Raw genomic sequence first — 144,179 nt, 5'->3', positions numbered from 1 at the left:
ATTTGTTGAAGAATAGCTAACTTTTAATTCTATAAAAATTATACATACCCTATATAAATTATGGTAAATTCCACATGTGTGGGAACAGATTAATAGCTACAAGTGCATACATATTTTAATCCACTTTCACATACTCTGATAATCACAAAAACCAAACCTGAATTATGATACCCAAATTAAGTCATTATTATTAATGGGATATTCTGATCTCTATGTGTGCATAAGTATCTTCATTCATAACCCACCCTCACAGATACATAAGCAGGGCCCACTTTTCATTGCAATGCATTTCTGGATGTTGTAAATGGAATCATCATAATGTGGATTATGATTTTCCAAGGTTATAATTTTGGGGTTTTCTCCTGACAAAGACTCATCTTCAAATAAATCATTGCAACAACAAATGTCATAAAAGAAGAAATACCTAAAAATAAACCTCTTCAGAAGTTAAAATTATGAACCTTATTTATTCATGTGATAAATAGATATTAAAGATCTTTACATTTTGGGCACAAATGCTCTCTGTCTTATAATCTGTACATAAATGTTCTGTGCAATTTATTTTACATGAAACACATAACACAAATAACCCAAGTGTATCATACATTTAACTAAAATAAGTGTGGTGGATTGAGTTATATACCCCAATTTAGACATGCTGGTCTTAATCAGCATTCCTGTGAGTGTGAACCCATTATAAATAGATCTCTTAAAGATGTTATTTTAAGTTAAAGTGTGACCCAAATGAATGAGGTTGGGTCTTAATCTGGATTACTGGAGTCATTTATAAGCAGAAGAAATTCAGACATAGTGAGAGAATGCTACAGGGAGGAGCCAGAAACCATAAGTCAGCAGGAATCTGGAAGGGAAGGGAGAGGACATTGCCCTGTGTTGGGGAAAGCCAAGGAACCCAAGAATCACTGGCTGCTAGCCCCAGAACAGCACAGTTTGGGGGAAAAAACATCACAATCTTGTACTTCTCCTAATTTCAAAACCATGAACCAATAAAGTCCCATTGTTTAAGTCAATCCTGTGTTTGGTATTAATCATAGCAACCTGGAAACTAAAACAGTAATTAACCTAGCAATTAAGCATTAAATGTTTAATTTAACAATTGTGCTTGACTTCTTAGAAATTTGAAAGAATTTTATGGGGTCATTTTGATGCAAAGCTCTAAAATGTCCAAAGAAGAGTTCCAGGCAGTTTGGCCTCCTTTTCTTCTTCACAAACTTCCTTGAACAATAAGCGTGGCACCAAAGCCCTTCAGAGCACCAAGCAAAGGAAAGGTTTGTTTAGGAGCTAGGCCATAGTTTTAAATATTGGAGGACCTGCTTTCACTGCAAAAAAGAATTAGGCCACTGCCAGACCCCTGCTGGGCCTCACATCTTTCAGAATCTACAGCCTGTGAAGGCTTCCATTAGGGTCACATTTCCCACAAACTGCCTTGCAGCCTTAGAGTCTACTATAGCCTGCCTTTATATCCCCCACAAGGGCAAGACATACCTAAGAATCACACCTTCACCACCAATCACTCTGCAGAGCATAGGTGAGAGAATGCATTGGCCCTGCCACTACTTGAATCCTACCATACCAAGTAGTATAAGAAACACCAACAAACAGCAGCTCCTGTCTCCAGTCCCAAATACAACCAAACTTGGAGAGACCTAAGAGCAACCTGAGTATAAGAAGGCTGTTAGGACTAAACATCTTGCCAAACTTGCGATGAGCCAAACCCACTATACCTCACTCACATCCCTCACATCCCTGTTTTCTTCTGTCATTGCCCAAAATGTAAGCACCCAGATTATCTAACTTATTTGCTGTGTGACCTTGGACAAGTCACTTAAACTGTCTATGCCCATCTCCTCATCTGTAAAATGAAGGTTCTATTTCCTAAGGTTGTTTTGAGGATTAAATAAAGTAATCCATGCAAAGCACTTAATACTGTTAACTTGTCGTTGTTCTTCCTCTCCTCTAACTTTGTCCCCATGTTGCTCTGTGTTTTTCCTCCCTCACCTGAACTCCCACTTCTACCTTCCCTCTCACGTGTTTCTAATGTCTCCTGGAACAAACTCATCTACCATCCTCAAACTTATACCTGAATACCCACTGGTGTTCCGGCTTTCCCATGAGGATGGAACTTCCCTTACAACCCTTTCTAGTGAAGTTTATACCAACACAGTGCATGTACTGACTGCAGAGTCAGGAGCTGAAGTGGGCATCGTCTTCCAGCTTCACTGCAGTTCCTGGACCATTCCTTCACCACCAAGCAAAAAACGCAGATTCTAAAATTCTTCATGTCTTCCAAGGACTGTTTTGTCCTCTTCAGCTCAAATTCATCTTTATTTCTTCTAAACTCTTATAGTTACTATCTGGTCCAACATTTCTCATGTAGTATTTCTGGCTCTTTCTGGGTGACTGATTACAGAAAAAACAAGGCTGCTGGTGTACAGGGGTTACTATCTGACAGAGGCAGCTGGCAAAAAACTGCCAACACCTCTAATTAGTTCCATTTATTCAGAGAACTATACTAGGTTTTGTTGTGGTGGTGTTTTGCAAGATTGTTAGCAAAAAAAAAAAGTGGTTGCATGCACTTTTTTCAACTGGGGTTTGGAAGCAGAATGCAGGATGTGGTAGTTTGAAGATGAATGGACCTCAGAAAAGATCATGTTCTTAATACTAATCCATTCCTGTGGGTATAAACCTATTGTGGGTGGGTCCTTTTGATTTCAGTTGAGGTGTGCCCCAGGTGGGTCTTAATCCTCTCATTGGAGTCCTGTATAAGAGGATGAAGTTCAGAGACAGAAGACAGAGAGAAAGCCACACAGAGAGGAAGCCACTGAAGCCAGAAGCTGGAAGCAGGGAAACCCGGAAGAGAAGAGAGAGACGAGCAAACACCGCTATGTGCCTTGCCATGTGACAGAGGAGCTGAAGATCACCAGCAGCCTGTCTTCAGGAAGAAGATATTGTCTTGATGATGCCTAGATTTGGACATTTTAATGGCCTCAGAACCGTAAGTTTGTAAGTTAATAAATCCCCATTGTAAGAGAAAAACAACAACAACAACAACAACAAAAAAAAAAATCCCAGATTCTTCTTCCTCTGAGTTTTATGCCATTTGGTTACACCTCAACCTTACACCTTTGCTGTCCTCCACTCACTCGTTAAGATCCTGGCACTGGGTTCATAACCTTTCCTTGGCACCCTAGTGTTATGAAACATTGCAAGAAAAAATCACACAGTTGGGCACATTGGTACCACTATGAATTTGTGGTTGCCAACTTCAAGTGCACCTTCAGTATTGATAGGAGATCCTCTCATGTTTTCAGCTCACTCTCATTCTCCACAATGATTCTTTCAAAGCTTCTCCATTCTCCACAAATCTCTGATTCCTCAACAGCCCCTTCAATCTCACCAAATAACTCACCTCCTAAAGATTCGATAGATGTCTCCAGATGGGAAACTTTCAACTTCCTACCACCAAACTGGGAATGTATTCACAGCCATCCTTTCTTGCTGTTAAAATGAAAGATATCCCTCTTCCAATCTATGTCTAATTCTTCCATCTGCCTTCTGGAACCCATTCAAGTATGGGTTCTTAATAACATTGCTTAGTATTTATTACCTGTCTCCTGTATTTTCAATCTATTCCTCTCTGCTGGCTCCTTCCCTTCCCCATAGTTCATAATTGGCAACAATTTGATGTGTATCCTTTCAGAACTTTTTTCTATGCATTTACATATATACTGTACATATGTGCTTTTAAAAAACATAAATGGGATCATACTATGTATGCTATTTTGCTTTAGGGTAAAATATACCTAAAATATATCTTGGGAGATTTTTCCATGTCAGATGATAGATTAAGGAGGGGGGGGGAGAGAGAGAGAGAGAGAGACCGACTGACCTCATGGCTTTTGATGGCTAAAGGGTATTCCATAAGATGTATGTACCATAATCGATTTAACCCATCCCCTTCTGATAGTCATTTAGGCACCTACAAAAGGATTGAAGGGTGGGATGGTAACACAGAACTCCAGTGATCCTCCCATCATCAGGAATCAGGGCCCTGTGCTCTAACATCTATCTTCCTTCAGAAGTCCTCAATCACATTAACATAGGGTCAACGGAGACACCATATACAGCCCCACCTCTGGCAGAAGTTAAGAGTAAACTCATACGCTGGTACTAAAACCATACCTCTCTCAAGTTTTCACCATCCATCAACAGCAGCCAAGAGGCAGCCCAGGCACTCCCAAGTAATGGACAAATTTCCAGCTTCCTCAAACCTCCTTGCCTCTATCAACAGTAATCAAGGGGGAACCCAGACACCCACTGGTCTCTATGGCCTTTCCATCACTATCGACCTTGAATCCACTAGGAGTTGTTCTCATTAGAACATCTATCTCCATTTATGACAGTCACCATAAGAAGCCCCAGAAACACAGGTCACCCATCATTTTGCTTAGGTCACCCCTACTCTCTTCAGCTCTCACCATTTGGCTCTGTACATCCTCCATCCTGTCCCCATCTCCCATGTTTCCCCAACTACTGAAATCTTTACACTGTACCTTGTGGATCTCACATCCATCATCAGCAAAACCCCCTATATTCTCAACCTCTTCTCTGAGTGCTCACTTTCCCTTCTTATTTTAATGGAAAGCTAGACCTTCACTGCAATTACTGCTTCCACTGCAGCCCTCTCAGATGAAGGCTGTTTTCTCTCCCACAAGTGGGGTAAGAGTCCTCCTTTTTCCTTATTGACACTTCCAGTCCATTCCCACTTCCTCTTCCCTGAAACTTCCCAGTTTTGAATATCATGTCATCTGATTATATTACCAATCTTTATATTATATTACACTCACTGTTGCTGTCCTCTGCCAACCTCTGTTTTATTCCCCACCTCCATTTCACAATGACTTTAACTCCTGGGATACTGTCACTCCAACACTATTCCTATTGTAATTACTGAGTCTTTCAATGTACATGTAATTGTTCCTTCCAACATCATCCTTTCTTCTCAATCCCTTGATTTCCTCTCTTCCAATGATCTTGCTTGCCCTCCACCCATGTTAGTCACTCTCTCCCATGGTCATACCCTAGACTTTGTTTTCACCAGTAACTGGAACCCTATCTAATTTCAGTTTCTGACCACCTCCTCCTCTCTTTATAGCTTATTCCCTCCAGTACTCTGGCTCCAACAATCTTTGACCACTACTGAAACCTCCAATCCATTGATCCTACCACCTTCTCCCTGTCCCTCACCCTTCTTGCATCCTGAGTTCCCTCCTTACACAGCCTATATTCCCTGGTCAACCATTATAATCACTCCATTTCATATACACTCAATTCCCTTTCCTCTTCTCACTTTTATATATTTGCTTTGCAAAACCATGACCTAGGTTAGATCCAACCCACCCCACTCTTTGCCTAGGTCCAGACAGCTAGATCTCCAGCTGAATGGGGCTGGAGAAAAACACATAACCAGGTTGACTAGCTTCATTTTAAATTCATCATCACTACTCTTAAATATATCCTTAATGCTGTCTGGCAATCATATTATGTATCCCTAGAGTAGTGATATTCAATAGAACTTTTTGGAATGATGGATTCTATAATCTGTGCCATCCAAAATGGTAGCCACTAATATATGTGGTTAATTTATTTACATTTAAATTGATTAAAATTAAATAAAATTTGAAAATCAGTTCCTTAATCATATTAACCACATTTAAATTATTCAGTAATCACATGTGGCTTGTGGCTACATATTGGTAGGTGCAGCATAGATCCATCCACTCTGCCACTCCAGTAGATTACTATTTCTCTCCTCCAATATCCAACACCTCCCACGGATACTCACCACCACATCTATCTACTTATTCCAGCATCTGTACCTGTATATTCTGCTTTCCCTCCTGTTACTACAGACCAGTAATCCTCCAAGTGTAGTTTGAGGACCCCTCAGAGTCCATGAGGTCCTCTTGTTTCCAACAACGTATCTGCATGAAGTTGGATTTTCCTCATTGTGCCGGTTTGGATATATTATGTCCCCTACAAAAAGCCATGATCTTTAATCCAGTCTTCTGGGATATTGGGATTAGGTTGTTTCCATGGAGATGTGACTCACCAAACTGTAGGTGAAACTTTTTGATTAGCTTATTTCCATGGAGGCGTGGCCCCGCCATTCAGCATGGGTCTTAATTAGTTTACTGAAGTCCTTTAAAAATGCTGGCCAAGCCCTTGATCTGGGGATTTCCCTTGTGGGGCTAGTTGCTGCAAGGGAGAGGCTAAGCCCACTTATAATTGTGCCTGGGAGTTGCTCCCAGAAAGCCTCTTTGTTGCTCAGATGTGGCCCCCTCTCTAAGCCCACTCGGCAGGTGAACTCACTGCCATCCCCACTACGTGGGAAGTGGCTCCCAGGGGTGTAAATCCCCCTGACAATGCGGGAAAAGACTCCTGGAGATGAGCCGGGACCCAGCACTGTGGGATTGAGAGGATCTTCTTGACCAAAAGGGGGAAGAGAGATGAAACAAAATAAGGCTCCAGTGGCTGAGAGCTTTCTAATGGAGTCAAGAGATCACTCTGGAGGGTATTCTTATGTGCTATATAGATATCACCTTTTACTCTTTAGTGTGTTGGAATGGCTAGACGGAAATACCTGAAAATGTCAAACTGCAACCCAGTGACCTTGATTCTTGAAGATGATTGTATAACTATGTAGTTTGCATAGTGTGGCTGTGTGACTGTGAAAACCCTGTGGCTCACACACTCTTTATCCAGTGTATGGACAAATGAGTGGAAAAATGGGGACAAAAATTAGATGAAGAATAGGGTGGGATAGAGGGGATGGAAAGATTTAGGTGTTCTTTTTTGCTTTCATTTTTATTTTGGAGTAAGGAAAAGGTTCAAAAATTGATTCTGATGATGAACGCACAGCTGTATGATGGTGTTCTGAATAACTGTACACTGTGGAAAACTGTAGGTTATGTGACTATATCTCAATTAAACTGTATTTTAAAAAGTAAATGAACAATGAGGGGAGGAGGGGAATGGGATGTTTTGGATGTTCTTTTTTATTTTTATTTTTATTTTTATTTTATTTTTTGGAGTAATGAAAATGTTCCAAATTTGATTAGGGTGATGAAAGCACAACTATATGATGATGCTGTGAACAACTGATTGTACACTTTGAATGATTGTGTGTTATATGATTATATCTCAATAAAATTGCATTAAAAAGTGCTGGCACAGGCCCAGGCACTTGCTGGCTTAGCTCAGAGATGCTTGGAATTGCGGACCCCTGATGTTGGCTGACGCTTAGACATTCTGGAGAATGCCATTTTGAAATGCAACCTGGGAGCAAGCAGATGCCAGCCACGTGCCTTCTGAGCTAACAGAGGTTTTCTGGTTGCTAATGCCCTTTCTCCAGTGAAGATACCCTATTATTGATGCCTTTGTTTGGACACTTTTATGGCCTCAGAACTGTAAATTTGTAACCAAATAAACCCCCTTTTATAAAAGTCAATCCTATTCTGGTATTTCACATAATACCAACATTAGCAAACCGGAACACTCATCTAGGTCTACCAAAACAATATATCACAAAAGATTAAATGCAGAAGAAGAAATGTAAAATTCAGCTGTCTTCTAATAAGCTAGGTATTAAAAAGATTTGCAAAAAAATATAATATGCCTCTTTTATACCTATATTTTTTGTTTGGGTTTGTTTTGGAAAAGATTATTTTTCATAAAAATATATTTATGCTGACATGTAATAGTTTTTATTATTATTTTGTAATGACTAAGTTAATTAAATAATTACTATTTTAAATTTTTAAGTTTCATTTATAATACAGTAAATGTTAACAGATAAATCCAAAGTAAACAAAAGATTTTTGTGGTTCTTAACATTTTTTATTAGAAACATTGTAGGTTTACAGAAAAATCATGCAGAAAATACAGAGTTCCTATATATCCCCCCTCATGCAAAGCTTTCTCTATTATTAACACTTTGCATTAGTGTGGTAACTTTGATACAACTGATGAAACAATATTATAATTATACTCTTCCAGTTTGCTAGTGCTGCCGTTATGCAAAATACCAGAAATGGATTGGCTTTTATAAAGGGGGTTTATTTGGTTGCAAAGTTACAGTCTTAAGGCCAGTAAATGTCCAAGTTAAGGCATCAACAATAAGGTACCTTCACCGGAGAAAGGCCATTGGCATCCAGAAAACCTCTGTTAGCTGGGAAGACACGTGGCTGGTGTCTGCTTGCTCCCAGGCTGCGTTTCAAAATGGCATTCTCCCAAATGTCATTGTCTCCTTTCAACAGCCATCTTCAAAATGTCTCTCAGCTGCAGCAAGCATCTGGGCTTGTGTGGCTCGTTTTGAAGTACTCCAGTAAACGATCAAGTTCCATGCTGAATGGGTGGGACCACACCTCCATGGAAATAATCCAATCAAAGGTATTACCCACAGATGGGTGGGTCACATCTCCATGGAAACAACCTAATCCAAAAGTTCCAACCTAATCGACACTAATATGTCTGCCCCCACAAGATTGCATTAAAGAATAAGGCTTTTTCTGGGGGACATAATATATACAAACTTGCACATACACTATTAACTATAGTCCATAGTTTACATTAGAGTTTGCTGTTTGTGTTGTAAAGTCCTATGGTTTAGTTTTAAAAATTTTATTCAAAAAACATTTATAAAACTTGAAATGTCCCCTTTTACCACACCCAAATAAATAAATCAGTGGTGTTGAATTGCATTCACAGTATGTGCCATTATCACTACCATCCTTTACCAAAACTTTTTCATCAACCCAAATGGAAACTATGTACCAACCAAGCATTAACTCCCCATTTGATACCCCCACATCCACCCCCTGTGATGGTTTGAAGCTTTTATCTACCCCAGAATAGAGCATGTTCTTTTAATCCATTCCTGTCGGTATAGACCTATTGTGAGTGGGATTTTTTTTTAAATTCAATTTTATTGAGATATATTCACAGACCATACAATCATCCATGGTGTACAATCAACTGTTCACAGTACCATCATATAATTGTGCATTCATCACCCCAACCTATTTTTTAGCATTTTCCTTACACCAGAAAGAATCAGAATCAGAATAAAGACTAAAAATAAAAATAGAACACCCAAATCACCCCCCCATCCCACCCTATTTTTCATTTAGGTTTTGTCCCCATTTTTCTACTCATCCATCCATACACTGGATAAAGGCAGTGAAATCCACAGGGTTTTCACAATCACACTGTCACCCCATGTAAGCTACATTGTTATACAATCGTCTTCAAGAGTCAAGGCTACTGGGTTGGAGTTTGGTAGTTTCAGGTATTTACTTCTAGCTATTCCAATATATTAAAACCTAAAAAGTGTTATCTACATAGTGTGTAAGAATGTCCACCAGAATGACCTCTCGACTCCATTTGAAATCTCTCAGCCACTGAAGCTTTATTTCTTTTCATTTTGCATCCCCTTTTTGGTCAAGATGGTCTCAATCCCACGATGCCAGGTCCAGATTCATCCCCGGGAGTCATATCCTGCATTGCCAGGGAGATTTACACCCCTGGGAGTCAGGTCCCACATAGGGGGGAGGGCAGCGAGATCACCTGCCAAGGTGGCTTAGTTAGAGAGAGAGGACCACATCTGAGCAACAAAGAGGCACTCAAGCGGAGACTCTTAGGCACAATTATAAGCAGGTTTAGCCTCTCCTTGCAGCAACAAGCTTCGTAGGGACCAGCCCCAAGACAGGGGGATCAGCACATCAAGGTGAGTGGGATCTTTTGATTAGGTTATTTCAACTGAGATGTGACCCACCTCATTCAAGGTGGGTATTAATTCTCTTACTGGAGTCCTTTATAAGAGGATAAAACACACAAAAAAGCCTCAGAGAAAAAGCCCCCAGAGGAGCTGAGAGAAGACACACTGAAAACAGAAGAAACCACTGAAACCAGAGGCTGAAAGCAACAAAACCTGGAGAAGGAACAGCAGACATTGCCATGTGCCTGGCCATGTGCCAGAGGAGTGCCAGATCACAGCAACCTTTCTTTAGAGAAGGTATCATCCTGTGATGCCTTAATTTGGACATTTCCACAGCCTTAGAATTGTAAAATTGTGAGTTAATAAATCCCCATTGTGAAAGCTAATCCAATTCTGGTATATTGCTTTCTGGCAACTTTACCAAACCTAAACACAACCGATAACCTGCATTCAAGTTTCTGACTCTATGAATTTGCTTATTCAAATTATTTCATATCAGTGAGATAATACAATATTTGTCCATTTGTATCTGGCTTATTTCAATCAACATAATGTCTTCAAGATTCATCCATGTTGTAGCTTGTATCAGAACTTCATTTCCTTTTACAGCTGAATGATATTCCATTGTATGTATATACCACAATTTGTTAATCCATTCATCTGTTAATGGACACTTGGTTGCTTCCATCTTTTGGCAATTTGAATACTGGTATGCAAATATCTGTTCAAGTCCCCACTATCAATTCTGTTGGGTATATACCTAGTAGTGGGATTGCCAGGTCATATGGTAATTCTAAACTTGACTTTCTGAAGAACCACCAAACTGCCTTCCACAGTGGCTGCAACATTTTACATTCCCAGCAGCAATGAATGAACATTCCTATTTATCCACATTCTCTCCAGCATTTGTAGTTTCCTGTTTGTTTAATGGCAGCCATTCTTACTGGTGTGAAAAGATATCTCATTGTGGTTTTGATTTCCATTTCCCTAATAGTTAGTGAAGATGAACATATTTTCATGTGCTTTTTAGCCATTTGTATATCTTCTTTTGAGAAAAGTTTATTCAAGATTTTTGCCCATTTTTAAATTGGGTTTTTTGTCTTTCGTTACTGAGCTGTGGGATTTCCTTATGCATTCTGGATATTAAACTCTTATTGTGATGTTTGATACTTGAAGCAGTTAAATTTATCAATCTCTTTTGATTTGCCTTCCCCTACTACCAAAGTTATAAATGTATTCCTACATTTTCTATCAATGCTTTTATTAAAATGTACATGCCCTTTCAGCAGAGTATTGGCAGATGAATAATAAAATAATAACAAAAATATATAAATAATAGGGGGGATAATGGGTGTGCTGGTTTGGATGTATTATGGCCGCCAAAATATCATATTCTTTAATCCAGTCTTGTGGGATATTGGGATTAGGTTGTTTCCATGGAGATGTGACCCACCCAACAGTGAGTTACACCTTTGGTTAGGGTGTGACTTCTGATTGAATGTTTCCATGGAAGTGTGGCCCCTCCCATTCATTGTGGGCCTTGATTAGTTCACTGAAGCTCTATAAAAGCTCAGACAGAAGGAGCTCATAGCTAGCTGCAGCTGAGAGACACATTTTGAAGACAGCCATTGGAAGCTGACACTGACATTTTGGAGAATGCCATTTTGAAACCCAACCTGGGAGCAAGCAGACATCAGCCACATGCCTTCCCAAAGCTACCAGAGGTTTTCCAGACACCAATGGTCTTTCTCAAGTGAGGGTACCCTATTGCTTATGCCTTACCTTGGACACTTTATGGCCTTAAGATTGTAACTGTGTAACCAAATAAACGCCCTTTATAAAAGCCAATCCATTTCTGGTATTTGGCATTCCAGCAGCATGAGCAAACTGGAACAAGGCATTAGTAAGTTTGGGTGTTCTTTTTTATTCCTTTTTCATTTGTACATATTTTTTCTTTATTTTGGAGTAATGAAAATGTTTGAAAATTGAATGCACAACTATATGATGATACTGTGAGCCACTGATTGTATACTTTGGATGGATTATATGGTGTATGAGTATATCTCAATAAAATTGCATTAAAAATGTATGTGCAGTTGTTTGCTAGAGCTGGCTTATACAAGCTTTTGAGCGCCATTTTGTGTATATCTTCCCAACTCCACATTCAGTGGCCTTAATTTGATAGCTTGAAATTGGCCATGGTAGGAGTAGATACACCACAGAAATTGACCAACACTAGAAATCAGGATTCATCTCCCCTCCCCAAAGATCTGGTTATTAAACATTTACTAGCATACCACTGTAATATGTTTCCCCATTTATTCAAGTCTTCTATGAACTCCCTTAAATGTTTGTTATTTTCTTCATTTATGCATTGTGTGTTTTTATTTTGTTTAATCCTAAGTACAATATTGTTCTTATTGCTACTGTGCATGAAATCGTTATGTATCACCTTTTAAATTTTGCTATTGCTGGCATATAAGAAATCAATTGATTTGTGTGTTTTTACCTGTGTCCAGCAATTTTATTGCAACTTTTAATTAGATTTAATATTGTTTCAGTTTATTTTCTTGGTTTTCCCAGGTAATTTAATTATACCTACTGCAAATATCATCTTTGTTCCTTCCTCTCCAATCATTTTACTTTATATTTCTTATGTTATTGCATTGACTAGGACATGCAACAATTTAAGTAGTAATGATGTTAACAGGCATTACAAGGTAAATGAAGCCAGAACAAAAAAGGTCACATGTTGTATGGTTCCATTTCTATGAAATATCCAGAAAAGACAAGTACATAGATACTAAAAGAGGATTAGTAACTGCCAGGGGATGGAAGGAGGAAGGAATGGGGAGTGACTGCTAATAGGAACAAGGTTTCTTTCTAATGAAAACATTCTAAAGTTAGATTGTGGTGATGGTTGCACAATTCTGTGAATATACTAAAATTATTGAATTGTACACATTAAAAGATCGAATTTTATGCTATGTAAATTATATGTCAAGAAAGTCACTATTAAAAAAATCCTATCAGTGGGACTTTAACCAGAAAAAAATTCTAAGTGCATTGATTTTGGCAGCTCTTCTATTATTAATTTCTACTTTAATTGCATTGTGCTTAGAGAATATTGCTTGTATGTTTTCTGCATTTTTTCAGACTAATAAATAATTCATTTAAAAATATTCCATGGGTGTTTGCAAAGAAAATACATTCTCTGTTTATAAGATAAAAGGTGATATCTCAATTACATATAATATTAGATCATAGGTTGTTAAGTAGTGTTATCAACTTCTCTATATCCTTATTTACATGATCTATTGATTTCTGAGAGAAATATCTAACATCAAATGGGCCTGAAAGTCTGCCCAGCAATCCTAATACATATCTCTTGTCAAGTCCTTCTGAATTGTTTCAAACCTTCTCCACTTTTCTCAAACTTTCAACACCGCTTCCCAAAATTGCATTCCCAAAATAGTAAATCAAAAGGAATACCAGATTACTAGAATGATTGCAGAGAATAGTGCCATCATCAGTGGCTTGAAAGATGCAGGGATGGTGATTCCCACCACATCTGCATTCATCTTTCCTGTTTGGCCTGTGCAGAAAACAGATGGATGGTGGGGAATGACAGTGGGTTATTTTAAATTTAACCAGGTGGTGACTGCAATTGTAGCTGCTGTCCCTGATGCGGTATCATTGCTTGAGCAAATCAACACATCCCCTGGTACCTGGCATGCAACTATTGATCTGGCAAACAGGTTTTTTTTTTCCCAATTGCTGTTAGTAAACACCAGAAAGTTTGTTTGCTTAACCATGGGCCACAAGTTACCATGAGACCTGAGTTGCCTATCATGAGCTGGATGTTGCCTGACCCACCACCTTCACTGATTTACCTCAGGGGTATATCAACTCTCCAGCCCTAAGTCATAATCTAGTCCAGAGGGTCCTTGATTGTTTCTCCCTCCCACAACACAACACACTGGTCCATTATACTGATGATATCATGTTGACTGGACCTAGTGAGCAAGAAGTAGCAAGTACTCTACATGTTTTTCTGCTCCAGAGGATGGGAGATAAATTCAACAAAAATACAGGGGCCTTCCACCTCAGTGAAATTTCTAGGTGTTCATTGGTGTGGGGCATGTCGAGATATGCCTTCTAAGGTGAAGGAAAAGCTGTTGCATCTGGTCCCTCCTATGACCAAAAAAGAGGCACAATGCTGACTTGGCATCTTAGGAATTTGGAGACAACACATTCCTCATTTGGTTGTGCCCCTCTAGCCCATTTACTAAGTAACCCAAAAAGCTGCTAGTTTTGAGTGTGAACTGGAACAAAAGGAGGCTCTGGGACAGATCCAGGCTGCTGTGCAAGCTGCTCTGACACTTGGACCATATGATCCAGCTGATCCAATGGTGCTAGAAGTGTCAGTGGCAAATAGAGATGCCATTTGGAGCCTTTGGCAGGCTCCTATAGGAGAATCACAGGGCAGGCCCTTAGGATTTTGCAGTAAATCCTTACTGTTCTCTGCAGATAAGTACTCTCCATTTGAGAAACAGCTTTTGGCCTGTTAGTAGAAACAGAGTGCTTAACCATGGGCCACAAGTTACCATGAGACCTGAGTTGCCTATCATGAGCTGGATGTTGTCTGACCCACCAAGCCATAAAGTTGGGTGTGTACAGCAGTACTCCATCATAAAATGAAGTGTATACGAGATAGGGCTCAGGCAGCTCCTGAAGGCACAAGTAAGTTACATGAAGAAGTGGCCCAAATGCCCATGGCCCCCACTCCTGCCACATTACCTTCTCTTTCCCAGCCCACAGCTATGGCATCTTGGGGAGTTCCTTACAATCAGCTGACTGAAGAAGAGAAAACTCGGGCCTGGTTTACAGATGGTTCTGCACGGTATGCAGGCACCACCCAAAAGTGTCCAGCTGCAGCACTGCAACCCCTTTTTGGGATGTCCCTGAAGGACAGTGGTGAGGGGAAATCCTCCCAGTGGGCAGAACTTTGAGCAGTACACCTGGTTGTTGATTTTGCTTGGAAGGAGAAATGACTGGAGGTGAATTTTTATACTGATTCATGGGCTATCGCCAATGGTTTGGCTGGATGGTCAAGAACTTGGAAGGGACATGATTGGAAAATCGATGACAAAGAGGTCTGGGGAAGAGGTATGTGGATCGACCTTTCTGAGTGGGAAAATACATGAAGATATTTGTGTCCCACTTGAAAGCTCAGCAGAGCGTGACTTCAGCAAAGGAAGATTTCAATAATCAAGTGGGTAAGATGACCCATTCCATGGATACCAATTGGCCTCTTTCCCCAGTCACTCCTGTCATTGCCCAGTGGGTTCATTTAACAAAATGGCCATGGTGGGAGTGATGGAGATTATGCATGGACTTCCACTCACCAAGGCTGACCTGGCCACAGTCGTTACTGAGTGCCCAGTCTACCAGCAACAGAGACTAGCACTCAGTCCCTGATATGGCACATTTCCTGAGATGATCAACCTGCTACCTGGTGGCAGTTGATTACATTGGACCACTTCCATCATGGAAGGTGCAGCATATGTGTTCTAGGTTGCTAATGCTGCCAGAATGCAAAACACCAGAAATGGATCAGCTTTTATAAAGGGGGTTTATTTGGTTACACAGTTATAGTCTTAAGGCCATAAAGTGTCCATCAACAAAGGGTACCTTCACTGGAGGATGGCCAATGGTGTCCGGAAAACCTCTGTCAGCTGGGAAGGCATGTGTCTGGTGTCTGCTCTAAAGTTCTGGTTTCAAAATGGCTTTCTCCCAGGACATTCCTCTCTAGGCTTCAGTTCCTCAAAAATGTCACTGCTAGTTGCTCTTGGGGCATTTGTCCTCTCTTAGCTTCTCCAGAGCAAGAGTCTGTTTTCAATAGCCATCTTCAAACTGTCTCTCATCTTCAGCTACTCTCTCAGCTTCTGTGCATTCTTCAAAGTGTCCCTCTTGGCTGTAGCTCCTCTTCAAAATGTCACTCTCAGTGGCTCTTCAAAATATCACTCACAGCTGCACTGAGTTCCTTCTGTTTGTCAGCTCATTTATATGGCTCCAGTAATTTAATTCAGACCCACCCTGAATGGGCGGGCCAACACTTCCATGGAAATTATCCAATCAGAGTCATCACCCACAGTTGGGTGGGGCACATCTCCATGGAAACACTCAAAGAATTACAATCTAATTAACACTGATAGGTCTGCCCACACAAGATTACATTAAAGATAATGGTGTTTGGGGGACATAATACATTCAAACTGGCACAGTGTGCTAACTGGAATAGATACATACTCTGAATATGAGTTTGCCTTCCCTATATACAATGCTTCTGCCAAAACTACCATCCATAAACTTATAGAATGCCTTATCCACCATCATGGTATTCCATTCAGCATTGCTTCTGATCAGGGAACCCACTTCACAGCAAATGAAATGTGGGAATGAGCACATGTTCATGGAATTCACTGGTCTTACTGTGTTCCCCAACATCCTGAAGCAGCTGGATTGATAGAACAGTGGAATGGCTTTTTGAAGACTTATTACGGCATCAGCTAGGACTACCAATGGTCCAAAAACTTCAGGAATGTAGGTTTGGGTCACCCCACCAGGCAAAGAACCACGACCAGCTGAAGTGCTTGCTGAGGGTAAAGGGAACATGGAATGGGTAGTTGAAGAAGATGGTGATAAATACAAACTATGACCATGTGACCAGTTACAGAAATGAGGACTGTAATGGTTATGAATATTTCTTCTTTGTTTTGTTATGAGTATATTTGTATACATACATAAAGCAAATATCTTTGTTTTCTTCCCTGTCTTATCCCATTATCATATGACAAAAGTTGTATTAGTTTCATGTTGTCATATTTAAGTTATAGAATGCCAATTTTAAGAGTGACTATTACCCAAGGACTTGCACCCTATTGTGGAGAGAGTTAGTGTGTTTCCAGTTGTATGCAGGACAGTTGAGTATTGTTAGGTGAAAAATATGGCTGCTATTAATTTTTTTTTTGCTTCAGATGGCTTTTATATTTTTTAACTTCATTTATCGAAAAATTAAAACAAACAACAAAAAAGTCATATTTCAAACAAAACAAAGAAAGGATTAGGAAAAACAAATAACCTAAAATAACTACTTTGCTTCCAACATGTTCCTACCATACCCCAAGAAAATTAACAAACCATAATCAAACGTATAAGAAAAACCAAATAACCTAAAATAACTACATTGAAGCTAATTTTTTAATGCAATAGCTTTTTTTTTCACTTTATCAAAAAATTTAAAAAAAGCAATTCAAACAAAACAAAATAAAGGATTAAGAAAAACAAATAACCTACAATAACTGTATTGCTTCCCACATACCCCCAAGAAAATTAACAAACCCTAACAAAACAAAGGAATAAGAAAAAGAAATAACCTAGAATAACTATATTGCTTCCAACATGATCCTACCATACTCAAGAAAGTTTGCAAACCATAATCATTCCTGAGCATTCCCATAACATTGAGATTACTCTCAATAGCTTATCTGTTCTTATTATTGTTCCCCCTTCACTAGATGCTGTCGATCTCTAGGTCCCCTACATTCTACAATATAAAATATTTATTTTGTATTTTTCACAGAGTTCACATTAGTGGTAACACAATATCTCTCTTTTTGTGTCTGGCTTATTTCACTCAACTGCTATTAATTTTTATTTAGAGATTAAGTATGGTTTAAGGTGCTATGTATTGCTGCCAACTTGACAAGGGGTAGACTGTGATGGTTAGGTTCATGTGTCAACTTGGCCAGGTGATGGTGTCCAGTTGTTTGGTTAATCAAGCACTGGTTTGATTATTACTGTGAGGACATTTCATGGACTTAAGTCATCGGTAGGTCTGATTGCATCTATGGCTGATTACATCTACAATCCACTGAGAAGATTGCCTTCAACAATGAGAGACATCTCATCTGATCAGTTGCAGCAGCTCTAAAAGAAGTGATGATTTCAGCAGTCAGAAGAGAAAACTTCCATCTCTACTTTAGCCACCCAACTTCTCCTGGGAATTCATTGAAAACCTTCATCAGAGTTCCCAGCTTGCAGCCTGTCCTATGAAATTTGGACTTGTCCATCCCCACAGTTGCACGAGACAATTTTTATAAAAATCTCATAATATTTTCAGAAATCTCAGTTGGTTCTGTTTCCCTAAGAACCCTGTCTAATACACCTACTATGCCTCTTGGATGTTTCAAAAGCACCTCAAATTCAACATCTCCAAAACCAAACTCTTCTTCTCTTCCCCACTCCCTAAAACAAAAACAGAAACAAAAACTTGATCTCTCTCAGTGTTCTCTATTTCAGTGAATGGCACCATATCCATCCATTTGCACAAGCCAGAAACCAGGGTATCATCCTCGCTACATCCTCTCCCTCATGTCTATGTCCAAATTCATCCTGAAACCCTATCAATTTTACCTATTAAATATCTCCTCAAGCTCTCTTCTCTTCTCTTGATCTCTGCCCATCCCACTGCCTCTAAGATATCTGTGTTTTCACCAGAAGTATAGTAATAGCCTTCTAATTGATCTCTCCGCTTTGACTTTTGCCCCTCATCCAATGCTGTTTTTTAATAATTCATTTATATTGAGATATATTCACATACCATGCAGTCATACAAAGCGTACAATCAATTGTTCATAGTACCATTATATAGTTATGCGTTCATCCAATGCTTTTTACAATCAGAGTGGTCTTTTACAAAACCCAGATCTGTTTGTTTCAATTTTTCAACTGTTCTTACTCTTTTTAGGATAAGGCAGTAATATGGCCTCTGACACCCTGCATAGCCTGGCCAATATCTTCTTCTTAAGCATCATTTTATAAAGCTCTCCACTGGCTTTCTGAGCTCCAACTACAGTGGCTCTCTTTTGTCCCTCACGTGCACCAGGATTCCTCCTGCCACAGGTCCTTTACACATGTTTCTACCCCTGCCTGGAATGCTTTTATCTCCCTCTTTAGCTAGTTAACTCCAATGCACTCTTCAGATCTCTGCGGAAGTTTCACTTTGTCAGGGAGCCTTCACTGACTTCCTATAGCCCTGTATAACTCTCCTTCAGCATACTCTTAACAGTCATAATTTTACATGTACTTGAATGAATATTGAATAATGCCTGTCTCCTTGACTAGACTGTAAGTTTCCTGTGACAGGCACCAATGTTGTTTTTCTCATCCTTTTGCCCTCAACACCCAACACAATGCCTGGCACATGATAACTGCTACATACATATTTGTTAGAGGTAGGGAGGAGAGAAGGCAGGAAAGGTATAAGGAGAAAATGGGTAAGGAGGGAAGGGAGAGGAAAAGAGAAGACCAAGTCTTCTGGTTTGCTAATACTGCCATTTTGCAAAACACCGGAAATGGATTGGCTTTTATAAAGGGGGTTTATTTGGTTACAAAGTTACAGTCTTAAGACCATGCAAATGTCCAAACAAAGGCATCAACAGTAGGGTACCTTCACTGAAAAACTCCGATGGCATCTGGAAAACCTAGGTTAGCTGGGAAGGCACATGGTTGGTGTCTGCTTGCTCCTAGGTTGCATTTCAAAATGGCTTTCTCCAAAATGTCAGCATCAGCTTTCAACAGCCATCTTCAAAATGTCTCTGTCAGCTGCAGTTGCTCTGAGGCCCTTCCATTTGTGAGCTTTTATAGAGCTCCAGTAAACTAATCAAGACCCACGCTAAATGGGTGGGCCACACCTCCATGGAAATAATCTAATCAAAGGTATTACCCACAGTTGGGTGGGCCACATCTTCATGTAAACAATCAAAGGATTCCAACCTAATTAACACTAATATGTTGGCATTAGATTGCATTAAACAACATGGCGTTTGGGGGGACGTAATACATCCAAACCAGCATGCCAAGTAACCATTATGATTGGTTATTTAGTAATTTTCTCCTTGTATTTCTGACATTTTTGCTTCATATATTTCTAATTCATGTTGTTATAAGTATAAAGTTTCATGATTGTCACATGTTCTTGGTGGAGTGTACCTTATATCAATATGAAATATCCTTTGTCTCTTCATATGTTTGACTCTGAATTTTATTTTTGTCTGATTTGAGTATCACTCCTTTTTGCTAGTATTTGAACAAATCAGTTTTACGATTTCTTTGTTCACCACTATTTCTTGTGCCCACGTGTTCCTCTTTCTTGGATTCAGTTTTCATTTTGCAATGGTACAACTTGAGTAATCGTAGAGGTTCTGGATATGTCTGAGATGTGTTCTGAATATTTCTGAAAATCAGAATCTGAAGATTGGAGTTCTATTCTTTGTATTTTATCATCCCTCATCCCTTCCCCGCATAGGGTCAATTATTCTATTTATTCATCTTGATCCTTCTTTTTATGCTGTAGATTTTCTCCAACTATTTCTGGTGATTATTTGTTGTCTATGCATATTAGTGAGTAAGAGATAAATGTATTAGCAAACATGGCTTGCCAACATGCTTGCTCTGCAATGATGTTGGTCTATGTCCCCTACCTGCTGAGTTGGGAGAGCTTTGTGTAAGTGTGTTGAGTGAGTTGACCTGTCAAGCTTCACTGTAAGGTATGTGGGCACAGGAGCGACAGAAAGGCCGTCCTCCGCATCCCCTGGCAATTTGTCAGAATAATTTTACTCTGGTAGTGGAGAACGTCAGTATATTTCTCTCCTAGTCAACCCACCTTTCCTTTTTTGTTTTTCCCTATATTTTGTGGAAGACCAGATTACACCAATGTTTGGCTCTGCTTTTTTCTAGGATCCTACACTCACACTAGCAAACTTTTGGAAGTAAATAGATCACTTGGTTTAGGGGGAAATTCAAGGCTTTCACTTTCAAATGAATTGGGGGTTGAGGAAAAGGGACAGAGCCAGTTGCCAAGGGGCCCACCTGGTCCTTTTTTTTTTTTTTTTTTGAACACAATTCTTTAATTAAAGGGAGCGCCCCATGCAGCTGTTTGCATTTATTTTTTCTGAGATTTGATTTTCTCTGGATTTGCTCCAGTAATTTTCTCTTTCACATTTTGTATTGGATTCTTCCTCCTCTCTTATCAATATGATTCTATCTGATTTCTATCCATCAAGGGATCTCTCACAATTTCCAGACTGCTGATGGTGCACCTTCCTTTAATTATACTACTCTCTTGTTTTCTTTTTAACATTGCTATTCTGGTATTTTAAGGGATTTGGAGGAGGATGTGTGTGTGTGTGTGCCTGTGTGTGTGTGTGAAAGTTACAAGTGCCTAGACTGCTATCCTGATCCAATTTGTCCAAAGTCGTTTTCTTATGTTACGAGGCTAGGACAGTGGCCAGGAATCTCTCTGAGGGGCAAAGGGAAAGGGCCTCTGCCAGTGCCAGCTTCTGACCACTCAGGACTTCTGTTAAAGGTTTAGAAATATTTGTCTTCACATTGGTGCTTCTGAGAGAGACAGGGTTGCAACGTGCATATAGAGCCCCTCAAGGGCAAATTAGAAAAAGACATGATCCTTGGAGCAGAAAAATTGCAAAAGAAAGAGTGCTCTCTTGGGCTAGATTAGTTAGAAAAAAGGCACCCCTTTGGATAGACCAATTACAAAGCTTGTCTTTCTCTTGCTTTAGGGCATAAGGCTTAGTTAACTAGCTAGACTTCATTTCCCCACTCGTACCTGTTCAGTCACACACTCTTGTGCAGGGCACATTCTGCAAAACCATATATAGTGAACAATATACCCTCTGCCAATGCCAAATTACAACTCCTAGAGACAAGGCCTTGGTCCTGTAGGGGCTTCTTATAATTCCATACACAGGGCTGAAAGGTCAAGTTTAAGCTCAGAGGCTTAAAGCAGGCCTCTTATGACAGCAACATTTCCTCCCCACCTTTCACTGCTCCAAGAGACAGGCCTCTGATTTCCCTAAGCCCTTGCAGAGCCAGCATTGCAGAGACCATGCATCCAACAAAGAACTCTGGTTTTAAAGACTAGGCCCTCTCTCTCTCTAGCTAAGCCAACTTGGGTGGTGAAATCACTGCCCTCCCCGCTACGTGGGATCTAACACCCAGGGGAGTAAATCTCCCTGGCAATGTGGAATATGACTCCCAGGGAGGAATCTAGATCCAGCATCGTGGGATGGAGAACATCTTCTTGACCAAAAGGGGGATGTGAAAGGAAATGAAATAAGCTTCAGTGGCAGAGAGATTCCAAAAAGAGCCGAGAGGTCACTCTGGTGGGCACTCTTATGCACAATACAGACAACCTTTTTTAGATTCTAATGAATTAGAACAGCTAGCAGTAAATACCTGAAACTATCAAACTACAACCCAGAATCCATGAATCTTGAAGATGATTGTATAAAAATGTAGCTTATGAGGGGTGGCAATGTGATTGGGAAAGCCATATGGACCACACTCTCCTTTGTCCAGTGTATGGATGGATGAGTAGAAAAACGGGGGCAAAAAAAAAAAAGGCACCCAGTGTTCTTTATTACTTGAATTGTTCTTTTTCACTTTAATTTTTATTCTTATTATTTTTGTGTGTGTGGTAATGAAAATGTTCAAAAATTAATTTTGGTGATGAACACACAACTGTATAATGGTACTGTGAACAACTGAATATATGCTTTGTATGACTGCATGGTATGTGAATATATCTCAATAAAATTGAATTAAAAAAAAATAAAGACTAGGCCCTGCTCACTGGGGCTTCTAATAGAGCCACCCTCAGCACCAAGAGGAGGGGTCTTTAATGCAAATGCCATCAGCAGCCCTCAGAGACCACCAACTACCACTGAGCCTCTCAAGGGATTATCTTTAAGAACTAAAGACAAAGCCTCTATCAACCATGCTAGAGCCCCTGACTCCACCTACCCACCTGGGCCATCAGCACATCCACCAGAAGTAATTCTCTGATTCTGCTAGAAGTTATTCTCTTGGCAATACTGCAAGTATGTGTGTATGTGTGTGTGTGTGTGTGTGTATTTATATATATACTAGCAATACATGTAATACATAATCTCTATCAGTAGTTTGGCTGCATTGTCTTCTTGATTTATTTCTATGCTAACACAAATTGTGAGTGTTCTACTAGTGTTGCTATCATCATTCAGTCACCCATTCATCTGCTTTCCATCGTCATATGTTGTGCATTCATGTAATATTTATCTCCTAATTTCATGGAATGTGGCTTTGACGTTTCAGTTTTCCCCTTTTCTTATTGTTTTCATGTGATTTCTGTACTTTAGTATCCTCTTCACAAAATTTTAAGTTTTATGTAGTCTTATCTGTCAATGAAAGACACTTGATAAAAATCAGAAGTCTCTCATTATAACTTTAAGCACAAGGGGGAATAGTAGAGAACTTTCTAAACATTACAATAGAGTTTCAAAAAGCCATGAACAAGGAGCATAATCAAGTCATTTCCTATGAAATGCAGGAATAAGGCAAGGATGTCCACATTTTTTGGAGGTTTTTAAGATTCTAAAATGTAATAAGACAATAAAGTAAAATAAACTGTATAAATCTAAGGGGAGGGAAGATAAAAAGAGAAAAGTGTAATTACTTGCAGATGATATGATTATATGCATTGGGAATCCAGGAAAAGCAATTTAAAAACTATTAAAACTAAGAAGGCTTTTTAGTGGACATCTACTGTTTTGGTTTGCCCAGAATTCCTTCCTTCCTGTTCTGATAATAACACTCCTCTTTCTTCGGATATCTGCTGTTTCTTCAGTGTTCTTTCTATGTAGTCTTGATGGGACAGGCAATCATAGTATCCTGCCCCCTTCCTGCACATATACAGGGCTGGGCATCTAGCCCAGGCTGGACTAATCATAATATCAAATCCTGTTGGACACAGTCACAGTACCAAGTGGTAATCACATAACCCAGGCCAGAGATATAAGACCTTTCTTGGAATTTTCTTAATCACAGGTAAAGCATTCTCTCTTTTTTTTTTAAAAAAAAAGGCAGTTTTATTGAGCTATATTTACATACCATACTGTCACCCAAAGAGTACAATCAATTGTTCACAGTATCATCATATAAGCATTCTCTTCTGTTTGGATCTTGAACTGAAAGGATGCTACCCTAGAGCAGTTGGCAGCTGTGCCTCTACCATGTGGAAGAGTCTTAGAGAATGAGGTAATACAGAGAGAAGCCGAGATGAGAGATGAAGAGATGGAGTGAGAGCCTGGATTCTATTAGCATCCCTTGATCCAGGTGTGTCTGAAATCTGCCCTGTCCTCAATTATATAAAACAACAAACTTCATTTTCTTATTAAGCTTGTTCAAGTTGAGTTTCTGTCACTTGCAAACAAGAACCCTAACTAATACAAGCTGGATGTATGATAAATATACATAATCCCATAGCTTTTTTGTTTTTCATTTTTTTATGTATTATAAAGTAGCTCCCTTTTGTTTTATTCTCCAACACTTACAAAAATTTCAAACATACAGAAAAATTTTAATTTAGAGAATTTTACAGTGAACATCTCTATACCCACCACTGAGATTTTGCAATTAACATTCTATTATATTCCAAAATTTCTTTTATTCCAGCAATAACAGAAAAGAAAATGGTGACAAAAAAATCTCATTCACAGTAGTGAAAAAAGCTATGAAACATACAGTAAATTTAAAAGAGATATAAGACAAATATGAAGAAAACTATAATATGACTTGAATGACATGGGAATTCACTATTGTCTGAAAATAGAAAGATTTGGCAGAAAAAATATCTGGGTGTCTTTCTTAGCAATGAATTTTAAACAAATGTTTAAGGTTTATTTTATGTCTATTGGTCTGTTTTTGTTTTCTGCTATCAAGTCAATTTTGAGAAATTATGTTTTGCAAGAAAATAAACAATCTCATCTACATATTCAAGTTTAATTGGCGTAAAGTCACACACAATATTCTTGTTTGGATTGTTTACTTTTTTCTTTACCTGAATTACTCCACCCCCTCACTGTTTTCCCTTACTCAGGCTTGCCAAAGACTTGTTTATTTGATTTATCTTTTTGAAGAATCAGCTTTTTGTTTTATTGATCAAATTTACATTTTTAAAAATGTTTCCTGTTAAGTTCAGCTTTGTTTTTGCTCTATTTTGTAGTTCTTTTTACAGTTTGTAAATCAAATGCTTAAGAATGTAAATAGTACAACATTTTTTATGGCTATGGACACATCCCATAGGCACTGATATGAAGTTTTCTCATCTTGATCAATTTCTGTAATTTCAGTTTTGGTTTCCGCATTTATCTAACAGCTGTTTAGAAGAACATTTTTTACAATTTCTAAATGATTAAGGATTTTATTTTGTTGGTGATGATTTCTACTTTTGCTGCATTGCAGTCAGAATATGTGGTCTGTTAAGATTTTTACTTTTTGGACTTAATTAGGGTTATGTGTATGTATACATGTGTGTGTGTATGCCTAAACACATGCAAATATTTGTAAATGCTCTATGGGCAAATGAGAGAAACATGTATTTTATGGACTATGAAGTCTCATATTTATGTAAATCCTTTATATCCTCATCATTTTTTCTATTTGATCTGCTAAATTCTGAGAGAGATTTATTAAAATTCTCCTTTTATTCCTAAGAGCTTTTGCTTTACTTATTCTTTAAAACTTTTTATTGTAGTAAAATATGCAACTCAAATTTTCCCATTTTAACCACTTTCAGTTGTACAATTTAGTAGTATTAATTACATTCACAATATTGTGGTACCATCACCTACATTACCAAACTTTTCATCACCTCAGGCAGAAACTCTACACACATTACACAATACCTCCCAATTCCCCTCACCTCCTGACCCCTGGTAACCTGTAATCTACTTTCTGTCTCTTTGAATTTATCTATTCTAGTATTTGATACAGATGTGATCATACAATATTTGCCTTTTTGTGTCTGGCTTATTTCACTTAACTGCTTTACTTATTTTGTTGCTGTTATTTCACCCAAAAAAAGTTTTTGATTGTGCTTCATTTGTTAGGTACTGTTCTAGGCCATGTAGATATTTTGTGCAAAAAATTTTATTGCTGTTACATTTTCTCCCATGGATTGTCCCTTTTGTCATTAGAAAATATCTTTCTTTGACATTTTGACTACTTTAGTCTTCAAATTCAATTTACATGATACATTTTAATCTTTCCTTTTTTTTCTAACTTTTTTTTGTCATTTTGTTTTAGGTATTATCTGGAAATATTAAATAGATTTAAAAAAATAACTTCCCATTATTAGACCAAAGTGATTCATCTAGGAAACCAATCATTTTATCAGGTCTCTCTTATTCTCCACACTGTCTCCAACTCAGATCTCACTTCTGAATTCCAGATGTATTTCCAACTGCTTAGTGAACATCTCTACTTATACATTTCAAACATACCCATACCAGACATAGCCAATCTGAACTCATCTTCTGCTTGGGAACCATCCACCCGTTGCTACAGCCATAAACCTGGAAATCATTTTTGATTTCTCACTCTCCTGAATCTTCTACATCCAACCAATTATCAACTTATGACTATTCTAATTCTTAAATATCTTTAGAATCTGTCTACCTCGCTCCACCTCTACTGCTACAACCCTGGTCTTAGCCCACTTATGTATACACATTCCTCTTGGACTAGCTAACTCCTACTTATTTTTAATGCCTCAGGAAGGCCTTTTCTGATTCCCTAGATTTTATTAGTTCTCTCTTCTGTGTACAATCATAGCATCCTATACTACCTCTATCATAATATTCATCAGACTTAATTGTAATTACTTGTTTAGTTAACTGTCTCCCCTGGGGCCATGTCTGTCTTATTACCTTCTCTATCCACCTAGACTATCACAGTGCCTGGCATATAGTAGATGCTCAAAAAATATTTGTTGAATACAGGCTTGGATGAAAAATTGATCATTCCCTTGCTATTCTTGGTTCCTTGCTCCTTGGATCCTTGACTGCATCCACCCTGCAAAGCACTAATAGTGAATCAATCCAGCCATCTTTCTTCTCTGCTACTACACAGAAACTGCTGAGGCTACAAACACATGAACTAGAGGCACTTAGCTATATGATCTCCAATATCAATTGGGCCATCATGCTATAAGTTAATCCTCTTATGAGACCCTGTCAGCTCTTCCCACAGTGGCCATTCCAAACTTCTCTCCAAGTCTCCTACTCTTCCCTTTGCCCTCTCCTCTTTTAGAAGATGACCTTACCTCCCTCCTCCTTTCACAGAGGAAATTGAGTTTAAAACTTCTCATCTCCCCTTTCTTCCCACAAACTTAGCTGCATCCATATCCATTCATTACTCTTTCTTGTCCAAGGCTATTTGTTCCACTGGTGCTCTAGAGGCCACGCCACCCCCATCACCTTTTTTTTTTTTTTTTTTCAGATTCCTTATTTTTATTTCAACATTTAAAATATTCACAGATGGGAGTATTATATTCATTGACATCTCCATGGAAGATGTACTAAACAGAGCATACAGGCATTCCACAATTACAGAATTACATTTTGTGACTATGTAAATGTTTATCCCTAGAATTTATCTGGAAAAACACCATTTAAAAAAAAAAAAAACAAAACTTAGCTTTTCACTGCATTGATTTCCATAGAAAGTGAGCTGCAAAGAATTTCAGGAGAAATACCTAAGTTTATTCAGCACTTTTTAAAAATTTCCATCTTTTATAGTACTCTAACACCATACCTCTGTCAGAAACACTTAATTCTTTCTCTTTTCCCCCCAATAGCCAAGCCAGGATGTACTTTCTTTTGGTTTTTTTCCTAACTCTTTTTCTAAACAAATTTTTGTAGAATAGGTTTATCATCACAGCACCTTGCCTAGCTAATGAGGTAGGAGGTATTCTTCAAGTTCTTAGTCATTTTATGAAGCAGAGCAACAAGACAATAATCAATTTTTAAAGAGCTTTTCTTTTTTAGTGGCTGTTCTTTAAAAAAAATTCAAGAGAAATAGAAATTGGTCAAATGTTGCTCATACTTTAAAAGACAAAGAAGGAAAACCCATTAGAAACCCCTGCTACTGAGTATATATATATCTGTAAGGACAAAACCTGAGTAGTGGCATAATTAAATTCATTCAGGCAATACAAGGTAAGTATGATACCGATTTCAAAATGCTGAGCTTTCCTTCTGGGAGAAATCTTACCAACAAGATAAAGTTTAAACAGAAAACAAAAGTGCCTCATACTTTCTTTTCAGTACAAGTTCATTCATTTTTTCTTTTAACCCAGTTCTCATATCCTTTCCTACACTCAAAAAAGACTAACAATTTTCCAAATCTACCAGAGAAACACTCCATATATGAAAGTTTCACTGGTACAATGCTAAACAGAAAATGCCTACGTAATAAACTCCAGCATCACCTCTGAATTAGCAGATTGTTTTAAAATGCATACATCCCTGAATTTATATAAACCTAGGAAATATACTCATTATTTCCTCTTCATCTACACCAAACTCAAATTTCTATGTTCTAACTGCCATTTCTATACGACTAAAATAGGGAATGCTTAACAAATCTACCCAATTAAGTCAACAGAACACACATATATTCCCAAGTAAGGGAAAGAAGGTAATCGAGCTGGAGTTGTCTAAAATACTTACTTTCAACACTTTGGTACCTATTATTTGAAGAAGGCTAAAATACCAGAAAAAAGGATTTATTTCCCTAATTAGGCACCTATTAGGGGGACTGCTAAAAATACTAAAAAGTCATCTAAAACATATAAAACATCATATTTAAACAGAATAGCTGCCAGAAAAAACTGGTAACTACATGTGGTCTGGCAGATGCTTTTGAAATCAAGTCCCTGACAAGCCTACTACAAAATGTTTTAGACACAGGAATCAAATTTGGTAGCAGAATAGTGCAACTCTCTCATATGGCAGCCTTTAACAGCAGTAACCTTTTGAGACTTGCTATCAAAACTACTTTATCGACAAGAATTTTTTACGTCTTTAAAATTTTCTTTCTGCTATTCTATCTAGAATTGTGTCCTAACAATAGGATCAAAATTTCAAAATATTTATAAAGTATCACTTTGTGTATATCATTTAGTTTGAAGAGAACTCTTTTCACTGCCACCTTCTTTAAATTATAGTTTCCTTTACATTCTTTCCCAAAGGCATACCACGCCCTATTTATTGCTTCAAAGCCCCTGAAATCTGTGCATCAATCTGTGTCTGCTTCATCACTATGAAAAATCATTTAAGAATATATGCTAAAACTTAGTAACATTAAATCTAGAATGCCATGGTCCAGTAGATTAACTGCAAAATAACCAAGTCTACTGAAGGAAAGGCCAAAAAAACACAAGTATATGCTCCTTCCCCTAAAAACTGGCATTCCCTACTGTATCAGTAAAGCTCAGTGATATCTCTGGCTATATATAATCCATACTCAATGCTATAAAATAAAATGTTAGGCCAGTAAAGCTTTCACAATTTTTATTAAATCCTAGTCTAATTTAACAATATCTGATTTTATAGACATCATCCCATGGTGAACATATTTAGTAAGTGAAAGCAAATCAGACATCTAAGCCATTATTTTCTGCAGACTAAACAATAAGGTAACAACTACACAGAACACTATACACTTGCTCAGTTTTCATACAAGCCATATTGTTAATCAAACTATATCTCCTAATATTTAATACAGTAAAATTAGTGACTGTAGTTCCCATATAATATTTTAATTACAAGTGCCTTACTAAGATAACTAACATTCTGACAGTTTCACTGATGTTTCTAAATTAGCATAATATATTCAAGGAAAAGAGTGAAAACTGAACATGAAAAGATAAGTTAATAAGGGAAACTGAAGAAAAAAGGGCAAGTGAAATATCATTGGGGTGGAAAAGTCAAACAAGTCTAGACATTTGGTTGGAAGACAACAGATCAACTATTGATTTTCACAAATCAAGAATAAATTCAGTGCTATGCAAATCCTTCTTAATGTTGAAACTGAAAGGTCTATAAACTGTTCTTTTTGGCCTCAAACAGTATCACCTCTTCTGATCAAAAAAGGCCACAACCATTAAGATTGTATTACTTGATTTTATTTTACACTAGGTGGTGGGCACGAAGCAATCCTCCTTAATAAAGCTGACAATTAGCTTCACTCAGAACATTTTTAATAATGCACATTAAAAAAAAAGTATTCACCTTACAAATTGTTCTGCAATCCAAATATACATTAGCTTGGAAAACAACGTTTAGAAAACAAAAGCCAATGTAAAAAGACAGATTAAAACAACTAGAACAGTACAGGTTTTATATGGCTCTGATTTTACAGTTTTCTTACTGCATCATCAATATCAGAAATCTGTTCCTTCAGCTGGCTCCATTGCTCGGGATTTAAGGAAATACCTTTTCTTCCTGGTTTCATTTCACCTTCTGGATCCATCCAATATTCTCTAATGTCAATTAGGACTTTCCCTTTAAAGTCCCGAACACTGACATACCTCATTTTTCCAATCTGAAACATGTTATCATCTCTGCTGCTGCTGCTCTGCTTGGAAGATGATAGTGCTCTTGAGGTTTCCCCAGTCTTTTGCTTCTTTACAGGTTTTTCTGGAGTAACTTGCTTTTTCCTCTTTAACTTTTTGTCAACTTCACTATCAGAATCACTGCCAGATGAGCTTGAAGAAACAAGTTGCTCCTGCAGCCAAGCTGCCGCCTGCTAGCTCGCTCTCTCGAGACTCCCCCATCACCTTTTATCATCTGGCATTACCAATGACTTCCTCTTCTATCTCCAACCACTCCATCTCTGTTGGATCTTTTCTTTCAGTTTATAAACATGCTCAAAACATACACAGTCAGCCAAGCCAGAAATTTTAAAGTCAGTAACTCTTATAGATTCTATCTTTTAACTTTTAAGTCCTTTCCTTCTCAGTTCAAGCTACCACTGCCTTGGTTCAGGCCCTTATCATTTCTGGCCTATATTTAGTCAATAAAAATTAATTGAGTCTCCCATCTAGTCTCCCTGCCTCCTGTTAACTTGATCTGTTGGATGCCCTGGTGTAACAGAATGTCCTTAAGGAGGGTACAAGCTGGGAAAACTGCCATTTAAAAGTTGAATGTTGGGCTTTCGCTTCCAGGAAGATGGAATAGACATAATTTCCCTATTTACCCTGCTAAGTAGGGCTAAAAACCATGGACATTGTATATAAAATAAACATAAGAAGACAGACTGGATAAAGATCTTGGAATGAAGGGACGACAGACATGGTAGTGAGTTCCTGGGTTTTTTTTTTTTTTTTTGTCTCATATATCCCAGACTTGTTGCTGAAGAAGCCGACAACCAGGAAACACCAACAGGCACATATTTAAAAAAAAAAAAAAGCCTTGACAAAAGCCTGCTCTCTCTAAACAAAGAACCAGGAAAAGAATAACCTAGCAAGAAGAAAACTTTTAAATAATTGAGCTACTCTAGCCAAAACAGCACAGAAAAATTTGTGGCCCTACCCTCACCCATACCAGCAAAGGCTGAATGGAGAGCCTCAACTTTACTCTTGCTGGGCTATAATGAGCCACTTCCTCACCCTGGAGTGGAAGTGGAGACCATGTAGGGAGCCTGGCAGTAACAAAGTGCCCCTCTGCCTCCCTGCTGAGGTGGTGTCAGAGGAGGCCTAGTTGAAAATTACTTAAGACTTTCAGCACCACCCCTCTCCAGGAGTGCAGCACCACCCCTCTCCAGGAGTGCAGAGTGGGCCATGTGGCAAGCAGTAACAAGGAGCCCCTTTGACAAACAAATACAACACTCTTGAAACAAATGAAAAAACAGAAAATCTCAGCAATGAAATAAAAGATATAAAGAAGATGAAATATAAATTAAAAATATAGTAACTGAAAATTAAAAAGAAAACTGAGAAGACTGGGTTAAAAAACAGAATGAAAAAGTCAGAAAAAAGAACCTTTGAACTTGAAGATAGAACAATAGAAATTACCCAGTCTGAACAAGAGAGAGAAAAGACTCAACAAACAAACAAGCAAACATGGAAAGAACTCTGGGACCCATGGGACCATAACAAAAGATCTAACATTTTTGCTATAAAAGCCCAGGAAAGAGAGGGCAGGGTGAAAAGGGTACTTGAGTTTCACTGAAAATTTCCAACATTTGGCACTACATACCTATCAGAATGGCTAAAATATAAAAATTGTGGCTCAAACACCAAATGCTGGATAGGGTGCAGAAAAACTGTATCAACTCATACATTGAAGGTGGGACCATAAAGTGGTACAGCCACTCTGGAAAGGAATATGGCAGTTTCTTTAAAAAGTGAACATGCCATTACCATGCTGTCCTGGGAATTTATCCCAAAGAAATGAAAACTATGCTCACATAAAAATCTGTACTCAAATGTTCATAGCAGCTTTATGTGTTTATAGCCAAAAACTGAAATCAGCTTAGATGTCCTTCAATAAGCAATTGGATAAACCAACTGTACATACATATCATGGAATATTACTTTGCAAAAAGTAGGGACAAACTATTGATGCACACAACATCTTGAATGAATTTCTGAAGATTTATGCTCAGTGAAAAAAGCAACCCCAAAAGTTTACACATTTAAGTAACATTCTTGAAATGACAAAATTATAAAAATGAAGCATGGAAAGGTAGTTGCTAGAGGTTCAAGAAGGAGGGGGCAGGAGGAAGATGGATGTGGCTATAATATGTATTTGTACAGAATTTCTATTTGGGTTGATTGTAAAATTTTAGAAATGGCAGGTGGTGATGGTAGCACAACATTGTGAGTGTAATTAACAGCACTGAATTATATATGTGAATGTGGTTAAAAGGGGAAATTTTAGGTCATATATGTTACTAGAATAAAAATTAAAAGTTAAAACATAGGCCCGTACAACACAGTGAACCCTATTGAAAACGATGGACTATAGTTAATAGTAAGATTATGCTGGCTTGAATCTATTATGTACTCCAGAAAAGCCTATGTTCTTTTAATCCAATCTTGTGGGGGCAGACCTATTGTGAGTGGGACCTTTTGATTAGGTTGTTTCCATTGAGATGTGACCCAGCCCATTCAAGGTGGGTCTTAATGTTCTTGCTGGAGTCCTCCATGACAGGATAAAAGGCAGAGACAGTTTGGAGAGAGCCCAGAGATGCTTAGAAAGAAAACACCCTGGGAGAAAGCAATTTTGAAACCAGAACCCAGGAGAAGGAGGACCAGCAGACGTCGCCATGTGTCTTCCCATGTGACAGAGGAACCCCGGATGCCATTGGCCTTTCCTCAAAGAAGGTATCTCCCTCTTGATTCCTTAATTTGGATATTTTCAAGGCCTTAGAACTTTAAATTTGCAACCTAATGAATCCCCATTGAAAAAGTCAACCCATTTCTGGTATTTTACATTCCAGCAGCTTTAGCAAACCAGAACAATAATTATAAGAATGTTCTTTCATAAATTATAACAAATGTACCACACTAATGCAAGGTGTTAATAATAGGGTGGGATATGGGAAAAATATACCCTAATGTAAACTATGGACTATAGTTAAGAGTACAATTGTAATATTCTTTCATCAATTATAGCAAAGGTACCACACTAATGCAAAGTGTTAATAATAGGGCTTTATATAGGTATGCTGTATTTTTTACATGATTATTCTGAAAAACCTACAACTTCTCTAATTGAAAATACTAAATAAAAAATCTATTCAGAACTGAAGAAGAGAAGCATGTGTGATTCGGAGTTTCCTAGTGGCCAAAGCAACAAAGGAAACAAATAGTTACAAGTAGTAATTTTTATAGGAAATAAATATACTGATGTATAGAAAAGATGTCTGAGAGAAACTTCCTCCATGGACCCTCATAAAGGGCATACCAAGCATTATAGTGGACAATGCTCTTCATGAAAAAATTACTGTATGCCCATTTTTACAGAATCTCTTATTGTAAGCAGAGAATACACCACCAAAACAAATATTATGGAAAGCAAGTACTATATGAAATTAAACAACATAAGCAAAAATAAAAAATCTAAAAGGACGTCAAGAGGGATTCTTGCGTTGATGGAACTGTGCTGTATCTTAATGGCGTCAATGCCAATATCCTGATTGTGATATTGTACCATAGTTTTGCAAGATGTCACCATTGTGGGAAACTGGCTAGAGGGTGTAAGAGAGCTCCTTGTATTATTTCTTACAACTGCATGTGAATCTACAATTATTTCAAAATAAAAATAAGTAAATTTTTAAAATCTAAATAAAAATTAAAAGTTGCAAGTCGATACAAGTCCATTCATAAACTCTATTAGCTTGGGGTCATAAGTTGTAATGAAAAATTGAATTTGCCTCTTTACAAATGGATCAGGGACATATACTATCTTATTAATTGCAAGGTCTTTTTATTTTTTTGTCTTCTGAGATATTTACAAAAAGATGGGTAGCACCTTGATTGATTTTTATGAGTGCCGTTGCTCTTTATTATGATTATTTTTATATCACACTCCTATGCTGAACTAAATAGATTTTTAAAAAATATTTCTGCCTCTTAAGTGAGACTGCAACTTAAATTTGGAGCAAACTATCCCTTTGTTCTGGAAAAAATGAATTCTGTACAAGCCATTTTATAATGTAAATGCAACACGCAGTATCACATCCAACCTAGTTGAATGAAGTAATGACTGTAAATATGTTGGACTGAGAATTTAAATGGTCAGACGGTAGCCTATGTCTCTGAAGACTGTTGATTTTGGGGGAGAAATGGTTATTATTTTTCCCATACCTATTTAGGTAGATCTATGCCTGTATATTACTGCTTGTCCAATGGAGTTAAGTATGTTATTGTTCAAGCAATTGGTGGCATAAGATGATGAGATGAGACAGAGAGGACTACAGGAAACATACCTGTGAAAAGAAACTAGGCTAGTCTTGGCACAGAACAACTTAGGCTGGCCTGCCGATGTCCCATAGGTGGTATTATCAAAGAGAAAATAACCCAGACTTTGGAAATGTAGCCGTATCAGATCGTTTTGAGGTCTTTTTTTTTTTTTTTGTATTTGGCGCCAATTAGGCCCCTGTTAGTCGAGTGGGGTTTCCCCTGAAGTGATTGGTCAGATCTACTGTCAATCATCTTAGAAAACCGTTAAATGCACGGGAAATGGAGCCTCGGTGGGGAGAACTTAGATTGAAGAGCGGGCTCAAGTTGTTAGCGTACCAATCCCTCAGGTTTTGAAAGATCAAAATTTGACAGATCAACAACAAAGAAGTCCTGATAGTCCTCCTGTGACGGTGAGCTAAACCGGCCCCTTTGAGATTGTGAGAGACTGGGAAGGTACCCTTTAGGAACCAAGTGAAGGTGGGTCTGGACTTGGGCCTAGTGACTTTCAGCGAAGCCATATCTTGAGATATTTTAAAGTTATTCTTTATGTTGTACTTCCTTATGACATTCCCAAATGTTTAGTAGAAATACATTAAAAGATAGTCTTTATTCATCTGCGATGTGGAGAACTTAGGGAAAAGTCCATTATAGTCCTTGTCATTTGTGGAGAAAGCTCTATCCATAAAGCAGTGATCACAGGAGGTCCCTCAAGAGCAGAGACAACAGCACTGAAACCTGAGGAGGAGGCCAAAATTGAAGAAAATTAGCTATCTGGTTCCGATCACATGTGAGATCTACTTTGGAGAACCCTCAGAAATAGTTTTGAGGGGAGTCTAATTTTGGCATTCAAGCTCTTGGGGGCTCAAGCCATTGTAATTTGGGAATTAAAAGGAAATGTCAGACTTTCAGTTTAAGATGTTAGTCTGAACAAACGTGTTTTCCTCTTAAAATTATATTTAAATGAAAGAAGAAAAATATAAAAATAAAGCAGTAACTAACTACAAGTGATAACAGAGAAGGGTGTTGATTAGTAAACTAAAATGTTGAGGACTGTCTTGAAGATATGAAACAAGTAGGATAAAATTGGCTGAGAAACCATAGTCAATGAACCCATAACACCATATGGGAGAAGACTGCTTTAAAAGTGACTTCTCTGTTTTTTAAACAGCCCCAAAGACAAAGGATGTCACAATCATCTGGATCAGAGAATATGAGTGATGATGAGGAGAGCCCAGAAGACAATGGTGAGTAAATCAACTAGTAAAACCTAGAGTTAAGTCTAAATAATCATTAACAGTATGTCTAGAAAGCTTGAGGAAATTAAGAAATTATTGTTAAGAAGATCAAGGCAGAATTAAACAATAAAAAATTAATAAAAATAAAAATAAATTCCTCCATAGAGAATTGGGATTAAGGGATGGTCTTCTGCTTTTGCTTTATTGTTGTTGTTGTTTTACAATGAGAATGAATTCATATACTATTTTGGCAAAACTTTTAAAGTTTGATAATATTTAGTGTTGCTAAGGATGTGGGGCAGTCAACAGTCATTCTGAAGTTGGGAGTTATTTCTGAAGGATAATAATGGCAATCTATCAACATTTTAAATATACCTTCCCCTTGACCCAATTCCACTTCTTCAAATAAATCCTCAGTAATACTTTCACACGTGCACAGAGATTTTTTATAGCATGTTCATTGCAGCATGCTGGTAGTAGCAAAAAAGGAAAACAACCAAATGTCCAAGATAGAAGAATAGTTAAATAACATGTGGTATGTATTTACTATGAAATAGAATGCAAATCTTAACAAGAATGAGATAGATCTCCATGTACTGTCTTGGAAAGATCTCCAATATACATAAAGTGAAAAAGGAAAATTGTAGATATATATGTATAGTATGATATCATTTATGCTTAAAAATACCAAAGCTAAAAAAAAAAAAAAAAGAGAGGTTTCCAGGGGCCTGGGATTCCAGTATTAAAAGAAACTTGGTACCTCTCTCCCCTCTTCCTTTCACTTGATGAAAACCTGATAGAGAAGTATAAAAATGTTGTATCTGGGTTACAGATGAGGAGTCTGTTGTAAATCCTCTTTCCAGGTACCTTCCATTAGGCTCTTGAGATTTTTTTTTCTCCAAAGGAAAGCTAATTTGAATCTTTTTGTATCCTTTCGTTTCATTACTATTTCCAAGCTATCGATTACTTATAGTTAAATTTACTTAAGGTTTTAAATTCTTGTAATAGAGCAGGCAGGAAAATTAAAAGTCCAAATGCCCATTGCGAACACCTGCATTTACCCCATGCCCTTCCTGAAGGTGCACTCGGGGGCTGGGGGAAGAAGGTGTGGCATAGAGCCAGGAACAGGACAGTGAATTGGAATCCCAAGAGCTAGGATAACAAGTCACCACCCACCACCACTCCCAAACTTCTCAAACTTCTCAGGGTGGAGAATGGGTGAAGACCACGCTGTACAAACTTAAAATTGGTGGATTCATGACTGAAAATAAAAACATCGTTTTATAACAACAACAAAAAACCCACATAAAAATACCAAAACTTCCTATTTGTATATGTACATAAATTCTGAGGAAGACCAGACACCCAACTTAACAGTGAATGGATATTTTTACTCTTGAATCCTATATTTTTCTATACTCTTTTTTTCAAATACGAAAATATATGTGTGTATTATTTGTAACAAAACTGAAAGATAACCATTAATAGAATAGAACTATTGTGTTAAACTTTCCAATCACTAATGGTTGAAAAAGGAACAAAGGAAATTCAGTCAGTCCAGCAAAAGTAAGGAAAGGGGAAAAAGAAACAATAAAGTGTGATAATTAATATTTTTAAAAAATGACAGGAATATGTACAACTATATATAGTATACTATACAGCCCTAAAAAGAGTGAAGTAGATCTATGTATATGGACAAGGAAAGATGTCCATAATAAAATATTAAGCAAAAAATAAATAAAGGTTACAGAACAATTATATACAGTATTATGATACATGTTTTTAAAATAAAGAAACAACTCTGCGTGTTGGCAAAAGATGTAGAAAAAGATCTGTAATCAGCAAATTGTTAACTGAGGTTGCCTTTGGGGAATGGGTTTAGTGGAGAGGAGCAAGGAGTAAGAGGAGATGTCACCTTATTTTTTAGTCAAAGACCATTGAGGCCTGGACATTTGAATCACATTTGAGTGGTCTTTCTAAATTCACATCTGTTCATATTATTCCTTTCCCTGCTTAAAGCCCTCCAGTAATTACCCATGACCTACTGGATAAAATCCAAACTCTGGAGCATGGCATACAATGTTTTCCATGATCTGAACCCTGCCTGCCTCTATGTCTTCATCTCCTACAGTTCCCCCTACAGGCCTACTGCACATCAGTTACACAGCATGGTAATACTTGCATTTGCTTGAATGGGCCATGATCTTTCTCGTACCTCCACATCTTTGCATATGCTGTTCCCTTTCCCAAGTAACTGGAAGGTGTTCTAGTTTTCCAGGCTGTAAGAAAGGGATAAGTTTAGTTTTCACATAGAGACAGCATGGAATAAGGGAAATGGAGGCAAAACCAGTTTAAACAAGCCCCAGACAAAGAGAAGAGAGAATCTGCCTGCTCCTTATATGGAAAAGTAACCATAGTTACTGGAATGTAAAGAGATATGAGGTAATATCAGAGGCGGGAACTCACAGCAAAAAAAATAAAAATTTGAGGGGGATAGGCTGATCAGTTCAAAATCTCAATAATGAGCTAGTTGGCTCTCTGGGATTGGCTGTACAAATTAAAATCTCAAAAGATGAATTAGTTAGTGTTCTCGGATAGGCTGTAACCTCTTTAGTACCCAGTCAATGGGGAAACAGGGAAGGGACTTGCGAATTAGGAGTAGGAGATTTAAAGATCGCCATTCTCTTCCTCTGGCGCGCCAGTCTTCCATGTGTTTGGCTGGACGCCCTATCTTGCAAGATTGTAAATAAATTCTTTTCTCCTCCAAAACCGAGTGAGCGTTTATTCCCTTACAGGAACCACTTTATTTCCGACAACTTGGGGGCTCGTCCGGGATCCGAAGCTTCGGAGGGGGACCCCCGAGGTGGACAAAGGGAAGGCGCGCCCCGCTGATTGAGCGGTCTCGGACTCCGCCATTGGGGGCCCATCTCCGGCAGCTAAAGGGCCCGAGACCAGATGCTTGGATCTGCCGGTTGTGGATGAGAAAAGGGGGAAAAGAAAAGGCCTGCCTCTGGTTAACCAGGCAACTCCGTGCACGGACCAAGGTAAGGAAAGAAATATTATATTACCTTGGTGGTTAAAGCATTCTGAGAGTCTGGGGCTGATCCTGAGGGAAAGATGCCCAAACAAGACTCAGAATGGGGACATTCTGATGAGCCTAGAGCTGATCCTAAGGGAAAGATGCTCAGGCAAGACTCAGAATGGGGAATAGAGGCAGTCAGCCGGCCGGGAATAAAGGGAAGGGGGTACCTTTAGGGTCCCCGGGGAACATTCCTCTAAATAATCCATTGGGAAACATGTTAAAACATTGGGCTAAAAGTAATTGGACCAAGAGAAAGGGTAAAAGAAAATGATCAAATATTATTGTTATGTTTAGACAAAAAAAAAAAAAAAAAAAGGCATTTTGCTGCCAAATATATTCTGGCCAAAATATAAGGCAGATAAGAGTTGGCTTTGTGCTGACCTCGTGTGTCATGTTAATAAAAATAAACCTTTTTCCAAGGCAGAATTGAACTGTGCCATGTGCTGGCTGCAGGGAAAAAAGAAACTAAAACCTGGGATAAGCATTCCCCCACCTTATGGTTTCCCCTCCCCCACTGGGGCGGGAACCATTAAAGCCTGAGGTTTTGGTGGAAGCAGTCTATGCCCCCAGGCAATTGGAGAGCCAGTTAATGCTGACTGCTCCAGTAATTACAACCCACCAAAAGTTAAGAAAAAAAAAAAAAAAAAAAAAGGAGAGATTTCCAAAAATTTCCGTTTCTAAAGGCTCTTAAAGAAAGGAAGGTAAGAATCATTAATAAAAAGCCTAGCAAGGCTAGCTGAATAACAATTAACTTGATTCTTAAACTCTGGTTTATGTAAATATCCCTTTCTTGGGAGAAGAAAGGGAAATGGGAAAGAGGGCGGCTATGAGAGAAAGAGAGAGACTGCATCCACCTAAAATAAAATTGGCTGTACCCATATCCCCAAAGAACGATGAAAGTTGAGGTCTGAAGTCAAGTGGTCTCAGGCTGGGAGAGTGGAGTGGCCCACATGCATGAAAAGGGTGAGTTTGCCCTGGGGGTTGAGGGTGGGCCTTCCGCCTCAATGCTCTGGAAAAGTTTTGCCGCCTCAGGACCCAGAGGGTGGAGCACATTCCCAGGGGAATGGGAAAAGCCTGGCTGCCACCCCACTGTTCAGAGAAGGTAGAGCCTTTACCCCGAAGAGGCAGAGTCTGGGTGGCACCCTGATGTTTAAGAAGGGTGGGGCCAAAAAGGTAATCTCCCCAACATCACCCCAGACTTTGAAAAGAAAAGGGCTGCCACAAAAGCCTCTAAAAAGGGTTGGACTCCCACTCCCTCAAGCCCCAAGAATACAATGTCATTCTGTTAATAACTCAGACTTTAAAAGGTTAGCTATATAAAGGAATTTTAGCCTAATATTCAGAGAAGATCCAAAAATCGATGAATGGCTGAATAAGCCATTAGAGGAAATATTCAGAGAGTCAACAAGCCAGGGAGGAAACAGACAAAAGTGAGATAGAGAAGTAATTGGAGCAGTTTAAAAAAAAAAAAAAAAAAAAAAAAAGAGGAAGGAAATTTGTAGCATGGGGTTTGTGTGATTCTCTATTCATATACTTATGTGGGGCTAAACAGGTATTAATAAATACATTTACATATTTTAGTGTGCTGTGTAATTAAGTCTAAGGCATGCGGAAGCTACATTTAAAGTCCCTTAATGTGTGTATCAGGGTATACAGGAAGTTATATGCACATTTTTTAGGACTGTATTTGGATGCATTCTGAGAGTTAAAACTTCATGAATCTAATGGGAGTTTAAGTTGTATGTTTACACAGGAATGTGGGATAGTTGTATTTGTATGTAATAAAAGCATGTAATATAATTACGTAGGAGTCTTTCAAACTGTGAAAGATTGTCAGTGTGTAATTTAAAACTTGGCAAAAATTTACTGTGTACTCATCTATAGTAAACTGAAGCTATTTCTTTGTGTCTTTATAGCGTATACTAGTTTGTGTGTACTCTAAAGCTGGGCAATTGTGTGCAGTTTCACAATAGTGTGAAAAATGAAAAAAAAAGTGAGAAAAACTGTGTAAAAGTTTTCTATGTATGTGTAACAGTAGTGTATTGGCTATACATGCTTGTAAATGGGAATGTATGTCTGTTTTGTATGGTTATGAGTGTGTATATAAGTTATATGTGTCTGTATTCCAGATATATGAGACTGTGTATTCTTGTAAAAAGCAGAATAATTTTTCTGATATATTTTGGGCAAAAGCAAAAGGTCCATACTCAAAGTGCAAGTAAATGTTCCTATAAAAGGGTTTAAGGTTCACTAAAGCTGAATTAAACAAACTTAGAACAGTGAATGGTTCATATCTCTTCCCAGGTCTCCATTTGGTAATGCCAGGTTGCTATCTTAACATTAAGTCTAATAGGAATAAAGACACCACATATATTGTCAAATACTACACACCAAGGCTTGTCCTCCTCTCCCTGGAGAGTGGGTTTTTACTCATCTAACAGCAAAACTTGTGTGTATGTTCAGGGTATGCATATATGTGAATCACGTATATTCAAGCATCACTAAACTAGGTGTACTAAAAACTGAATTTTAAGTTAGCATTTAAGAGTGGTAAGCCTTTTTATGTTCATTAATCTTAGGTTATTGTAAATTATTGTTGTCCTTTAGTCTAATTGTTCTAGCCTGAAATGTTGGTAAGTTCTTGCTGCTCTTCATGCACATGACTTCAGGAGTGTCTGTACCTAAAGCAGGTATTAGCAGTTTTACACTAGGGGAGTCATTAGAGGGGTGCAAGCCATGTGTAATTTAGTACTTAGGCAATTACAAGGTGTAGGCCTTTGGTTTTTGGTTTGCCTTTCCCCAGGAGGACTGGAGAGCTCCCCTCCCTAGACACAAAGGATCTTTTTCTTAAGAATTATATACTGGCCTTGTCTTCTACTTTATCATCTCTCAGGAACCGTGGACTGTTGGCTCAGACCCCGCCTCTTGAATTTGCTGCCCATCAACATCAGCCTGGCAGCTGGGTTCTGATCCAGTCGTGGAAAGAATCCAAACTTCAACCGATCTGGGAAGGACCCTATCAGGTCTTGCTGACAACTGAGACGGCAGTCCGAACGGCAGAAAGAGGCTGGACTCATTACACACGAGTGAAGGGACCAGTGCCTGAACCAGACGATAAGTATCCAGCAACTCAACCTGAATCCTGGAAAGTGACTCCTACCTCAGATCCCCTAAGGATCACTTTAAATAGGCAACAGTTAAAGGAACATATTAGAAGGGAGAAAGGGCTGAATTAAACCCTATGTTTGCATTGTGATCTATGTATAGCTTAATGATGAAATTGCTTATGCTGATCATAATGTTCTATATTCAAGGAGTAACAGGTTCTGCTAAGCTGGTTATAAGTGTAGTCAAAGACTTAAAGTCTCAAACTGTACAATTTGATGTTTGTCAAGTAATGAGCTGTAAAAATCTAAAACATCAGCAACAACTGAGGGAGGAATATAAGCATTTATGTAAGCAGACTGTTCAAATAGAAAGCAAGATTGTTGGGGGGGGCGAACATTTGAGAGTATAACTTATGAGACACCTAACCCCTGTTATTCTTGAAACACTGCTTGGTGAACCACACAGTATGAGGAATGGGTCTTACCCAGGTTGGAAGAAAAACCATTAAGGGAAACTTGGCTGGAATTTAACTCTCCAGTTCAAATTGACCCCAAGGTCATTAGAATACTTAAGGCCAAAGACTTAAAGCAAACCACAGAAATAGAGACAGGTTATGAAAATACAAATGCCTGGGTAAAATGGGTCAAATATACCATCCAGAGTCTAAACAGAAGTGACTGTTATGCTTGTGCAACCAAACAACCCACTGTTCAGATTATGCCTTTCCCCTTGGAAATGAAAAAGCATGAAAAGGAGTTTAAATGTATAACACTCCTCTTTCAAAATGCTACTCCTGGTGAAAGTTGTAGTACGTTGTCCTCCCTTTTCCCTCCAGTCCAGAAGGGAAGTGTCAAAGCCATACCAGCGTCTCACCTTGGTCCCGGAAACCACTCTGCCTGTCTCTCCAGATGGGAAGAAGGGCTCCAGGATCTTGGTACCATGGCTTTGTGTACACAGGTGTGGAATGTGAGCAAGGATAGTACTGGCAACTTCTCCAGCCTAACTATACCCCGAGCAGACCTCTGGTGGTACTGTGGGAAGGGCATCCTCTGGCCAACACTACCTGAAAGGTGGGGAGGAACCTGTGCTCTGGTTCAATTGGCTATCTCGTTTACCCTGGCATTTGAAAGTAATAAGAAAGTACCAACCCAAGGCAAAGGAAAAAAAAATGTACAAAATGTACCCGGTTCCTTCAATAAAAAAATTGTTTGTAGATAGTATAGGGGTCCCCCGGAAAGTTCCTAATAAGTTTAAAGCTAAAAATCAAGTAGCTGCAGAATTTGAATCGTCCGTATTCTGGTGAGTCACCATCAATGAAAATGTCAATCATCAGCTAAAATTTATCAACTATACCAGGAATGTCATTAAAGAAATAGCAGAACAGTTAAATGCCACTAGCCGAATGGCATGGGAAAACAGAATGGCCCTAGATATGATGCTAGCTGAAAAAGGAGGCGTCTGTGCTATAGTTGGGGGAAATTGTCACACATTCATCCCCAATAATACCGCACCTAATGAAACTATCACCAAAGCCCTACAAGGCTTAACAGCCTTATTTCAGAAACTAGAAAAGAATTCTAGCATTAACAACCCACTCACAGAATGGTTGAAAAATTGGTTCGAGAAATGAAAAAGAATTGCAACATCTATTTTAATTTTCCTTATCATTCCAGCCAAAATGTTTATAACAGCTGGGTGCTACATAATCCCGTGTGCTCAAAGGCTAGTTCAAAAACCCATCAAAACCACTAGAATCAAAAATAAGAAAAATCCCTATAATGAGAAATGTAAAAAAGCCCTTAACAAATTTGAGAATCTAAAATGTAAAAACTAAAAGGATTTAAAAAAAAAAAAGAGGAGGGAATCTGTAAGAAAGGGATAAGTTTAGTTTTCACATAGAGACAGCATGGAATAAGGGAAATGGAGGCAAAACCAGTTTAAACAAGCCCCAGACAAAGAGAAGAGAGAATCTGCCTGCTCCTTATATGGAAAAGTAACCATAGTTACTGGAATGTAAAGAGATATGAGGTAATATCAGAGGCGGGAACTCACAGCAAAAAAAATAAAAATTTGAGGGGGATAGGCTGATCAGTTCAAAATCTCAATAATGAGCTAGTTGGCTCTCTGGGATTGGCTGTACAAATTAAAATCTCAAAAGATGAATTAGTTAGTGTTCTCGGATAGGCTGTAACCTCTTTAGTACCCAGTCAATGGGGAAACGGGAGGGACTTGCGAATTAGGAGTAGGAGATTTAAAGATCGCCATTCTCTTCCTCTGGCGCGCCAGTCTTCCATGTGTTTGGCTGGACGCCCTATCTTGCAAGATTGTAAATAAATTCTTTTCTCCTCCAAAACCGAGTGAGCGTTTATTCCCTTACAGGAACCGCTTTATTTCCGACACAGGCTGCTCAAGCGAATACAATAAAATGTGTCAGGCTTAAACAGTGGGAATTTATTTGCTTATGGTTTTGAAGCTAGAAGAAAGTTCAATTCAAGGCATCACTAAGGCAATGCTTTCTCCTTGAAGATTGTGGCATTCTGGGGCTGGCCGCTGGCGATCCTTGGTCCTTAGCTTGTCACATGGCAATGCACATGGCAGCCTTTCCTGGCCTCTCTGTTCTCTTCCAGGTTCCTTGATTTCACCTTCTTACTTCCTGTGACTTTCTGTGTCTGAATTTCACTCTGCTTATAAAAGACTCCAGTAATGGGATTAAGACCCATCTTGACTGAGGTGGGCCACATCTTCTTAACCAAAGTAAGTTCATCCAAACATCCTAGTTAACAATGGCTTTACAACCACAGGAATGGATTAAATTTAAGAACATGTTTTTCTGGGGTATATACAGCTTCAAACCACCACAGGATGTCTCAAGGTCTCACCATCCTGACACTACAAATTAAGTTCAGATTTCCTCTGATATGCAAATTACAACTCCAAGCCCCCATCTTGTGGGCCATGGAAAGTCCATTTTCTACCAGGTTGGAAGGTGCTTCCCTCTCTCCCCACCAAGTAATTTCAGGAAATCCACAAGGCATGCTTAAATGTTGCAAAAATCAGTGCTAGTTTCCTTTGCCATCTCCGCTAGTTATTCTCTGCTCCAAATGTGGTATTCTACAGGTCACCATTTGCCGTCTTTAAATTTTTAAAAACTTTTTATTATGTAATATTTAATACATACATAAGAATATGTGTGACATGTAATTTGTGGAACTTAACAATAAAACAAACAGTCATGAACCCATCATCCAGCTTAAGAACTAAAACATTACCAATGTTTTTGAATCTACCTAAATTCTCCTTCCCTAACCTTATCCCCTCTCTCTCCCAGAGCAATTAATTGGCTATCCTGGATTTTCTGTTTATTATTTCCATTTTCTATTTTAATAGTTTTACCACATTATACATCCTGAAGTTTTCCTTATTTTTTGAGCTTCACAAAAATGTTATCAATTTGTATGTATTCTTCTGTGATTTGCTTTTTTCATGTAACATTGTTTCTGAGATTTATCCAGGTAGCTGAAATTCATTCATTTTTTCAATTTGGTATAGTATTACATTATGTGACTATACTGCAATTTATTTAGCCAGTCTCCCATCAAAGAATATTTTCTTGCCATCCTTTGAAATCCACATCAAAGGTGAATGGAGACTAGGAACAGAAAATCCTTAGCATGTTTAAAATCACTTTCGTTCCTGTGCCACCACTAAATATTCTCCATATATCTGTTTTATCAATTGGTATAGTATGGTGCAAGTATCAGCAAATTTTTTCTGTAATGAATTAGATAGGAAATATTTTAGGCTTTGTGGGCCATATGGTCTCGGTCACAACTACTGAACTAAGACAAAAAGCAGCCTTAGAAAAAATATAAATGAATGGGCATGGCTGTGTCCCAATAAAACTTTATTTACAAAAACAGGCAATAGGTCAGATTTGGTCCATAGGTAGTAGTTTGCTAACCTCTGCTCTAAAACATATGGTGGTATATGCTTCGTATTATCTTGTTAGCCTGTGTCTTATTTCCCATGCTTCATCCCCGCTCTCCCTTTATGGTTCTCAGTTCTTATATCCAAAGATGAGTCCAACCCTGTAGATCCAATTCCTGAACCAGTCTGGCTCAAGGCAGACACAGCTACAACAGCAGGCCTAGGAATTGCTGTGCTAGATATGAGACTGGGATGCTGCCTTGACTTCTCTGCTTAGCTTTCCACTTTCTGATTAGGACTGTAGCCAAGCATTGCTAACCAGTCTCCTTGTAATTGCCTGATTATGCCTTATTATCTCTCACCTTAAGGACTTAAACGTGCTGTCTTCCTTCTTTGTGCCCCCAGCTTCCTCCCACTCCCCTTGTCTGCCTAATTGCCATTATGCTCAGGATTTAGATTGAATTACTTTCTCTGAAAGCTATTCTTAACTCCCCACCCCCACCTTCCCTCCACCCAACCCCACCTTCCTAGGCCGGGCCAGGTTTCCCTCAGTGTTCCCATAGCAGCCGTTGTCAGCGCTGTCCCGTAATTGTCTGCCTCACCCATTGTCTGCCTCACCCACTAGCCCAGTTGAAAACTGTTTGTGGGCAAGGTTGTCTTTGTACCCTTGCCCGCAAACAAGGGTAAGTGACTGGATCTTAAGGGGTTCTTCAGCAAGGTTTGTTCAGTGTTTGCCTGGCTTTGGCCAGGAGAAGGAGCTGGTTTGTGCCTCCTGTGAAGATCAGCCACTGACTGAGGGTCCAGCCCGGGAATGGACTAATTTCCTAGAACCAAATTGCCTCTGTCTCCTTGAATGTATATTGCTTTCTACTGGGTCCTACCCTGCTTGATGATGGGATGGCCTGAATTGTATCCAAGCTTGGTCTCCCTTAAGCATTGTGATTTGACTCAGCTCAATAAAGGAGTTATTTTATTATTCCACATCTTTTTTTCTCCTGGTGAGTGGGGCTCAGAACATCTTTTCCTAACTTACCTACCACTTGGGACTATTTTATGGCACATCTCCTTACTAAATTGTAAACTGTGAGAAGTACTGTATTTGGAGCTAGAGAAGAACTGAATTTAAGTCTGTGTGCTGTGACTTTGGCAAGTCATTTTAACTTCCTTCCCTGAGCATTGTGTTCCAACCCAGCTCAGCCCTAAGACTGAAGAACACACCAAGCATTGAAGTGGACATGGGTTTAATTGGGACTTACTGACAGGAGATGTTCTCACGGTTGCCGCTGGTGGTGGAAAGTGAACCGCATGAAAAAGAGGGAGGAGTGGGGGGTGGCGGATTGTGTGGCTTATAAAGGTTTGTGACAGTGGAGTTTCTTGCGAGATTTGGTTACTAACAGTGATTAGGGGAGGGAAGTTTTAATGCTTCCCCCCCGGGGTGGGGGGTTGCTGTTGCCTGGTCATGTAGGCAGCTGAGTGTATCTTGTAATGGAGGAGGGGGCGGCCCCAGGCCCTGGGTCCTCAGCCTGTTTCTCATCTGTAAAATAGGGATGGCACCTGACCCATCTCAGTGTGGTTATGAGGATGAAATAAGATTATTTGTGTGAAAGTGCTTTGAAAATTATAAAATCAACCACAATGGAAAGCTTATACATTGTATTAGTTCTGTATTCCCTCATGGCATCTAGGACGGTGTCTTGTCCAGAGTACTTGCTCAATACATTTTTGTTCAATGACCAAATGAATTGGCAAAAGAAACAGTGCTATTGGTGGGAAGAAAGGACATTGAATAGAATCAGGGAAAATAGATGACTTGGCAATAGAAACATCCATATAGTGAATGATAATTCAGAAGTTGGATAGTTCCAAACCTACATCCCCAAATATTTGCTCTTTGCTTTGCTTATAAAAATATTTACATTTTCTTAATATGATTTTAGCAGCTGGGATAAGCTATCAAACTTGACTAGATCTTAAATATGCAATCTTCACAAAGCAGGATTGGTTCTAGGCAATATTGTGAGGTCAGCCAATTATATTCAGAAATCTTTTCTCCCTATTTGGTAACCTTAACCTTCCCTTCACCTATCCCCATGGCAGTGCCTTCTCCTAGTTCTGTTTACCCCCTTACATATGTGATTTTTGTATTGTCCTTTTTTCCCCAAGAAGAATTCACCTTAGAGGGTTAGGAACGAAGCCTCCCTGACTAATTTGCATTTAAAAAGTGGATTCCTAGGGGAGGAATTGTTTTAACTAAAGGAGTGAATAAATAATTGTGAATTTCAGGCATTCAAGGGAATAGAATGGTTTATCAGCTCCATTCAAATCACAAAGCTTATTTAGTTCATCTACAACTGTGGTCTGTTAACTTTGGATGAGAGCTTCTTAAAAACACCAATAGAGGCCCTACTCACAGAAATTATGATTTAATTGGACTAGGTTCGAGCCTGGGCAAAGGTGTCGTTTTAAAAATTGCGTAAGTGATCCTAATGTGTAATCAGAGTTGGGAACCCAGGATTTAAACTTAAGCTGGCCCTGTTCCTGAGAAAAGAAAAGCTAATGACATTAGAAGATCAAATATTTTTAATTCAATTTTATTGCAATATATTCACATACCATACAATCATCCAAAGTGTACAATCAGTTGTTCACAGTACCATCATATAGTTGTGCATTCATCACCCCAATCTATTTTTTTTAACATTTTCCTTGTACCAGAAAAAGTGAAAATAAGAATAAAAAATAAAAGTAAAGAAAAACACCCAAAACACCCCCCCTCCCAACCTATTTTTCATTTAGTTTTTTGTCCCCATTTTTCTACTCATCCATCCATACACTGAATAAAGGGCGTGTGATCCATAAGTCTTTCACAATCACTTTCAACTCTTGTAAGCTCCATTGCTATAAAATCATCTTGAAGAGTCAAGGCTACTGGGTTGCAGTTTGATAGTTTCAGGTATTTACTTCTAGCTATTGCAATACATTAAAACCTAAAAAGGGTTAGAAGATCAAATATTAAGGTGGGATGGGCATGGGGGGGACTGAGAGTCATTGATAAAGTGGACCGAAGGTTAAAAATAGGCCAACTTGTTAATAGGCAAGTGCTATGGCAGCATAAAAGGGAGACAATCTGTGGCTGGTCCTCTCTTCTACTTTGAAACCCCCAGGGAAAATGACTTACCCCTAACTTCTAGTACTTACATGTGCTTTGCAGATGGTCCCAGGTAAGACAGGAGATTAAATCTCTGAGCTACAAGGAAAGAAATCCTCAAATGGTTGATGTACCTAAGCTAGTAAGTCTTTAGTTTATGAGATAGTTTTACATGGAAGATGTATAATTTTGTTACAAATATAAGATCTATGTTATCTATTTACATTTTACTTAGTGCTTTAGCTTCAGCATTTATTAATATTAAGTTTCTTGCTTTTATAAATCACCTCCAGAATGGGAAAAGGATGAATTCATACTGTGTAGTTGGATCTTTACTTGAGCTTTGGTCTCCTCAGTTGCCATAGCAGCCTATTGCTGTTGATAGCATAACAAAGCCCTTTTTATGATATAAGCTTTATTTTACTATCTCAGCACTGCTTGGCTTGCCTTTCCTGTATTTCCCTGCTTCAAAGACAGTCCTTCAAAGAAGACAGAGAAAATGGACTGCCTTTTGCTCAGATATTCTCTTTTCTTGATACATTCTTAAGCAATGCTTGCTTCAGAGACATCTTTGGTATTCTGAGCAAGCATTATCTCCTCTTTTTAAGGAAAATTCCAGTCAATGGATAACAAGGCTTCCAGGATTGTCTATCCACTGGCAAGTCCCTGCTATGAGATGTCTGGAGAGGACCTAAAACTAGGCACCCTGGGGAATCCCTGCGACCAAAAAATGGAAACAGGTCACACTCTGCTTTTTTTAGGGAGATTCCTACAGAAACAGGAGAATGGACATTAGAAAAATTAGTCCTATGTCTCTGTTTCAATTTCTTCCTTTATGCATGTATTTACCTTTATAAATAGCTATAGATTTATTTATTTACTTGGTTAAAACAAGGCCAATGATAACTATACCTCGTTTGGCAGCATTGTAAAGTTTAATTAATGTTTCTAAGGTATAAGTTGAACTCACAAGATGAAAGATTCTATATATGGAATATGTGTTAAGTGCTCAATCTAGTTTAGTCTGTTGATGACTATAATTGTATGGTAACCTATATTACACGCCTTGATTATTGTGGTTGCAGTGGGTTCAACCTTGAAAAATGTATTTTAATGTTGAGAATGTGTTTAACATTGGTTGGCAATGTATGATCCAGGTGTATAGAATGTATGTTTATGTTTTAGCTATTCCCAATTAGTTGATTTTTGAGGTAAAAGATGTTTTACAAAGCCACATGAGAGGTTTTTCTTTATTTTAAATTAGTTTGAAGGTTTCAGAAGAAATAAAGTTCTTGTCCTCACACATCATACAGTAAATGTTGAATAAAAAAGCATTATTAAAATTATGTATACATATTAAGATGTATTAAATATGTAAGGATTGACCTAGCACAAAATCAAAAGAAACATAATTATTATTTAAGAAAAAATATATTTTTCCTTAGAACTCACTTAAGGATGTTTCATGGAAAACTTAATACATTAGACCACTGAGTCATTCAAAGTGAGCTAGAGCTCAAGAACCAAGGATCTGTGCATTCAGAGCCAAGATGTAACTCGGAAGACTGAAGGGCTTAGATAACCTTGTCAGATTGGGAGCTATTATTACTAGATTGCAGTTGAGTATTAACAGGATTCAACTCTCCTTTAGGTTGGTATAAACGTTTATATTTGTATGGCAAAAGAGGCTTTCTTTTATTTTTATGCCCATTCCCTTTCAATTGCACTAATATTTGTAATTTTAACAATAGTTAGCACTTCCATACATCCTTCTAAGGAATATAACTACATGAATTAGAATAACCTTGCTAATTAAATCCTGAAAATTTGCCAGTTAATCCTCCCTTATAAAAACACAGCATTATTTTATTCTCATTAAATGAAATATTCAATTCCATAAGTATTTGCTCTGCATTTACACAGTTGTTCAGCATTGTGTGAAATGTGAGACACAGTAAGGAAGGGCTTAATGTTTTAGGACATCTTCCCTGGGCAAAAAGGACTATACAGTGCATTCAAAATAGAAGTGCTCCCATCTTCTCTTTCAAGCCTCGGTCTGCCTTCTGTGCAGCCTTGGGACCTATGTTCCATTAGACCCTTGCTCTCAGCAGGCTAGCATTAAACTGCACAAAGACATTAGCTGATAATTGCCCACAGTACCTTTCCAGGAGGAAGAACATTTAAACAGGGACTTTTCAAGACAAAAAAAAGGGGGAACTTGTTTAAACAAAGTTAGGAAGTTGACTTATTCTCAGGGTTCTGATTTGCCTATCTCAAACTATACCATTCCAGCTGCTCTTACTTCACCCACAATCCTGTCACTCCTCTGCTTTTCAAAGCTCAGCTTGCTCTCTTGTCTTCCCACTCACTGTCTACCATAGCCTACAGGGTAGACCCCAAAATTCTTGGCTTGGTGTAACCAGGCACTTCTGAGCTTCATCTTCCTTCATTCCCTACCAACTACCGTTCTTTCCAGCCTCACTGCACTTCCCTGTGTTTCCATACACAGACCAGGCCTTTGCACAACTCCCTGCTTTGCCCATGTTGTTTCTATTGCCCCGAGTTCCTTGCAAACCTCTCCCCTCTTGTCTTTTTGGCAACTCCCACTTTGAGACCCAGCATAAATGTCACCTCTGTGAAAACTCTTCCTGACTACTCCAAATTTCTTGTTTCAATCTTTCTGTTCCCACAGCACTTTGTTCATTTGTAATAGTACTGTTACAGAAATTTGTTTTGAATCTGTCTTTCCCCACTGGTTTCTCAAGGGCAGGGGCCTGGATATTGTCTGGTATATTGTCTTTTAATACATGCTGGTTGTTTCTGCAGTTTGAATGATCAACAGTTGGCAAGTTTAATTTTATTTGACATTGTGTTCTCTCCCCTGAGAATGCCATCCAGTCAAGTAATAACTTCCCAACAGGGAATTTACGAGGATTGTTGTTGCTACTTTAATCAAATTTAGAGGTTGTTTTTCAAAAATGAGTAATCAAATTAAAACTTCAGTTCATGTAACACATTGGTTGAAAACATTGACTTGCCAATATCGATCTACTAAAATGTCTTCTTTGAGACAAAATGTACACGCTGAGATTTGATGAAAGAAGGAAGCTTTGTTTAGTCTATAAATTACTTGGTTAATGACTGATGGGGGGGTAGGAAGTGGTCTTGAGACTTGTACTTGACTTGTACTTGAGCGTGTGTGTGTGTGTGTGTGTGGGAGGGGGTTAGTTACCTTCCTGTTTCTTGGCCTTGGAATGCACCCTTAACTCTGGCCAGCCATCTTAGAAAAATGATTCTTTTAGGAATGTAAAAGGATTTGCAGCTACATTACTGGGAAATGTATCAAAGTTCAGGCTCTATTCGGTAGTGGGTCAGTGGTGTCCTTGAACATAAAAGAGAAACATTTTTTAGGTCCACTGAATAAAACTCCTTTTATTCCTATCTAAGCTCCTTCTATTTTCCTTTCCTATCTTAACTTCGTGACATTTCTCTCTAGCAGCACGCATAATGGCATTATTACGTTTTCCTCTATTTCGAGTTACTCCCTTTGCCTTACAACCCCTCCTTATTTCTTTATCTCTTTCAAAGTTTCCATTCTCCCATTCCCTTACTTTTTACTCCCTCCCTCCTCTTTTTTCCCAGCTAGCTCACCCCGCCCCTCGCCGTCATCATCTTCCCTCCTTCCCTTCTTCTCCCACCACCTCCTCCGCCCAGCCCCGCCCCGCGTTCGGAAAGCTCCAATTAGGAGCGCAGAAGATGTCTTGAAGGCCCGCCCCCTCCTTCTCCCTTTCCATTTCTCTCCTCCCCTTTTCTCCTTACCCCCTCCCCCTTCAAGTCCTGCGGACCTGGGGGCTTCGGGATCTGGGCGCTATGAAAAGTGTCTGCCCAGTCACTTCCGGTAAGGGCGCTGCAGTGAGAAGCTTCCGCGGGACCGTTAAGGAGGGGGTGGGAGTTACTGGTGGGCCAGGGGAGGAGGGTGCTGCCAGGGAAGGGGAGAGGGAGAGCAAGCGAAAGAGCAAGAGCGTCTGGGGCGCTCTAGCCGCCCCTTTCCCGCCGCCTCACCGGTGACTCGTCAGCTCCCCCGGCCCCCCGGTGGTTGCAGTCCTTTTCTCCAACCCCCACTCGCGGTGAGAGACACCGCCCCTCCCTCAGCGCCGCGTGACCGGAAGTGTCGCCATCTTTAGCCTCTTGTGCTATTGACAATAACAAGCCCTGGTTCTCTCCCCCTCCCCCCCACCACAGCCTTTCCCCTCCCTGAGAGAGGGAGAAAAGGAGGAGGAGCTGCAGCCTCATAAGACTCTCAGAGTCTCTCCTGCAGAAAGGGGGGGAGAGAGATTGGAAAGCAGGGGAGGGGGACGGCACGGCCGTTTACCTGTCTCCCTCCTCATTCGCTCTCCCCCCTCATTCTGCTCACTTCTGGTGTTAGCCTATCCGCCTTCCAAACCCTCCCATTCCCCCGGTGTAGCCCCCCCTTCACTTTCCTTCTTGTCCTCTGGGTTTCTCCTCTCTTCTTTCTTCCCTTCCCCATCATTGCCACCTTCTCTCCTATACGCACGTAGGCATATAAACGTAGGTTTTTGATGCTCCTCTGCCTGTTGACCCCGCTATTTTCATGTTTCCAACAGGTTTTTCTTCCCCCAATCCCTCAGCTGCTGCTGCTGCTCAGGAGGTCAGATCTGTTACTGATGGTAATACTAGCACCACTCCGCCCACCTCTGCCAAGAAGAGAAAGTTAAACAGCAGCAGCAGCAGTAACAGTAGTAACGAGAGAGAAGACTTTGATTCCACCTCTTCCTCCTCTTCCACTCCTCCTTTACAACCCAGGGATTCGGCATCCCCTTCAACCCCATCCTTCTGCCTGGGGGTTTCAGTGGCTGCTTCCAGCCACGTACCGGTACAGAAGAAGCTGCGTTTTGAAGACACCCTGGAGTTTGTAGGGTTTGATGCGAAGATGGCTGAGGAATCCTCCTCCTCCTCCTCTTCATCTTCACCAACTGCTGCAACATCTCAGCAGCAGCAGCAACTTAAAAATAAGAGTATATTAATCTCTTCTGTGGCTTCGGTGCATCATGCAAACGGCCTGGCCAAATCTTCTACCACCGTCTCTAGCTTTGCTAACAGCAAGCCTGGCTCTGCTAAGAAGTTAGTGATCAAGAACTTTAAAGGTAACCAAGGCCGAAATCCGTAATGACCTACTAAGGATTTGACACTTGAGCGGTCACGTGTTCTATTTATGTTAATATATTAAACAGTATAGACGTGGCCTAATGTTTTATGCATAATCAATGAGGTGGAGGGAGGGCCTTTTTTTGGTGGAGGGTTCATTTTCCGGGGGTGGTTGGTATCCCTGTGCTGAAGCATACACTGGGTGTTTCTGTGCCGTAGTTCGAGGTCCTTCTCAATTCTTTGTATTTAATCTATTATTCCTTATAACATCCAGAGTCGGTATGATTGATCCGGATTTTACAGGTGAGAAACTTGTATTTTAAAGAGGGTTATTTGTTTCAGGTGCATAGTGAGCCTTGGCACTGCTTGAATTTTTATTCCTATGCTTTAGTAGGCCACATTCTCCAGCCCCTAGAAATGCAGGTAGCAGTAGTAATCCTTTCATGCTCAGATAAAACTTACAACCAGATTTATACTGTTGAATACTATATTTTTGAAACTCATTGTGGAAGCAGTATTTAGACAAAAAATATTTATGGTCTCTACATTTCTTTCCAAAGATAGGATTTGGAAATACTACAGAAGTAGTAACTCTATGTACCACTAGTCTAAAGAGAGGAACAGTTACTGTACCTATTTTTTCAGCACTAAAATGGGTTTTAAAGTACTGACCTGCAGCTTTTAGGAAATTTTGTTTATGTTGTGTTTAAGATGTATGATTGAGAGTATTGTGGGAATATTGAAAATATGAAATCAGAAATTTTTTAAAATGTAAATGAGTTGAAGTTTTATTTCTTGAAAGTGTTCTGTTTTTCTGACTTTTTTCAACACCCTTAACTGGCAGATAATAGATGATAAAATGTTTATTAATAAACGGGGAAGCAAATGAATGAACTTAAGTAATATTTACCAGATAAGTGTCTTATGGCTAAATATTAGTGTTGAATATTGAGAAAATTAGGTTTTCCATGTTTGTGTTTTCAAATTAGTGTGGAAATTAGGAATATGCTCTATTTTGTCTCAGTAGAGAGTTATAGTGTTGTCTGTTTTTAACCTTTTCTTTTTTGTGTTACTTCCCTCCCATCCCCAGGCTTGCAAGAGTGTGATCTTATTTAATAGTAGAGCTTTCAGTAGTGAATATGAATTGTAATTGGCTGATGCATTTACTATTTTGCTTAAAAAAATGTCAATTTACTAGCCAAGGACTTTTAAAGAAATGAGCAATGATCCTAATTGCATTTGCAAATTGATTTCAGAGATTTTGTGTTTTTTTCCCCCTCCTCCTTAAAATAAAAACACATTAAGGTATTTGGATGTTTTAATTTTTAAAAGAAATTCACTTATTGCTTGTCAAGGAAGTTAAAATTAAAGTTTAGATTAAGATATTTCTTTCCATTTCTGAAAACGGATTTTGGGGTTATTTGGATGTTTTAATTTTTAAAAATTTCACTCTACTCATTAAAGATATTTCTTTCCATTTATGTAGATGTGCATAAATTTGGGGGTCAAACAGATCTGGATTAGAATCCCAGCTTTGCCAATGACTAGCTTTGGTGACCTTGAGCAAGCCTTACTAAATGAGTCTGAGCCTCAGTTTCCTCAATTGTAATAGGGATAATAATACCTTCCTCAGGGTGATATTGGGAAGATTAAGATGTTTATAAAGTACCTTGCACATAGTAGGCACTCAGCTTTCTAAATCTCAGATACAAAATTCATGTTGGCTTAGGTTTTATCTGTCATTCTTGAATCTTTGTTTTTTGAAGCAATACAATCTATAGGAGAAAAAAGTTCATCTTCAATTTTAATAGGTGAGTTAAAATGACTTAAGTAGTATCGTGGAATTTCATGTTTTATTCTTTATACTAAGATTAAATACAGTGGTTACTTTAATATTTAGATATAATAAAGTTATAAAGATTATGATTTTCACTGAAAAAATAGTTATGCTATTATATAGTGTGGATCCTTCAGTTACTATATCCTAAATATTATTCTCATATCAGTCTTTTATGTATCATCTAGATAAGCCTAAATTACCAGAAAACTACACAGATGAAACATGGCAGAAACTGAAAGAAGCAGTGGAAGCTATCCAGAATAGTACTTCAATTAAGTACAATTTAGAAGAACTCTACCAGGTATGTATTAATGTGAATAACCAGATTTGATTAGCATAAATTGAGGTAGGGTGCATATCAATTTTACTTTCTGAAGCAGGTCCTTAGATAGACTTTTGGTTCCCTTCTAATTATAATTTCTTGATTAATTTATGGACTCTGTTTTATAATCAAAGCATGTATTCTCACAAACTGTGAGTACAGTGATATTGGTATAAGTTGGACTTACTTTGGACTCTTCTGATTAGTGTTTACAGTTAGGAATACCTAGGTATAATAGAGTTTTTACCTATAATGGAATCCTATAGCATGGATCCTAAAGATGATTTCTTGTGACATGTCATTGTATTGTGATAATTCTTGCTTAGTTCTGTTACCCATGTGTAGGAAAGGCCTCAAGAAATGCAGATATTCTGTATATCCTTCACTCAATCTCTTTCCTGTTAGTAACCTTTTATTTAAAAAGGAGACATTTGCTTTATTGAAACAGTAATTAGTGTTTTACTGCCTAATTATTTGCTCTAAGTTTAAACTTGATGCTGAGGCCTTCCTCAAGCACTAAGTAAGAGTGAAGTATTGTTTTAATTATCCCATTCTCCTTTTTGCATTTGGTGCTGTTGTCAGTGTTGGCACACTCTTTGAAGAAGTACACAGGATTTTCCACACACTATAGGTAATACCCTTGTCCTCACCTTCTGTCTTCTTGCACACATGACTACCTAAGGGTCATTTCTGTAGCATCTTTTTTTAATATATTTTTTTGAGATATATTCACACAGCATCACGTCCATCCAAAGTATACAATCAGTGGTTCACAGTATCATCACATATTTGTGTATTCATCACTATGATCATTTTTAGAACATTTGCAGTACTCCAGAAAAAGAAATGAAAAGAAAAAAGAAGACCCCAAATATCCCATACCCCTTACCCCTCCCTCTTATTGACTGCTAGTATTGCACTCTACCCAATTTTAAGGCTTTGTTAGTAGCCTTTTGACATGTCTTTTTTTGCTGTTTACATTTGTCTCATCTCCTGGGCCACAAGACACACCTTAGCCCAGAAATGAGCAGCAGGTTGTAGCCCAGCAGTTGGTCAAGGGCAATTACTGATTTAGATTTTTTGTTACCAAGATATTTTGCCCTACTGTATTTTTGACACAACCAATTCAAGAAGTTACTTTTCATTATAGCACCAGCATTTCATATTAAAAAATTCACTTCAGGGTACAAAATAACCTGAGCTTTTGTATTGGTGAGAGTACCTTGTAAGAAATTATGTTGGATCAGTTTATCAGTATATGTAGTTTTCATCTGTTAATTTTAATTGCAGAGGTAGTATGATGATGGACAAATCCTGGATTAGGAGTGAGAAGACAGAGGTTTTGGAGCTAGTTTTGACTGTCATTATCCTTGTGCTCTTTGTGCAAGGTATTAACCTTTTCTTAGCTTTAGTTTCCTCCAAAGTGGAGAAAAGAATACCTGCCCTAGCTACCTCACAGGTTTGCTTATAAGAATCAAATAAGATAATGTTTGTGAAAAAACACCTTGAAGCACTATGATTTATAAATATAAGATGATACTATCACTAGTCAAATTTTTCATAAGCCGTAGTATAGCTTTTTCACTTGTAATATGTCAATTGTGATCACCAGTTTCTGTTGCTGAGAGAGTTAAATGAGTTAATGCATGCAAAACACTCAGAATAATACCTAACACATAGTAATAATGCTATGTAATATTAATAAGCTCTGTAAGTGTCAGTTAGTAATAGTATTAAGCTATTACTTAAGGGTATGCCTTCCTTATGTGGCTCTTTTGGTTGTTTACATATGTGGCCCCAGATTTGCCCAGTAATAAAAGTAGAATTATGGAATCAGAATTGAAAAAGCCTTAAGAGATCATGTGGTCCAGGATCTTTCTGTGTGTAGTGTGTGTGCCATCCTGCAAAGCAGGTTCATCTTGTATTATCTCATTTAAGCATCACAGAAACCCTTTGTGAAGCAGATAGGGCAAACATTATTATCTCCACTTCATTGATGAGGAAACCTAGTCTCAGAGAGATTAAATAACCTGCCCAGGGTCATATATTGGCAGAGTGGGGACTCATACCACGAGATGCTCTAATTCCTAGTCCCGTGAACTTTCAGCTATCATGTTGCATCACTAATGCATCATAGTTCTCTGAATACTGCTATTGTGCAGAGTTTGAAGCAAATAGTTTTGTTCCCTGGTTTATTTAAATCCTTCTAAGTTTCAAGATCTCTTAGCTTATAGTTTTTGTGTTTTTCCTTTTTTGTACTTAGAAGTATCACTTGCTGTTGTTCAGTTGCATTTCGGTAGCCTAAAATCAGGAATGTTGTAACTTTTGAGTATTTGCATTTTTCATAGTCCTTACCATTTCTGCTGTTATGAATTCAGAAATACTTGTTTTTGGCTCATATATTCTTTTAACCATAATTTTATAAATGATCCCTTAGATTGTTCTCAGATTATTTTGAGATATTCAAGTTCAAAAAGGAGGATAAAAGGGTAATGGGGGTAAAGTTATTTCTTGCCATCTGGATTTCAGGTACTTGTTTGATTTTGACTCACTGAAGTGTAATTAAAATGTATTCTCTGAAAATTGAAACAACATAGAAGTATGTAATGCAAAACAAAAGTTCTCCAAACCCCTTATCCTCCCTTCCCACCCTCTTTCTCTTAAGTAAACACTTATTTGGCATATGTCTGTCCAGACCTTTCCTCTATGCATAAAAAAACATTTTGTATTAATGCTTAAGTATGGAAATCCCTAGTGTGGGTTGAATGTACTTCCTACTTAGTCTTTAATTTCTAGGAAAGAATGTACTGTTCTGAGTGCATTTGCAATAAACAAACATTAATTTTTTAAGCTAATTTTAAATGAGAATTGTACCTGAGTTAAAAAAATTATCATACCTTGGTAACCTTAAAGTCCATTAGGAATCAGGCAATGGTGAATACTGTTTTGGTTTGGCTTCAGTTTGATTGATATTTTAAAAGCAGTTTTATTGAGATATATTCACATACTATACAGTCCGTTCAAGGTATACAATCAGTGGGTTTTAGTGTAATCAGAGTTGTGCATTCATCGCCACAATCAATTTTAGAACATTTTCATTACTCCAAAAAGAAAAATCCCATACCCCTTAGTAGTCACCTCTCAATCCCTCTATCCTTCCCTAGCCCTACGTAAACACTAAGCTAAGTATGTCTCTATAAATTTATTTATATTTAAAGAATACTAAAGTATTACTGTTAACTACAATCCATAGTTTGCATTAGGTGTATTTTTCCCATATACCAACCTGTTAGTAGCACCTCATAATAGTGATGTTCATTTGTTCATGAAAGAACATTCTTACATTTGTACTATTAAGCATAGTCATCATCCATAACAGGGTTCACTATATTATCCAGTTCCATGTTTTATCCTCTAGCTTTCCTTCTAGTTATATACATGACCTAAAACTACCCCCTTCATCCACATTCACACGCATAATTCAGCGCTGTTAATTATACCCACAGTAATGGGCTACCATCACCTCTATCCATTTCCAAACATTTACAATCAACCTGAGTAGAAATTCTGCACAAATTAAGCATCAGCTCCACATTCTCTACCCCCATTCTATCTCCTGGTAACCTATATTCTAGATTCTAACTTTGTGTTTACTTATTATACTTAGTTCATATTAGTGAGATCAAATAATATTTATCCTTTTGTGTCTGGCTTATTTCACTCAACATACTGTCCTCAAGTTTCATCCATGTTGTTGCATACATCAGGACTTCATTCCTTCTTACTGCTGAATAATATTCCTTCATATGTATATACCATATTTTGCTTATCCATTCATAAGTTGATAAACACTTGGGTTGCTTCCATCTTTTGTCCATTGTGAAGAATGCTGCTATGAACATCAGCGTGCAAATGTCTGTTTGTGTCCCTGCTTTTACTTCTTTTGGGTATATACCTAGAAGCGGGACTGCCAGATCATAAGGCAATTCTATACTTAGCTTCCTGAGGAACTACCAAACTGTCTTCCACATCAGCTGCACCGTTTTACATTCCCATCATCAGTGAATGAGTGTTCCTCTTTCTCCATGTCCTCTCCAACACTTGTAGCTTTCTGTTTTTTCTAGTATGTGTGAAATGATATCTTACTGTGGTTTTGATTTGCATTTCCTTAATAGCTAGTGATGTTGAACATCTTTTCCTATGCTTTTTGACCATTTGTAATTCCTCTTTGGAAAAAAGGCTATTCAAGTCTTTTGCCCATTTTTTAACTGGGTTGTTTGTCTTTTTATTTTTGATTGTTGGATTTCTTTGTATATACTGGATATTAAATCCTTATAGGATATGTGGTTTCCCATTTTCTCCCATTATGTAGGCTGCCTTTTTTTAAATTCTATTTTATTGAGATAAATTCACATACCATACAGTCATCCATGGTGTACAATCAGTTGTTCACAGTACCATTATATAGTTGTGCATTCATCACCACAATCAATTTTTGAAGATTTTCATTACCACACACACAAAAGAATAAGAATAAAAGTTGACATAAAAAAGAACAACCAAAACATCCCATACCACACATCCCTCCTATTATTCATTTACTTTTTGTCTTCATTTTTCTATTCATCTGTCCATACACTGTATAGAGTGGGAGCCACAAAGTTTTCACAATCACATGGTCACACAGTGTAAGCTATATAGTTATACAATCGTCTTCAAGAATCAAGGCTACTGGGTTGCAGTTCAACAGTTTCAGGTATTTCTTTCTAGTTTTCCAAAACACTAAAAACTAAAAACAGATAGCTATGTAATGCATAAGAATAACCTCCAGAATGACCTCTCTACTCTATTTGAGATCTCTCAGCCACTGAAACTTTATTTTGTTTCATTTCTCTTCTCCACTTTGGCCCAAGAAGGCTTTCTCAATCCTACGATGAAAGGGCCAAGCTCATCCCCACGAGTCATGTCCAACGTTGCCAGGGAGATTTACACCCCTGGGAGTCATGTCCCACATAGAGGGGAGGGCAGCAAGTTTACCTGCAGAGTTGGCTTAGAGAGAAACTGCCTTTTTTTTAAAAGCAGTTTTATTCACACACCATATAATCCATCCAATGTGTACAATCAGTGGGTTTCAGTATAATCACACAGTCAATTTTAGAATATTTTCATTGCTCCAAAAAGAAAAACCCCATACCCATAATACCACCCTATTATTGACACTTAGTATTGGTTTGGTATCTTTGTTACAATTGATGGAAGAATATTATAATATTGCTGTTAACTATAGCTCATAGTTTGCATTAGGTGTGTGTTTTCCCATATACCACCCTATTTTTCACACCTTGTAGTAGTGACATACATTTTTTCTATTTCATGGAAGAACATTCTTACATTTGCACCATTAACCACCTTCATCTTCTGTGACAGGATTCACTATGTTATACAGTCCTGTGTTTCATCCTCTAGCTTTCCTTCCATACACTACCCTAAACTTCCCCTTTCAACCACAATCACTCACATGATTCAGTGCTGTTAATTATACTCACAATAATGTGCTACCATCACCTCTATCCATTTTCAAACATTCGCAATAAACCTTATTAAAAATTCTTTACAAATTAAGTATCAGCTCCCCATTCTCTACCCACATTCTGTCTTCTGGTAACCTGTATTCTAGATATTAACTCCATGAGTTGGCTCATTATATTCAGTTCATATTATGAGGTCATACAATATTTGTCCTTTTGTGACTGGCTTTTTTCACTCAACATAATGTTCTCAAGTTTCATCCATATTGTCACATGCATCAGGACCTCATTTTTTTCTTACAGCTGAATAATATTCCTTTGTAAGAATATACCACATTTTGTTTATCCATTCATCAATTGATGGATGCTTGGGTTTTTTCTGTCTTTTGGCAATTGTGAATAATGCTGCTGTGAACATCAGTGTATAAATGTCTGTTTGCATCCCTGCTTTCAGTTCTTCTGGGTGTATACCTAGTAGTGGGATTGTGGGATCATATGGCAATTCTGTATTTAGTTTCCTTAGGAACCACCAAACTGTCTTCCATGGTGGATGTGCCACTTTATATTCTCACTGACAGTGAATGTGTTCCTATTTCTCCATATCCTCCAACACTTGTAGTTTTCTGTTTTTTTTTTAATGATGGCTGTTCTAGTATGTGTGAAATGACATCTCGTGGTTTTGATTAGCATTTCCCTAATAGCTAGTGATATAGAGCGTCTTTTCCTGTGCTTTTTGGCCATTTGTATTTCCTCTTTGGAAAAATTGCTATTCAAGTCTTTTGCTCATGTTTTAATTGAGTTGTTTCTCTTTTTATTGTAGAGTTGTAGGATTTCAATATATATTCTGGATATTAAACCCTTAGAGAATATGTGGTTTCCAAATAATTTCCCTCATTGAATAGGCTGCCTTTTCACCTTTTGTAAAAGTCCTTTGAATCACAAAAGTCTTCAGTTTTGAGGAGATCCCATTTATCTAGTTTTTTCTTTTGTTGCTTGTGCTTTGGGTGTAAGGTCTAAGAAACCGCCACCTACCACAAGATATTGATGCTTCCCTACATTTTCTTCTAGGCGATTTATGATCCTGGTTCTTATATTTAGGTCTTTGATCCATTCTGAGTTTTTATAAGGTATGAGATAGGGGTCTTCTTTCTTTCTCTTGTACATGGATATCCAGTTCTCCCAGCACCGTTTGTTGAGGAGACTGGTTTGTTCCAGTTGAGTGGACTTTGCAGTCTTGTCAAAAATCAATTGACCGAACGAGGGGCAAGATGGCGGACTGGTGCGCTGTATGTTTTAGTTACTCCTCCAGGAAAGTAGGTAGAAAGCCAGGAACTGCGTGGACTGGACACCACAGAGCAATCTGACTTTGGGCATACTTCATACAACACTCATGAAAACGTGGAACTGCTGAGATCAGCGAAATCTGTAAGTTTTTGCGGCCAGGGGACCCGCGCCCCTCCCTGCCAGGCTCAGTCCCGTGGGAGGAGGGGCTGTCAGCTCCGGGAAGGAGAAGGAAGAACTGCAGTGGCAGCCCTTATCGGAAACTCATTCTACTGATCCAAACTCCAACCATAGATAGACTGAGACCAGACACCAGAGAATCTGAGAGCAGCCAGCCCAGCAAAGAGGAGACAGGCATAGAAAAAAAACAACACGAAAAACTCCAAAATAAAAGCGGAGGATTTTTGGAGTTCTGGTGAACATAGAAAGGGGAAGGGAAGAGCTCAGGCCCTGAGGCGCATATGCAAATCCCGAAGAAAAGCTGATCTCTCTGCCCTGTGGACCTTTCCTTAATGGCCCTGGTTGCTTTGTCTCTTAGCATTTCAATAACCCATTAGATCTCTGAGGAGGGCCCTTTTTTTTTTTTAATCCTTTTTTCTTTTTCTAAAACAATTACTCTAAGAAGCCCAATACAGAGAGCTACAAAGACTTGCAATTTGGGCAGGTCAAGTCAAGAGCAGAACTAAGAGAGCTCTGAGACAAAAGGCAATAATCCAGTGGCTGAGAAAATTCACTAAACACCACAACTTCCCAAGAAAAGGGGGGTGTCCGCTCACAGCCATCATCCTGGTGGACAGGAAACACTCCTGCCCATCGCCAGCCCCATAGCCCAGAGCTGCCCCAGACAACCCAGTGTGACGGAAGTGCTTCAAATAACAGGCACACACCACAAAACTGGGCGTGGACATTAGCCTTCCCTGCAACCTCAGCTGATTGTCCCAGAGTTGGGAAGGTGGAGCAGTGTGAATTAACAAAGCCCCATTCAGCCATCATTTCAGCAGACTGGGAGCCTCCCTACACAGCCCAGCAGCCCAGAACTGCCCTGGGGGGACGGCACTCACCTGTGACATAGCACAGTCATCCCTCAACAGAGGACCCGGGGTGCACAGCCTGGAAGAGGGGCCCACTTGCAAGTCTCAGGAGCCATACACCAATACCAAGGACTTGTGGGTCAGTGGCAGAGACAAACTGTGGCAGGACTGAACTGAAGGATTAGACTATTGCAGCAGCTTTAAAACTCTAGGATCACCAGGGAGGTTTGATTGTTAGAGCCACCCCCCCCTCCCTGACTGCCCAGAAACACGCCCCATATACAGGGCAGGCAACACCAACTACACACGCAAGCTTGGTACACCAATTGGACCCCACAAGACTCACTCCCCCACTCACCAAAAAGGCTAAGCAGGGGAGAACTGGCTTGTGGAGAACAGGTGGCTCGTGGATGCCACCTGCTGGTTAGTTAGAGAAAGTGTACTCCACGAAGCTGTAGATCTGATAAATTAGAGATAAGGACTTCAATTGGTCTACAAATCCTAAAAGAACCCTATAAAGTTCAGCAAATGCCACGAGGCCAAAAACAACAGAAAATTATAAAGCATATGAAAAAACCAGACGATATGGATAACCCAAGCCCAAGCACCCAAATCAAAAGATCAGAAGAGACACAGCACCTAGAGCAGCTACTCAAAGAACTAAAGATGAACAATGAGACCATAGTATGGGATACAAAAGAAATCAAGAAGATCCTAGAAGAGCATAAAGAACACATTGCAAGACTAAATAAAAAAATGGATGATCTTATGGAAATTAAAGAAACTGTTGACCAAATTAAAAAGATTCTGGACACTCATAGTACAAGACTAGAAGAAGCTGAACAATGAATCAGTGACCTGGAAGATGATAGAATGGAAAATGAAAGCATAAAAGAAAGAATGGGGAAAAAAATTGAAAAAATCGAAATGGACCTCAGGGATATGATAGATAATATGAAACGTCCGAATATAAGACTCATTGGTGTCCCAGAAGGGGAAGAAAAGGGTAAAGGTCTAGGAAGAGTATTCAAAGAAATTGTTGGGGAAAACTTCCCAAATCTTCTAAACAACATAAATACACAAATCATAAATGCTCAGCGAACTCCAAATAGAATAAATCCAAATAAACCCACTCCGAGACATATACTGATCACACTATCAAACACAGAAGAGAAGGAGCAAGTTCTGAAAGCAGCAAGAGAAAAGCAATTCACCACATACAAAGGAAACAGCATAAGACTAAGTAGTGACTACTCAGCAGCCACCATGGAGGCGAGAAGGCAGTGGCACGATATATTTAAAATTCTGAGTGAGAAAAATTTCCAGCCAAGAATACTTTATCCAGCAAAGCTCTCCTTCAAATTTGAGGGAGAGCTTAAATTTTTCACAGACAAACAAATGCTGAGAGAATTTGCTAACAAGAGACCTGCCCTACTGGAGATACTAAAGGGAGCCCTACAGACAGAGAAACAAAGAAAGGACAGAGAGACTTGGAGAAAGGTTCAGTACTAAAGAGATTCGGTATGGGTACAATAAAGGATATTAATAGACAGAGGGGAAAAATATAACAAACATAAACCTAAGGATAAGATGGCTGATTCAAGAAATGCCTTCACGGTTATAACGTTGAATGTAAATGGATTAAACTCCCCAATGAAAAGATATAGATTCGCAGAATGGATCAAAAAAAATGAACCATCAATATGTTGCATACAAGAGACTCATCTTAGACACAGGGACACAAAGAAACTGAAAGTGAAAGAATGGAAAAAAATATTTCATGCAAGCTACAGCCAAAAGAAAGCAGGTGTAGCAATATTAATCTCAGATAAAATAGACTTCAAATGCAGGGATGTTTTGAGAGACAAAGAAGGCCACTACATACTAATAAAAGGGGCAATTCAACAAGAAGAAATAACATTCATAAATGTCTATGCACCCAATCAAGGTGCCACAAAATACATGAGAGAAACACTGGCAAAACTAAAGGAAGCAATTGATGTTTCCACAATAATTGTGGGAGACTACAACACATCACTCTCTCCTATAGATAGATCAACTAGACAGAAGACCAATAAGGAAATTGAAAACCTAAACAATCTGATAAATGAATTAGATTTAACAGACATATACAGGACATTACATCCCAAATCACCAGGATACACATACTTTTCTAGTGCTCATGGAACTTTCTCCAGAATAGATCATATGCTGGGACATAAAACAACCCTCAATAAATTTAAAAAGATTGAAATTATTCAAAGCACATTCTCTGACCACAATGGAATACAATTAGAAGTCAATAACCATCAGAGACTTAGAAAATTCACAAATACCTGGAGGTTAAACAACACACTCCTAAACAATCAGTGGGTTAAAGAAGAAATAGCAAGAGAAATTGCTAAATATATAGAGATGAATGAAAATGAGAACACAACATACCAAAACCTATGGGATGCAGCAAAAGCAGTGCTAAGGGGGAAATTTATAGCACTAAACGCATATATTAAAAAGGAAGAAAGAGCCAAAATCAAAGAACTAATGGATCAACTGAAGAAGCTAGAAAATGAACAGCAAACCAATCCTAAACCAAGTAGAAGAAAAGAAATAACAAGGATTAAAGCAGAAATAAATGACATAGAGAACAAAAAAACAATAGAGAGGATAAATATCACCAAAAGTTGGTTCTTTGAGAAGATCAACAAGATTGACAAGCCCCTAGCTAGACTGACAAAATCAAAAAGAGAGAAGACCCATATAAACAAAATAATGAATGAAAAAGGTGACATAACTGCGGATCCTGAAGAAATTAAAAAAATTATAAGAGGATATTATGAACTACTGTATGGCAACAAACTGGATAATGTAGAAGAAATGGACAACTTCCTGGAAACATATGAACAACCTAGACTGACCAGAGAAGAAATAGAAGAACTCAACCAACCCATCACAAGCAAAGAGATCCAATCAGTCATCAAAAATCTTCCCACAAATAAATGCCCAGGGCCAGATGGCTTCACAGGGGAGTTCTACCAAACTTTCCAGAAAGAACTGACACCAATCTTACTCAAACTCTTTCAAAACATTGAAGAAAATGGAACACTACCTAACTCATTTTATGAAGCTAACATCAATCTAATACCAAAACCAGGCAAAGATGCTACAAAAAAGGAAAACTACCGGCCAATCTCCCTAATGAATATAGATGCAAAAATCCTCAACAAAATACTTGCAAATCGAATCCAAAGACACATTAAAAAAATCATACACCATGACCAAGTGGGGTTCATTCCAGGCATGCAAGGATGGTTCAACATAAGAAAATCAATCAATGTATTACAACACATTAAAAACTCGAAAGGGAAAAATCAATTGATCATCTCAATAGATGCTGAAAAAGCATTTGACAAAATCCAACATCCGTTTTTGATAAAAACACTTCAAAAGGTAGGAATTGAAGGAAACTTCCTCAACATGATAAAGAGCATATATGAAAAGCCCACAGCCAGCATAGTACTCAATGGTGAGAGAGTGAAAGCCTTCCCTCTAAGATCAGGAACAAGACAAGGATGCCCGCTGTCACCACTGTTATTCAACATTGTGCTGGAAGTGCTAGCCAGGGCAATCCGGCAAGACAAAGAAATAAAAGGCATCCAAATTGGAAAAGAAGAAGTAAAACTGTCATTGTTTGCAGATGATATGATCTTATATCTAGAAAACCCTGAGAAATCGACGATACAGCTACTAGAGCTAATAAACAAATTTAGCAAAGTAGCGGGATACAAGGTTAATGCACATAAGTCAGTAATGTTTCTATATGCTAGAAATGAACAAACTGAAGAGACACTCAAGAAAAAGATACCATTTTCAATAGAAACTAAAAAAATCAAGTACCTAGGAATAAATTTAACCAAAGATGTAAAAGACCTATACAAAGAAAACTACATAACTCTACTAAAAGAAATAGAAGGGGACCTGAAAAGATGGAAAAATATTCCATGTTCATGGATAGGAAGGCTAAATGTCATTAAGATGTCAATTCTACCCAAACTCATCTACAGATTCAATGCAATCCCAATCAAAATTCCAACAACCTACTTTGCAGACTTGGAAAAGCTAGTTATCAAATTTATTTGGAAAGGGAAGATGCCTCGAATTGCTAAAGACACTCTAAAAAAGAAAAACGAAGTGGGAGGACTTACACTCCCTGACTTTGAAGCTTATTATAAAGCCACAGTTGCCAAAACAGCATGGTACTGGCACAAAGATAGACGTATAGATCAATGGAATCGAACAGAGAATTCAGAAATAGACCCTCAGATCTATGGCCGACTGATCTTTGATAAGGCCCCCAAAGTCACTGAACTGAGTCATAATGGTCTTTTCAACAAATGGGGCTGGGAGAGTTGGATATCCATATCCAAAAGAATGAAAGAGGACCCCTACCTCACTCCCTACACAAAAATTAACTCAAAATGGACCAAAGATCTCAATATAAAAGAAAGTACCATAAAACTCCTAGAAGATAATGTAGGAAAACATCTTCAAGACCTTGTATTAGGCGGCCACTTCCTAGACTTTACACCCAAAGCACAAGCAACAAAAGAGAAAATAGATAAATGGGAACTCCTCAAGCTTAGAAGTTTCTGCACCTCAAAGGAATTTCTCAAAAAGGTAAAGAGGCAGCCAACTCAATGGGAAAAAATTTTTGGAAACCATGTATCTGACAAAACACTGATATCTTGCATGTATAAAGAAATCCTACAACTCAATGACAATAGTACAGTCGGCCCAATTATAAAATGGGCAAAAGATATGAAAAGACAGTTCTCTGAAGAGGAAATACAAATGGCCAAGAAACACATGAAAAAATGTTCAGCTTCACTAGCTATTAGAGAGATGCAAATTAAGACCACAATGAGATACCATCTAACACCAGTTAGAATGGCTGCCATTAAACAAACAGGAAACTACAAATGCTGGAGGGGATGTGGAGAAATTGGAACTCTTATTCACTGTTGGTGGGACTGTATAATGGTTCAGCCACTCTGGAAGTCAGTCTGGCAGTTCCTTAGAAAACTAGATATAGAGTTACCATTCGATCCAGCGATTGCACTTCTCGGTATATACCCGGAAGATCGGAAAGCAGTGACACGAACAGATATCTGCACGCCAATGTTCATAGCAGCATTATTCACAATTGCCAAGAGATGGAAACAACCCAAATGTCCTTCAACAGATGAGTGGATAAATAAAATGTGGTATATACACACGATGGAATACTACGCGGCAGTAAGAAGGAACGATCTTGTGAAACATATGACAACATGGATGAACCTTGAAGACATAATGCTGAGCGAAATAAGCCAGGCACAAAAAGAGAAATATTATATGCTACCACTAATGTGAACTTTGAAAAATGTAAAACAAATGGCTTATAATGTAGAATGTAGGGGAACTAGCAATAGAGAGCAATTAAGGAAGGGGGAACAATAATCCAAGAAGAACAGATAAGCTATTTAACATTCTGGGGATGCCCAGGAATGACTATGGTCTGTTAATTTCTGATGGATATAGTAGGAGCAAGTTCACAGAAATGTTGCTATATTAGGTAACTTTCTTGGGGTAAAGTAGGAACATGTTGGAAGTTAAGCAGTTATCTTAGGTTAGTTGTCTTTTTCTTACTCCCTTGTTATGGTCTCTTTGAAATGTTCTTTTATTGTATGTTTGTTTTCTTTTTAACTTTTTTTTCATACAGTTGATTTAAAAAGGAAGGGAAAGTTAAAAAAAAAGAAAAACAAGGAAAAAAAAAAAAGATGTAGTGCCCCCTTGAGGAGCCTGTGGAAAATGCAGGGGTATTCGCCTACCCCACCTCCATGGTTGCTAACATGACCACAGACATAGGGGACTGGTGGTTTGATGGGTTGAGCCCTCTACCACAGGTTTTACCCTTGGGAAGACGGTTGCTGCAAAGGAGAGGCTAGGCCTCCCTATGGTTGTGCCTAACAGCCTCCTCCCGAATGCCTCTTTGTTGCTCAGATGTGGCCCTGTCTCTCTAGCTAAGGCAACTTGAAAGGTGAAATCACTGCCCTCCCCCGTACGTGGGATCAGACACCCAGGGGAGTGAATCTCCCTGGCAACGTGGAATATGACTCCCGGGGAAGAATGTAGACCTGGCATCGTGGGACGGAGAACATCTTCTTGACCAAAAGGGGGATGTGAAAGGAAATGAAATAAGCTTCAGTGGCAGAGAGATTCCAAAAGGAGCCGAGAGGTCACTCTGGTGGGCACTCTTATGCACACTTTAGACAACCCTTTTTAGGTTCTAAAGAATTGGGGTAGCTGGTGGTAGATACCTGAAACTATTAAACTACAACCCAGAACCCATGAATCTCGAAGACAGTTGTATAAAAATGAAGCTTATGAGGGGGGACAATTGGATTGGGAAAGCCATAAGGACCACACTCCACTTTGTCTAGTTTATTGATGGATGAGTAGAAAAATAGGGGAAGGAAACAAACAGACAAAGGTACCCAGTGTTCTTTTTTACTTCAATTGCTCTTTTTCACTCTAACTATTATTCTTGTTATTTTTGTGTGTGTGCTAATGAAGGTGTCAGGGATTGATTTGGGTGATGAATGTACCACTATGTAATGGTACTGTAAACAATCGAAAGTACGATTTGTTTTGTATGACTGCGTGGTATGTGAATATATCACAATGAAATGAAGATTAAGAAAAAAAAAAAATCATACACCATGACCAAGTGGGGTTCATTCCAGGCATGCAAGGATGGTTCAGCATAAGAAAATCAATCAATGTATTACAACACATTAACAAGTCAAAAGGGAAAAATCAATTGATCATCTCAATAGATGCTGAAAAAGCATTTGACAAAATCCAACATCCCTTTTTGATAAAAACACTTCAAAAGGTAGGAATTGAAGGAAACTTCCTCAACATGATAAAGAGCATATATGAAAAGCCCACAGCCAGCATAGTACTCAATTGTGAGAGGCTGAAAGCCTTCCCTCTAAGATCAGGAACAAGACAAGGATGCCCGCTGTCACCACTGTTATTCAACATTGTGCTGGAAGTGCTAGCCAGGGCAATCCGGTAAGACAAAGAAATAAAAGGCATCCAAATTGGAAAAGAAGAAGTAAAACTGTCATTGTTTGCAGATGATATGATCTTATATCTAGAAAACCCTGAGAAATCGACGATACAGCTACTAGAGCTAATAAACAAATTTAGCAAAGTAGCGGGATACAAGGTTAATGCACATAAGTCAGTAATGTTTCTATATGCTAGAAATGAACAAACTGAAGAGACACTCAAGAAAAAGATACCATTTTCAATAGCAACTAAAAAAATCAAGTACCTAGGAATAAACTTAACCAAAGATGTAAAAGACCTATACAAAGAAAACTACATAACTCTACTAAAAGAAATAGAAGGGGACCTTAAAAGATGGAAAAATATTCCATGTTCATGGATAGGAAGACTAAATGTCATTAAGATGTCAATTCTACCCAAACTCATCTACAGATTCAATGCAATCCCAATCAAAATTCCAACAACCTACTTTGCAGACTTGGAAAAGCTAGTTATCAAATTTATTTGGAAAGGGAAGATGCCTCGAATTGCTAAAGACACTCTAAAAAAGAAAAACGAAGTGGGAGGACTTACACTCCCTGACTTTGAAGCTTATTATAAAGCCACAGTTGCCAAAACAGCATGGTACTGGCACAAAGATAGACGTATAGATCAATGGAATCGAACAGAGAATTCAGAGATAGACCCTCAGATCTATGGCCGACTGATCTTTGATAAGGCCCCCAAAGTCACTGAACTGAGTCATAATGGTCTTTTCAACAAATGGGGCTGGGAGAGTTGGATATCCATATCCAAAAGAATGAAAGAGGACCCCTACCTCACTCCCTACACAAAAATTAACTCAAAATGGACCAAAGATCTCAATATAAAAGAAAGTACCATAAAACTCCTAGAAGATAATGTAGGAAAACATCTTCAAGACCTTGTATTAGGCGGCCACTTCCTAGACTTTACACCCAAAGCACAAGCAACAAAAGAGAAAATAGATAAATGGGAACTCCTCAAGCTTAGAAGTTTCTGCACCTCAAAGGAATTTCTCAAAAAGGTAAAGAGGCAGCCAACTCAATGGGAAAAAATTTTTGGAAACCATGTATCTGACAAAAGACTGATATCTTGCATATATAAGGAAATCCTACAACTCAATGACAATAGTACAGTCGGCCCAATTATAAAATGGGCAAAAGATATGAAAAGACAGTTCTCTGAAGAGGAAATACAAATGGCCAAGAAACACATGAAAAAATGTTCAGCTTCACTAGCTATTAGAGAGATGCAAATTAAGACCACAATGAGATACCATCTAACACCAGTTAGAATGGCTGCCATTAAACAAACAGGAAACTACAAATGCTGGAGGGGATGTGGAGAAATTGGAACTCTTATTCACTGTTGGTGGGACTGTATAATGGTTCAGCCACTCTGGAAGTCAGTCTGGCAGTTCCTTAGAAAACTAGATATAGAGTTACCATTCGATCCAGCGATTGCACTTCTCGGTATATACCCGGAAGGTTGGAAAGCAGTGACACGAACAGATATCTGCATGCCAGTGTTCATAGCAGCATTATTCACAATTGCCAAGAGATGGAAGCAACCCAAATGTCCTTCAACAGATGAGTGGATAAATAAAATGTGGTATATACACACGATGGAATACTACGCGGCAGTAAGAAGGAACGATCTCGTGAAACATATGACAACATGGATGAACCTTGAAGACATAATGCTGAGTGAAATAATCCAGGCACAAAAAGAGAAATATTATATGCTACCACTAATGTGAACTTTGAAAAATATAAAACAAATGGCTTATAATGTAGAATGTAGGGGAACTAGCAATAGAGAGCAATTAAGGAAGGGGGAACAATAATCCAAGAAGCACAGATAAGCTATTTAACGTTCTGGGGATGCCCAGGAATGACTATGGTCTGTTAATTTCTGATGGATGTAGTAGGAACAAGTTCACAGAAATGTTGCTATATTAGGTAACTTTCTTGGGGTAAAGTAGGAACATGTTGGAAGTTAAGCAGTTATCTTAGGTTAGTTGTCTTTTTCTTACTCCCTTGTTATGGTCTGTTTGAAATGTTCTTTTATTGTATGTTTGTTTTCTTTTTAACTTTTTTTTCATACAGTTCATTTAAAAAAGAAGGGAAAGTTAAAAAAAAAGAAAAACAAGGAAAAAAAAAGATGTAGTGCCCCCTTGAGGAGCCTGTGGAGAATGCAGGGGTATTGGCCTACCCCATCTCCATGGTTGCTAACATGACCACAGACATAGGGGAGTGGTGGTTTGATGGGTTGTGCCCTCTACCATAGGTTTTACCCTTGGGAAGACGGTTGCTGCAAAGGAGAGGCTAGGCCTCCCTATGGTTGTGCCTAAGAGCCTCCTCCCGAATGCCTCTTTGTTGCTCAGATGTGGCCCTCTCTCTCTAGCTAAGCCAACTTGAAAGGTGAAATTACTGCCCTCCCCCGTACGTGGGATCAGACACCCAGGGGAGTGAATCTCCCTGGTAACGTGGAATATGACTCCCGGGGAGGAATGTAGACCTGGCATCGTGGGACGGAGAACATCTTCTTGACCAAAAGGGGGATGTGAAAGGAAATGAAATAAGCTTCAGTGGCAGAGAGATTCCAAAAGGAGCCGAGAGGTCACTCTGGTCGGCACCCATACGCACAATTTAGACAACCCTTTTTAGGTTCTAAAGAATTGGGGTAGCTGGTGGTGGATACTTGAAACTATCAAACTACAACCCAGAACCCATGAATCTCGAAGACAGTTGTGTAAAAATGTAGCTTATGAGGGGGGACAATGGGATTGGGAAAGCCATAAGGACCACACTCCACTTTGTCTAGTTTATGGATGGATGAGTAGAAAAATAGGGGAAGGAAACAAACAGACCAAGGTACCCAGTGTTCTTTTTTACTTCAGTTGCTCTTTTTCACTCTAATTATTATTATTGTTATTTTTGTGTGTGTGCTAATGAAGGTGTCAGGGATTGATTTAGGTGATGAATGTACAACTATGTAATGGTACTGTAAACAATCGAAAGTACGATTTGTTTTGTATGACTGCGTGGTATGTGAATATATCTCAATAAAATGAAGATAAAAAAAAAAATCTCAACCTGGAATTTGAAAAAAAAAAAAAAATCAATTGACCATAGATGTGAGGGTCTGCTTCTGAACTCTCAATTTGATTCCTTTGGTCGGTATATCTGTCTTTATGCCAGTATCATGCTGTTTTGACCACTGTAGCTTGTTAATATGTTTTCTTTTTCTTTTTTTGTGAACATTTACATACATACAAAACAGTGATAACTTTCAAAGTACAATTTCACAAGTAGTTAGCAAATTTCAAAGAATGCCACGGGTCACAGTTCCACAACTTCAGCCATTTCCTTTGTTGAAAAATATAACATACATACAGAAAGATGTCATCTCTTGATGTACAGCTTAACAAGCAGTCATATAGGTAATTTCAAAAATTGTTACTTATTATAGTTCCACAGATTCAGTTCTTTCCTTATTATGCAATATAAGGGATATACAGAAAGGTGAAGACCTTCAAGGCACAATTCAATGACTAGCTATAGAGCAAATCCCAAAGGGTGCTATAGGCTATAGTTCCACCATGTCATTTATCTCCTTCCAGCCATTCCAACACCCTAGCATCCAAATATATATATATATAATTACATAATGTTTGATTATTCATAGACATCTATTAAATCTTATCTTGTTTGTTTCTACCCCTTTCTCTCACTTAATCTTTTTCTCCATCTTAAGGGGTGTGGTAATATGTTTTTTTTTTTTTGTTTTGAATTTTATGTTGAAATAAATTCAAAGTTACAGGAACAGTTGCAAAAACAATACAAACCCCATACACAGCATAACCTGACCCCCCTCCCCCGATACCCCATCCATCAACTTTAACATGCTGTCACACCAACATTTCTTTCTTTCCCTTCCTTCCTCCCTCCCTAGCTATCATCCATCATCTATTGCTCTGTCTTCTGAACATATGAGAGCAAGCTGCACACATCCTTGAACAAACACTATAATTCACATATACAATTCCCATGAACAAGAACATTCTTTTATGCAGTCCCATTAAACACAGCTAAGAAGTTCAAGAAATTCAACATTGATACAAAGCTTACATTCTGTATTTCCTTTTTTTTTTTCCTTATGTCCCAACTGTGTCCCTTTGAGCCTCCTGTCCTCCATCCTCAGATCCCATCCAGGATCATCCTTGGCATTCAATTGTCATCTATTTAGACTGTCTTTTTTTTTTTTTCAATTGTGGAAACATATATACAGCCTAAATCTTCCCATTCCACCCCCTCCCTAGAATTCCATTAGTGGAATTAATCACATTTAGAATGTTGTAATGCTATCACCTTCCCACCATCCATTACTAGAAATCTCCCTTCACCTCAAACAGCAACCCTACATTCATTTCTTAACTCCCCATTGCCCCTTCCCCCACTTCTCATAACCCATACTCTACTTTTCATCTCTATGTTCATATTCTCTGATAATTTCTTTGTGTTTACTGTGGGGCTTAAATTTAACCTCTTAAATCCATAACAATCTTGTTTTTCTTTGATACCAACTTAACTTCAATAGGACCTGTAAACTATGTTCCTATAGTCTTCCATCCCCCTGCCTTTATATAGTTCTTGTCAAAAATTACATATTTTACATTGAATCCAAAACCACTGATTTGTCATTAGAGTTTATGTATTTTATATCCTGTAGGAAGTAAATAGTGGAGTTACAATTAAAAAATTATTGACTTCTATTTGTATTCCATTGTGGTCAGAGAATGTGCTTTGAATATATTCAGTTGTTTTTTTTTATTAATTTATTGAGGCTTGTTTTATGTCCCAGCATATGGTCTATTCTGGAGAAAGATCCATGATCACTAGAGAAAAATGTGTGTCCTGGTGATTTTGGATGTAAGGTTCTGTATATGTCTGTTAAAATTCTCTATATCTCTCTCTCCTTTCTTTGTTTCTCTATCTCTAGGGCTCCCTTTAGTATCTGAAGTAGGGCAGGTCTTTTCTTGGCAAAATCTCTCGGCATTTGTTTGTCTGTGAAGAATTTAAGCGCTCCCTCAAATTTGAAGGAGAGTTTTGCTGGATAAAGTATTCTTGGTTGGAAATTTTTCTCTCAGAATTTTAAATATGTCATGCCACTGCCTTCTTGCCTCCATGGTGGCCACTGAGTAGTCACTACTTAGTCTTATGTTATTTCCTTTGTATGTGGTGAAGTGCTTTTCTCTTGCTGCTTTCAGAACTTGCTCCTTCTCTTCAGTATTTGAGAGTCTGATCAGAATATGTCTTGGAGTGGGTTTATTTGGATTTATTCTATTTGGAGTTCGCTGAGCATTTATGCTTTGTGTATTTATATTATGTAGAAGGTTTGGGAAGTTTTCCCCAACAATTTCTTTGAATAGTCTTTCTCGACCTTTACCCTTCTCTTCCCCTTCTGGGGCACCAATGAGTCTTAAATTTGGATGTTTTATTTTATCTATCATATCCCTGAGATCCATTTCGATTTTTTCGATTTTTTTCTCCATTCTTTCTTTTGTTCTTTCATTTTCTGTTCTTTGGTATTCTGGGACGCTGAGTTGTTCAACTTCCTCTAATGTTGTATTATGAGTATCCAGAGTCTTTTTAATTTGGCCAACAGTTTCTTTTTTTTTTTTTTACTTTTTTATCTTCATTTTATTGAGATATATTCACATACCACGCAGTCATACAAAACAAATCGTACATTCGATTGTTCACAGTACCATTACATAGTTGTACATTCATCAACTAAATCAATCCCTGACACCTTCATTAGCACACACACAAAAATAACCAGAATAATAATTAAAGTGAAAAAGAGCAATTGAAGTGAAAAGAACACTGGGTACCTTTGTCTGTTTGTTTCCTTCTCCTATTTTTCTTCTCATCCATCCATAAAGTAGACAAAGTGGAGTGTGGTCCTTATGGCTTTCCCAATCCCATTGTCACCCCTCATAAGCTACATTTATATACAATTGTCTTCGAGATTCATGGGTTCTGGGTTGTAGTTTGATAGTTTCAGGTATCCACCACCAGCTACCCCAATTCTTTAGAACCGAAAAAGGGTTGTCTAAATTGTGCGTAAGAGTGCCCACCAGAGTGACCTCTCGGCTCCTTTTGGAATCTCTCTGCCACTGAAGCTTATTTCATTTCCTTTCACATCCCCCTTTTGGTCAAGAAGATGTTCTCCGTCCCACGATACTGGGTCTACATTCTTCTCCGGGAGTCATATTCCACGTTGCCAGGGAGATTCACTCCCCTGGGTGTCTGATCCCACGTAGGGGGGAGGGCATTGATTTCACCTTTCAAGTTGGCTTAGCTAGAGAGAGAGGGCCACATCTGAGCAACAAAGAGGCATTCGGGAGGAGGCTCTTAGGCACAATTATAGGGAGGCCTAGCCTCTCCTTTGCAGCAACCGTCTTCCCAAGGGTAAAACCTATGGTAGAGGGCTCAACCCATCAAACCACCAGTCCCCTATGTCTGTGGTCATGTTAGCAACCATCGAGGTGGGGTAGGTCAATACCCCTGCATTCTCCACAGGCTCCTCAAGGGGGCACTACATATTTTTTTCCTTGTTTTTCTTTTTTAAATCAACTGTGTAAAAAAATTAAAAAAAAAAAAACATACAATAAAAGAACATTTCAAAGAGACCATAACAAGGGAGTAAGAAAAAGACAACTAACCTAAGATAATTGCTTAACTTCCAACATGTTCCTACTTTACCCCAAGAAAGTTACCTAATATAGCAACATTCCTGTGAACTTCTTCCTACTATATCCATCAGAAATTAACAGACCATAGTCATTCCTGGGCATCCCCAGAACGTTAGATACCTTATCTGTTCTTCTTGGATTATTGTTCCCCCTTCCTTAATTGCTCTCTATTGCTAGTTCCCCTACATTCTACATTATAAACCATTTGTTTTACATTTTTCAAAGTTCACATTAGTGGTAGCATATAATATTTCTCTTTTTGTGCCTGGCTTATTTCGCTCAGCATTATGTCTTCAAGGTTCATCCATGTTGTCCTATGTTTCACGAGATCGTTCCTTCTTACTGCCGTGTAGTATTCCATCATGTGTATATGCTACATTTTATTTATCCACTCATCTGTTGAAGGACATTTGGGTTGTTTCCATCTCTTGGCAATTGTGAATAATGCTGCTATGAACATTGGCGTGCAGATATCTGTTCGTGTCACTGCTTTCCGATCTTCCGGGTATATACCGAGAAGTGCAATCGCTGGATCGAATGGTAACTCTATATCTAGTTTTCTAAGGAACTGCCAGACTGACTTCCAGAGTGGCTGAACCATTATACAGTCCCACCAACAATGAATGAGAGTTCCAATTTCTCCACATCCCCTCCAGCATTTGTAGTTTCCTGTTTGTTTAATGGCAGCCATTCTAACCGGTGTTAGATGGTATCTCATTGTGGTCTTAATTTGCATCTCTCTAATAGCTAGTGAAGCTGAACATTTTTTCATGTGTTTCTTGGCCATTTGTATTTCCTCTTCAGGGAACTGTCTTTTCATATCTTTTGCCCATTTTATAATTGGGCTGTCTGTACTATTGTCATTGAGTTGTAGGATTTCTTTATATATGCAAGATATCAGTCTTTTGTCAGATACATGGTTTCCAAAAATTTTTTCCCATTGAGTTGGCTGCCTCTTTACCTTTTTGAGAAATTCCTTTGAGGTGCAGAAACTTCTAAGCTTGAGGAGTTCCCATTTATCTATTTTCTCTTTTGTTGCTTGTGCTTTGGGTGTAAAGTCTAGGAAGTGGCCGCCTAATACAAGGTCTTGAAGATGTTTTCCTACATTATCTTCTAGGAGTTTTATGGTACTTTCTTTTATATTGAGATCTTTCATCCATTTTGAGTTAATTTTTGTGTAGGGGGTGAGGTAGGGGTCCTCTTTCATTCTTTTGGATATGGATATCCAACTCTCCCAGCCCCATTTGTTGAAAAGACCATTATGACTCCGTTCAGTGACTTTGGGGGCCTTATCAAAGATCAGTCGGCCGTAGATCTGAGGGTCTATCTCTGAATTCTCAATTCGATTCCATTGATCTATATGTCTATCTTTGTGCCAGTACCATGCTGTTTTGACAACTGTGGCTTTATAATAAGCTTCAAAGTCAGGGAGTGTAAGTCCTCCCACTTCGTTTTTCTTTTTTAGAGTGTCTTTAGCAATTCGAGGCATCTTCCCTTTCCAAATAAATTTGATAACTAGCTTTTCCAAGTCTGCAAAGTAGGTTGTTGGAATTTTGATTGGGATTGCATTGAATCTGTAGATGAGTTTGGGTAGAATTGACTTCTTAATGACATTTAGCCTTCCTATCCATGAACATGGAATATTTTTCCATCTTTTAAGGTCCCCTTCTATTTCTTTTAGTAGAGTTATGTAGTTTTCTTTGTATAGGTCTTTTACATCTTTGGTTAAGTTTATTCCTAGGTACTTGATTTTTTTAGTTGCTATTGAAAATGGTATCTTTTTCTTGAGTGTCTCTTCAGTTTGTTCATTTCTAGCATATAGAAACATTACTGACTTATGTGCATTAATCTTGTATCCCGCTACTTTGCTAAATTTGTTTATTAGCTCTAGTAGCTGTATCGTCGATTTCTCAGGGTTTTCCAGATATAAGATCATATCATCCTTGTCTTGTTCCTGATCTTAGAGGGAAGGCTTTCAGTCTCTCACCATTGAGTACTATGCTGGCTGTGGGTTTTTCATATATGCTCTTTATCATGTTGAGGACGTTTCCTTCAATTCCTACCTTTTGAAGTGTTTTTATCAAAAAGGGATGTTGGATTTTGTCAAATGCTTTTTCAGCATCTATTGAGATGATCAATTGATTTTTCCCTTTTGACTTGTTAATGTGTTGTAATACATTGATTGATTTTCTTATGTTGAACCATCCTTGCATGCCTGGAATAAACCCCACTTGGTCATGGTGTATGATTTTTTTAATGTGTCTTTGGATTCGATTTGCAAGTATTTTTTTGAGGATTTTTGCATCTATATTCATTAGGGAGATTGGCCGGTAGTTTTCCTTTTGTGTAACATCTTTGCCTGGTTTTGGTATTAGATTGATGTTAGCTTCATAAAATGAGTTAGGTAGTGTTCCATTTTCTTCAATGTTTTGAAAGAGTTTGAGTAAGATTGGTGTCAGTTCTTTCTGGAAAGTTTGGTAGAATTCCCCTGTGAAGCCATCTGGCCTTGGGCATTTATTTGTGGGAAGATTTTTGATGACTGATTGGATCTCTTTGCTTGTGATGGGTTGGTTGAGGTCTTCTATTTCTTCTCTGGTCAGTCTAGGTTGTTCATATGTTTCCAGGAAATTGTCCATTTCCTCTACATTATCCAGTTTGTTGCCATACAGCTGTTCATAGTATCCTCTTATAATTTTTTTAATTTCTTCAGGATCTGCAGTTATGTCACCTTTTTCATTCATTATTTTGTTTATATGGGTCTTCTCTCTTTTTGATTTTGTCAGTCTAGCTAGGGGCTTGTCAATCTTGTTGATCTTCTCAAAGAACCAACTTTTGGTGATATTTATCGTCTATTGTTTTTTTGTTCTCTATGTCATTTATTTCTGCTTTAATCCTTGTTATTTCTTTTCTTGTACTTGGTTTAGGATTGGTTTGCTGTTCATTTTCTAGCTTCTTCAGTTGATCCATTAGTTCTTTGATTTTGGCTCTTTCTTCCTTTTTAATATATGCGTTTAGTGCTATAAATTTCCCCCTTAGCACTGCTTTTGCTGCATCCCATAGGTTTTGGTATGTTGTGTTCTCATTTTCATTCGTCTCTATATATTTAGCAATTTCTCTTGCTATTTCTTCTTTAACCCACTGATTGTTTAGGAGTGTGTTGTTTAACCTCCAGGTATTTGTGAATTTTCTAAGTCTCTGATGGTTATTGACTTCTAATTGTATTCCATTGTGGTCAGAGAATGTGCTTTGAATAATTTCAATCTTTTAAAATTTATTGAGGCTTGTTTTATGTCCGAGCATATGATCTATTCTGGAGAAAGTTCCGTGAGCACTAGAAAAGTATGTGTATCCTGGTGATTTGGGATGTAATGTCCTGTATATGTCTGTTAAATCTAATTCATTTATCAGATTGTTTAGGTTTTCAATTTCCTTATTGGTCTTCTGTCTGGTTGATCTATCTATAGGAGAGAGTGATGTGTTGAAGTCTCCCACAATTATTGTGGAAACATCAATTGCTCCCTTTAGTTTTGCCAGTGTTTCTCTCATGTATTTTGTGGCACCTTGGTTGGGTGCATAGACATTTACGATTGTTATTTCTTCTTGCTGAATTGCCCCTTTTATTAGTACGTAGTGGCCTTCTTTGTCTCTCAAAACATCCCTGCATTTGAAGTCTATTTTATCTGAGATTAATATTGCTACACCTGCTTTCTTTTGGCTGTAGCTTGCATGAAATATTTTTTTCCATCCTTTCACTTTCAGTTTCTTTGTGTCCCTGTGTCTAAGATGAGTCTCTTGTATGCAACATATTGATGGTTCATTTTTTTTGATCCATTCTGCGAGTCTATATCTTTTAATTGGGGAGTTTAATCCATTTACATTCAACGTTATAACCGTGAAGGCATTTCTTGAATCAGCCATCTTATCCTTTGGTTTATGTTTGTCATATTTTTCCCCTCTGTCTATTAATATCCTTTATTGTACCCATACCGAATCTCTTTAGTACTGAACCTTTCTCCAAGTCTCTCTGTCGTTTCTTTGTTTCTCTGTCTGTAGGGCTCCTTTAGTATCTCCAGTAGGGCAGGTCTCTTGTTAGCAAATTCTCTCAGCATTTGTTTGTCTGTGAAAAATTTAAGCTCTCCCTCAAATTTGAAGGAGAGCTTTGCTGGATAAAGTATTCTTGGCTGGAAATTTTTCTCACTCAGAATTTTAAATATATCGTGCCACTGCCTTCTTGCCTCCATGGTGGCTGCTGAGTAGTCACTACTTAGTCTTATGCTGTTTCCTTGGTATGTGGTGAATTGCTTTTCTCTTGCTGCTTTCAGAACTTGCTCCTTCTCTTCTGTGTTTGACAGTGTGATCAGTATATGTCTCGGAGTGGGTTTATTTGGATTTATTCTATTTGGAGTTCGCTGAGCATTTATGATTTGTGTATTTATGTTGTTTAGAAGATTTGGGAAGTTTTCCCCAACAATTTCTTTGAATACTCTTCCTAGACCTTTACCCTTTTCTTCCCCTTCTGGGACACCAATGAGTCTTATATTTGGACGTTTCATATTATCTATCATATCCCTGAGGTCCATTTCGATTTTTTCAATTTTTTTCCCCATTCTTTCTTTTATGCTTTCATTTTCCATTCTGTCATCTTCAAGGTCACTGATTCATTGTTCAGCTTCCTCTAGTCTTGTACTATGAGTGTCCAGAATCTTTTTAATTTGGTCAACAGTTTCTTTAATTTCCATAAGATCATCCATTTTTTTATTTAGTCTTGCAATGTCTTCTTTATGCTCTTCTAGGGTCTTCTTGATTTCCTTTGTCTCCTGTACTGTGGTCTCATTGTTTAAGTGGGCCCCTCTTCCAGGCCATGTACCCCGGGTCCTCTGTTGAGGGATGACTGTGCTATGTCACAGGTGAGTGCCGTCCCCCCAGGGCAGTTCTGGGCTGCTGGGCTGTGTAGGGAGGCTCCCAGTCTGCTGAAATGATGGCTGAATGGGGCTTTGTTAATTCACACTGCTCTACCTTCCCAACTCTGGGACAATCAGCTGAGGTTGCAGGGAAGGCTAATGTCCACGCCCAGTTTTGTGGTGTGTGCCTGTTATTTGAAGCACTTCCGTCACACTGGGTTGTCTGGGGTAGTTCTGGGCTTTGGGGCTGGCAATGGGCAGGAGTGTTTCCTGTCCACCAGGATGATGGCTGTGAGCGGACACCCCCCTTTTCTTGGGAAGTTGTGGTGTTTAGTGAATTTTCTCAGCCACTGGATTGTTGCGTTTTGTCTCAGAGCTCTCCTAGTTCTGCTCTTGACTTGACCTGCCCAAATTGCAAGTCTTTGAAGCTTTCTGTATTGGGCTTCTTAGAGTAATTGTTTTAGAAAAAGAAAAAAGGATTAAAAAAAAAAAAAAACAAACAAAAAAAAAAACGGGCCCTCCTCAGAGATCTAATGGGTTATTGAAATGCTAAGAGACAAAGCAACCAGGGCCATTAAGGAAAGGTCCACAGGGCAGAGAGATCAGCTTTTCTTCGGGATTTGCATATGCGCCTCCGGGCCCTTCCCCTTTCTATGTTCACCAGAACTCCAAAAATCCTCCGCTTTTATTTTGGAGTTTTTCGTGTTGTTTTTTTTCTATGCCTGTCTCCTCTCTGCTGGGCTGGCTGCTCTCAGATTCTCTGGTGTCTGGTCTCAGTCTATCTTTGGTTGGAGTTTGAATCAGTAGAATGAGTTTCCGATAAGGGCTGCCACTGCAGTTCTCCCTTCTCCTTCCCGGAGCTGACAGCCCCTCCTCCCCCGGGACTGAGCCTGGCAGGGAGGGGCGCGGGTCCCCTGGCCGCAAAAACTTACAGATTTCGCTGATCTCAGCAGTTCCACGTTTTCATGAGTGTTGTATGAAGTATGCCCAAAGTCAGATTGCTCTGTGGTGTCCAGTCCACGTAGTTCCTGGCTTTCTACCTACTTTCCTGGAGGAGTAACTAAAACCTACAGCTCACCAGTCTGCCATCTTGCCCCGCCCCCCCATAACATTTATTCTTAACACAAATATCTAGGTATTATCTTTGAAGGCAACTCTAGTCCATACTTCAAATTCCAATGAAAATAATTTTGTCATTAGTAACCAGAACTTTTGTTTGGTTAGCTCTTTTTGAAATAAATCTTAGGTAATGAACCTTTACGTTAAGGATTTATTTATAAAGTACATGATCGTAAGCCTGGAAACAGTGTATCCCTCTCACTGTAGGTTATTGCCCATTGTAAAATCTGGTTGCTTAAGCAGTCAGTGGTTATAGGTGAGCAGTTAGATTCTTAGCAGTGTTGTTGACTAGCTATTTGATTCTGTGTAGGTCTGCTTAACTGCCGTTGCTTCGATTTTATGTATTTCTGCTGTTGTTTTAAACTTTACCTGTTACATGTTCTTTTACTAAATTATTAATCAACATTATCTCTATTGTTAAAAAAAATTGTGCAACTACAAATTCTTCGTCCTTGGTAATTTTCACTATCCTATTTTAAGCCCTTTTTACTAGATATAAAAAGAAAAGTAATTTAGGTTTAAATGTATAGTTTCTTTTCTATAAATTCATAGATTTTTAAAATATATTTTCAGTATTGTAGCCATTTTTACCATATTTAAAAAGAGAGACAATCTAAGTTTTATTGCCATATCAGTTGTTGAAAAGTTTTATGGTATGTTTTCCTTTCTTTAAATATGTTTTCCTTTCTTTCATTTCTTTTCCTTTCTTTTTTTAAATGATTCATTAGGCTGTTCACCAGAGTTCAGCATCCTGTTATTGTTTGTTGTTGCTAAACCAGAAAAATTTCTAACTTCCTCCCCACCATGTTTAATTCTCTATCTTGCACTCTTTTTTACCCTTATGTTAATCCTCTTTGTTTTCTTTTCTAGTCTTAACTCCTACCCCCATTTCTACTCCTCCCCCTTCCCAAACTGCAATATTGGGTTCCTTTTGCTGTTTCTGAAATCTTGTATTCCCTGAAATATCAAATTTCATTAACTATAGTTTTGAATTTGCTACATGTCTTTGGAGTGTTTTTTTTTCAGACAAATGTTTTTGATGTGATGCTTATGAATTTTGGAGGGAAGGGGCTGGGATATGGAGGAATAAAGGTAAAAGCTTGTTAGACATGTTTTTATTGTATACTTTGCTGCCTTTAAAAAGGATTTAAAGCAGCAAATTTGTCAATACTGATTAGGAGCTTAAGTAAAAGATAGTTTTATTTAAAAGATCTCTAAAACTGACTAGAATCTGCTTAATAGAAATAGTTGCTTGTGACTCTATAGAGGTCATTTTAGTAATAATTATACTAGAACAAACTTCCAGGGATTTCCAAAGTGTTTTATTTAGTGAAATGTAAGATAATAAATTCCTAAAAGTCCATTTCAAGGATATAAGACCTAGAATAAAGACAGCTGATTCTGAACTCCGAAGTCAGGATTTAGCACTTTTGTGTTTGTATCCCAGCACCTAAAAAGTGTGCAGAGTATTTAGCAAGCGCTCAATCCTTCTTGAATCAGTGACTGCTTACTGTGTGTAAAGCTGTTTAGACACCATGGGGATATAGAGATAACTCAGCCCTTCCCCCTCAGTAATTTATACTCTAGTAGATTCCTGTCAGTGGGACATGAAATTAGTTTAGAAGTTTGTAACCAGCATTTTTTTAATTGTGAAATTTAACATATACACGTAACAGTGATAACTTTCAAAGTCTGATGTGACAAGTAGTTAGAGAGCAAATTTCCAAGAATGCTGTGGGTTACAGTTCCACAATTTCAGTTATTTCCTTACTGTAAAATATAACATATATACAGAATGCGATAACTTTCAAAGTACAATTTAACAAGTAGTTATACAGGTAATTTCAAAGAATATTATGAGTTACAGTTCCACAGTTTCAGTTCTTTCCTTACTGTAAAATATAAGATATATACAGAAAGGTGATAACTTTAAAAGTACAATTTAATGAGTAGCTATAGCACAAATTTCAAAGAATGTTATGGGTTACAGTTCCAACTTTTCAGTTATTTCATTCTAGCTATTCCAATACCCTAGCATCTTTAAAAATATTTATATAAAGATTCAGTATTCATAATCCTTTGTTAAATCCTGTCTTGTTTGTTGCTACCCCTTCCTCTTGTATAATCACTTTCTCAGTCTTCAGGGGCGTCTAGGCAGTGACCACCCTAGCTTGGTCATATTGAAAGGAGGTATCAACAGTATGGGGAAGGGAGCTGCCTCTGATTGTTGATCTTAAAGATGCTGTTGCCTCTGGGTTTTAGGCCTTGTCTGGCATAGGAACACTGGTGGATTTAAGTTTTCTGAGAGATAAAACTTAGTGAGTGAAACTTTTATAGAATCTCAGGTAGGGGCCTAGGTATTTCGGGACTAATGTTGGTTAGGGTATGGCATACTGTGGCCATTGGGATAGCTAGCTGGAGCTTGTATAAGAGAAACCTCCCGGATAACCTCTCGACTATTTGAAGTCTCTTAACCACTGTAACCTTATTTTGTTACCTTTCTTTTCCCCCTTTTGGTCAAGAAGGTACTTTCAGTCCCTTGATGCTAGGGCCAGGCTCATTCCTGGGAATTGTGTCCCATGTTGCCAGGGAGATTCACTGCCCTGGGAGTCCTGGGGTAGGTTAATGAATTTATTTGCCAAGTTCGATTTAGAGAGAGAAAGGCCACATCTGAGCAATAAAAGAAGTTCTCTGGAAGTGCCTCTTAGGCATAATTATAGGAAGGTTTAGCCTCCCTTTTACAGCCATAAGTTTCACAAGAGCAAGCTTCAAGATCGAGGGCTTGACTTATTAAGTATGGGGTTCCTAATTTCACATTGTGTATATTTTGTCCAAGATAAACATAATCAATATCTCACATTATCTTCACTTAATTGTACAATCATCACCACAATTTTCAATAATTATCACAACACAAAACGTCCCGGAGTTCTTATCAGGCGCTAATTATTCATCCCTAATATTAGTGTAGTGCTGGTAAGATATTCCTATTAAATATAGTCTATAATATGTAATGGGTAGTTTTTCCATATACCATTCTGTTGTTAATTCTTTGTACCAGTGTCATACCTTAGAAATATATCATGCAAACACTTACTTATATTTGTAGTGCTACTCTGTGGGTTACATGCCTTTAAACAACCACTTTTGATCACGTTCGCTTTCAATGCACCGTTGATACATAAAATCCCATTAACGAACCATCATCACCCCTGTCCATTCCCATACCTTTAAGTTCACCCTCTGTAACCAGCTTTTTTTAAAAAAGAAATAAAAGGAAATACCAGAGTGCATCGTACATAGAAACGATATGTATGTTTTGTGGAGATTTTGTTTCAGTTCATAAATATATTTCATGTACAATAGATTGTGGCATAAAGTGTATTTCATACTGTGGCTTGTGGTAAAAAAATTTTTGAAATCCACTGTTTTAAACACACATGGCTGCTTCAAACAGATGTTGCTCAGACATGAGGAAAGCAGTGTGCTTAGATCACAGGATGTGAGGAAGATTAGAGTCAGAAATGAGAATAAAACAATAAGGTTGGGCTTTGAATGCCATACAAGTGTGGTGGGCAGAATAGAAAGGGTTTTTATTTGGGGGGGGGGCAGTTATTTAAGTTTTTTGAATACTTAATATATTCACCTAGTTCAAAACCTACAGAATATTAAAGAACATGCAGTAAAAAGTCTCACTGCTACCCCATCCTACCAACTCCCCCCATAGTTAACTTCTTGATAGTCAGTGTTACTAGTTTACTGGATGTTTCAATTTGCTAATGCTGCTGTTTTGCAAAACACCAGAAATGGATTGGCTTTTATAAAAGGGGGTTTATTTGGTTACACAGTTACAGTCTTAAGGCCACAAAGTGTCCATCAGCAGCAGGGTACCTTCGCTGGAGAAAGGCCATTGGCATACGGAAAACCTCTGTTAGCTGGGAAGGCACATGGCTGGCATCTGCTTGCTCCCAGGTTGCGTTTCAAAATGGCGTTCTCCAAAATGTCAGCATCAGCTTTCAATGGATGTCTTCAAAATGTTTCTCTGAGCTGCAGCACTCTGGAGTCCTTCTTTTTCTGAGCTTTTATAGGGCTCCAGTAATTAAATCAAGATCCAAGCTGAATGGGCGGGGCCACACCTCCGCGGAAACAATCCCATCAACAGGTCACACCCTAATCGAATGTGTTACTAGTCACATCTCCATGGAAACAATCAAAAGGTTCCAACTTAATCAATACTAGTATGTCTGCCCCCACAAGATTGCATTAAAGAACATGGCGTTTTGGGGGACATAATACCTCCAAACTGGCACACTGGGTATCTTTCCAGAGATGTTTGTAAAAGCAATTCATAGGTATTTATATTCTCCATTTTTTGATATTAATGGTAGTATACCGTGTACCACACTGTTCTGTCATTTGTATTAATTTTTTTAACCTATTATAGGGTTTCTCCATAACAGTGCATGAAGAGCTTGATGGAAGGTTGTTGAGGAGAGAAAATTAGATTTGGTTTATGTATTAAGAAGCAGTTAAAATTAAAGTAGAGAAGCAGTGTTCCCTTCCCAAATAACCTTCAAAACTCACTCTAGATGCCCCTCCCTTTCTTGCTTCTGACATCCTAAACCAACCTCTAACTGAGGTGAGGCTGTATACCTGCAAAGCCCAGTTTAATGCTCTATTTTTCAGTATTCCCACCGGCCCTCTGTCCATTTCCTTCTGTATCTTTGGGATTCCCTCTCTACCTTTGCCCAGGAAGCCCTTCCTGACTTACCCTCCCCTAAAGTCTGGGTTAGGCACCTCATCTGTATATTCTTTTGGCAGCATATGTTTGCTCTCCATCATAGCACCTAGCAAACTGTATTTTAATTATATGTTTTCTGGCTAGCTTTCTCATTAAGCCCCTCCTATATGCAGGGCACATTGTTTACTGTTGTAGATACATTAGTTTTTTGAATACTTAATATATATTTGCCTAAAACGTGTTAGAGAACACATAGATACATGGTGGTGTAGATACATGGGCTCTTTCTGTCATTAAGAAGAGTTGGGGGAGACAGAATATACACATAAAAAGATAAATAGTATGGACTCAGTGACAAGTCAGTGTGATATGATTGGTGAGAGTACCTTGTGAACCACCAGTAGCTGAGGCAATTAAGGAAAGCTTATTGGAAGAAGTAGACCTAAGCTGGATGGTAAAGGAATATGGTGTCTTGTGTGAGAAGCTAAATGAGTTGAGGACTGCTTTATGGGAGAAATAGGAACACAGCAGAAGAAAAGGGGAGAGGTAGGACTTAGAGAGAAGCACTGGGTGTGTGAAATGTGGAGATTAAGTAAACACTAAGTTATAGGACAGAATCTAAATTGGGAAATGATAAATGCTGAGAAAATGAGTTTCACTAAAAGGAATACAGACATACAATGAGAGGAATACTAAAGGAGGAAGGATGGCAGTCTGTAGAGGACCAGTGTGAATAGAGAGACACTTGAAATAAACTTAGATATACCCTAAGGTATTTGTAGCCTAACCCAAAGAAAGGTTCCTGCCAGCAGACTCAGCCTTCTTATTCATAACTGCTGGGTCTAATTGGCTTGCTCTTTGCTAGTGAGGTGTAGTAACTTCCCTCAAATGACATGAGAGTTTTCGCATAAGCTTTCTTCTTTCCATTTGCTAATTTATTTACTGGATCTGTGTACTGGCAATGTGACTTCCAACTACATGTTTATAAAATTTCACTTCAACCAGGAGAACTTGGATACCCTGTTAGAGTCTATTTTAATGGAATTTTTGCCTTCTGTAGTGACAAGAAAGGAATCCTGGTGTTATACTTAAGTCATTACTAGTTGGAATTGTAGATTATATCAGAGTTCATTCAAAGAGTTTTACCATGCCAGTTGTTTTCAATTTGAAAGCCTTTTGATATGCTTAAGAAGAAATTTACTGAAATCTGAAGCTGGTCCTTTTGGGATCTGAGTTTAAAAGAAAGATCCATTAAACTATCAAGAGCAGCATTCTTTTGTAAATTAAAGTTTATTCAGTTGTGCAAATTTTTAAATCTCTATTTAAATATTCTTAAACTGAAATGTTGGAGAAAAGTCCTTGAAATGTAATTGTATCATACTCATTACAACAGTGCTAGCAATATTTCTGCTTTGTTCTCTTTAGGAAAATCCAAGAAAGTGTAAATAAATTTTAGTTCAATTTTAGTAGAACCACCTGACCCACCTGATAAATAAACAATTGGTGAAATTAATTTTTTTTATCTTCATTTTATTGAGATATATTCACATACCACGCAGTCATACAAAACAAATCGTACTTTCGATTGTTCACAGTACCATTACATAGTTGTACATTCATCACCAAAATCAATCCCTGACACCTTCATTAGCACACACACAAAAATAACAAGAATAATAATTAGAGTGAAAAAGAGCAATTGAAGTAAAAAAGAACACTGGGTACCTTTGTCTGTTTGTTTGTTTCCTTCCCCTATTTTTCTACTCATCCATCCATAAACTAGACAAACTGGAGTGTGGTCCTTATGGCTTTCCCAATCCCATTGTCACCCCTCATAAGCTACATTTTTATACAACTGTCTTCGAGATTCATGGGTTCTGGGTTGTAGTTTGATAGTTACAGGTATCCACCACCAGCTACCCCAATTCTTTAGAACCTAAAAAGGGTTGTCTAAAGTGTGCGTAAGAGTGCCCACCAGAGTGACCTCTCGGCTCCTTTTGGAATCTCTCTGCTACTGAAGCTTATTTCATTTCCTTTCACATCCCCCTTTTGGTCAAGAAGATGTTCTCCGTCCCACGATGCCAGGTCTGCATTCCTCCCCGGGAGTCATATTCCACGTTGCCAGGGAGATTCACTCCCCTGGGTGTCTGATCCCACGTAGGGGGGAGGGCAGTGATTTCACCTTTCAAGTTGGCTTAGCCAGAGAGAGAGGGCCACATCTGAGCAACAAAGAGGCATTCGGGAGGAGGCTCTTAGGCACAACCATAGGGAGGCCTAGCCTCTCCTTTGCAGCAACCGTCTTCCCAAGGGTAAAACCTATGGTAGAGGGCTCAACCCATCAAACCACTAGTCCCCTATGTCTGTGGTCATGTTAGCAACCATCGAGGTGGGGTAGGCCAATACCCCTGCATTTTCCACAGGCTCCTCAAGGGGGCACTACATGTTTTTTTCCTTGTTTTTCTTCTTTTTTTTTTTTTAACTTTCCCTTCTTTTTTTTTTTTTTTTTTAATCTTCATTTTATTGAGATATATTCACATACCACGCAGTCATACAAAACAAATCGTACTTTCGATTGTTTACAGTACCATTACATAGTGGTACATTCATCACCCAAATCAATCCCTGACACCTTCATTAGCACACACACAAAAATAACAAGAATAATAATTAGAGTGAAAAAGAGCAATTGAAGTAAAAAAGAACACTGGGTACCTTTGTCTGTTTGTTTCCTTCCCCTATTTTTCTACTCATCCATCCATAAACTAGACAAAGTGGAGTGTGGTCCTTATGGCTTTCCCAATCACATTGTCACCCCTCATAAGCTACATTTTTATACAACTGTCTTCGAGATTCATGGGTTCTGGGTTGTAGTTTGATAGTTTCAGGTATCCACCACCAGCTACCCCAATTCTTTAGAACCTAAAAAGGGTTGTCTAAAGTGTGCATAAGAGTGCCCACCAGAGTGACCTCTCGGCTCCTTTTGGATTCTCTCTGCCACTGAAGCTTATTTCATTTCCTTTCACATCCCCCTTTTGGTCAAGAAGATGTTCTCCGTCCCACGATGCCAGGTCTACATTCCTCCCCGGGATTCATATTCCACGTTGCCAGGGAGATTCACTCCCCTGGGTGTCTGATCCCACGTACGGGGGAGGGCAGTGATTTCACCTTTCAAGTTGGGTTAGCTAGAGAGACAGGGCCACATCTGAGCAACAAAGAGGCATTTGGGAGGAGGCTCTTAGGCACAACCATAGGGAGGCCTAGCCTCTCCTTTGCAGCAACCGTCTTCCCAAGGGTAAAACCTGTGGTAGAGGGCTCAACCCATCAAACCACCAGTCCCCTATGTCTGTGGTCATGTTAGCAACCATGGAGGTGGGGTAGGCGAATACCCCTGCATTTTCCACAGGCTCCTCAAGGGGGCACTACATCCTTTTTTTTTCCTTGTTTTTCTTTTTCTTTTTTTTTTTTTTAACTTTTCCTTGTTTTTTAAATCAACTGTATGAAAAAAAAGTTAAAAAGAAAACAAACATACAATAAAAGAACATTTCAAAGAGACCATAACAAGGGAGTAAGAAAAAGACAACTAACCTAAGATAACTGCTTAACTTCCAACATGTTCCTACTTTACCCACAGAAAGTTACCTAATATAGCAACATTTCTGTGAACTTGCTCCTACTATATCCATCAGAAATTAACAGAACATAGTCATTCCTGTGCATCCCCAGATCGTTAAATAGCTTATCTGTTCTTCTTGGATTATTGTTCCCCCCTTCCTTAATTGCTCTCTATTGCTAGTTCCCCTACATTCTACATTATAAGCCATTTGTTTTACATTTTTCAAAGTTCACATTAGTGGTAGCATATAATATTTCTCTTTTTGTGCCTGGCTTATTTCGCTCAGCATTATGTCTTCAAGGTTCATCCATGTTGTCATATGTTTCACGAGATCGTTCCTTCTTACTGCCGCGTAGTATTCCATCGTGTGTATATACCACATTTTATTTATCCACTCATCTGTTGAAGGACATTTGGGTTGTTCCCATCTTTTGGCAATTGTGAATAATGCTGCTATGAACATTGGCGTGCAGATATCTGTTCGTGTCACTGCTTTCCGATCTTCCGGGTATATACCGAGAAGTGCAATCGCTGGATCGAATGGTAACTCTATATCTAGTTTTCTAAGGAACTGCCAGACTGACTTCCAGAGTGGCTGAACCATTATACAGTCCCACCAACAGTGAATAAGAGTTCCAATTTCTCCACATCCCCTCCAGCATTTGTAGTTTCCTGTTTGTTTAATGGCAGCCATTCTAATCGGTGTTAGATGGTATCTCATTGTGGTCTTAATTTGCATCTCTCTAATAGCTAGTGAAGCTGAACATTTTTTCATGTGTTTCTTGGCCATTTGTATTTCCTCTTCAGAGAACTGTCTTTTCTTATCTTTTGCCCATTTTATAATTGGGCTGTCTGTACTATTGTCATTGAGTTGTAGGATTTCTTTGTATATGCAAGATATCAGTCTTTTGTCAGATACATGGTTTCCAAAAATTTTTTCCCATTGAGTTGGCTGCCTCTTTACCTTTTTGAGAAATTCCTTTGAGGTGCAGAAACTTCTAAGCTTGAGGAGTTCCCATTTATCTATTTTCTCTTTTGTTGCTTGTGCTTTGGGTGTAAAGTCTAGGAAGTGGCCGCCTAATACAAGGTCTTGAAGATGTTTTCCTACATTATCTTCTAGGAGTTTTATGGTACTTTCTTTTATATTGAGATCTTTGGTCCATTTTGCGTTAATTTTTGTGTAGGGGGTGAGGTAGGGGTCCTCTTTCATTCTTTTGGATATGGATATCAAACTCTCCCAGCCCCCTTTGTTGAAAAGACCTTTATGACTCCGTTCAGTGACTTTGGGGGCCTTATCAAAGATCAGTCGGCCATAGATCTGAGGGTCTATCTCTGAATTCTCAATTCGATTCCATTGATCTATATGTCTATCTTTGTGCCAGTACCATGCTGTTTTGGCAACTGTGGCTTTATAATAAGCTTCAAAGTTAGGGAGTGTAGGTCCTCCCACTTCGTTTTTCTTTTTTAGAGTGTCTTTAGCAATTCGAGGCATCTTCCCTTTCCAAATAAATTTGATAACTAGCTTTTCCAAGTCTGCAAAGTAGGTTGTTGGAATTTTGATTGGGATTGCATTGAATCTGTAGATGAGTTTGGGTAGAATTGACATCTTAATGACATTTAGCCTTCCTATCCATGAACATGGAATATTTTTCCATCTTTTAAGGTCCCCTTCTATTTCTTTTAGTAGAGTTATGTAGTTTTCTTTGTATAGGTCTTTTACATCTTTGGTTAAGTTTATTCCTAGGTACTTGATTTTTTTAGTTGCTATTGAAAATGGTATCTTTTTCTTGAGTGTCTCTTCAGTTTGTTCATTTCTAGCATATAGAAACATTACTGACTTATGTGCATTAACCTTGTATCCCGCTACTTTGCTAAATTTGTTTATTAGCTCTAGTAGCTGTATCGTCGATTTCTCAGGGTTTTCTAGATATAAGATCATATCATCTGCAAACAATGACAGTTTTACTTCTTCTTTTCCAATTTGGATGCCTTTTATTTCTTTGTCTTGCCGGATTGCCCTGGCTAGCACTTCCAGCACAATGTTGAATAACAGTGGTGACAGCGGGCATCCTTGTCTTGTTCCTGATCTTAGAGGGAAGGCTTTCAGTCTCTCACCATTGAGTACTATGCTGGCTGTGGGTTTTTCATATATGCTCTTTATCATGTTGAGGAAGTTTCCTTCAATTCCTACCTTTTGAAGTGTTTTTATCAAAAAGGGATGTTGGATTTTGTCAAATGCTTTTTCAGCATCTATTGAGATGATCAATTGATTTTTCCCTTTCGAGTTTTTAATGTGTTGTAATACATTGATTGATTTTCTTATGTTGAACCATCCTTGCATGCCTGGAATGAACCCCACTTGGTCATGGTGTATGATCTTTTTAATGTGTCTTTGGATTCGATTTGCAAGTATTTTGTTGAGGATTTTTGCATCTATATTCATTAGGGAGATTGGCCGGTAGTTTTCCTTTTTTGTAGCATCTTTGCCTGGTTTTGGTATTAGATTGATGTTAGCTTCATAAAATGAGTTAGGTAGTGTTCCATTTTCTTCAATGTTTTGAAAGAGTTTGAGTAAGATTGGTGTCAGTTCTTTCTGGAAAGTTTGGTAGAATTCCCCTGTGAAGCCATCTGGCCCTGGGCATTTATTTGTGGGAAGATTTTTGATGACTGATTGGATCTCTTTGCTTGTGATGGGTTGGTTGAGGTCTTCTATTTCTTCTCTGGTCAGTCTAGGTTATTCATATGTTTCCAGGAAATTGTCCATTTCCTCTACATTATCCAGTTTGTTGCCATACAGTTGTTCATAGTATCCTCTTATAATTTTTTTAATTTCTTCAGGATCTGCAGTTATGTCACCTTTTTCATTCATTATTTTGTTTATATGGGTCTTCTCTCTTTTTGATTTTGTCAGTCTAGCTAGGGGCTTGTCAATCTTGTTGATCTTCTCAGAGAACCAACTTTTGGTGATATTTATCCCCTCTATTGTTTTTTTTGTTCTCTATGTCATTTATTTCTGCTTTAATCCTTGTTATTTCTTTTCTTGTACTTGGTTTAGGATTGGTTTGTTGTTCATTTTCTAGCTTCTTCAGTTGATCCATTAGTTCTTTGATTTTGGCTCTTTCTTCCTTTTTAATATATGCGTTTAGTGCTTTAAATTTCCCCCTTAGCACTGCTTTTGCTGCATCCCATAGGTTTTGGTATGTTGTGTTCTCATTTTCATTCGTCTCTATATATTTAGCAATTTCTCTTGCTATTTCTTCTTTAACCCACTGATTGTTTAGGAGTGTGTTGTTTAACCTCCAGGTATTTGTGAATTTTCTAAGTCTCTGATGGTTATTGACTTCTAATTGTATTCCATTGTGGTCAGAGAATGTGCTTTGAATAATTTCAATCTTTTTAAATTTATTGAGGCTTGTTTTATGTCCGAGCATATGATCTATTCTGGAGAAAGTTCCGTGAGCACTAGAAAAGTATGTGTATCCTGGTGATTTGGGATGTAATGTCCTGTATATGTCTGTTAAATCTAATTCATTTATCAGATTGTTTAGGTTTTCAATTTCCTTATTGGTCTTCTGTCTGGTTGATCTATCTATAGGAGAGAGTGATGTGTTGAAGTCTCCCACAATTATTGTGGAAACATCAATTGCTCCCTTTAGTTTTGCCAGTGTTTCTCTCATGTATTTTGTGGCACCTTGATTGGGTGCATAGACATTTACGATTGTTATTTCTTCTTGCTGAATTGCCCCTTTTATTAGTACGTACCGGCCTTCTTTGTCTCTCAAAACATCCCTGCATTTGAAGTCTATTTTATCTGAGATTAATATTGCTACACCTGCTTTCTTTTGGCTGTAGCTTGCATGAAATATTTTTTTCCATCCTTTCACTTTCAGTTTCTTTGTGTCCCTGTGTCTAAGATGAGTCTCTTGTATGCAACATATTGATGGTTCATTTTTTTTGATCCATTCTGCGAATCTATATCTTTTCATTGGGGAGTTTAATCCATTTACATTCAACGTTATAACCGCGAAGGCATTTCTTGAATCAGCCATCTTATCCTTTGGTTTATGTTTGTCATATTTTTCCCCTCTGTCTATTAATATCCTTTATTGTACCCATACCGAATCTCTTTAGTACTGAACCTTTCTCCAAGTCTCTCTGTCCTTTCTTTGTTTCTCTGTCTGTAGGGCTCCCTTGAGTATCTCCAGTAGGGCAGGTCTCTTGTTAGCAAATTCTCTCAGCATTTGTTTGTCTGTGAAAAATTTAAGCTCTCCCTCAAATTTGAAGGAGAGCTTTGCTGGATAAAGTATTCTTGGCTGGAAATTTTTCTCACTCAGAATTTTAAATATATCGTGCCACTGCCTTCTCGCCTCCATGGTGGCTGCTGAGTAGTCACTACTTAGTCTTATGCTGTTTCCTTTGTATGTGGTGAATTGCTTTTCTCTTGCTGCTTTCAGAACTTGCTCCTTCTCTTCTGTGTTTGACAGTGTGATCAGTATATGTCTCGGAGTGGGTTTATTTGGATTTATTCTATTTGGGGTTCGCTGAGCATTTATGATTTGTGTATTTATGTTGTTTAGAAGATTTGGGAAGTTTTCCCCAACAATTTCTTTGAATACTCTTCCTAGACCTTTACCCTTTTCTTCCCCTTCTGGGACACCAATGAGTCTTATATTTGGACGTTTCATATTATCTATCATATCCCTGAGGTCCATTTCGATTTTTTCAATTTTTCTCCCCATTCTTTCTTTTATGCTTTCATTTTCCATTCTGTCATCTTCAAGGTCACTGATTCGTTGTTCAACTTCCTCTAGTCTTGTACTATGAGTGTCCAGAATCTTTTTAATTTGGTCAACAGTTTCTTTAATTTCCATAAGATCATCCATTTTTTTATTTAGTCTTGCAATGTCTTCTTTTTTTTTTTTTATCATCATTTTATTGAGATATATTCACATACCACGCAGTCATACAAAACAAATTGTACTTTCGATTGTTTACAGTACCATTACATAGTTGTACATTCATCACCTAAATCAATCCCTGACACCTTCATTGGCACACACACAAAAATAACAAGAATAATAATTAGAGTGAAAAAGAACAATTGAAGTAAAAAAGAACACTAGGTACCTTTGTCTGTTTGTTTGCTTCCCCTACTTTTCTACACATCCATCCATAAACTAGACAAAGTGGAGTTTGGTCCTTATGGCATTCCCAATCCCACTGTCACCCCTCATAAGCTACATTTTTATACAACTGTCTTCGAGATTCATGGGTTCTGGGTTGTAGTTTAATAGTTTCAGGTATCCACCACCAGCTACCCCAATTCTTTAGAACCTAAAAAAGGTTGTCTAAAGTGTGCGTAAGAGTGCCCACCAGAGTGATCTCTCGGCTCGTTTTGGAATCTCTCTGCCACTGAAGCTTATTTCATTTCCTTTCACATCCCCCTTTTGGTCAAGAAGATGTTCTCCATCCCACGATGCCGGGTCTACATTCCTCCCCGGGAGTCATATTCCACGTTGCCAGGGAGATTCACTTCCCTGGGTGTCTGATCCCACGTAGGGGGGAGGGCAGTGATTTCACCTTTCAAGTTGGCTTAGCCAGAGAGAGAGGGCCACATCTGAGCAACAAAGAGGCATTCAGGAGGAGACTCTTAGGCACAAATACAGGGAGGCCTAGCCTCTCCTTTGCAGCAACCGTCTTCCCAAGGGTAAAACCCATGGTAGAGGGCTCAACCCACCAAACCACCAGTCCCCCATGTCTGTGGTCATGCTAGCAACCATGGAGGCGGGGCAGGCGAATACCCCTGCATGCTCCACAGGCTCCTCAAGGGGGCACTAAATCTTTTTTTTTTTTTTCCTTGTTTTTCTTTTTTCTTTTTTTTTTTTTTTTAACTTTCCCTTCTTTTTTCAAATCAACTGTATGAAAAAAAAAGTTAAAAAGAAAACAAACATACAATAAAAGAACATTTCAAAGAGACCATAGCAAGGGAGTAAGAAAAAGACAACTAACCTAAGATAACTGCTTAACTTCCAACATGTTCCTACTTTACCCCAAGAAAGTTACATAATATAGCAACATTTCAGTGAACTTGTTCCTACTACATCCATCAGAAATTAACAGACCATAGTCATTTCTGGGAATCCCCAGAACGTTAAATAGCTTATCTGTTCTTCTTGGATTATTGTTCCCCCTTCCTTAATTGCTCTCTACTGCTAGTTCCCCTACATTCTACATTATAAACCATTTGTTTTACATTTTTCAAAGTTCACATTAGTGGTAGCATATAATATTTCTCTTTTTGTGCCTGGCTTATTTCGCTCAGCATTATGTCTTCAAGGTTCATCCATGTTGTCATATGTTTCACCAGATCGTTCCTTCTTACTGCCGCGTAGTATTCCATTGTGTGTATATACCACATTTTATTTATCCACTCATCTGTTGAAGGACATTTGGGTTGTTTCCATCTCTTGGCAATTGTGAATAATGCTGCTATGAACATTGGCGTGCAGATATCTGTTCGTGTCACTGCTTTCCGATCTTCCGGGTATATACCGAGAAGTGCAATCGCTGGATCGAATGGTAGCTCTATATCTAGTTTTCTAAGGAACTGCCAGACTGACTTCCAGAGTGGCTGAACCATTATACAGTCCCACCAACAATGAATAAGAGTTCCAATTTCTCCACATCCCCTCCAGCATTTGTAGTTTCCTGTTTGTTTAATGGCAGCCATTCTAACCGGTGTTAGATGGTATCTCATTGTGGTCTTAATTTGCATCTCTCTAATAGCTAGTGAAGCTGAACATTTTTTCATGTGTTTCTTGGCCATTTGTATTTCCTCTTCAGAGAACTGTCTTTTCATATCTTTTGCCCATTTTATAATTGGGCTGTCTGTACTATTGTCATTGAGTTGTAGGATTTCTTTTTATATGCAAGGTATCAGTCTTTTGTCAGATACAAAAAGAGAAATATTATATGCTACCACTAATGTGAACTTTGAAAAATGTAAAACAAATGGTTTATAGTGTAGAATGTAGGGGAACTAGCAGTAGAGAGCAATTAAGGGGGGGGAGCAATGTCTTCTTTATGCTCTTCTCTGGTCTTCTTGATTTCCTTTGTCTCCTGTACTATGGTCTCATTGTTCATCTTTAGTTCTTTGAGTAGCTTCTCTAGGTGCTGTGTCTCTTGTGATCTTTTGATTTGGGTGCTTGGGCTTGGGTTATCCATATCGTCTGGTTTTCTCATATGCTTTATAATTTTCTGTTGTTTTTGGCCTCGTGGCATTTGCTGAACTTGATAGGGTTCTTTTAGGATTTGTAGACCAATTGAAGTCCTTATCTCTAATTTATCAGATCTACAGCTTCGTGGAGTACACTTTCTCTAACTAACCAGCAGGTGACGTCCACGAGCCACCTGTTCTGCACAAGCCAGTTCTCCCCTGCTTAGCCTTTTTGGTGAGTGGGGGAGTGAGTTTTGTGGGGTCCAATTGGTGTACCAAGCTTGCGTGTGTAGTTGGTGTTGCCTGCCCTGTATATGGGGCGTGTTTCTGGGCAGTCAGGTATGGGGGGTGGCTCTAACAATCAAACCTCCCTGGTGATCCTAGAGTTTTAAAGCTGCTGCAATAGTCTAATCCTTCAGTTCAGTCCTGCCACAGTTTGTCTCTGCCACTGACCCACAAGTCCTTGGTATTGGCGTATGGCTCCTGAGACTTGCAAGTGGGCCCCTCTTCCAGGCCATGTACCCCGGGTCCTCTGTTGAGGGATGACTGTGCTATGTCACAGGTGAGTGCCGTCCCCCCAGGGCAGTTCTGGGCTGCTGGGTTGTGTAGGGAGGCTCCCAGTCTGCTGAAATGATGGCTGAATGGGGCTTTGTTAATTCACACTGCTCTACCTTCCCAACTCTGGGACAATCAGCTGAGGTTGCAGGGAAGGCTAATGTCCACGCCCAGTTTTGTGGTGTGTGCCTGTTATTTGAAGCCCTTCCGTCACACTGGGTTGTCTGGGGCAGTTCTGCGCTATGGGGCTGGCAATGGGCAGGAGTGTTTCCTGTCCACCAGGATGATGGCTGTGAGCGGACACCCCCCTTTTCTTGGGAAGTTGTGGTGTTTAGTGTACTTTCTCAGCCACTGGATTATTGTGTTTTGTCTCAGAGCTCTCCTAGTTCTGGTCTTGACTTGACCTGCCCAAATTGCAAGTCTTTGAAGCTTTCTGTATTGGGCTTCTTAGAGTAATTGTTTTAGAAAAAGAAAAAAGGATTAAAAAAAAAAAAAAAAAGGGCCCTCCTCAGAGATCTAATGGGTTATTGAAATGCTAAGAGACAAAGCAACCAGGGCCATTAAGGAAAGGTCCACAGGGCAGAGAGATCAGCTTTTCTTCGGGATTTGCATATGCGCCTCAGGGCCTGAGCTCAGGCCTGAGCTCTGCCCTTCCCCTTTCTATGTTCACCAGAACTCCAAAAATCCTCCGCTTTTATTTTGGAGTTTTTCGTGTTGTTTTTTTTCTATGCCTGTCTCCTCTCTGCTGGGCTGGCTGCTCTCAGATTCTCTGGTGTCTGGTCTCCGTCTATCTGTGCTTGGAGTTTGGATCAGCAGAATGAGTTTCCGATAAGGGCTGCCACTGCAGTTCTCCCTTCTCCTTCCCGGAGCTGACAGCCCCTCCTCCCACGGGACTGAGCCTGGCAGGGAGGGGCGCGGGTCCCCTGGCCACAAAAACTTACAGATTTCGCTGATCTCAGCAGTTCCACGTTTTCATGAGTGTTGTATGAAGTATGCCCAAAGTCAGATTGCTCTGTGGTGTCCAGTCCACGCAGTTCCTGGCTTTCTACCTACTTTCCTGGAGGAGTATCTAAAACATACAGCTCACCAGTCTGCCATCTTGCCCCGCCCTCCTGAAATTAATTTTTAAACTCAAAATTGGGTTCTGCTTATGAAAATTATTAAACATTTTGAAGGACAAGGCAGCTTGCATAATGTAGCAGTTGTAAATTGTATGTCTTTGCAAGGGAGAACTTGGCATGATTCTCTCCTTGACCTGTACAGCCGTAATAAATATACTTATTTGTTCTTTTTTGGTAAAGCACATTGGTTATAAAAAAGTTCACAACCCACACTGACGTATTTTGTTATTTTACCTTGTGTATTAAATGGGTGAATAACCCTTTTGATGTGGTTGAAATATAAAAATAGTACGAGTATGACAAATAATTAAGAAGTCCCCCTCCCCCATTCTCTCTTTAAGGAAGTATGTGTTTAATCTTGCAGGCTGTAGAAAATCTTTGTTCTTACAAGATTTCTGCAAACTTGTACAAACAGCTGAGACAGATTTGTGAAGATCACATCAAAGCACAGATTCATCAATTCAGAGAATATCCTTTTAAATACAAAAATCTTATATTTTCTTTTCCTTCTCCCTCCCTCACTATTTAACTCAGCTTGAAGTGGTATGCCTAGGTATTTTTTATTTATTTATTTTTCTTTTTGCCCCTAGATAAAGAAGAAACAACTTTTTTGTGTTTCAGTTTTAATTAGGGCTCAAATCTGCATGATGGTATAAGTGTAAATTAGAGATTCTTATGTCTTTACCCTTTTGTCCTAAGAAATTTCTATTTGAGGGAAAATAGTCTTCTAAAGGAAATCTTAAACTGAAAACATGATGCTCAGTTATGTTTATGATTTGATTTTAAAGGTGCTTTTTAGTGGGATCTTATTTTTTTTTTACATTTAAGAAATAGCATTGTGTTCTATAATTAAGTGCTGTTTCGTTTCATTTAGTATATAGTATATTCCATATTTAAGATAAATGTGCTCCTACATTGCATATACTAATTTGCATTAAGCACTTCAGAATATCCTTAACATGCATCTCATGGATTCATTGGATAGTGTTCTTTTTCTAAAGAAAATTGATAAATGCTGGCAAAATCATTGCAGACAAATGGTAAGCTAGAAAAAGTATTACACTTCAGTTAAACATTATAGTAAGAATAATCAGATTTCTTCAAGTACAGGAATTTTTGTTTTAAAAGCTTTGCGGTAGGTGGACTATCTCAATATCTGCTCTCATTCTGAATTGGAAACTAATTTTGGTTGAGTTTGGTATTTTAAAATTTTAAGTTACAGATAAATCAGCATTTCAGAATGACTTGTACCTTTGGATCATTTGTATTTTGTCACAGTTAACCAAAAAAGTTTTTATCTCATTCAAAAGTTAAATTTTTGTCTGTCAGTCTTGATGGATATCCCATTTATAAGATTGCATGCTATTTGATTACCTGTAAAGGTCCTTGATGGTCCTGTGTCTTAGCCTATTTAGATCACAACATTTTCCATTCTCTCTAGTCTGCTATTAGTTGAAACCTTATATTCTGCAAATTAAAATTTTTAAATCCACCGTCCAAAAAACTTCACATGTATAAATTAAGGCAGCTTCATCCCCTAGTACCATTGCTGTTGTATGAGTGTTTTCTTGATTCCCTTTTCTACTTTTACTTACTTCTTTAATAGCAAAGGAGTCATTAAACCATTTTAAGTGTTTCTTTTCTAGAAACCACAGCAAGGATTAGGCAATAGAATAGTTGAATGAAAGTGGTATGGACGTATTCTCAAATAGATGTGTTTATCTCCTTTTTTAATCCTAGTAGACCCTTCAATTTAATTATTATTTTATTGAGAGCAAATATTTCAACTTCACAAAATATATAAATTGTTTGATATCTTTCTTTTCATTGGCAGATCATGATCAGGAGCATTTTTTTGTTCCTGGATAGAACTTACGTTCTTCAGAATTCAATGCTACCCTCCATTTGGTAAGGATGCCAGAAAAAAATTATGAAAAGATTTTTATAAATCACAGTCAAATCTTAATTACACTAATGGAATATTAGTGAATATTCCCCTAAAATTCACATTTAGCTTCTAGACTTTTATTTACAGCAGTTTTACCTTCTTGATTATGTTTTGGTTTTGATAATATTGAAAATAGCTAACATTCCCTGAGAATTTATTAATTTATGAAGAAGTTTTTTGTTAGCCAAGGGGATTACAAAGTTTGCTCTGGAATATACATGAGTGTAAATCATTTACCTGCTCATCATCAAGAGTTCATTTTCTTTTAACATTATGGAAAAGTTCATGTATATATATATAAATATAGAATGGTATAATCAACTCTCTCCCCCATCATGCATCTATCATCTACTTATAGCAACTATCAGAGAGTTCATTGATGTTTGAGTTACTAAAGTTGATAAGTGATCAATTAAGCCTTCTGTACTAGTACAGTGAAAAACCATTTTATGTCTTTGTTGAATTTAGACTAATTTTCTCTCTTGATTGAACAATAAGTTGACTAAAGAAAATAATCCAAAAAAACTTAGTCATAAAAAAAGTATATATATACAAACACACATATATATGCGAAATAAATACTTAGTCATGGAGGAAAACAAGAATTTAGGTTTAGTTCCTGTCAAAAACAAAATGAGTTTCCTGTGTGCTTTAATCTAATAATAGTGTTACTTAAAATTATACGTATGGATTTTATCTTTCACAATTGCTGTTTCAAAGCCTGGAGCCCTAATTAACGTGTTAAGAAGTTAAGCCTCTTCAGAAGTGGTATTGTTATCAATTTAGATTATATATATTTTTTATTTTAGGGACATGGGACTGGAGTTATTTAGGGCTCATATTATAAGTGATCAGAAAGTCCAGAATAAGACAATTGATGGGATTCTTCTCTTGATTGAGAGGGAAAGAAATGGTGAAGCAATTGATAGAAGTTTACTCAGAAGCCTTTTAAGCATGCTCTCTGATTTGCAAGTAAGTTAACTACTTCACTCACTATAGAGCTGACTGCTATCCCCAGTTTATAGTGCTGTTAACAAAGCAGAGTGTTAGTAGATATTTATTGAATAAATGAATTCCTTTATTTTGTTCCCTGCTCCCAGATTTATCAAGATTCTTTTGAACAACGATTTTTAGAAGAAACTAACCGGCTCTATGCTGCGGAAGGCCAAAAATTAATGCAAGAAAGAGAGGTACTTAAAAATCGTGATTAATAAATCCACTGTCTCTCACAATAGACCTTACCTTATAGAACATATACTGCCCTTTGCATTTATCTTCCCAGCATTGTGATGCTCTTCTCTTACTTAGGTGCCCCTTTCTTTTCTCTCTTCTTAAAGGCCAGCATTCTGGATCATAAACTCTGCCTGTAATTTTACAAATGATTCAACCCTGTCACATTTGACAGGGCTGCTCCCAGGATCTTTTGGACTTGAAATTTTCTGAATGATTTATGGGGAGGAAAACAATAATATAAAAAAAACTATCTTTGTAGGTTCCTGAGTATCTTCATCATGTTAACAAACGTCTAGAAGAAGAAGCAGACAGACTTATTACTTACTTAGATCAGACCACCCAGTAAGTATTACATGTTCAGCCCCAATAGTCTTAACCTGTGTTGTTGAATCACTTAAGGCACATTCAACATCCCAGACATGTTAGTAACTATTTTCAGGTATGATTTGAGATTTTAGCAGTTGTTTTCATCATAAAATGCAAGCTTCAGATTGTTATTTTCCCTGGTTCATTAGATTTAACCAAGGATTCGATTATTGGGTGTTTGTGTGTGTGTTAGTTTCCCTGCAGCTAAAACAAATAGCATCCAATCGGTTGGCTTAAACAATGTGAATTTATTGGCTCACAGTTTTGAGGCTAGGAGAAGTCCAAAATTGAGGTATCAGCAAGGCAGTGCTTTCTCTCTGAAGACTGGGATTCTGGGGCTGGCTGCTGGAGATCCTTGGGTCCTTGATTTTCCTCATCACATGACAGTGCACATGACAGTGTCTTCTCCTTTCTCTTCCTGGTTCCCTTGACTTTCCATGTGGCTTTGTCTTCATAAAACCTCTCCAGTAATAGGTTTAAAGTCCATCCTCATTCAGTTGGACTACACCTTAACTAAAAATAAGATCTTCAAAACGTCCTGTTTACAATGGGTTCCCACCTACAGGAATGGATTGAGATTAAGAATATATCTTTTCTGGGGCATATAATTCAACCTACCACAGTGTGTGTCTGTGTAGGACATAATTAAAAGTAGTGTTAGAGGCTGATGTGATCTTTGAAATCTTCAGGCTGATTAAAATTCAGTGGGTGTTCATAGGAGAAATCCTGTTTCTGTGCTTTCCTAAATATTATCAACCAAGAGGTTCCTGTAAGCAGTGCATAGGCAACTTCTTCTTAACCTTTCTGATGAAAGCAGAGAAACTTGGAAAAAGCCAACCATAGCAAGACCATGGAAGTATTTGTATCATGATGTAAATCAAATTCTGAAATATGCAGGTTTTTCCGCTCCCAGGCATACAGTAGAGTAACTCTGCACCAATAAATTTATACATAGGATAGGAATATTGAAATTAACATATAATAAACTGGTCCCCCCCCCCCCCCCAGGTGAGGCTTTAAGTATCCTGGAAAGTTGAATGTCAGTAATTCTAAACATTTTTTTTTGTAGGAAGTCATTAATTGCTACTGTAGAAAAACAACTTCTAGGTGAACACTTAGCAGCAATTCTTCAGAAAGGTAATTGGCAATTTGTAAATAAGAGATTATTTATTAAAATGGTAGCAGCAAATAAATAGGATATTTGCTAAAATTTTCCCTTTTAAGATGGCACATGGTTGCATTTCTGAAGATGAACACAACCCTTTTTCCCTATTCATCACAGTAAACTTTCAGGAAGGTGCCTATTTCCTTAACTGAAAGATGCAGGGACTGAGATGAGAGTGGTCTACCCACATCAGTAAAGAAATACAGTGGGAATTCTTTACTCAATATGTAGGATTACAGGAAGGAAAGGCATTCCTTTTTGCACTAGTGTGTTTTTGTTCATAGCACGTAAAACCAAGCACTTCTGCTAATTCTAAGTGATCTTAGAGTATACCCTGAGTTTTGCTGTGACAGTGCCACAAATATGCAAAAGCCTTTCCTTTCTTTCCAACCATCTTGTCTTTTGTACAAAGTGAATATATTTTAGAACTTCAATGCAATTATGTTATTTCATTCCGAAAATCAGATATATTAGAACCTCATTTAAACTTGACCTATTTATGCATGATTTTTAGTATACTATAGGCCATATCTAATACTCTGAACTATAACTATGTACACTAATGCTAGCTATAATATGACTACTGCATATATGAGGTATTTATAATGTGTATTTATGTAAACCAGTTTTTATAAATGTGGAACATCTGTCCCAGTCAATTATTATTCTTAATTTTTATAGAGACCAAAGCTGTATTTAGTTTTCACCTATATATGCATACCTCGGAGGTATTGCAGGTTTGGTTCCAGACCACTGCAATAAAGCAAATATTGTAATAAAGTGTGTCATGAATGTTTTGGTTTCCCAGTGCATCTGAAAGTTATGTTTACACTGTACTGTAGTCTGTTAAGTGTGCATTAGCCTTATCTCTAAAAAAACAATGTACATACCGAAATGAAAATGTGACAAACAAAGTGAGCACATGCTGTTGGAAAAAATAGCACCAATAGACTTGCTTCATGCAGGGTTGCCACAAACCTTCACTTTGTGAAAAAACTGAATTGTCTGTGAAGTGCAATAAAGTGAAGTGCAATAAAACAAGGTATGCCTGTAAAGGTGATTGTCTATTTGTGTTTATTTCAAAGCAGATCTCTATGTTACAACTCACATATAGGTTAGATATATTTCAGACCAGTATCAGAATAATACTTTAACTTAAATTTCGTTGAAATATCTGACATTTTTGTTCACTATTTTTTAATGCCAAAATGTTTCAAAATTCAGGTTTAAATAACCTCCTTGATGAAAACCGAATTCAAGATTTATCTCTCCTGTATCAGCTCTTCAGTAGAGTTCGAGGTGGAGTTCAGGTTCTCTTGCAGCAGTGGATTGAATACATCAAGGTACAATTTACCTGTGTTTCTTTTTTCCCCATGGTTTATAATCTGTCTACCCAGAGTTCATATCAGTAAGCATTTCTTAATTGTTAGAGTCATAATTTCTTTTACAAAGTAATGGTATTTTGAGAGCAGCTGGGAATGATTCTGTATGGCGAATCAGCAATAAAACAGTTGTCTTTGACATTCTGACATGATTTTTAGCTCCGTTACCTATAGCAGTGAATATGGGAAAAGAAAAAGGATATTTTATGGACCTAAATTTCTTTCCTTCAATCTTACACTAAAGCTAGATTGCCATTTAAAAAATATTCAAAGCTGACTTCTTTAAAAGTAAAGAAGAGAACCCAGAGGCTTATAATAATAACACTACACTATGATATTGTATATCCAGTGGTCATTCCTTGTTATTTTTATGATTATAGATGAATGGTATCAGGCTGGATGTTTTGTCAGTTTATATTTTCTTCCCCTCACTTAAAAAACAGCTTTATTTTAATTTTTAAGACCTTATGTGTACCAGTGTAAAATATGATTTTGGAATTACTCTCGTGGTAGATAATTCAAGTACAGTAAAAAGTGGTAATTTTTGTTTCTTAGGCATTTGGCAGCACTATTGTAATTAATCCTGAAAAAGATAAAACCATGGTTCAAGAATTGCTGGATTTTAAAGATAAGGTTGACCATATAATTGATACCTGCTTTCTGAAAAATGAAAAGTTTATCAATGCCATGAAAGAAGCATTTGAAACATTCATTAACAAAAGACCAAACAAACCTGCTGAACTTATAGGTACTTTTCCAGTCTCTTTTCATAGTTCTTTAATGTTTTTCTTTTATTCATAAACTTTTAGTTAATCTTAAATTTTGACAAGGGTGTAGTATACTAACATGTTATATTTGGGGTTACTTAGTTGGTAATGTCAAGGGTGAAAAATGTTTCTTCTAAGAACCTAGATGTAAGGAATAAAATACTTCAACTAAAGAGTGTCTCACAACCTACAAGTCAAACATGATTTGCTTTTTTAGTAACAGAGTACATTGGACCCTATTTACTTCTATTTATAATAAGTCTGGTTGTCTGTTTCCCAAGCCTACACAATTTAGAGTTGGGACAAGGTACTATTTCTAAAGGCCAACATTTGGGCTACAAGAAAGGGTATCAAGAAATTACATTTGCCAGTGAGAAAAGAAAAAAGTCCAGAGGAAAATAAACCTAATGGTCTGGGGCCATTTACTGTAAGTGTATGGTATACTGCAGTCCTTCTCAGGTTTTCCTGCCTGGATTCCCCTTAAGGTCAGAGGAGAGGTACCCTGAGAAGGTCTAGGGTCCCCTGCCATAAGGATGAAATTTCCTTGAAGTCTACTATTTATCCTTAAAATTCTTGCAAGATTTGCCTTCTACTTTGTAATGTATTTGGTTTATTTTCATAGGACAATCCAGGAAGATGTGCCATGTGCTTCAGTGGCTTTCATTACTTTGGCATAGGGCTGTATTTCCCCACCAGGGTATCCATATCCCTTTTTAAGAGGCCTCAATATAGTGGAAAGTATATTAGATTTGGAATCAGAAGACTGGGTTTGACTTCGGGCTCTGGTATTTATTAGCTCCGTGGCATTGAACAAGTCATTTGATCTCCCTGAGTTTAGACATTTTTTAAAAATGCATATATACCTCTTGAGCATTGAAAGACTGAATGTAGCACACTCCTGTTTGAGTAAGTATAGTGCCCAGTGCCTCATGGGTAGGCATGATCACTAAACAAAAAACTTCCTCCGTTTTCTTGTTTTTTTTTTCCTTTTTTCTCTTCCCCCCATTTTAGCTAAGTATGTAGATTCAAAGCTTCGCGCAGGCAACAAAGAAGCTACAGATGAAGAACTTGAAAAAATGTTGGATAAAATTATGATCATATTTAGATTTATCTATGGTAAGTATTTGTTACTATTTTAATATTTTTCTTTTAAAATAAAGCACTCACAGAGGAACTAGCAAGTATATTCAGCCTGGAGAGAGTATGTATTTGATGGTTAGAGATTTAAAATTGTATTTTATTCCTTGCATTTAATTTATTGGGGATACTTGAGGAGAGGAATGTTACTTAATCGCCTTGTGCTTTTGACTTTTATATTATAAAGAGTCTTGATTTTTACTACTTGATTTAATCTCTAGAGTATTGACACTAAAGCTACTAGTCAGCTAAAGCTTTCCTAAAGAAAAATTAATGCAGTGTTAATTCTTTACAATAAAGAACTCTTGAAATGTCTGGCACAAAACTCTACCTCTAATTTGATATTTCTTGTGTATGACAAGTTGGATAAAATGTACAAAGTAAAACAACTTGGAGTAATAGTGTGGTTTATTAAATACTATAAAGCAATTTTGCCGGAATTTTTATTGGAATATTATGAGAGTTGTGTTTTATTGTTTAACATAGGCAAGGATGTTTTTGAGGCCTTCTATAAGAAAGATTTAGCCAAGCGCTTGTTAGTTGGGAAGAGTGCATCTGTAGATGCTGAAAAATCAATGTTGTCCAAACTTAAACATGGTATGTTTTCCATTCTTTCTGTTCCTTTTCTTCTTAGATTTCTGAGGGAAAATGTTAGTTTAATTTTTACTCTCAATTGATCGCCTCTTTTTTTCTTTATTAGAGAAGTTGTGGGTTTACAGAACAATCGATTGCCTCTTTTGTCATTGTATGTTTGTGTGATGAAAACTTTAAATTGAACAAGCTCATGAGGTTTCGAACCTATTGTCATACCCAGAGTTATTATGTATTTTAAATGTTGTCTTTGTTTTTATTATATGTATAAAAATTTCCCATTTATTTTATGCCTAAATAGTAGATAAGGTTACTACAGGGTTAGCGTTTCACTCTGAATTAGTGGGGCATGCCCTTTGTGGTAAGGATTTCTTTTTATTCTTATGAATAGTTACAGATCATATTTCATGCTAAAGTAAGTTTTACATTTCATGTTTTCAATTTTAAATTCATTGTTTTTACTACTTTAAAATATTATACATGTACAAACATCTTTAATAGAATGTGGAGCTGCTTTCACCAGCAAACTTGAAGGAATGTTTAAAGACATGGAACTTTCTAAAGACATCATGATTCAGTTCAAACAGGTAAAAGTGAGTTAAACGCTTACTTAATTCCTTGAACTTAAAAATATTGTCTTCTTGCTGCGGTTTGTACTGAAGAGGACAAATAGAAACACGCATTGTCGTAAATACTTCATAGCAACTTAGATGATATTCACAGTAGAGGAAAATAATGACCAGGTGAATGAAAGTATATTTGATCTACTTCAGGATTTATGGTGGACTGAAGTCAGCATAAGAATAGTTGTAGTGAGGTAGTGGGAATAGAAATTTCCCTAGCATCTGATCACTATTGGTGATTTGCATGCTTAAAGCTGGCAATGGGGAGGGAGAAGAGGCGATAAAGTGGTTCTATAAGGCCTTAGGGGACATGTTTAATGAAAAACTAGATCCACAGTTTTCAAGATACAGATAGAAGGTAGGTTTGAAATATTTAAGAACATAGGTAATAGCAGTAACAAATTAGATTTTCCTCTCTTGGTGTTCTAGTAGCGACTTGTTTACTACTATATATTACTGAGGTGGAAAATGATAGTGGAGGACTCAAGAGAAAGATCAGGGTCAGAAGGATCATAAGTCCTGTAGTAGTTACAGAATAGGGTTTATTTGCTTTGCCATTTCCCCCTCTTCTTCCTTCCCGACTTCAGGTTACCCCCTGCAAACAGGCAGTGGAACAAGTGAAAAACCAGAGACTTGGGCTGGCTGGTGGGGTGAGGAATGGGGGTTGCTGCAAGGTGTTCCAAGCCACATAGGGGTCTCCACAGGTGGGGGACCGCAGGTGGTATGGGGCAAAAGAATGGAGAAGAAATCCTATAAGAACCCAGTGTATGTGAGAAAGTGTTTAAATTGATAACACCTATAATGAAGTCACGTGATCTTTGGTTCAACTTAAATTCTGTGCCATTGGAACAAAATGTTAACCCATTTACTTTTCTAGTGCATTTAACATAGGCTTCATCTATAGTTCTCTTAGTAGCTGCCTTTTAAGGGTGGTCAGTATTTGTGTGTAATTTTTATGATAGGGAACTTCTTAAATGGGTCATTATTATGATATAAAATGTATATAATTTTATCATAAGATCTTACTTTGTGTGCTGATCTTCTTTTAGTATATGCAGAACCAAAATGTACCTGGAAATATTGAATTAACTGTGAATATCCTGACAATGGGTTATTGGCCAACATATGTGCCTATGGAAGTTCATTTACCACCGGAGGTAAGAGTTACTGTTTCGGACTTATCAGTATGGGAGTAGGAGTACATGACACTTCTATTGTGTCTGTCATTTAAAAATAGATAAACATTCGAGTCAGTAACCACGCCAACACCAAATGCCAACTGTTTTAATATTTTATTCTGTAGTTAGAGTTCCATGTCTAGTTTTGAGCATAGCTAATGATGCCAAGTTTGTGGTTTTAGGGCCAGTTTCCCTGACTTTTCTTTTGTTTCCCCAAATTGCATCACTCTGCCCAGCTCTCAAAAATTCTTGCCCATGAAGTCATTTGGGGGTAGGATGTTGAATGCTGGGTGCTTGAGCAAGTCCATCCTAACTCTTAAGAAAATGTCTAAGTCAGGACTGAAGCATAGAAAAGAGGTTAAGGCTAGAAGAGAGAGTTATTGAGAATCCTCCACGGAGATGATCACAGAAGCCCTGGGAATAAATGAGCTTATTGAGGGAGAATATAGAAAAAAGGAAGAAAAAAGAGCTGAGCCAGAACTTTGGAAAAGGGTCATGTTTAGCAGGTGGTAGGAAGAGGAACCTATGAAGGAAAACATTGCAAAAACAGTGAGATAAGGGAACCAGCATACTACAAAGGTGCAAAGACACTGGAGGTGAATGTTTCAAAAGAGGGGATGATTAAATGTTGCAAAGAGATCAAAGAGTATAAGGATTAGATTTGGTGATTGGGAGATTATTACCTTACATCAAAATGATCAGCAGATCTACTGACTGTAGTCTTAAAAACTTACAGAGATATTACACATAAGGAAATTTAAACAGTGGTGAGTGTGATATTGGAATACAGAGTGTAAATAATGCCTTATTTCATTTACTTTAGATGGTAAAACTTCAGGAGATTTTCAAGACATTTTACCTAGGCAAACATAGTGGTAGGAAACTTCAGTGGCAGTCAACCCTAGGACACTGTGTGCTAAAAGCAGAATTTAAAGAGGTAAGTGGATGTTGTCAAAACTTAATTTTTATCTTCTTCATCTTTAATATTCATCATCCCTCTTAACTTGAAGGTTTAAGCTGTTTTATAAATATATCCTAAATAGCTGCATGATACAGTGATAGCTTGTCACAGCTTCATGTGAGATATTCTCGTATATTTTAATAATGTTGCCTTTTCCACAGTTGATTTTGGCTCTGCTGCAGAACCAGAAACAATAACCTTTTTCCCTTACCCTTTCCCTACCTATGGATGCAGAATTCACATTGCCACTTGATGACAGAAAATGTCTTTTCTTATTGCTGGGGGAGAGAGAGAATGGAGTGGGAGTTAAGGCAAACAGGGCCCTTATCTAATTTCAAAAACCTGTAGCTTTTCTTGACTAATCTTCATCAAACAAGTTGAAAATGCTTTTGAAATAGTGATTTCTTGCTGCTTGTGAATCTGTAATGACACATAGGGCTGTTATTAATTTTCATTATTTTGTTGCTCTGTTTTAATTATAAGGCTTAAAAAAGAACCTGTAAAAATGTCACCTAATCCTTCCCCCCGTTTTAGATAGGATCACATTTATTTTCTGCACTGAACATATTGTATTACCACCTCAGGTGGCTTTTCTGGATAACGTTAATCCATATCCAGAAATCTAAATCCACTAATTGAAAAATGCTTTTCCTGTAAGAGATTAGTCATTTGATTAATTTTTCATATGTTTTAAAAAATGATGGCTAAGCACTGCTATTTCTCCAACAGGGTAAAAAAGAACTCCAGGTCTCTCTTTTCCAAACACTGGTGCTGCTAATGTTTAATGAGGGAGAGGAGTTCAGTTTAGAAGAGATCAAGCAGGCTACTGGAATAGGTTTGTGTTGAATCAGTTGATTAGCAAGCATTATTAAGTGTCCACTATGTGCATACCACTAGGTTAAGAGTTCTGGGGGATGCAAAGGAATAATTCCTCTCATCAGTACTCTTAATATAACCGTGGGAAATGGGGGAAATAACACTTGAAGCCCTTAAGTACCGCTAAGTATCAATCTGTGGTACTGACTAGAACCATGTTGGAGTTGAGTGAAGTGAAAGATCACTGTGGACGGGCACAATTGGCAAAGTCTTCATGAAAGAAATGGGACTTAAGCTGGGCCTTAAAGTTTTGGTTAGGGGGAAGGCATATGCAGCAAGGGTAGAGATTGTGAAAAAAGGTTTTGGAGGTATGAATGAGCGCTGTATGGGTAGGAATCATGAAGAATTTAACTACAGCACAGAATAATGAAAAACAAGGTTAGATAGTTAAGATGGGTGGAGCCTGATTATGGAGACACTTCGAAATCTAGCAAGTGAAACCTACACTGTAGGGTCTCAAATATGTGACATAATGGGAAATGACTTATTTGGACAATTCACCTGGAATCAGTATGCAGGGCAGCTTGGAAGATGAAGAGATTCCAGTCCAGAAGCTATTGGGGGTAATTCAAGCATAAAGCATTAAGGGGCTTAGATTAGATTGAAGCCAGTAAGAATGGAGAAGAGGCATTTCTAAGGAAGCAACTACTAGATACATGGGGGATGAAGGAGAAGGAAGAGTTAAAGATGATTTCAGGGTTTCTCACCCAGAATAGGCTAACAGTTGGAAAGTTCTCACCCAGAATAGACTAACAGTTGGAAAGAGGATACAGTTTTATGGGAAAGATAAATAAAATTCTGGACATACTGGAGTTCATGATGGTAAAACAGCTAGGTAGAAGTGTCCTTTAAATGTGGGACGGGAGAGAAGCAAGAGTCATTTCTGAAGGTTTGGTTGTTATCTACATAGCATGATAATTGAAGCCTTTAGAGGATGACTAGGAAAAAGCCATTGGATAGGGCAAAGATTAAGTCATTGTTAATCTTGGGGAGGAAACCAGTTTTAACAGAGGGATGGGGTGGAAGCTAGATGAGGTTGAATGTAGCTGTTCATGTTGATGAAGTAGTGACAAATAACTAAACTGCTTTCTTCTTCAGAGGATGGAGAGTTAAGGAGAACACTGCAGTCATTGGCCTGTGGCAAAGCTAGAGTCCTGGCAAAAAATCCAAAGGGCAAAGATATTGAAGATGGTGATAAGTTCATTTGTAATGATGATTTTAAACACAAACTTTTCAGGATAAAGATCAATCAAATCCAGATGAAAGAAACGGTATTTCTTTTGCTTTCTCCCGGTTCTAATGCACTGGAATTATGTATTCATAATAAAAATTTGTAAAGAAGATTTTATACCCATAATACTACCACTTCCATTAACATTTTCTATGCAAATATCTAGGTAAATATATTCCAGTATATAATTTTGTTTTTTGTTTGTGTGAGCTGATAATCAACAGTTTTATATATTGCTTTGTTCATTTAATATTAAATCTTTAGAATTTTTCCATGCCATTAAATATCTTTTAAAAATTGCAAACGGCTGCATAATATTATTTTATATGGCCATGATTTAGTCAACCACTGTCCCTTGTTGGGCAAATTCATAATTTTTAGTATTATAAATAATACAGCAAGAAAATCTTTGTACCTAAATCTTAATCTCTCTGATCCTTTCCTTATGATAAATTCACTAATTTTTTTGTGTCAAAGTGTGAAAATTTTTAGAGTGTTAATACATAATGCCATAATGTGTTCCAGAAGAGTTATACCAATTTATACCCTGTTCAGTAGTAGATGAGTACCTGTCTTACTGTGCCTTCACCAGGACTAAAGATTATCTTTTCCTTTTAAAACCTTTGCCAACTTGCGTGGCAAAAAATCAAAATGACTTATAGTTAGTGTTTCTTTGACTAATAGTGAAAGTGAATAATTTGTTTGTTTTTGCCATTTGAATTTGTAAGAGACTTTTAAGGAAACCAATAACTCAGCATTTTATAAACCAGTTGGTTTCAGTTCCAACAAGGTTTAATGCAGTACTTGAGAAAATGTTTTATTGTGGTATAAGGTTCAGTATCTTCAAACAAGTTCCAGCTTTTTTTCACATTTACTTCAAAGGCATAATACTCCCTTAAAAGAATACTGTGTCCTTATTTTTATAACATTTATGCTGTACCAGAGAGAAACTGGCTGAAAAAAGCCCAAATTATTCTTTTAATTTAGTTACTAAAGATTAACATTTTTACTTTACCATCTAGTTTGGTAAACTGACTCCTAAACCCCTAATATCTTTAAGTCTTTATTGAATGTAAGCACTAACAGTATGCATTTCTAATAGATATTTACAAAATTAAAATTAATTTTCAAAGAGAGTTTGGCTCTAACTAGTTAGTTTAGCTAGTTAATACCCCTCTTTGGGAGGTCAGAGTCAGTCACTTTATAGATCAGCTAATCTCACATAGAAATCTGGTCAAAGACCCCTTGAGACTGACCCACACATATAGAAGATTTTGAGGACGGATTAAAAGAAAATGGTAATTGCTCACTAACCATCTCCACTTCTAGAAAAACAATTCAAAGATCGTGTTTTTCTTTTATCTAGTATTGGTACAGGACAATATAATTAGACGAGAAAGGAGTTAACGTTTGTAGGGTTTTTTCTGTCATTTCTGTATTTGCAATGTCCCATTTAGAGAATTCAGTATTTCAGCATGAACAGTTTCATGTCCCTAAAATGTACAGTCTAAGTAATCAAGTTTACAGTTCAGGTACAGTTCTTAATATTAACACTGTTTTTTAGGTGGAGGAACAAGCAAGCACTACAGAAAGAGTATTTCAAGACAGACAGTATCAAATTGATGCTGCAATTGTTCGAATTATGAAGATGAGAAAGACACTTAGCCACAATCTCCTTGTTTCAGAAGTATACAACCAGTTGAAGTTTCCAGTAAAGGTAGATATTTCTGCATTTTTCATATTGAGCGTATTATAAATAAGAGAGAATACATTAGGTTTTCAGACATAAAGTTAACAAATATAGATTAAAACCTCAAGACCATTTGGAGGGACAAAAGTTTTTATTTCCCATGCTCGTGTATAGGATTCCAAAAGAAATTTTAGTGTATGTGGGTGGCTGTGACAAAAAGGGAAAGCAATTTATAAAAGTTCTTATACCTGAATATCTAGCTGCCAACATAAGTCTCTGAAATTTTTTTAAGTTCATTTTATCTTTTGAACTTCTTTGTTATTTTTTTTTCTTCTTTAAATATCTTGGTATTTGAAAGATTTGATTATTTAAGGTTGAGTTAAGTTCTTCTGTAGAGTTAGCTCTTGTAAGTGTCCATCACAAACTGTATACATATAGGTAGCCACCATCAGGCATCTTTTTAAAAAGTTAGCAATGGTTGTAATAATCTGAAATTGGTCATTAAATAGATGCTTCCAAGGTAAATGCCGAATAATAAAAAGACTTAGATAATGCAGTGTCTCTACAGCTTGTTTTCCAAGTTTTAGAAGATTCCCAAACCTTTGCGATCAGAGTTTGGATAGACCCCTGGCTATCAGAGTTCTTACTAGCTTTGGACTTAGGTAAAATACTTAGCCTTGCTGAGCTTATTTAATACCTCTTGTAAAATGGGGATAATGGTACTTACCTGTAGGGTTTTTCTGAGACTTAGATGAGATAATGCATGTAAAAAACTTAGTAGTAGACCTGGCACATTGTAAGCCCTCAATAACTATTGATTATATAAGGTATACATTCACTTCAAACCTAATACTCCCTCCTCATTGCCACTGTCTCACCCTCATGCTCTGCCTCGCAACCATTTCACCTCCAGCTAGAGAGAACGTTTATGCTAGGAAAGTTAGGGGATCACTATAATAAATATTGTGCTGATATCTAGGTCTTCCACCGTAAGTTAAGATAAAGTCATTTGATTTTCAAACCTTGGGATTACTGGTAAAATTGTGGCTGAAATTTTGACTGTCCTGTCCAGACTGCCTTCCTCCCCTATTTCCCCTCTTGATCAATTGGCTGTATTACATATTATGAAAAAAACTCTTTTGGCAAGAGAGATTGTATTCTTTTGTAGGCTAGATACAAAAGAGATATAGTGGAATCCTGACATCCAAGACTTAAGAAAGCAATCATGAAGTCAAGCTACAAGCTTTCTTGATCTTTAAACTACAAATAGGGTGCAGAAATTCAAATCACTTATAGTAGGTAACAGTTAAATCATACTTTAAACCTGAAATATGAAGATCTGAATTTATGAGATACTTTAGTTTATCAAATGATATCAAACCATTTGTTGCAGTAATTCTTTTAAATAGTGATTTCCCAGTACAGTTTTAAATTTAATTTATAAAATTACAACCTAACTTTGAGACTTTTTGTCCTAAGTAAAGGTCCACTTATCTCTTAAACTATCTTGGCAAAATTAAATAGCATTCTTTTTCCTTAAACTATAATGTGTTCCTCCTATAAAGTTATGATAATTTAGTCTTTTTATTTAATTGTGCAGAGGACAGCTGGTTCTAAGAAGACCTCTTTAAAATAAAAAAATAATAGAAAATATGATAATATGACAAAAGTGTGTTCAGTATATGCATGGTATATAGTATAAGTCTTTTTTAACCTGGTTTATTTTCTTTACACTTTTTCTTTTTAAAAATTAAGATTTAATACATTAGATCTAATATGGTTTCTGGAATATAACATTTTACATTTATTTGTTAAGCAAGCCGAAGTTAACTGGAAAATGTTCAGTGAATCAAAACTTGTTTTTTTTAATGAGGTTTCTTGGTAAATGGACTTTAGCCGGTGATTATGAGCTTTGCACTGAACATTTGTCTTCTATTACAGCCTGCTGATCTTAAGAAGAGAATAGAATCCTTAATTGACCGGGACTACATGGAAAGAGATAAAGAAAATCCAAATCAGTACAACTATATTGCATAAAATGTTGGCCTTGGAGCATTTGGTGTCATATGCAGTAGCCAGTGAATAAACTAACCTGTTGATCCTATATTATTTGACTACTTTTATACTACCAATGACCAAATGAAGCAGTGTAATGGAAATAGTTGCGTGGACTTTTTCAGTGGTTAACATGCCTATTTAAAGAGTAATATTTACCTTTACAAAGAATGTTATTGAACTCTTTGCATGTTATTTAGTATGATGTGGAGAAAACTCTTAAGAAAGTATCTGGTCTTCATGATTCCTCTGGAACTGAGGAAGAAGTCCCTATGGCTATTAAAAAAGATGTGTGGGGGGGATTCTTATACACGATTAACTATGAAGCAAAAGGTTTATTTGCTTAAAATATCATTTAAAGATACTTAAACTGCATGCAAACTTTATTTACTGTACAGAGCTCTGGATGTATTTATCAAATAGAAAAACCACCCTTGGACTTGGTTGTTCACCTGTTTTGTGATTTTCCCTTGAAAAGAAAAATAAGTTGTCATAGCTATTGATATTTTACTAGTTAATGTTCTGTTACACTGAAAGGGATTTTTAAAAAAAATTTATTTGGAAGCAAGTTTTCAAGTAGAAGGACAGTTGTGTACATGATATCTTATAAATACACATCCTAAAATTTTCCATTTATGAGTGTGGGATGTGTGTATATGGCTTAGCCCTGAGTTTACTGTGATTATGATTAACAGGTACTTGTAAAAATAGCTGAAATAGAAAATTGCTGATTAATTTTACTAGAGGAACATCATAGGGGAGAAAAATCCAACTCTTTCTTCATATTAAAAATGAATACAATAAGAAGATGCAAAGAGAACAAAATTAAAATGTTTTGTAAATTATTATAGGAGCAAATTCATCAACTAGTTTTCAACTTAACTTAGACTCTAAATTTGAACAGTTTGTCTTTAACTTGGACCAATTGTAGATTGTTACAGGCTTCCTAGGATTTAGCATTCCTGTTTTCTCTGCCAAAGTTTTTTGGAAGCATCTCAACTCTCCTCTTTGTTGGCAAATGAGCCTTTTTTATCATCCTTATTCTAACTTCCTAAAACCAAGATACAAAGATTCTGTGTCATACTGAGCCTCTTTACAAAATTGCTTGAAGTTAAGAGTTCTCAAATAGCCAGTGGACAACTGCTTTTCCAAGGAATGTTCCGGGATTGTTCATACATAGAAAATAGCAAAAGTGTTGTTCTTCAGATTGATAATTTGAGTACAGGGCTTCTCTCTACCATCAATGTTTTTGTTTGTTTTGTTTGCTTGTTTTCCCTTCAAGCTTTGAAGGGAATTGATCTTGCAGGAGAAGCAGAAATTTTGGTTTTGTTTTTTGAAAATCAGAACTATAATGCTTTTTGCAACTTTTTTTACTTGTCTATGTAGAGCCATTAGGAAGAACACCTAAGTCCTAACTTTCAACTGAGGAGACTTTTGACTCTTGTGTCTGCCATTGATTGTTTTCTTGAGTTCTCAAAGACCTCCTGTGGCCAGCCATTTAAAAAATGTTGCCTGTTTCTCTCTAATTGCATCTTCTTGTATACTGTTGTCTAGCTATATGTGGTATTTAGAATTCCTTCCTAATTCTTTTTGAGCAGCCATTGCTACATTTTCTCAGCTCCTCCCTGTTTTTCTTACATGAACTCATCTGACAAGGAAATGCAGCTATTTTGTGTCTCCCTTTATACTGGACCATCTACACCAGTGTTTTAACTCATACCTGATGGTCTTGGAAATGTGTGAAGAAGACTCACTAGTTACTTGAAGCAATTTTTAGATAGAGTTGGTCCTGTTAGGAAAAGACTGTTGATGTCACCTTCACTATTTTGAAAGCAGGTTCCTTCCCTGAGGCTCTTGATTTTTTTAAATTTGATGCTGTTTCAGCTGAAAAATGGGCAAAACTATTAAAAAAACAAGTTGAGGGGAGCTACTTAAGAAATTGAAAAGTAATTGCAAACAATATTAAATAACTGTGACTTTCAGTTGTTGTTCTGTGTCACTTGAATTTTTGTGCTCTTTTTCCCTGTGTATGTGGTGGTTCTATTTTTCTCCAATAAAACTTTTATTTAAAAAAAGTTTCTGGAGAAGGTCTTTAAAATTCAAATATAAGAATGTTATAAAACCACAAGATGTAAAATGTTCCTAGTGATTTCTTTTAATGAATTTGCATTTGCTATTTTAAAAAAGTTCCCTTTGTTATTTTTGTTGTGGTTTGGTGATACTGAGGTAGGAATGTGGGGAGGTATGGTAAAGGATGAGTAAAATTTCCAGGAATCCTCAAGGTGGGTATTTATTCTTAAATGTCTTATTTTAGAAAAATAAAATCAAATACAGGTATAAACATTGCTTTACTCAAATTCTCAAAGTCAGTTCATAAAATCAATATGAATCTAGTCTAGATTTAAGTTGAGGGGGAATAAAAGATTAAATGCTCTTATTTTTCTTATGGCACTTGATCTGCCTTTTCTGTTAATAACTTTAAATTCTGAGTCAAACTTTCTCACAGTAAAAAGCCCCTCAAGAACCTTATTATTATCAAACCAGAATTCAAGAAGCTTTCTTGAACCCTATTCTTGAATCTGTTGAGTGATCTTAATATGCTGTCTAGCCATGCTCTTGAAATTCTTAACCTTGTACTTACTTGTACAGTTCAGGAAATCACTTTATTCTTACTCAGGCGTTTCTGTCTAAAGGTTTTGAGAGGTTTGTTTTTTTAATCTTAATATCTCTGAATCTTTTTACAGTGGCTATTTTTTATATGTTTTATTGACCACTCTAATGTTGTGAATGCCAGGAGGGTTATAAAACGTGTTCTGTACTCATTTGCATAAACTGCCAAAACAAATTGTTCTTTAAAAAGAAAAGAACAGTACTAATGGAAGTTTGCATAATTATGCTTTATATAGTATCCTTGCGAATGCTTCATTAATTTTTTTTTCCATTTCCTACACAAAACTTGCTTTACATTTGAATAGTGAACCGATTTATTCACCTGGAACAAATTATTATTATTGAATGGATAACATTTTAACAATATAGCTGCATTCACACATAATATACTTTTATATTTAACAACCTTAGAAGTTCTGTCTAGCATAGTAGGGAAAACTAACTTTCCTTTTGTGGAACCTTTTTATGTAGAATATAAGAATGTACTGGGTTGACAAATTAGAACTTGCAAGCTACAAAACCAGCAAGTCCCCCTCATTAATCCTCTAATTCCTCATATGATAACATCTTTTTAAAATTAAATTTTATTGCAGTAAAATAAACATGGCATAATATTTACCATTTAAACCATCTTAAAGTGCACAATTCAGTGCCCACACAGTACGTTCGCAATTTTGTGCAACCATTACCACTGTCTAGTTCCAGAGTATTTTCTTCACCCCAGAATGAAACCCTGTACCCTCTAAGCAGTCACTCCCAATTTCCTCCTCTATCCAGCCCCTGGTAACCACTAACCTGCTTTCTGTCTCCATGCATTTGTTTATTGTAGATAGTTCATATAAATGGAATCCTACAACATGTGGCCTTTTGGGTCTGGCTTCTTAAACTTAGCATACTGTTTTCAAGGTTCATCCATGTTGTGGCATTTTTCAGTCATCATTCCTTTTTATGGTTGAATAAACCGTTGTATGGATATACCACATTGTGCTAATCCATTCATGTGACAATGGATATTTGGGTTGTTTCCACCTTTAGGCTACTGTAAATAGTGCTGCTATGAACATTTATGTACAAATTTTTGTTAGAATACCTGTTTTTCAATTCTTTGGATATATGTCAAGGAGTGTACTTACAGGCTCATATGGTAAATCTAGCATTTAAATTATTGAGGAACCGCCAAACTTTTCCACAGCAGTTGCACCATTTTACATTCCCACCAGCAATGCACAAGGGTTTCAATTTCTCCATACTTACTTTCCTTTTTTTTAATTATAGCATCTTAGTGTGTGTGAAGTGCTATCTCATTATAGTTTTGATGAGCATTTCCCTAATATTGAGCATCTTCTCGTGTGCTTATTGGCCATTTGTGCATCTTCTTTGGAGAAATGTCTATTCAGGTACTTTGTCCATTTTTTTAATTGGGTTGCCTTTTTGTTATTGACTTGCAAGAGTTCTTTATATATTTTTAATACTAGACCCTTATCAGATGAATGATTTGCTAATATTTTCTCCAGTCCTGTAGGTTGTTTTTTCACTTTCTTGATATTGTCCATTGATGCAAAAAGCTTTTTAATTTTGGTAAATTCCAATTTATCAACTTTTCCTTTTGATGTACTCTTGGTGTCAAATAATTTAAGAAACCATTGCCAAATTCAAGCTCATTATGCTTTAGCCCTGTGATTTCTTCTAAGAGTTTAATAGTTTTAGCTCTTATATTTAGGTCTTTGGTTCATTTCGTATATAGTGTGAAGTAAGGATCCAAGTTCATTCTTTTGCATGTGAATATCCAGTTTTCCTAGCAACGTTTGTTGAAGGGGCTGTTCTTTTCTATTGAGTGAACTTGGCACCATTGTCAAAAATCAACTAACCATAGATGTATGGCTCTATATTTGATCTTTCATTTCTAATCCATTGATCTATATACCTATCCTTATGCCAGTAATACCCTGCTTTGATGCTGTAGCTTTGTTAGAAGTTTTAAATTGGAAGTTTGAGCTCCATCTTTTTTCTCCTTTTTCAAGGCTATTTTGGCTATCTGGGGTCTCTTGCAATTTCATGTAAATTTTTTTTATTGTGAAATATGACATACATGCAGAAAAGTGATAACTTTCAAAGTATGATTTAACAAGTAGTTAGATAGCAAATTTCAAAGAATGTTTAGGATGCAGTTCCACAGTTTCATTACCCTTATTTCCTTATTGTGACATATAATATATGTACAGAAAATGATAACTTTCAAAATACAATTTAACAAGTAGCTATGGAGCAAATTTCAAAGAATGTTTTGGGTTACAATTCCACCATGTCAATTATTTCCTTCTAGCTATTCTAATACCCTAGAAACTAAAAATAAATTTATATAAAGATTCAGTGTTTGTAATCTTTTAAGTCCTATCTTGTCTGTTGCTACCCTTCCCTCTCATTTGATCACTTTCTCAATCTTCAGGGATATCTGGGCAGTGACCAATCTTCAGGGATATTGAAAAGGGTGTCAACATTATAGGGAAGAGGGATGCATCTGGTTGATATTCTTGAATAGGCTGCTGCCTCTGGGTTTTGGGACTTATCTGGCATAGGAACACTCTGGAGGATTGACATTTCTGAAAAATAAACTTAGTGAGTGAAACTTTTATAGAGTCTCACATAGGGACTTAGGTATTCTTTAATATTTTCGGGACTACTTTTGATTAGGGCTTGGCTTACTATGGCCATTTGGAATATCTAGCTGGAGCTTGCATAAGAATAACCTCCAGAATAACCTCTTGACTATATGAAATCTCTTAGCCACTAAACCTTATTTTGTTAACTCCCCCCCCCCCCCTTTTGGTCAAGAAGGCATTCTCAATCTCTCGATGCCAGTGCCAGGCTTATTCCTGGGGGCTGTCCCCCATGTTGCCGGGGAGACTCACTTCCCTGGGAGTCATGTCCCACATGGGGGCAGAGGGGGGAGTAATGAATATTTAGAGTTGGGCTTAGACAAAAGCCGCATCTGAGCAACAAAAGAGGTTCTCTGGAGGTGACTCTTAGGCATAATTATAGGTAGGCTTAGCCTCCCCTTTATGGCCATAAGTTTCACAAGAGCAAGCCTCAAGGTAGAGGCCTTGACTTATTAAGTAGAGGGTTCATAATTTCACATAGTTTACATTCGGTCCAAGATAAACAATCATTGTCAGAGATTATCTTCACTTAGTTGGACAATCATCATCACTCTCAATTTTAAACAATTGTCATAACCCAAAACACCCCAAAGCTCTTAACAGCCTCTAATTGTTTATCCCTAGTATTAATGTGGCACTGGTAAGGTGTTCTTATTAAATATTGTCTATAATATGCAATAGGTATTTTTTGCCATATACCATTCTGTTAACTCTTAGTACCAGTGTCATATCTTAGAAATAGATCATGCAAGCACTTATTTATATTTGTAGCAGTAATCTGTGGGATGCCTTTAAACAAATCCCTTTCAATCATGTTCACCTTCAATGTGGCACTGATACTTATAATCCCATTAACCAATTATCGTCACCCCTATCCATTTCCATACCTCTTAAGTTCATCCTCATTAACATGTTTGTACATATTAGGTAATCATTCCCCCTTCATTAGCTTCTATCTCAGGGTCCTCTATATTCTACATTATAAGTCACTGATTTTACATTGTTCAGGGAGTTCAAATTACTGATAACAAACAATATCTCTCCTTTTGTGTCTGACTTATTTTACTCAGCATTGTGTCTTCAAGGTTCATCCGTGTTGTCATGTTTTAGGACCTTGTTCCTTCTTACCACTGCATAGTATTCCATTGTGTGTGTGTGGGTGTGTGCGTGTGCGTGTGTGTATACACCACATTTTGTTTATCCACTTGTCTGTTGAAGGACACTTGGATTGTTTCCACCTCTTGGCACATGTGAACAATGCCGCTGTGAACATCTGTGTGCAAATGTCTGTTAGTGTCAGAGGTTTTAGATCATCTGGGTATATACTGAGAAGTGGAATTGACTGATCTTAGGATAACTCGATATCTAATTTTCTGAGGAACCACCAAACTGTCTTCCACAGCAGCTATACCATTATACATTCCCACCAGCAATGAATAAGAGTCCCTATTTCTCTACATCCTTTCCAGCATTTGTAGTTCCTGTTTTTTTTAATGATAGCCATTCTTATTGGTGTGAGATGATATCTCACTGTGGTTTTGATTTGTGTTTCCCTAATAGCTAGTGAAGATGAACATTTTTTTATGTGTTTTTTAGCCATTTGTATTTCCTCTTCAGAAAAATATCTTTTTGTATCTTTTCCAATTTTATACTTGGGCTGTTTTTACTATTGTCATTGAGTTGTAGGATTTCTTTATATGTACTGGATATCAGTCTCTTATCGGATATATAGTTTCCAAATATTTTCTCCCATTGAGTTGGCTGCCTCTTCACTTTTTTGACAGAGTCCTTTTATGCACAGAAGCTTTTGATTTTGAGGAGTTCCCATTTATCTTTTTTTTTCTTTCATTGTTTGTGCTTTGGGTGTAAGGTCTAAGAAGCTACCTCCTATTACTAGGTCTTGATGATGTTTTCCTATATTCTACGAGCTTTATGGTACTGTCTTTTATATCGAGGTCTTTGATCCACTTTGAGTTAATGTTTGTATGGGGTGTGAGGTAGGGTCCTATTTCATTCTTTTGGATATGGATATCCAGTTCTGCTAGCCCCATTTTGTTGAAGAGACTGTCTGTCCAAGTTCAGTGGATTTGGGGGCCTTATCAAAAATCAGTCAACAGTAGATCTGGGGGTCTATTTCTGAACTCTCCATTCAATTCCGCTGATCAATATGTCTAGTTCTTTGCTAGTACCATACTGTTTTGACCACTATGGCTTTATAGTAGGCTTTAAAGTCAGGAAGTGCAAGTCCTTCCACTTGATTCTTTTTTAGAATGTTTTTGGTAATTCAAGGCCCTTTTCCCTTCCACTTAAATTTGATAACTAGCTTTTCCAAGTCTGCAAAGTAGGTTGTTAGAATTGCTTTGACTCTAAAGATCAGTTCGGGTAGAATTGATATCTTAATGATATTTAGCCTTCCTATCCATGAACACAGAATATCTTTCCACCTATTTAGGTCCTTTTTGATTTCCTTTACTAAAGTTTTCTAATTTTCTGTGTAGAGGTCTATTACATCTTGGTTAAGTTTATTCCTAGGTACTTGATTTTTTTAGTTGCTATTGTGAATGGAATTTTTTTCTTGAGTGCCTCTTAGTTAGGACATTAATAGTGTATAGCAACGTTACTGAGTTCTGTGCATTAGTCTTGTATCCCACCACTTTACTGATTTTGTTTATTAGTTCAAGTATCTTTGTTGTCGATTTCTCAGGGTTTTCCAAATATAAGATCATATGATCTGCAAATAGTGGCAGTTTTACTTTTTCCTTTCCAATTTGGATGCCTTTTAATTGTCTTGCTGAATTGCTCTGACTAGAACTTCTAGCACAATGTTGAATAACAGTGGTGCTGATGGGCATCCTTGTCTTGTTCTGGATCTTAGGGGGAAGGCTTTCAGTCTCTTACCATTGAGTGCTATGCTGGCTGTGGGTTTTTCATATATGCCCTTTATCATATTGAGGAAGTTTCCTTTAATTCCTACCTTTTGAAGTGTTTTTATCAAAAAAGGATGCTGAGTTTTGCTAAATGCATTTTCAGTGTCTATTGAGATGATCACTTGATTTTTTCCCCTTTTGATTTGTTAATGTGTTGTATTACATTGATTTTCTATTGTTGAAACACTCTTGCTTGCCAGGAATAAGCCCTACTTGGTCATGGTGTATGATTCTTTTAATGTGTCTTTGGATTCGATTTGCAAGTATTTTTTTGAGAAGTTTTGCATCTATATTCATGAAGGAGATTGGCTGGTAATTTTCCTTTCTTGTGGTATCTTTATCTGGAGAGGGATGTTAGCTTCATAAAATGAGTTAGGTAGTGTGTGGTTTGGATCTGTTATGTCCCCCAGAAAAGCCATGTTCTTTAATGCAATCTTGTGGGGGCAGATTAGGATGGGACTCTTTGATTGGGTTGTTTCCATGGAGATATGACTCACCCAACTATGGGTAAAACCTTTTGATTAGATCATTTCTATGGATGTGTGGCCCCACCCATTCAGGGTGGAACTTAATTAGATCACTGGAGTCTTTTAAGAGGCTCAGGGAGACAGACAAAAATGGTAGCTGACAGAGATGCTTAGAGATGCTTGGAGATGCAGACAGAAGGACGTTTGGAGATGCTAAGCTGAGATGAAGCCCAAAGATTGCCCTGGAGAAGCTAAGAGAGGACCCAGGGCTTTTATTTGTAGGCAGATTTTTGATGACTGATTGGATGTCTTTACTTGTGATTGATGTTTTGAGGTCTTCTATTTCTTCTCAGGTTATTCTAGGTTGTTCATGTGTTTCGAGGAAATTGTCCATTTCTTCTAAGTTGTCTAGTTTCTTGGTGTACAGTTCATAGTATCTTCTTATGATTTTTGTAATTTCTTCAGGATCCAAGTAATGACCCCCCTCTCATTTCTGATTTTGTTTATTTAGGTCTTCTCTCTTTTTGACTCTGTCAGTCTGGCTAAGGGTATGTCAATCTTGTTGATCTTCTCAAAGAACCAACTTTTGTTTTTATTTATTCTCTCTATTGTTTCTTTTTCTCCATATAATTTATTCTGCTTTAATCTTTCTTTTCTTCTACTTGCTTTAATGTTAGTTTGCTGATCATTCTCTGGCTTCTTCAGTTGCTCAGTTAGGTCTTTGGTTTTAGCTCTTTCTTCCTTTTTAGTGTATGCATTTAGAGCTATAAATTTGCCTCTCAGCACCACCTTCGCCACATCTCATAGATTTTGATATGTTGTGTTCTCATTTTTAGTTGTCTCTAGACTTTACTCATTTCTCTGGCATTTCTTTTTTGACCTACTGATTGTTTAGGAGTGTGTTGTTTAACCTCCATATATTTGTGAAACTTCTGGTTCATTGGTGGTTATTGATTTCTAGTCGCATTCCATTATGGTCAGAGAATGTGCCTTAAATAATATCAATCTTTTTAAATTTATTGAGACTTGTTTTGTGCCCCAGCATATGATCTATCCTGGAGAATGTTCCATGAGCACTAGAGAAGAATTTATATCCTGCTAATTTGGGGTGTAATGATCTATATATGTCTTTTAAGTCTAATTCATTTATCACATTGTTTAGGGTCTCAGTTTTCTTACTGGTTGCCTGGTTGTTTTAGCTATAGAAGAGAGTGTGTATTGAAGTCTCTGACTATTATTGTAGAAACACCTATTGCTCCCTTCAGTTTTGCCAGTTGTTCCAGTTTGCTAAAGCTGCTGTCATGCAAAATACCAGAAATGGGTTGGCTTTTATAAAGGGAATTATTAGGTTACAAATTTACAGTTCTAAGGCCAGAAAAGTGTCCAAACTAAGGCATTAACAAGAGGATACCTTCACTGAAGAAAGGCTTATGGCCTCCGGAACACCTCTGTAAGCTGGGAAGGCAAGTGGCTGGCATCTACTGGTCCTTTGTTCCCAGGTTATGGTTTCAAGATGGCTTTCTCCAACATGTCTCTGGGCTTTTATCTCTCTTAGCTTCTCTCTCTCAGCCCCTGTGCATCCTTGCTCGTTCTCCCAGGGCATTTCTCTCTAAGCATCTGGGGGTCCTCTCTTAGCTTCTCCCGGGCAAACTCTGGTGTTCATCTCTTAGCTTACCATCTCCAGATGTCTTTCTGTCTGTGTCTCCAAGCGTCTGGGTCTGTGTCAGTCCCTGAGCTCTGTTAAGTAAACTTATCAAGACCCACCTTTAATTTGCGGGGTCACACCTCCATGGAAATAATCTAATTAAAAGGTCTCACCCAGAGTTGGGTGGGTCACATCTCCATGGAAACAACCTAATCAAAGATCCCTCTCATAATAAGTCTGCACCCACAAGATTGGATTAAAAGAACATGGCTTTTTGCACCCAGTATCATGGGATGGAGAAAGCCTTCTTGACCGAAAGGGGGAGAAAAAGCTAAAAAAAGAAAGTTTCAGTGGCTGAGAGATTTCAAATGGATCTGAGAGTTCATTCTGGAGGTTTTTTGTGTGCATTATATAGCTACCCTTTTTAGTTTTTAGTGTATTGGAATAGTTAGAAGGAAATACCTGAAACTGTTGAACTGCAACCCAGTATCCTTGATTCTTGAAGATGATTATATAACTAGATTGCTTACACAGTGTGACTGTGTGATTGTGAATACCTTGTGGCTCACACTCCCTTTATCTAGCATATGGACAGATGAGTAGAAAAATGGGGATAAAAGTTAAATGAATAATGGGGGGGATTGGGGGGATGGGATGTTTTGGGTGTTCTTTTCTACTTGTATTTTTATTTTTTTTGGAGTAACGAAAATGTTCAAAAATTGATTTTGGGGATGAATGCACAACTGTATGACGGTACTGTGAACAATTGATTTTACACTGTGAATGATTGTATGGTATGTGAATATATCTCAATAAAACTGAATTTTAAAAAAATACAATGATGACATCACCAAAAAAAAGAACATGGCTTTTGTGGGGGACATAATAGATTCAAACCAGCACACCGATGTACTTTGGAGTTCCTTGATTGGGTGCATAAATGTTTATGGTTGTTATTTCTTCTTGGTAAATTGTCCCTTTTATTAATATATAGTGTCCCTCTTTCCTTTTTCTCTTATGACGTCGTTGCATTTAAAGTCTGTATTGTCTGATATTAGTTTAGCTACCCATGCTTTCTTTTGACTACAGCTTGCATGGAATATTTTTTTCCATCCTTTCACTTTCAATCACTTTGTGTCACTGAGTCTCAGATGAGTCTCTCTATTTTTTACATTTTTAATTTTGAATTGAAACATATATACAGAAAAGTGATAACTTTTAACAAGTTAGAGCACAAATGTCAAAGAATATTATGGGTTACAGTTCCACAATTTCATTTATTTCCTTATTGTGAAGTATAGCATATATACAGAAAGGTGATAACTTTCCAAGTAAAATTTAACAAGTAGTTACAATTTCTAAGAATATTATGGGTTTCAGTTCCACCATTTCAGTTTTTTCCTTATTGTGAAATATAACATATATACAGAAATGTTATAACTTTCAGAGTACAATTTAACAAGTAGCTATAGAGGAGATTTCAAAGAATGTTATGGGTTACAGTTCTACCATGTCAGTTATTTCCTTCTAGCTATTCTAGTGCCCTAGAAAATAAAAAAAAAAAAAAAATTATATAAAGATTCAGTGTTCATAGTCCTTTGTTAAGTCGTATCCGGGCTGTTGCTACCCCTGTCTCATTTGATCACTTTCTCAATCTTCAGGGTTATCTGGGCAGTGACTACCGTAGCTTGCTCATACTGAAAAAGGAGTGTTGACATTATGGGGAAGGGGAATGCATCTGGTTGATGTTGAAAGGCTTTTGCCTCTGGGGTTTGAGACTTACCTGGCATAGGAACACTGGAGGATTGAAGTTTCTTAAAAATAAACTTAGCAAGTGAAACTTTTATAGAGTCTTACCTAGGGACCTAGGTATTCTTTAGTATTTTCAGGACTACTGTTGATTAGGGCTTGGCATATTGTGGCCATTTGGAATATGTAGCTGGAGCTTGAATACAAGTAACCTCCAGGATAGCCTCTCGACTCTATTTGAAATAAGATGAGTCTCTTGTAAACAGCATGTCAGTGGATCATACTTTTTAATCGATTCTGCCATCTGTATGTTTTAATTTGGGAGTTTAATCCAGTCACATTCAAAGTTACTACTGTGAAGGCAGTTCTTGAACCAACTGTCTTGTCCTTTCATTTTTATTTGTCAGATGTATTCTCCCCCACACACTTTTTTTTTATTCATTTTATTGAGATATATTCACATACCACGCAGTCATACAAAACAAATCGTACATTTGATTGTTCACAGTACCATTACATAGTTGTACATTTATTACCAAAATCAATCCCTGACACCCTCATTACCACACACACAAAAATAACCAGAATAATAATTAAAGTGAAAAAGAGCAACTAAAGTAAAAAAGAACACTGGGCACCCTTGTCTGTTTGTTTGTTTGTTTCCTTCCCCCACCTTTCCACTCATCCATCCACAAACTAGACAAACGGGAGTGTGATCCCTATGGCCCCCTCAATCCCACTGTCCCCCCTCATAAGCCACATTTTTATACAATTGTCTTCAAGATTCATGGGTTCTGGGTTGTAGTTTGATAGTTTCAGGTATCCACCACCAGGTACTCCAATTCATTAGAACCCCCACACACTTTTTACCTTTAAGTAACCCTTACTAATACTCTTCAGTTCTGTGTCCTTCTCCAGACCTCTCTCCTTTCTTTTTCTCTCAGCTGGTAGAACTCCCTTTAGTATTTCTTGCAGGGCAGGTCTCTTATTATCTGTCAGCATTTGTTTGTGAAAATTTTAAATGTTCCCTCAGTTTTGAAGGAGAGCTTTGCTGGATAAAGAATTCTTCACTAGAAATTTTTCTCTTCCAGAATTTTAAATATGTCATACCACTGCTTTCTCACCTTCATGGTGCCTTCTGAGTAGTCAGTACCTAGTCTTATGTGGTTTCCCTTGTATCTGGTGAATTGCTTCTCTCTTGCTGCTTTGAGGACTTTGACCTTCCCTTCAGCATTTGACGGTCTGATTAGTATATGTCTTGGATTAGGATTCATTCTGTTTGGAGTTCCTGGGGTGACTTTGATTTGCATATTTACATCATTTAGAAGAGTTGGGATTTTTTTCCTCAGCAATGTCCTCAAATACTCTTCCTAGCCCTTTGCTCTTCTCCTTCTGGGACACCAATAATTCTTACATTTGTGAGTTTCATGTTGCCCATCATTCCCCTGAGATCCATTTCAAATTTTTCAATTTTTTTCACCATTTGTTCTTTTGTGCATTCATCTTAATTGCCGTCCTGTAATTTACTTACTCTTTTCTCTGCCTCTTCAAATCTGCTGTTGTGTGTCTCTAGTATATTTTTAATTTAATCTACAGTATATTTTATTTCCATAAAATGTACTTTTTTTAATTTGCTCTTTCAAATTCTTCTTGATTCTCTTCTAGAGTCTTCTTGATGTCCTTTATGTCTTTAGTCAACCCATTGAAGTTGTTTTGGAGATTTGTATGTACTTCTTAACTGCTCCAAGTTCTGTGTCTCCTGCTTTTTAATTTTGTCATTTGGCTTGTCCATATCTTCTTGGGTCCTCATGTGCCTTTTTTTTTTTTTTTAATTTTTGTTGGGATTGTTCAGATACCATACAATTATCCAAAGATCCAAAGTGTACAATCAGTTGCCCCTGGTACCCTCTTACAGCTGTATGTCCATCACCACACTTAATTTTTGTTCAATTTTTAGAACATTTTAATTACTCCAGGCAAGCAATAAAGTGAAAGATGGGGGAAAAAAAAAAGGAAAAAAAAAGGAAACTCGAATCCTCCCATATCCGTAACCAACCCCCCTCAGTTACTGACTCGTAGTGTTGGTATAGTACATTTGTTACTGTTTATGAAAGAATGTTGAAATACTACAAACTGTAGTATATAGTTTGCAATAGGTATATATTTCTTCCCTATATGTCCCTCTATTGTTAACTTCTAGTTGTATTGTCATACATTTGTTCTGGTTCATGGAAGAGTTTTCTAATATTTGTACAGTTAATCATGGACATTGCCCACCATAGGATTCAGTTTTATACATTCCCATCTTTTGACGTCCAACTTTCCTTCTGGTTACATATATGACTCTGAGCTTCCCATTTCCACCTCATTCACATGCCCTTTGGCACTGTTAGTTATTCTCACATCTTGCTACCTACACCTCTGTTTATTTCCAAGCATTTAAGTTCATCCTAGTTGAACATTCTGCTCATACTAAGCAACCACTCCCCATTTTTAAGCCTCATCCTATATCTTGGTACCTTATATTTCATGTCTATGAGTTTACATATTATAGTTCTTACCAGTGAGACCCTGCAATATTTGTCCATATGTGTCTGGCTTATTTCACTCAGTATATTGCCCTTGAGGTTTTGACATCAAACCCTTTTTTTTTAAGATGGTTTTGTTCACACCCCATACATTCCATCCTAAGTAAACAATCGATGGTTCTCTGTATGGTCACATATTTATGTGTTCACAATCTTCACCACTATATAAGGACATCTACATTTCTTCCACAAGGCAGGAGGGAGCGTCAAAGAAGATAGAGAGGGAAAAGAAAGAGGAAAAAACGACAGCTAGGAAGTAGCAAAAGGAAAAGTAATCTTAAATCAAAGTAGGGTAAAGAGTCAGACAACACCACCAATGTCAAGTGTCTATCATGCCTCCCCTATCCCCCCTTCTTATCTGCATTTACCTTGGTATATCACCTTTGTTACATTAAAGGAAGCATAATACAATGATTCTGTTAGTTACAGTCTCTAGTTTACATTGATTGCATCCCTCCCCCAATGCCTCCCCATTTTTAACACCTTGCAAGGTTGACATTTGCTTGTTCTCGCTCGTAAAAGAACATATCTGTACATTTTATCACAATTGTTGAACACTCTAGATTTCACCATGTTACACAGTCGCATTCTTTATCTTTCCTCCTTTCTTCTGGTGTCTCACATGCTCCCAACCTTCCTCTCTCAACCGTATACATAGCTATCTTTGTTCAGTGTACTTACATTGCTGTGCTACCATCTCCCAAAATTGTATTCTGAACCACACACTCCCATCTTCTCCTATCACTCTGCAGTGCTCCCTTTAGTAATTCCTGTAGGGCAGGTGTCTTGTTCACAAAGTCTCTCATTGTCTGTTTGTCAGAAAATATTTTGAGCTCTCCCTCATATTTGAAGGACAGCTTTGCTGGATATAGGATTCTTGGTTGGAGGTTTTTCTCTTTCAGTGTCTTAAATATATCACACCACTTCCTTCTTGCCTCCATGGTTTCTGCTGAGAGATCTGCACATAGTCTTATTAATCTTCCTTTGTATGTGATGGATTGTTTTTCTCTTGCTGCTTTCAGGATTCTCTTTTTGTCTTTGACATTTGATAATCTGATTATTAAGTGTCTTGGCGTAGGCCTATTCAGATCTCTTCTGTTTGGAGTACACTGTGCTTCTTGGATCTGTAATTTTATGTCTTTCATAAGAGATGGGAAATTTTCATTGATTATTTCCTCTATTATTGCCTCTGCCCCTTTCCCTTCTCTTCTCCTTCTGGGACACCAATGATACGTAGATTCTTGTACTTTGTTTCATCTTTAAGTTCCCAGAGATGTTGCTCATATTTTTTCATTCTTTTGTTCATCTGCTCCTTTGCATGTAGACTTTCAGGTGTTTTGTTCTCCAGTTCTTGAGTGTTTTCTTCTGCCTCTTGATGTCTGCTGTTGTATGTTTCCATTGTGTCTTTCATCTCTTGTGCTGTGCCTTTCATTTCCATAGATTCTACTAGTTGTTTTTTTGAACTTTCAATTTCTGCCGTATATATGCCCAGTGTTTTCTTTACAGCCTCTATCTCTTTTGTGAAATATTCTCTAAAATTTTTGAATTGATTTAGCATTAGTTGTTTAAATTCCTGTATCTCAGTTGAAGTGTATGTTTGTTCCTTTGAATGGGTCATAGTTTCGTTTTTGTTAGTGTAGGTTGTAGTTTTCTGTTGTCTAGGCATCTGACCTCCTAGGCCACCCCAGTCAGGTTTTCCCAGGCAAGAACAGGTTCAGGTCACAGAAGGAGGAAATATTCAGTATCTGGTTCCCCTGATGGTTTTTCTTATAGAGGATTAATACACCTGTGCTTTTCTGTTTGGCAGGTGCAGTCTGTCACTGCCTGTGTAAGGGGGTGTGGCCTGTGGCTCTCCTCCCCCAGGCTTTGGGGTCTGATTCCGGAAAGGCAGGCGGTAAAGCTGGGACCCTCCCTTTCGTTTGGGAAGCTATGCCCCCTCCAAAGAGGTCACTGCCTATCAGGAAGTTCTTTGTTTCTCTGACTCTGCTGATCAAAGTGTTTTGATTTTAAAATAGCTGAGTCTGTCTTTACTGCAAAGCGCTGGGGGCTGAAAGCAGCTGCAGTTTTCTCCACAGAGAGCAAAAGGGACAGAAAAGCTCCTGGGTTCACCCGTCAGCCTCTGGGCTTCTCGTCCTGAGACAGATATGTCCCCTGACTCTCTCAAGGTCAGTTGTCCCCAAAAGCCTCTGTCTGCTTGTTGAGGATTCACTGTCTATTTAGCAGTTAACATTAAAATCCCAGCTGGAGCTGGGCTGCGGTACACTAGCTTGTTCGGAGAGTGCTGTTCTCTAGCACTGTGCGGCTTCTGTGAGGGAGGGGCTCTCGGCTCTCGGCTCTCAGCGCGAGTCTGCAGTTTTACTTACAGATTTTATGCTGCGATCTCGGGCATTCCTCCCAATTCAGGTTGGTGGTTGATGAGTAGACAGTCACGTTTGTCTCCCCGCAGTTATTCCTGGTTATTTACTAGTTTTTTGGTCATTTATGAATTGTTCCCGGGGGGACTAACAGTCTTCCACATCTCTCTATGCCGCCATCTTTTTCTCTCTCCCTCCCTCATGTGCTTTTTGATTTTCTGTTGACTTTGGGGCATTTGCTTATCTTGATATGGTTATTTTGGGAAATGAAGGACAACTTGGACATTTATTTAAAATTTGACAGACCCACAGCTTGCTGGAGAGCACTTTCCCTGTCTTCCCGGCAGATGGCGCTCTTGAGCCACCTCTTACCCTCAAGCCAGCCTTTCCCCAACTGTGCCTGCATGCTGGACCGGGTCCAAACCAGGTGGAAATCCATTCAGTGCAAGTTCTCCATGTGCACTGGGGAATGCCATTCCTGGGGTGAAGTTTGGGCCCTGTGCAGTTCTGCAGGGAGTCTGCTTAAGGGCACAGTGGCTCTGGTGGTTGCCAGACCTTGGAGTGGATCACTGTCTGGCTGTGGGGCTGGCCGTCACTCCCCCCAGGTAAAATGTTTCCCGGTCCCTGCCTGCCTGTGCCCGTGAGCCTCTGGGGTGGGGGAGGGGCTCCTGGTGCTTCTATGTGGCACCTTCAGTAATCCCTGCCTCTAGCCTGTGCACACCGCAGACTTCCGTGGAGGAAGAGTAAATGGGGTCAACACAGGTCTGCTCTTCCCCAAGCTCCCTCAAGGGAACTCCCAGCCACAGGACTGAGGAGAATTATCTTCTCAGCTAATTGCTGAGATGTGTGCACGGGAGTGGAGAGCAGCTCCCTCCCTCCCATGCTCCCTGCCAGCTCCTGGTGGTCATCCTGGTTGAATAAACTCACCCCATCCTTTCAGAAGTAATTTTGCAACTTTTTCATCCAAGTCCCCACTGTGTATTGTATAACTCCTTCTCTGGCCGCTCGTACCCTTGAACTGCTATCCCAGGCATTTTCTGACTTTTCTCTAGTTTTTTTCATGGAGAAGTTTGCTCTGCCTTTCCTTTTCTGCCATCTTCATAGAAGTCTCTTTCATGTGATTTTGAGGATCAGCTTTACCATTTCTGCAAAATAGACCATTGGGATTTTGGTAGGGATTGCATTGAAACTATGAATCACTTGGGGGGTATTATCATCTTATCAATATTAAGTCTTCTAATCCATGAACATGAATGACTTTCCATTTCTTCAGTTCTTTAATTTCTTTCAGCATGTTTTGTAGAATGTACAAAGTCGGGCACATCCTTGGTTAAATTTATTTCTAAATCTTTTATTCTTTTTGATCCTGTTATAAATGGAGTTTTCTTAATTTCCCTTTCAGATTGGTTATTGCTTGTATATAGAAATACAACTTTTTTTTATGTTGATCATGTACCCTGCAACTTCACCAAATTTATTACATCTAATATATTTTTGTGGATACTTTATGATTTTCTACATATAGGAATCTATGTCATCTGCAAAGAGAGAGAGATTTCTTCCTTACCAATCTGTATGCCTTTTATTTGTTTTTCTTGCCTTGTTGCTCTGGCTAGGACTTCCAATACAATATTGAATTGCATTGGCAAAATAAGCATCCCTGTTTTGTTTCTGATCTTAGGGGTAAAGCTTTGTCTTCACCACAATATGATGTTAGCTGTGGGTGTTTCATAAGTTCCCCCTTTGTCATGCTGAATTCTCTTCTAATCCTAGTTTTCTGAGTGTTTTTATCCTGAAAGTGTATTGGATTTTATCAAATACTTTTTCTGTATCAATTGAAATGATCATGTGGGTTTTTTCCCTTCATTCTATTACTGTGGTGTATAACCTTGATAATTTTCTTATGTTGAACCACCCTTTCATAACTGCAGTAAATCCCATTTGATCATGGTATATAATCCTTTTAATATGCTGCTGGATTCAGTTTGCTAATATTTCGTTGAGGATGTTTGCATCTATATTCATAAGGGATATTGGTCTGTAGTTGTCTTTTCTTTTAGTGGCTTTGGCTTTGGAGTCATGGTAATGACCTAATAGAATGATTTAGGAACTATTGCCTCCTCTTCTATTTTTTGGAAGAATTTCAAAAGGATTCATGTTAATTCTTTGATTTTTTTTGATAGAATTCACCAGTGAAGGCATCTGGTCCTAGGCTTTACTTTTGGGGGGAGGTTTTTGATTACGGATTCAATCTGTTTACTTATAGATGTATTCAGATTTTCTATTTCTTCTTGGTCAGTTTTGGTAGATTATGTATTTCTAGGAATTTGTCCATTTCATCTGGGTTATTTAATGTATTAGCATTCAGTTGTCTCTTGCTCTCTTTTTATTTCCATAAAGTCATTAGTAACGGCCCTCCTTTAATTTCTGATTTTAGTTTTTTGCATCTTCTGTTTTTTTTTTTTTTTCCCTTGGTCAGTCTAGCTAAAGATTTATCAATTTTGTTGATCTTTTTAAAGAACCAACTTTTTGAATTTGTTGTTTCTATTGTTTTTCTATTCTCTTTTGTTTATCTCTACTCTAGCCTTTATTATTTACTTCCTTCTATCTTTGGATTTATTTTTCTCTTTTTCTACTTCTTTAAAGTATAAAGTTAGGTTATTGATTTCAGATCTTTTTTAGTGTATCCATTTATAGCTATAAATTTCCCTCTGAGCATTATTTTTGCTGCATCCCATACGTTTTGTGTCCGGCGCTGCCCCGCTCGGTCCCCGGTTCCTGGCCGGCGAGGGGAAACAGGGAAGGAGAGAGAGAGATGCAGACTGCGCGAACTAACCTGGTCATGAATCACGACTCGAACCACACGGCAGTTGTGAAAGCAAGCCCTTTACTACAGCTAGATGAACATTCTGTGTTACTGGTTCCCACACGGGGCACGGCGCCTCGTGGGAGAGCAGCCTCGATGTGGCCGTCAGGCACGGCTCCTTGTGGGCTGTCTCACCCTACCCCGTCCGGGTAAGACCTTTTATACACAATTAACAACCAATAAGCTTCTAGGCTAGTATCGCGTATACAGGATTTCGATTGGTAGGAGCGGGTGGCGGATACATGCGTCACTATGCGGAAACAGGATGCAGGCGCCATCTTGGCTCACTCGATGGGCGGGGGTAACTCTAGAGCAGGCTGCAGCGCATACGCTAGGCCCGATTCGGGAGGCGGCTTTCCACATCTCCCCCTTTCTTATTTATTTTTGACCCAGTGTCTCCAGTGATGAGCGTGCTCCCGTGAACCCAAATGGTTCACAACCTCTTTGGTGCTTTGGGGAGTCTGGACTAGGCCTCAGCCATCCAGCGGCGGAGCCTCTAGCACCAACCAGAATGCTCACGTCATATGGAGACCGGAGAGTCCGTAAGCTGGAAGCAACGTGACTCTCCCTGCAGTGCTTTGCCTGGCAACTGGGGAACAACGACGGGGGCAGGAACAGCAGTAACCAGAGTCGGGGGTGTCACTAGGTGTCTCTGTGCAATGGCTAGGGTCCAGTCTGGCCACAACTAGGACTCTGCCCTAGAGACCCACCTGAGACAAAATTATGACTACTGGTGTCGCCTTTTACACCCGAGAAACAGCCATGCGATTCGCTACAAATTTTGCTCCAAAGCACCCCACCTGAGGCGACCAGGAAGGGGTATGGTTAATAAATCGGTCACTATCGGGGGTAACAGAGGTGGGAGTCATAGCCATCATAGTGGTAACAAGCAATTGCTGCTGCGCTTGAAACAGGCGTTCTAGCAAACATTTAACAACGACTAATCCCACCAATAATCCCACTGCAATGAGGATCCAATTAGTTAAATTGGGCCAAGAGAACCAGGAAGAAACACTGTGCAATAGTTTCTGTAGAACCTCGCCTAACCCGGAGAGATCGACTTTAACGGGTTTTAACTTGATCCCCCCAATTGTGTCTAAACTAGATTCCACCTGTTGGGAGAGATTAACAAATTCAGGAAAATATGACCTTTTCAGCCAATCAGAGACTCTGGAAATGCTTCCGGTCACGTTGGCCCTGACAGGAGTGACACAGAGTTTAACCGTAAGCCACCGGGTGTCACATGTTTGCTGAAGCACTCTCCAGAGTCCATCTATTTCCAGTCCAAGTTCATCTATCTCCGCTTGGAGTTTCTGAATGGCCTGGAAATTTAAGTTCAGCATCTGATTGTGGCGGCGTAGCACGTCTCGGGTAAGGTTGACCAAGCCATTTACCGTTTCCATCGTTATGGCGAGCTGCCGATCTGTCCATGCTTGTAGCACAGCCTGCCCGATCGTTGGGACAAACAAAGAGGAAGCTACACTGGCAGCATTCGATAGCCATTCTTTTATGCCTCTTGGACGCCTAGACTTAGAGAAGGGGATATTGTTAAGTGAAACAACTTGAGAAACAGGGCCAACCCAGTCGGTTGCCTTGACGGGGAGCCAGACATAACTTGGGCGATACACTAGGATAGCGGGGCGGCGAGGCATCCGGGTCTTTGGAACGGTTGCAGACTGTAGGAGCAAACCCTGGAAGGAAAAGGCACCTTTGAGTCTCCTTTTTACTCAAGATCCCTTCACAAGACTGGCGGCTCTTCCCTGTAACGTTAAGAAATTCAAGCAAGACTCCCTTACTTAACTCGCCATTACCAGTTTCACAAGTAGCATTCGCCGCAACTGTGGTGTTGACAACCTTGACAGAGAGGTTAGCAAAAGAGAGGATCAGTGTGTCATTGGTGAGGGGGAAGGACTCGTTGAAGCTTGTGGAGGAAATATAGTTCCACTAAAAAGAAAAAGGCAGATTAGAAGGATTGCTATAGGAGAGCAAAGAACAGAGTTACCGATCCTCTTTTTGGGCAACCGCGGGGTGGTCAGTCCTACTATTATCGTCTTGTCGGTCGTCGCCATCATCAGCAGGGTCGGAGGCTTGGTCTAATGGTTCAGGTTGTATATTCGTTGGCGTTTCTGACAGCTGTTCCTTGGCTTCTTCAGGTGATGTCACGGTTCTCACCAGTCTTTCCGGAACCCACACTGGTTGACGTCCTGGTTCCTGGGGAAAAACACAAACAGAGCCTCTGGCCCAGCTGAGCACCGGGTCAGGGCCTTACCATTGTCCTGACAGGACATCCTTCCATCGGACTAGACCTCTATGTGGAGGACTCGGGGTGGTGTGTTGAAGGGCAGGTGTCATGCCCTGTGAATTTTCATTTAAGAAATTATACGTGAATAAGGCTACAGACAGTTGAGCCCTTGGGGATAGGCCGTGACCTATCCCCTCTTTCTGTTTGTTGAGCAAGTCTTTCAGAGACCTGTGTGCTCTTTCAATGATACCTTGTCCTTGAGGGTTGTAAGGGATTCCGTGCTTCAATTGTACTCCCATATTATCACAAAATTTTTGGAAAGTTTTACTGGTATAAGCAGGTCCATTATCTGTCTTTAACATTTTTGGCTTGCCCCACGCTGCCCAAGCGGCAAGGCAGTGTGCAATAACTTGGTGGACTTTCTCTCCTGTCTCGGCAGAGGCAAATAATATTTGAGAACATGTGTCTACTGACACATGCAGGTATCTGACTTTTCCGTACTCTGAATGATGAGTGACATCCATTTGCCAAATATCCCCTGGGGTGAGACCCCTAGGGTTGACCCCAACCGAGGGGACTGCTCTCTGCTCTGCACAATTGTTGCAGGCTCGGACAATATCTCGAGCAGCTGCACGTGGTATGCTGAACCGCTTAGCTAGGGTACCTGCATTGATGTGAAACTTGGCATGGAATTCTCGGGCTTGTTGATACGGTACCAGCGTCGGAAAGATGTGCAGCTGTCGAGTGGCTACATCTGCGCTATGGTTCCCCTGGGCCATAGGGCCAGGCAAACCTGTGTGGGCTCTAATATGGGTTATGTAAAAAGGGTGTTGCCTGGTCCATATAACCTCCTGTAGTTTGGCAAAGAACGTCCTTACTGTAGAGGAATGTTTAACAATGCCCACCGTTTCTAAAATTTGTACAGAGTTCACAACATAAGCAGAATCCGAGACGACATTTAAGGGCTCGGAAAGGCTTTCCAGGACTGCAATGATCAAATTTTTTGCTCTGTTTTGTGCCAGGATAACTTTGCACTCCTTGTTGCACTGCTCAAAAATCATTTGCTTAACCACAGTCTCTGCTACTCCTGGATCTGAGAAGATTCTCTCAGCTGCGGTTTGCATCCTGGCTACAAAATCCGCAAATGGTTCTGTGGGGCCTTGGTGTATATTGCTGAGTGAGGCCTGAGCCTCTCCCTCACCTGTTAGCTTTTTCCAGGCACCCACAAAACAGCGGAAGATCTGGGCATAGACCTCTTGTGGGAAACCCGTTTGGTTCTGGGCATGGGCGCCTCTCCCCAACAGCATGTCAGCATTCCACCCGCCACGTCTCCCCGCCGCATTCCTTGCGGCCTGCTCTTCAGCTAACTCCTCAAACCATGCTTTCCAATCTATGAATCGGCCTGACGGCAAGCAAGCACGGGCTAGCTGAAAAATATCTGCGGGTGTATGATTTAGAGCAGAGAGGTTCTCGATCATGTTCAAGGTATAAGGGGCATTGGGGCCATACTGATGGACGGCCTGCCTCAATTCCCTCAATAGTTTGTAATCATATGATTCGTGCCGATTGCCACCTTGGGGATTGATAATAACCGGGTACATTTCTGAGACTGGCTGCGGCTCAAGTGGCTGGTAGCCACCCAGCATGCCAAAAGGTCTAAATGTTGTGAAAGGGTTCCATCTCCAGAAATGTCTCCCACCACTACCTAATGGCAAAGGGTCCTGAGGGCCTGTATACTCGGGCGGGGGGTACGGCAAAGGTTGCCCCTCCCCTGACCGACCCATCGGGGTTTCCGGGTCTGGCAGCAAAGGATAATTACATTTACTGGGCATGGCCACTAGAGGGAGCTCTCGGCAAGGTCCTTTGGTGGGACCGCCCAAGGCGTCAGTTGGGAGCTGGGGTGTCCCTGGGGGTGCAGCGGTAGACATTGGCGGGGCGGAAGGCCGCACGGGTGTGGCGGGAGGCTCCTCCCACTCAATTAGCGGGGATGCTTCCGCCTTCTCGTCAGTATCGCTATCTGACTCTGAGTCAGAGTCACTGGACTCCGGCGGTTTGCCCTTACAGGAGCCGTCCGCTGACGAAACTGACTGGGTTTCTTGGAGCGCGCACCGTGCTTCTTGCAAGACAGAGGACGGGCTTAGGCCGGTAGCCGATTCTAGTTCAAGGACCGCACGGACGGTCTCCCATATGGGTACTAGAATCGGGTCCATACACACGCCCGTCTGGCGCGCTCGGTCTATGTCGCGACCGAGCTTCATCCAAGAGGGTAGGCTAAGGCTGCCGGTGCAGGCAAACCAAGGGGCAAAAGTATCAACATCATCAAGAAAACGCTGAAGGGAGCTTTTCCTGACCGAGATACCCCGTTGTTTCAAAAGGTTCTTTAAGGGAGCTAAGAGAGGTGAACTTCCGGACTGCCCCATGATTGCAGTCGGCACTATACTTCAGTCACTCGGAGAGCTCTTCCGAGTCCCCCGGGGTCACCTGAAAACCCACGGGCCCTAACTATCATGTAATAAGACGCACTCACCTTCTCGCGTTGATCAGGCGCGGGAAGTCCGCCGTAAGCTCGACGCGCAGCGCTGCTCTCCTCACAGAGGGACCGTCGAGAGCGAGGCAGGAGGAGGAGCTTCCCCGTACGGGCCACCACTTGTCCGGCGCTGCCCCGCTCGGTCCCCGGTTCCCGGCCGGCGAGGGGAAACAGGGAAGGAGAGAGAGAGATGCAGACTGCGCGAACTAACCTGGTCATGAATCACGACTCGAACCACACGGCAGTTGTGAAAGCAAGCCCTTTACTACAGCTAGATGAACATTCTGTGTTACTGGTTCCCACACGGGGCACGGCGCCTCGTGGGAGAGCAGCCTCGATGTGGCCGTCAGGCACGGCTCCTTGTGGGCTGTCTCACCCTACCCCGTCCGGGTAAGACCTTTTATACACAATTAACAACCAATAAGCTTCTAGGCTAGTATCGCGTATACAGGATTTCGATTGGTAGGAGCGGGTGGCGGATACATGCGTCACTATGCGGAAACAGGATGCAGGCGCCATCTTGGCTCACTCGATGGGCGGGGGTAACTCTAGAGCAGGCTGCAGCGCATACGCTAGGCCCGATTCGGGAGGCGGCTTTCCACAGTTTTGGTATATTGTGTATTTGTTTTCGTTTGTCTCTGTGTATTTTGTAATTTCTCTTGTGATTTCTTCTTTGATCCATTGGTTGTTTAAGAGTATATTATTTAATTTCCACATATATGTAAATTTTCCAGTTTTCCTTGTTACTCAATTTTAGTTTAATTCCATTGTGGTTGGAGA

The 144,179-nt window shown here is 38.4% G+C and overlaps 2 protein-coding genes and 1 long non-coding RNA gene across 5 annotated transcripts; 1 reads left to right on the top strand and 2 right to left on the bottom strand.

Moving 5' to 3' along the window:
• Positions 1–29,863: 29,863 nt before the first annotated feature.
• On the bottom strand, positions 29,864–37,995 carry LOC119522377 (activated RNA polymerase II transcriptional coactivator p15-like). The gene is made up of 2 exons (XM_037820892.1): positions 37,951–37,995; positions 29,864–30,487 (listed from the first exon to the last, which is right to left on the bottom strand). Exons 1-2 carry the CDS (start codon positions 37,993–37,995, stop codon positions 30,116–30,118), a joined length of 417 nt encoding a protein of 138 aa, XP_037676820.1. The 3' UTR covers positions 29,864–30,115.
• A 10,807-nt stretch (positions 37,996–48,802) lies between these two features.
• On the bottom strand, positions 48,803–53,186 carry LOC119522969. The gene is made up of 4 exons (XR_005214572.1): positions 52,990–53,186; positions 52,403–52,552; positions 49,221–49,269; positions 48,803–49,009 (listed from the first exon to the last, which is right to left on the bottom strand). It is a non-coding gene; the product is annotated as an uncharacterized LOC119522969 (long non-coding RNA).
• CUL4B (cullin 4B) lies at positions 52,947–120,782 on the top strand. 3 transcript variants are annotated; one of them, XM_037821715.1, is made up of 21 exons: positions 52,947–53,068; positions 53,796–54,335; positions 56,362–56,477; positions 101,869–101,972; positions 102,475–102,544; positions 103,339–103,412; positions 104,262–104,424; positions 104,553–104,642; positions 104,945–105,027; positions 106,121–106,188; positions 107,441–107,559; positions 108,154–108,346; positions 109,377–109,481; positions 109,989–110,099; positions 110,595–110,680; positions 111,766–111,873; positions 112,718–112,831; positions 113,585–113,690; positions 114,830–115,002; positions 116,527–116,679; positions 118,594–120,782. In XM_037821715.1, the coding sequence occupies exons 1-21, from the start codon at positions 53,041–53,043 to the stop codon at positions 118,687–118,689; spliced, it is 2,700 nt and encodes an 899-aa protein (XP_037677643.1). In that variant the 5' UTR covers positions 52,947–53,040; the 3' UTR covers positions 118,690–120,782. The 3 variants fall into 3 exon arrangements, with proteins under 3 accessions (XP_037677643.1, XP_037677644.1, XP_037677646.1); XM_037821716.1 differs by lacking the exon at positions 109,989–110,099; XM_037821718.1 differs by lacking the exons at positions 52,947–53,068; positions 53,796–54,335 and adding an exon at positions 54,497–54,639.
• Positions 120,783–144,179: the final 23,397 nt, after the last annotated feature.

The sequence above is a fragment of the Choloepus didactylus genome, chromosome X (assembly GCF_015220235.1).
Source record: "Choloepus didactylus isolate mChoDid1 chromosome X, mChoDid1.pri, whole genome shotgun sequence".
Classification (NCBI taxonomy): Eukaryota; Metazoa; Chordata; class Mammalia; order Pilosa; family Megalonychidae; genus Choloepus; species Choloepus didactylus.
Note: the sequence above shows the minus strand (reverse complement) of the source record. Positions and strands in the feature narration are given on the sequence as shown.

What these genes read in the sequence shown, in the direction of transcription:
- LOC119522377 (XM_037820892.1), bottom strand. Translation starts at nt 37,995, where the DNA reads ATGGAAAACATTGTATGCCATGCTCCAGAGTTTGGATTTTATCCA. An exon ending in CAGAGTTTGGATTTTATCCA is followed by an intron (nt 30,488 to 37,950) that starts GTAGGTCATGGG and finishes GCTTGGCTGCAG; the next exon opens with GAGCAACTTGTTTCTTCAAG.
- CUL4B (XM_037821715.1), top strand. Translation starts at nt 53,041, where the DNA reads ATGAAAAGTGTCTGCCCAGTCACTTCCG. An exon ending in AGTGGATTGAATACATCAAG is followed by an intron (nt 107,560 to 108,153) that starts GTACAATTTACC and finishes TTTGTTTCTTAG; the next exon opens with GCATTTGGCAGCACTATTGT. An exon ending in AAATCCAGATGAAAGAAACG is followed by an intron (nt 115,003 to 116,526) that starts GTATTTCTTTTG and finishes ACTGTTTTTTAG; the next exon opens with GTGGAGGAACAAGCAAGCAC.